This window comes from Rhynchophorus ferrugineus, unplaced genomic scaffold (genome assembly GCF_030347505.1).
Source record: "Rhynchophorus ferrugineus isolate W39M unplaced genomic scaffold, kcgeb_rfMv2 rfM6, whole genome shotgun sequence".
Classification (NCBI taxonomy): domain Eukaryota; kingdom Metazoa; phylum Arthropoda; class Insecta; order Coleoptera; family Curculionidae; genus Rhynchophorus; species Rhynchophorus ferrugineus.
Window position 1 is genome coordinate 38,272,501 of NW_027472585.1, and position 134,959 is coordinate 38,407,459.

At 31.8% G+C, this 134,959-nt stretch overlaps 1 protein-coding gene across 1 annotated transcript; it reads left to right on the forward strand.

Moving 5' to 3' along the window:
* The first annotated feature begins 1,761 nt into the window (after positions 1–1,761).
* LOC143198705 (uncharacterized) lies at positions 1,762–78,561 on the forward strand. Its single transcript, XM_076408066.1, has 8 exons — positions 1,762–1,783; positions 2,216–2,293; positions 2,347–2,374; positions 2,801–2,996; positions 3,689–3,749; positions 63,610–63,879; positions 72,580–72,752; positions 77,658–78,561. The coding sequence occupies exons 1-8, from the start codon at positions 1,762–1,764 to the stop codon at positions 78,423–78,425; spliced, it is 1,596 nt and encodes a 531-aa protein (XP_076264181.1). The 3' UTR covers positions 78,426–78,561.
* Positions 78,562–134,959: the final 56,398 nt, after the last annotated feature.

The following is a 134,959-nucleotide window of genomic DNA, read 5'->3' on the forward strand; positions in this document are numbered from 1 at the left end:
ATTTTAACTACAGTTCTTTCGTTTCTTATTTTACATATTTGTTTCAGTGAAGTTTTACATCCAGATTCATTACGACATACTAAGCGTTGTTGCTATTTGGAATAATAGTATTATTTATTGTTATTGGGGCTTAGGTGCTATCTGATTTTAGGTATACTGCACATGCTCAGATTTATTTTCCTTAATTTCAGTTTTCCAGATTTGGGTCCAATTATTTATATTGTCACATGGCTATTTTCGAATGGTTTCTTTGTTATTTTCTTCGACAACATAATGGCATTATTATCAGCTAATGTAGCCATTGTGATATTTTCCATTTGTGGAATATCGCATGTATAGTCAGAGAATTGGCCTAGCCTCATATTTCTGGTATTACTAGTGGTACTGGTATATTTTTTATTATAGAGTATTTTATAAACTTAGTCAATTGTTGAAAGTTTGTTAGTAAACCCGAACTGGTGTGTCAGTATTGGCGTTTTTATTAAGTACTAGGGGTTTTGTACCTGAAATCGTGCAGCTGAGGCAGGTATTACTTGTCTTGTTTCATCAAAAGAAAGAGGTCGCTGAAAGTCGTTTTGCTAATGGAGATTTGCGGTGAGTATAATCCAAACAACCACAATAATATGGGAACGTGATTTCGACAATACAAATGTGGCAGTTTCGACAATAAACGTCCTGGTAGGATACAACGTGTAAAGATACGGAATTTCAGGAGTTATTAGATGAGGATCCAATACTAACTCAAAAACAATTGGCAGAATAACTGAATATAAGCCTAATCGCAATTTGTATACGGTTAATGCGAAAAAAAAATGCGTGTCATATGAATTGAATAACAGGCAAATATAAAATTGAAAGAACATCAGCAAAATGCTGCTTTAAATGTATAAAAGAAGTCATTTCTGCATCTAAGAGTAAAGCGTGACGAAAAATCGATTTATTTATCCAATCTTGGGGACAAAAATGATGACAATTATCTTGCTTAGCCGACCCTTCAATTGTATCAGCGACCATGCTTTATATCTGGTTCTTATGTTATAAACTGTTGAAACGTGGAAGAATACTTAATACTGATTGCTACCGACAACAAATAATGAATTAGGACTGTGCATTGATCGAAAAACGTTCACAATATGCTCAAAGACATGATAAGGTGATTTTGCAGCATGTCTCGTACAAACAAAAGCAGTCAAAGAAGTGTTGAAATTATTTTGGCCAATTTTCTAGATACACCATCATTCCGTCAATCCAGAACTTAGCCGAAAATTGAAACCAAGTGATTTTCATATGTCTGTGTTGAAGCGGTAAAGCCCGCTTATTAAGATCCCAATCATTGAGATGAAAAGATTGCAGAGCCTTGACAATATGACAGCCAAAGGCTTAAGGTCAAAATTACACGGTAGATGCATCAAAACTTCCCAGAAATCTATGTCAATATTTTCCGAGTCACTGAAGATGTGTGTGATCTAGTGTTGTGGTGATGGCAGACAAAGCATTTCCTATTTATCGCTTCTAGTCGTTTTCGTTAATTCTGTGATAAAATTGTCTTAGTTGTTGACAATGAAGAATCTATATGATGATATGTCGACGGTCGATATATGTATTGTTAATGATAAGCAAGTTCTTTCCATTTCCACAAAAACTTATTTTTTGGCGTCATTGCTGCTTTAACTACGACATATTTTTGCATATTATCGGCCAAACTCCCAACCCCACAGAAAGCGACTCTGTATAAAATGCTAGTCCGTCCAATCTACCTCAATGGAGCACAGGTGTGGTACAAGTATGTCTCAGAGAGACAACTTGATCTACTCCAAGTGTTCCATTCCATAGCACGTTTCAACGGTTAGTTTTCAAAGCAGTTACTATATACTGAGTTTATACTAGAAAAATGGTAAATGTTTAGATACTATTATATAACTATCACTTTGTTGTTTTTACTTCATTAAAATTGAAATTCTATACATTTACGATTACAAAATATGATTTCTTATTTTAATAACGCCTATTAAAAAAAAGTTATCTTGAACTGTCGGAAACACCGTAAATGGCGAGTCCTCAAGACCGACTTGCCGTGAATTTTAATTAAACGAAATGAACATGTGAATTCTGCGATCATATTAAGTTGACGTAAGCGGTTGAAGATGTAGTTCCAAATCACAATGTTCCCTATATCGACTCGGTGATCTTTGCCGTCGTTATAAATAATTTATAGCTAAAGAAATCAAAATCAGTTATCGCGATATAAGCAAAGATATATCTTCGGGATATTCTTATTGGGAACGTGAACTTTGTAATTGGGGTGGCAAAAAAATATTTACTTAATTTTTTTAAATAGTATTTTAGTTGTCTGGAGATTACAGGAACACTACAGGTAATTTAGTTATATATTATTTTGAATTATTTTTAATGAAAATAAGCATTATGGACTCAGCATCTTATTATGTTTCTGATTACTGCTAGGAATGGTTGGTTATCTTTGAAATCATAGTTCAAAAGCTACATTAAGCAAAAATATCAATCTGAATAGAGTCTAGCTGGTAAATAGGGAAGTAGTTTTACGTTAAACGTCATAAGATGCCCATATTACTATGGTGTTGTAGAGAGTAATTCAATATCTATTGGTATATAATATGATCGAATATTATCAGTTCTTTGGAATAGTGTTATAAACATGATAAAACATCGTCGGAGAAGAAGAATAGTGGGAATAGTGGATGAAACCTAAAATTAACTGAAAAAGACTGACGAATACTAAAAAGAATTTTGACCAGACAGCATAAATCTTCTGCGACAAAAGTGAAAGCAGAGCTCAATACTCAAAACCTGAAGATAATATTCATGGGAGGATTGCGATATTCCTTAAAACAAAAGCCAACGCTAAGTTGCGAAAGAAATGGTTCAACGATAAAATAAAGAATGTGGTATGGGTTGATGTTACAGTCAAGCATGAGATCAAGCATAAGTCCCATTATGATTTGGGTGCCAATATCATGGTATATATGGTATCATGCTATCCTCATTCACGTTACTGAACGGATTACTGCAAATTAATATCTCGACAACTCCAATGATGAAGTTCTTACTGGCTAAGTTCTACTGGCACATGGCTAAAAGGGCGAAGGTTTTGGTTCGTGGAGCTTCATAATATCATCAAACATCTTTCCTGGCCAGCATAATCGCCAGCCTTCAACTTTATGGTTATGAGGTGTTTTTTGGAGCAGAGAGTGAGAAGCAAATTTCCATCTCCAACATCATTGTAGCAAGTGGCAGATTTTTTGGTGACGTGGGATAATGCATCTCTTTTAAAAGCAAACTTGACTCCCACACCTTATTAATAAATAAATATTGTGTTTAGGTAAATTATTTATATTATTTTGTGCAATCCCTGTATATATGAGGAACGTCTGGAAATACTTCCATCAAACACTTATTAAGTTTGCTCCTGAAAAACATTGAATTGTGAATAATCAGTTGTAATATGTCAGACATGTTTTTTTGAAATAAAAATAAAACCATCTTTATCCTATATTGGTAGAATGTTCCTGAAATAAATATGAAATTAATATTAAGATAAATTGAGTTTAAACATTTATATCAATATAGTATAAATGAATTTGTTTTCAGATGTTAAACCTGTGAAGACTTATCGGTCTTCATACCTGTGTTGACTTCCTGGCGCGGCTAGGAAAAAATTATCGATGCCGACGTAACAACCGCCGTGGTACTTTATTACTACAGAAAGCAAGGTACTTATAAATATTTATTTTTTAGCATTAACTGCTGATTTAATTATCTGAAAACAGTGAATGGTTTAACCTTTCTCCTGTGAAAACGTTAGTTATGTGCAGATGTTTCTTGTCTTACACGCATCGCTCTTTAACATCGAAAACCTTTTATTTGATCATCATATGATGTCATTTTGTAATCAAATATCTATTCAAATCAAATTTTTTATGTTATATTATTTGGAAAACTTTTTACGGATATTGTTTTTATTTTTTATATTTATTATATTATTTGTTAATTAAAAGTATTGTATAAAATTATTATTTTTATTTCAATACTTACAATACTTATTATAAAACACTTACAACACACTTTATTATCTTATACGTATGTTATAGCGGAGGACACAAATAAATTATTAATATTAAATTCATTATTTTATAATATTTATAATAATATAGTTTTTGCTTTTTAGTGAAATTTTTATCATTTAAAATATATTATTTTTAAAAAATAAATGCATTAAATTTTCCATATAATTTTTTATAGATATATTGAATTTAGGTTGATTTTTAAATTATTTGCCTTTTATTGAGCGTTAAGAATATATTTTGATCAAATTAATTTATTCCAACAATGATTTTTTATTAAATTTTTCTGACAACCTTTTATTCCTTCTTTATTCTTATATGCCGAGTGTTAGGTAATCTTTATGATTATCTGTCTTTATCATTATTGATTAAATATCTGAATTATTTGTATATTGTAATTGTTGGCGAGCCTTCAGCTCGATTCTATATATTTCTACGAGCTTAAATATGTAATTAAATATCTTATGATATATTCTATATGTTATATCATATCTTTAAAATGTTTACTTTTTAAATATAAACCTTTTCAATGTTCAATATCACAATATAAAATATGTTATTAATTAAATCAGATGATGTTTAGGACTTATTCTGATAAATTAACAAATATTATTCAAAAACGTTTGTGTTGTACTCTTATGAAGCTGATTTTGTCACCTTTTAGACACCTAGCTTTTGTCTAGTTTAATAAATTAACTAGACTATCGTTACTGCTATTTATAATTCCCATTTCATATCTTTTTTTTTTTGGAGCTAAAATGAGAATGCTCTAATTTTATTTGTACTGAAATATTATTAGTACACATACAAGTAATGAACTTTTCCCAATATATTATGTTGTTGTACCTTAGCGTTATGAATTTATTTCACTTCAAGATAGGTAATAGATGGATAAATATACTAATGGAATTTTAGATAGTTTATTGTCTTCTTTCTATTTAATGCCGAAAATATCCTATTAGTAGATTGGTAATCAAGTTATATGCAAGTATCCTATATAATCTGACAATAGTGTAACAATCAGTAGATGATCTGGTTCATATATGCATGTTGAGGTTAAAGACACGCCATTTGCTTATAAAAGTAATATCACAGAAACATATTTCATTAAAATAATAGACAAAAATAGAAAAAAGCGACCAAAGTGTAGAAACAAAATAAATCATGTTGTTATTTTGTTGCCTTCTTGTTTAGTTGTACTTGCTTTTAACCCCCAGCCTTCTAGTAGGTCTGTGGTATAGTTTTATGGTAACACACCCAAAACATGTGAGAATAAAAAACGACACCACAACACCAATAACAAGTTTAATATACAGCTTCGAAATGATCCTCCTATTTATGAATGCCTCTGATGATCTCTAAAGGCTTGTGAATTACAATTCAATAACAACTATTACCTCACGTTTTATAAAATTAATTTTTGAATCTGGAAAATATAAAAAAGTTAAAGTGACGAAAAAATGTTTGCTGTATTATTTAAGAATTTGCATTAAAATTATTCAGTTCTAAAAATATAAACGCTAATATAGATATAATAATAGAAAGTGGTGTAAAATATAAGCGTACGTTTTCTATCGTGCCCATTGCCCATGCCAAAAACGGACATCATATCAATTATTTTAAATTCCGAAATTGAGACAAAACGAATGACAGGCGTAAAAGAAACGACACACTAATTTACATAAAATAAAGCCGAAATCACCATGATACATTGTATAACAGGACTGCAACATGTGTCGCGTAGATTTTGTTCCTTTGGTTTCTAAACGTGATTCACATAAATTTTAAATCAAATAGCGCGGACACCTCACCGTCCTATCAGCACCACTTAGAAAATAAAGATATCTAATGACGTACAGTTATTTATATTAATATTAGGTAAATGCATTAATACAGGTCCGGCTTTTACGCATCTTAATTACAGTTTTAATGTTTCATAAACTGTAAATAGCTTTACATCGACCGTTGTTTTATAGAAATATGTTAGTATATTATCTATGTTTGTCGTCTATCAGTCTATATGTCCATACATTGGATTTTAATTAATATCAATCCAAGGAATTCAACAGTATTAGAGCTTTTCAACAACATCTATTATCATTTTTCATCAATATACAAGCAGGACGAACTTAATTATATTAGACTACTTAAGCTAAATTTAAGATTAAACAGTTATACAACATACTTACACATTATAACATATATATAATAATATAGGATTATGTGGTTTATTTTCCTGCGTGATGTCCAGTAGTTGTATTGCTTCATTTAATGTTTTAAAGTGCAATCTTCGATAATTTCGTAAATCCACTGTATTTCTGGTAATGGTGTATTTCTTCGTTGCTGGCCTAGCTATAAGTACTGGTAATTAATCGAAAAGCTCTGTTTTGTTATCGCTGTATTAGCATTTGGTTTGATGTTTTAGTATCCATATTTGAACCCCACTAATTAAAATAAGCTTAATATAAACTGATAATAATCTTCAGAATAACTAGTGCAGTTCTTTGGTTTTGGGTTTTTGGTGCTTTTTGTCTAATGTGATGTTGTGGGTTCTAGTGCTTCGCTGGGCACGGATGTCGGGTTTATTAACAATTACTCAACAATTGACCAGGTCCACAGAATAACAGATGTTATTGAAAAAGCCTACGAAAGTAAACAAATATGCAAATAAATAAATAACAAATATATGACAAGGTTTGGCCTTGTTCATAAACTACAGAAAATGCTACCAAAACAACACACCGAACTATTAAAATCATTCATTACAACCAGAATGTTTAGAGTCAAACACGAAGAAGCTTACTCTACAAACTCTACAATTAAAGAAGCTAAAGCAGGTGTACCACAAGGAAATGTACTGGGACCAATGCTTTATCTACTCTACACTTATGATATACCACAAATAGAGAATATTACGATGGCTACATTTGCTGATGATACTGCGATTATAGCTGTCGAAGACAATAGTGAAGACGCCTCACGAAAATTACAACAGGCAAGTGACAATATAAATAATTGGACACAAGCTTGGAAAATAAGAATTAATGAAAGTAAATCTGTACATGTGCAGTTTACCTATAAACAGACCGTACAAGCACCAATAATATAATATAGTAATTGCAATAATATAGCAACAACGCTAAATATCTCGGAATGAATCTAGATGCAAAACTTCGCTGGAAGGAACATATAAAGAAGAAAAGAAAAGAACTGGAATTGAAATATAGGAAAATGTACTGGCTAATTGGAAGAAAATCACAATTATCAGTACATAATAAATTGCTATTATATAAGCAAATACTGAAACCTATATGGACATACGGAGTTCAATTATGGGGATGTCCTTCAAAGAGTAACATAAATAAAATACAAATTTTTCAGAACAAAGTCCTGAGAGGTATTGTGGGCGAACACAAATACTATAGGACTGATTACCTACATCGAGATCTTCAGATACCCACAGTCAGTCAAGAAATCAAGAAACTTGCAAGGGGATATGAGAAAAGACTCCATTCTTATGAGAATATTAAAATATTCCAGCTTTTGGATGCCACTAGAACAGGACACCCACTCTAAAGAGTCAAACCGTCTGATCTTGTGTAGTGTTGTGTAGTGGGGTGCATATAATAAAAAATACAGCAATGCTATGTATAAACATTATTTCACCAGAGACTGAGATAGGGCCAATAGGTCCTCCTTGTTATATACCTAGATTTAAACTATCATAAAAACAAATTGTATGCTAAACGAAAACGACTAGTAACAATGTAATAATTAAATAACAAAGAAAGGTTTGATTTAGACCCAATAGGGTTTTTGTTTCATTGTTAGCGAATTAAACAGCCAGGGAACATACAGCTCAGTGTATCTTATTCTCAAATTTTTGTTAATAAATGGATGGTAGTCCATGGACTATCTAGTTTTTACTTTATCTAGTATTGACGACAGTTTTTAAAATAATTGATTAAAACAGTTATTTTAGATTATAATCCCATAATATTTATTTATATTAATGCCTAGATATTGGAGAATCCATCAGTCCTTACTTATTCTCTATAACTATAATGTTCATGTGTTTCTGCTGCTACTGCTGTTTTCCCATTTAAATACACGTTACTGCACTACAAAATAATATAGCTTGATACTTTGATCCTGTGTCCTGCTTGAGTGTAATATAAAATTTTCAATACTACAATGTTAATATGAGAATGGATCATGTTTCTTTGCGATTTTGTTGATCCTTTCGCTTGACATACCCCTTATCTTGATTCCAAAGTTCCATATCTATTTTAGAATTTGCTTACATTAACTTATTATGTACTTATAATTGAAACTCTCGAACAGTTAACCTGGACTTTAAATGAACAACCTACTAAATAAAAAACCGGGTCTAATTATAAAAAGAACATGGTGGGTTTGGTCAATTGAAAAGTTCCCGGCTTGACACATAGATAGCCCACTAGAATTAAATCCATATGTTTTTTAGTTAGCCATAACCCTCAAAACATGCATGTATAAATTTGACAGCTCTCGGATCATTAGTTTGTGAATTATAGCATTTTGAGTGAAGCCTCTTTACCTTTGTTATTGTGAAAAAATGGATAAAAAGGAATTTCGCGTGTTGATAAAATATTTCTTTTTGAAGAAAAAAATACAGTTGATGCAAAGACTTGGCTTGATGACGAGTTTCTGGACACTGCCCCAGGAAAATCAACCATCAAGGACTGGTATGCTAAGTTTAGACCTCGTGAGATGAGTACGGAAGACGGTGAATGCAGTGGACGTCCAAAAGAGGTTGTTACCAACGAAAACATTTAAAAAATCCACAAAATGATTTTGAATGAGCGTAAATTGAAACTGAATGAAATAGCAGCGGACGCTCTAAAGATATCAACTGAGCGTGTACATCATATCATTCACGAATATTTGGGTATGAGAAAGCTCTGTGCAAAGTCGCTGCCGCGCGAGCTCAATTTTGAACAAAAACAACGACGAGTTGATGATTTGGAGCAGTGCTGGAAGAAGATCAATCATAATAAACCCGAGTTTTTGCGCTATATGTGACAATGGATGAAACATGGCTCCTAATCTACCAAATATAAAACTGCCTCTAAATATAAAAAGAAATCTGCATAAACTAGAAGACAAATACTAAAAAGAACGGTATTTCCACAAAAGATGATCTAAAGCAAAACCGCCGTCGTAATATAAATGTTCTGATCGGTATTAAAGCCGTTTTTATTATCCGTCTAAATGACTTATAGCAGCAATTATGTTCGGCATTACATCGATATTATCTAATTATGTAATTGCATCTACATCCATTCTCCGAAACTTGAACGTTAGACGTATTAATATCTCGTAATTTATTTTCTGATACATTATTTATTAGGTTCAATAGGATTATTGTGTCAAAAAAAGGCCAGTGCTTATTAATTATTTCAAACAATTACTGTATATCGTTTAAAATAGTTTAGATTTTCTTCGTTCTTATTAAAATAATTTAACATATGATTATAATTATTTAATATTTTAAAATTCTTATTTATTTTAGTTTCTTAGATAAGATGTTTCAACAAATCTTGATGTAAATAACTCTATATATATATATATATATATATATATATATATATATATATATATATATATGTGGATATATACTAGGACTGATATTTAATTTTGAGGCCCTTAATATAAAGAGGATTTGAGAATTTGTTATTATAAATTATTATGTCATTTTGATAAAATGTTTTTTTATTAATTTATTGTCACCAATTTTTGCCAACTTACCTGCAAATTATGTTCTTGTATTAATTACATTGCTGTTTTTTCCTGTTCAATACACTTCCCTGCACAATAGGATTAAATAATTTGAGTCTTTTGAGTATGTGCACTGCTCGACAGTTGTCTAAGAGGTGTATTACTTTGGTCTTAATATAAATGAGGTCTCTCTTCATTTTCATAACATCTGGATGCTTTTTTGGACTTTGTTCTGAAAAATTAGTATTTTATTTATCAGTTTTACCATTTACTTTTGCACGAGCAACATGCTATATGGGGATTAGCCAATAGATTTTCTTATATTCCAACTCCAGTACTTTTATTTTCTTTTATTGTTGAATGTACAGTTTTATACATTTTTAAAGAAAATGTACAAAGAAAATGTAAAAAACCATTAATAATGTAATATTTTATCGGCTAAAAGTGCTTCAAAAAGTACTTTTAGAAAGGTTAAAACCAATCATAAATAGAAAAAATCCACTATCTGCATAATTCGCTAGATATTCTTAACAAATTCATTCAAGAATCATAGACACTATTGAAGTATCGCAAGTGTTGATATAAGCAACTCATATGTAAATTCCATAAAATAATAACGAAATAATATGTTGAGATCTTGAATATCTGAAGTCCTACATAATTGCCAGGATGTTTAGAGTTAGATAAAAGAACCATATTAAACAATGAAATAAACAAAGGCAGGCCTCTGGAAAGTCAATGTTCTGCATCCTGTTCTTTACCTACTCGATATATGTGATATACTACAAATAGAAAATGTTAAAGTGGCTATATTTGCCACCTTAATACTTGCTATTGAAGATCACAACGAAGAAGCAACCAGAAAACTGCAACTGTCAAGTGATAATATATTTAAGTGGACCCAGACATGGAGAATCATATCAATTATAGTAAACCGAACTGTTTATATACCAATTAAGATGAATAATATTACTATCTTGGAATGGATCTTAAGACAAAACTTTATGCGAAAGAGCATACCAAATAGAAAAGAAAAGAACTCGAACTAAAATACAAAAAATGCATCAGTTATTTGGAAGAAAGTCTACATTATCCATACTTACATTATATAATTAGTTGCTGCTGTACAAGCAAATATTACAACCTATTTATTTATATATATATATATATATATATATATATATATATATATATATATATATATATATATATATATATATATATATAAATATATGTATTGAAAAGTTCCTGGCCTGATACATAGATGGCGCTATGAGAATTAAATTCATATGACTTTAGTGAGCCCTTGCTCTCAAATGATGCATGTATAAATTTGACAGCTGTCGGATCATTAGTTTACGAATTATAACATTTTGAGTGAAGCAACTTGTGTTATTCTGAAAAAAATTGATAAAAAGGAATTTCGTGCGTTGATAAAATATTGGTTTTTGAAGGGATAAATACAGCTGAAACAAAAACTTGGTTTGATGGCGAATTTCCGGACACTGCCTCAGGAAAGTGAATCACCAAGAATTGATATGCTAAGTTTAGACGTGGAGAAATGAGCACCGAAGACGATGAACGCGGTGAAGGCCCAAAAGAGGTTGTTAGCGACGGAAACATTTAAAAAATCCATAAAATGATTTTGAATGACCGTAAATTGAAACTGAATGAAACAGCAGATATTAAAGATATTAACTCAATGTGTACATCATATCATTCACGAATATTTGGATATAAGAAAGCTCTGTGCCAAGTGGGTGCTGCGCGAGCTCTCTTTTGACCAAAAACAACGACGAGTTGATGATTTGGACCAGTGTTTGAAGACGATCAAGAGTAATAAAGCCGAGTTTTTGTGTCGATATGTGACAATGGATAAAACATGACTCTATCATTTCACTACGAAGTCAAATCGACAGTCATCCGAGTGGACTGCACACGATGAACCCGCTCCGCAGCGTGGGAAAACGTAACAGTCGGCTGGCACTGTTATGGCGTCTGTATTTTGGATGCGCATGGAATAATTTTCATTGACTACCTTGGAAAACGAAGGATCATTTCTGTTTGCTGGATGAAATCGCCGAAAAACGGCCGCATTTGAAGAAAAAGGAAGTGTTGCTTCACCAAGGTAATGCACCGTGTCAAAAATCCATGAATTGGGCTTGGAATGGCTTCCTCGTCCACCGTATTCTCCAGATCTGGCCCCCTATTTCCTGTTCTCAGATCTCAAAAGAATGCTCGCTGGGTAAGCATTTTCGTTGAATTAAGAAGTGATTGCCGAAACTGAGGACTATTTTGAAGCAAATGACAAATCGTACTACAAAAATGGTATCGAAAAGTTGAAGAGACGCTATAATCAGTGTATCACCATTAAAGGAAGTTATGTTGAAAACTAATTTTGCCAAAAAATACGTATACCTCCACTGCCATGTCTAGAATGCAACCGGAGAGAATCATACCGTGTGATCTTGTGCAGTTGTGTAGTGAAGTATACTAAATGAAAAATACGTTGAAAAGTGTTACTAATCTTTATTATATTAAAGACTAAGTAACGGCCGAAAGGTCTTCCTAGATAAGTACCAAGTTTTCAGTTTATGCAGAGGCAAGTTGTAAGCCTAAATTGCTTACGACATCATCCAGTTATGATATAATAATTAAAAAATGTTTCAAAGTGGCCCATTATTAAGAGATTTTACGTAGTTGTTGACTAAAATCTGACATAGATAACTAATTATAAAAAAAATTGGGGATATTTGGGAAAATATATGGTAAATAGTTGAACTTTGGTTAGAATCTCATTTCCTCTCCTAAATATTTATTATCATATCTATTTCAATCACTGTGTTGGCGCATCAGTGAACTTACACAATATATTAGATCAATAATTTTATTATCACGGCGCTTATATAATTAGTACTTCATTCATATTATACAGAGGAGAGAAAGAGAATAATAGATTCATAATATATAACATAATAATATAATTCAAAATATTAATATTTTTGAATATAAAATGAGACTGATCCCATGGAAGTGACTAAGATGCCTTTCAAAAGTAACCGTGTAAATTATACAGGGGAAATTTAAAATAAATTACGAATTCCGCATATTTGAAATAGCATCGGTACGACTTATCAATATTGGGGAGAATGTCCCATAAATTTACTTTCTCCGTAAAACGTCGATGATGAAATAGAAACGTTTTTAAAAGGTATGTCACGGTTTGTCGTTTTTTGTTATCGTGTTTATTTTTTCTTCCGAATTAATTTTTGACCTTTAACGACCAATTAAGACGAATATTTTGTTGTCACCAGGACCGTAGTGGATTTTTTTTAATTCTTATCAAACGAAACGAAAACGTTGTTTATTTGGTCGTATCACGCATATGTTTCGATGCCAATTAAGGGAAATTTAGCGCTCGCAAAATTATATATTTAATGTATTTTAACAATAAAATAATGTGTATTTTAATATAACAAATAAGGAAAGTTTTGTGTTTTGTTGAACAATTAAAGTGAATATTTTTTTACATTATTAACGCAGGTAAATAATCTTTACTGATCCGCACTATTTTCCTTTCATTATACAATCACTCCAGCATATAAAGAGGTCGATTACTCACTTTGTAGAGAGATAAGAAGCAACAACGGACCATGGACCAGAGATAAAAATAAAGCAAAGTTCTTTGCTGAACATCTAGCAGAAATCTGTACTACCAATCGCGACCATACGAACTATATCAAAACTTGTATCTTAAAATAACAAATTATTACATTGTAACCCCAAGGGAAATAACCAATGATATAAGAATAAACCTGAACTCAAAGAAGTCACCAGGATTTGATATAATCACTGGAGAAATCCCAAAGCGACAGCCTAGAAAAGCCATAGTAAAGCTTACTGACATATTTAACGCAGCTTTTATATATTTTGTTCTTTTGAAGAAAAACAAATATGCTCTGCAGTTTTCCTAGAAGTACCACAAGTCTTTGTTAAAGTTTCGCGCCAGTGCTTGATATATAAATCGAATAAAATCCTGCCAAGGCAATATGTAGAGATATTAATATCACTCCTTATAGACCCCAATATAGACCCTTCAAAATTACACGAGGAGGATATTCTGATCTTAACTGCTTGCCAAAATTCAGAGGAATTTCGATAGCTACATGTGCGAATAATAGAATACTGTTAACAGTGGGTAAAAATCGAGAAGAATCCAGAAAGAAACTACAGGGAGCTAGCGATTAACTAATAAACTGTGGCCTAAACAATATAAAATTAAATTACATGAGCTAAAATCTGTTCCTATTAATTTTACCAATAAGAAACTAAACAACCCACCATAAATAGTGCTAAATATTTAGGTATCGCATCAGATATCAAATAAAATCGAACCAGTACGTCAAAAAGAAATTGGCCGAACTCAAAATAAAATGTAAACGGGTATAGTGACTCCTTGGAATATAATCCAATATGCCAATCTAATCAAATCAATATGGCTATATGGTATGAAGCTGTGGGGCTGTACCCCAGATAGTAATGTAAAGCAAATTCAAGATTTGCATAGTCACCTGGAAATTCCTACAGTCAAGGAAGAAATTAAAAGATTCGATGGGAAAGACGAAGCCAGGCTACACCTCCATGAAAACTTAGTGGCGCTTCAGCTACTGCATGGACGAATCTCTGTTCGCAGACTAAATATGACTAAACTTATCATCAAAAAATTATAGCACGACTGAAACAAAAATTTTAAAAAATGTTACTCAATCTGGTAATGGATTGTATATTTTCGCCTTGAAGATAGACATTATTTCTCTGGTGAAATGAAATACAAATGGTGGCCGTGGTTTTGTTGCCAATATACTGTTTAATTGTAAGTATTACTTTGTTTCCAAAAATCATATTTATTGTATGAGTATGATGTATTTTTGAACTGAATTTGTTGTAAACTTCCAAACTTAAGATACCTCTTCTCCTAATTATCACTTGCTTTTTATTCTGTTTATTTCGATATCACACCAAACATAACTGTACTAGAAACGGAAAATGAAAACCCGAACGAAAACCTAAAAAAAGTCGTCCTTGTTTCGTTAATTAACATTTTTTGTGTCGAAGACGAGCGCAGTAAGCTGTAATTTAATCTCGTTCCAAGCAGAACATTTTTACGCAAATATTATTTGAATAAATTATGGCCAATCGCAAATATTAATATCTCAGCATTAACAGTAATTATTTTAAATGGCAAAAAGGTCGGTTTGCGAGGGAATAAATCAGTGCTTTCTATTTCTTCGCCGTGTTTTATTTATTCCGTAATGTGGGAGTTGTTTATGTCGTTTTGGTTCGCTGATAACCGCAGTGAAGATTTTTTGTGATGTACAAGATGCGAAAGGAGATAATATAATAATTATAAATTATTGAGGATGTGCTACATTTTCAATTTACCAAGAGGTACCTTTGAGTATTAAAATGTTCTAGTGATCGCCCTGTGGCCACAATTGATTAAGTTAATCATGATTATCTCATAGTAGAGTAAAGGGAACAGATGATCCTTCCTTACTTTTATGTTTTAAATACAGATATGGAATAATAAATGAATATATATATATATATATATATATATATATATATATATATATTTGTTTATGGAATTAGAGAATATAGGAATAAAACAATTTTGATGTTTGACTTTAGCATGTATATTAAAACAATAACGAACACAATTTTACAGAAATGTATATTAGAAGAATGTATTTACAATAATTAAATTAAACATTGGGTTTTTAATGCTTGATAATAATTGATAGAAATTTCAAACTATAAAATGTAGTATTGTCACTATTAAATTTGCATCGTTCTCTACTTATTTTGTCGGCTCTTCAATTTCACCTTGCAGATAACTTGTTTTTACTTTGGTCTCTATGACTTTTGTCCATCTATGACCCACGTGGATACTAACAACTCCCCAACAAATGAGGAATTAAAATTCTATGAAGCTATTTTGTGCAATATTCGGTTACTGTTTTGTAAAGATATGCATTTACTAACGAATTTAATTGCACTAAAATTAGCAGATAAATCTTAATAATTTGGAATGACTCCAGTACAGTGATATACTATGTCTCCAGAACCATATCAGTTACTATCAATGCGTAAGCAAGAACAATTTTCGTAGCTGTTCTCTGTTTACCGGACATACTTACACTTACGTATACAAAACATACCTTCAAACTGAACTCACAGTCCCTACATATTATCAAAGTTACAGGTTTCGGCTTTCTATATTGATTTTACAATAAAGAATTACATACAAATAACAAAGGCAGATACTGTTTTAGTTTTTTTAACATAATTAAGTCTTATCAGAGAATAGCCACAATTGATTTAATTCAAAGTATTCAAAGATCGCACATTTTAGACAGCAAGCTATCATATTATTATACAATTCATTTCTCTAGTGATCTACCATGGTAATTTATATCAGCTTCATCTTTGTATCACTTTTGATTTTCCACTACTTTTCTTACCATACACGTCAACTTCGTCACCCTTAAGCCTTTGAGCCATTATCGATAACTTACAACAAAACCAAGATAGAATTACCGCATTCTTTTAAAAACCGTTAATTTCTTCAAGTTATATAAGCAAAATAAAAGTTCCCCACATCTGATGCTTATTAACCTCGACATTCGAATAGAAGATAAAAAGTATGCTGATGCAAAACCAACGCCAGTACTACTGTGTTTGTCGAAAGCAAACATTCATGGAAAGGCTGCGATTGCTAACCTCTTTTTGACAGAATCAATTCTTCGAAAGAAGTGGTGCAAAGACCATAAAACCTGGACGCTTGACGATAGAAAGAACGTCTTACAAATAACCGAATTTATGTATAGGGAACCTTAAGAGAAGCCTCAACGAAGAATTGCTGTTTCAATAGGAAGTGGTGGCTCCAAACCTTATTAATAAGTAAATATTTTGTATATGACAGGTGTTCATATTATTTTGTTCATTTTATATGGTAGATTATTGAACTATTATGGGTAAAAAAGTATATTGTTGATAAATATCCAATCTATCTATTTGTACTTTATTTGTATACTTATATATTACAATAATAAATAAAATAATATTAGTTTAAAAATGGACTGGAATTTCAAGTAGATTCTCATATTTACACATCAAAAAGTTTAATTTAAAAAACAACCATAAAACCAATTTGGACCTATGAGGTACAAATACCTATGAGGTTGCACTAAAAATTCAAATCAACTAGTTATCCAACGCTGTTAAAACAAAGTTCTGCTGCACGGTGACCTGGAAATCAAATGAATTTGCAAAGTTATCCAAGATTTCGCCTTGAAACACGAAAGAAGATTACTAAATCATACTAACGTGGAAGCAATACAACTGCTGGACAGCGCGCAGGATGTCAGGAGATTGAAGCGAATCAACTTATATAAAGTGTATACCTTTAGTGTAAACTATAGCTAAAAGTTATTCTAATCTTATATTTGAGGAATACCTATTGTTGTATTTTCTCGCTGTCGTCTTGCTTGTGAATTAATCCAAGTACAAATGAAAAGTAGTAATAATATATATATATATATATATATATATATATATATATATATATATATATATATATATATATATATATATATATATATATTTTAAAGTCTCCTTTTACCAACTGTGGGTTTATCTGGACTGGGCCTACGTGGGCTCCGAACCACGGCCCTCAGCATTAAGCCTACCGACTGGCGAGTGACCAACTTTAGAAATCATCTCAGAAGACATCCTTGTCGGATTTTACACTCTTGCCTAGAATATTCACAAATAGTAAACAATCACAAACATAAATTTACGACCATGCCCCAGCAGAACTCGAACTCGCCGCTATCGCAACAGTAGGAGGACCGTCCCATCGCCTTTACCACTGCGCCACCAAGCCGGCTAGTAATAAATGAATTTATAATTAAGATTGTACTAAGCGTATCTAATAAAAATGTTATATATTTACACTAACTCCATTATTTCTTTTTTTTTTAGATTCTGTGAAATGAGTATATATGCAGTTTCTACTCGACATCTTTATTATCTATTCATCAATATGAAACGTAAAATTAACCGCAGTTTTTACTATGTAGAAGCAATTTTGCAGTCATGCGTTGTTACTCGCATAATATTTTATCACACCCTATAAATCAATCTCGATAATTTGTATTTCAATCATATTCATGAATAAATATAGAACATTTGCCGAACGTTCCGGTGCCATTTTGACTTGCAAAGCGTTGTTCGGTTACTTTTTTCCCTATTCGAAGTGAATGAAAGGATAAAAAGGCAGCGGAATGACGCATTTCATTAATACTAATAATCGAAAATCGACGCGTTTCGGAACCGTTAAAGATTCTGTTAAAAGCATAAAATAACGATAAAAATAAGCGATATTATTATTACCAGGAATGGTAATAGGCTTATTATCCATTCTAAAAATATATTTCAATAAACATTCATTATTTTAAGTATCTCATAGAAATTTCTAATTGTAGATTTAACATTTTTATTAAAATCTTGTTGATTTGATTATTTATAGGCGATGGCCGATGGCACTACTGAAATCCATTTAAATTATAAACTTAACTAACATACAAATTTGTTTTATAATAAAAACTGGCATATTTATTGTTATTAGAGGAAGTAATTTATTCTGTATTGGGAATAATTTATTTTATTTTATTAGAAATAACACTTGATTTAAATTAAATAATTATGTAGCGACCTTTCAGTAGTACATGCATATTCATTTTAATTTATTTATAAACAATTTATAATTAAAAGAAACAACTAAAATAACGTTTGATATGCATTGATCAGGACTGTTAATTATTTGATTTTTTTATTACTGTTTTTTTATAGCAGTCCAGCATAACCTATTAAGCTATTATTATTCTAATTCGCTACGTTTTCAAAATTACTAACTACTTATTTCGCGATAAATACTCTGGGCTTAACATCTAACAGGTAAATTGAAAGGTCCCCGGCCTACTATAACACATTTTTTGGCAAAATTAGTATTTTTTATTCAATATAATTCCCTTTAAGGGTAATACAGTGATTACAGCAACCCTCCATCTTTTCGATACCATTTTTGTAGTACGATTTGTCCTTTGCTTCAAAATAGACCTCAGTTTCGGCGATCACCTCTTCATTCGACGAAAATACAGACGCCGTAACCCTGCCAGTCAACTGTTGCGTTTTCCCACGTTTTGGAGCGGGTTCTTTGTGTGCAGTCCACTCGGATGACTGTCGATTGCACTTCGGAGTGAATTGATGGAGCCATGTTTCATCCATTGTCGCATATCGACGCAAAAACTCGGGTTTATTACGCTTGATCATCTTCAAATATTTCTCCGAATCATCAACTCGTCGTTTTTTTTGGTCAAATGTGAGCCCGCGCGGCACCCAAATTGCACATAGCTTTCTCATGCCCAAATATTCATGAATGATATGATGTACACGGTCAGTTGATATCTTTAGAGTATCTGCTATTTCACTCAATTTCAATTTACGGTCATTCAAAATTATTTTGTGGAAGTTTTTAATGTTTTCGTCGGTAACAACCTCTTTTGGGCGTCCACTGCGTTCACCGTCTTCGGTGCTCATTTCATCACATCTAAACTTAGCATACCAATCCTTGATGGTTAAATTTTCTGTGGCAGTGTCCGGAAACTCGGCATCAAGCAAAGTTCTTGCTTCAACTGTATTGTTTCTCTTCGAAAAGCAATATTTTATCAACACGCGAAATTAATTTTTATCCATTTTTTTACAATTACAAAAGTTGCTTCACTCAAAATATTATAATTCACAAACTAATGATCCGAGGGCTGTCAAATTTATACACGTATCTTTTGAGGGTTATGTCTAACTAAAAAACATATGGATTTAATTCTAGTAGCGCCATCTATGTGTCAGGGATATTTTTAATATGCATTTACGAAACTTGAAACTCAAGTTTAACTAATAATTCCACTGAACTAGATTAAATGGTTTTACACTCTTTAATCTTCTGACTCAGTCAACATTATCTAGGAGCTGCAGAAGTTAAACATTAATATGCTGATGAAGCCTCTGTTTATGTTTTTGAACATAGCCTTTGATAACGCTATCGACAGTGTCTACCTTCAGGTACTTATATGGATTGTGATTACGAATGTACTGTGGAGCATGAGTATACCTAGCAGTACCTTGCTTTCAAATATTTGTATGATATTTTTATTGCTATGGCTGGTACAACTCCAAAGTTAAACATCGTAGTCCACACTGGTATCAAAGCTTCTTGGTAAAGCAAAAGCTTATTATAGGCTGACATCTCCCTAATAACCAGTATATTGTTCTCTAGTTCAGTTGGTGTTCTTCACATTTTTTCCTAATATGTGGCTTCCACCTGAATTTAACATCAAGGCTCAGGCCAGGATATTCAGCTCATGCTTGATACTTTTGTTGGTGTAATCAATATGCCCTGATTAATATTGATTCACTTTGATGCGTCATTGTTTTTTCCAGAATTGTTTTTCGGACGTATATAGAAAAAAACTTTGGATAGGCTATGAAGTTTTCCTTATTTGTTATACCAACGAATCTACATTTACAATTTGAATATTTTATTTTTCTCAATATTTCTGTATTAAAAAAATTTAGTTTAATTATTGAAAGGCACTCATTGACATTAAATCTATACATACACATTGCGTTTTGGTTTAATATTATATTATTGCAGATTTAAACGCGAACAACCACATAAAACAACGGTTCGCGTAAATCAACGGACACACGATGGACGAAAAAAAAAAGTTAAAATTTATATTGGTAGGCCATAATTGCCACAATAATAAATAAATATTTATTAACATGTTTACGTCTCATCAGACCACGTAAACTATCTTGTCTCTTGTTAAGGTGGACAGGTGCATCCGCTACTGGCCAGGCGGTTTGATTTATGATTAAAAGAATCGTTTCGCACTCGTCGATGTAGAAAAATTAAGTAATTGTTAAATTTATGTAGATTGAATGCGTGAATATATATTTATGTAATTAAATGTTGTTATAATATTAGTTGCTAACAAGAATGTTATATCTCACATTATTCTCATTATCTGTTCTAGAGAAAAACATTGCGAATGAAAACAATTATAAAATGGTTAGTAGTTTACTACTTTCTTCTAGTGAATCGTTCATTCGTCACTAACTTAATAGTGACAAATTTTTGACACACCTGCTTTACCATCCTACATTAAAGATTTCATTCAGCACGAAACTAACTTGAAGAGATATCTTTAGCCTATTCAGTCTTTAGTCTGTTTGTAAATTTTGTTAGTCACTTGACTTTACGTGACAAATCTGCAGAACAAGCCGAATTTTACAGGCCTATTTCTCTGCTGCCTGCAATATCAAAACTATTTGAGAAACTAATATTTAAACGTGTTAAAAATTTTGTAATAATACCAGATTTCCAGTTTGGTTTACGAGATCACTTTGCAATTGGAGCAAATCACGACATAATTATTATGGCAAACGATATATCTCTGCCTAGGGCAGTAGAAAAAGTACAAGTGACAGTCAACAAAATCTACAAATGGACGAAACATTAGAAAATTTTACATTGCGGCGAATTAATCATTATATCACTCAATGGGTGCCGGATTCCTCAAGCAGAATCAGCTAAAAACCTCGGTATCCATCTCGACAGTAGCTAAAATTGGAAACATTATGTTAGACAAAAAGCAAAACACATTAGAATCAAAATAAAACAACTATACCGGTTAGTCGGAAGATACTCTCAACTTGATTTAAAATCAGATATTGATTTATCAGACAATCATAAAGCCAATTCGGACATATGGGACTAGAAATTCAAATCAACTAGTCATCCAACTATGTCAAAACAAAATTTTTCGATTAATTACTAATGCCTATTGCTACGTAATCAACGAAGAACTGCACGATGACCTGGAAATCAAATGGATTTGCGAAGTTATCCAAGATTTTGCCTTAAAAACACGAAAAAAGATGACTAAATCATACAAACGTGGAAGCAATACAACTACTGGACAACGTGCAGGGTATCAGAAGATTGAAGCTAACCAAACCATACGAAATTATATAAAGTGTATATGTTAAGTGTAAACTATAGCTTAAGTTATTATATTTTTTATGTTTTTATCTCGCACTCGTCTTGCTTGTGAATTAATCCAAGTACAAATGAAATGTAGTAGATATATGTGTTATGATAACTGTGTTGTCGGCAAATGCTCCAAGTACTGTTCTTCTGATTTTGGAAGAACGGCAAAATATTAGATTAGATAATAATTAGAGGTTATAAACCAGCAAACGTTTTAAACCAAAATTCAAAGTTGATGTGGCAATATTGCGACGTGATGACGTCATAAATTTTGATGACGAGCATTGGCTGTTGCTGGACGGGTTATAAGAATTTTAAAAAATCGGTTGGTATTGTTGTACCCTGTTGCCAAATGTCCGCAAAATTCTTAGTATTTGATTAGATAATAAGTAGAGGTTATAAACCATCAAGCGTTGTATCAAAAGTTCTAAGTTTATGTGGCAACATTGCATCGTGATCATGTCATAAATTTTGATGACGAGCATTGACTGTTAGTGGACGAGTTATATGAATTTAAAAAAAAGAGGTTGATATTATTGTACCCTGTTGCCAAATGTCCGCAAAATTCTTAATATCAGATTATATAATGGTTACCGTTTATAAATCAGTAAACGTTGTAAACCAAAATTCTAAGTTGGTGTGGCAATATTGCGACGTGATGATGTCATAAATTTTGGTGACGGGCATTGGCTGTTGCTGAACGGGATATAAAAATTTAAAAAAATAGAATATTATTGTACCCTGTTGCCAAATGTCCGCAAAATTCTTAGTATTTGATTAAATAATAAGTAGAGGTTATAAACCATCAAGCGTTGTAAACAAAAATTCTGAGTTTATGTGGCAATATTGCGACGTGAGGATGTCATAAATTCTGATGACGTGCATTAGTTGTTATTGGACGGATTATATAAATTAAAAAAAAATTATTTGGTATATTCCAATTTAGCCATCTTCATAACTAGTAGCCTTTGATTGTTCTCCTCATTATCCTCATTAGATTGCGTGCATAACAATTCAAGATTCCAGCAAACCTTCGTAGACACAACTAATTAGATTCGAACCTCAGCTGTTTCTCAATGCCGAAATATAACCGCGACCGATCGTTAAATATGCAGCTACCAGAATTCGAATGAAAAAAAAAACATCGACGGAATAAATTAATTTTCCTCAAAAGCGACTGGTCAGTTTTTACGCTCGTAAGTCATACGACGTGTATTTATAACTTCGCTTCCCCCGTCTAATTTAAATAATATCTTTTTGTCGCTTTCCTGAAACCGGTCAGCTTTTATTATGCATATGGCCCAGAATGGACAGAAAACATAATTACACGATATTAAAAAAAGCAGAGGAAAGGAACGGGGCCCCGTTCGACTTGTGAAATCCGTTCGATTTTTTTTCGGCCACATTCGGGATTTAATCGCTCGTCGGAGACCGTCTAGGTCTCCATTCTTCCACGATCAGAACCGTTGATATATGGTTTCCGTAGTGGAGGGTCGTAGTAGACCTAGAAACTTGTAATTCATTGGGATACTATTCAAGAAAACTATAAAATATTTTAAGGTCTCTGTATCTGTTTATTATTAAATATATTTAAAGTTTTTCCATTCTTTAAAGGCATTCAACGTTGAAACATTTTTTTGTTTCTATATTTGAGGAAATGAATATCTTGACATAAATACTTAATTCCTATTGTTTCAAATTTGTTATTTGTTATTTATTATAATACAAAAAGTCACTTCAACTATAATCTATTAAAATTGTTAATTTGGTTACATTATTTGATTAAATAATATCATTCCGTAAGTCGACCGCTAAGTAGTAATTATGAAGGGATTATTCTGTTGTGAATAGTATGAATACATATGAACATTTTTTCCATTGCCGACTAACCTACTGATTCCAAAAATCTGTTGTCCAAAACTTGCAACGCTTCGATGTTAACATGGAAATGGAGTCATTCCTCACGTCTTGTTGCGACTCTCTCTTAATTGCCTCTGTGACAATTGGAATTGTACAGCAGCAACCTATTTCGAACGGTATTAGACAGTGAAGAAGAAAAATACTACTGATTATAGTAAAAGCGGAGAGTAATATTTGATAAAATAATTTAAAAATCCTGTCGGATAAATACCAAAGCATTTTTGTTACTATAGAGATTATTTTTTTATTAATCTCCTAGATATTCAACAATCTACCCGTGGGCAATAAGTATTATTATATGATTTCAGTTCTACAATATAACTCTACTGACATGTAGAAGTTCGCTTCAGTAAGTGATTAACTGTACAACTTATAAATCTTGTCCTAGATACTATTCTAACTTATTTTAAAGTCTATCCTAACTTATTCTAAAAACTATTCTAGCCTATTCTAGAGATTATTATTTTTTTAATTAATTATTGCGTTTGAGCCTACACACTTCACTGTCATTGGGAACATTTAACATTTAACATTTAACATAGTTTTTCAGAGTGCTTCGCACTAACACTTAATCTTAACACTTAATCACACTCGTTATGGGTTCTATGTGGATATCGCGCTGAATCAGTCTGTTGGACATGTAATATGGGGCATCGATGATGACTCGCAACACTTTATTCTGGAACCTTTGGCGGATATCTATGTTAGATTTGCTAGTAGTATCCCATAGTTCAATACCATATGTCGAAATCGGTCTAAGTATTGACTTATACTGCAAAACTATCAGCCAGTACATTTAGTTTAACTTAAACCCAAGCTGTTTGCGTTTTGTCACTATATGTTTTTCCATATCAAACGTTGATCGAAATGCATTCCCACATATTTAACATTGTCTGCTTGCAGAAGTTCATAGTTATTCAATTTTACTGGGACATGTACTTCTATAAAAGGTAAATGTCACATGAGTAGATTTGGTCTCATTTGTTTGATACACCACGTTTTCAACCACAATTCGACTTTGTTAAGATGAAGTTGGAGGTTTCTTGTGGCTGATATTGGATCCTGGTGTGATGATAAAACCGCTGTGTCGTCAGCATATGTTGCAACAGTAGTGTTTTTTGAGGTCGATGGCTCAGCTGTATACAATAGATAAAACAATGGGCCAAGAACACTGCCCTGCGGAACACCCGAATATATTGGGTGTAGGTCAGTGTATTCGTCACCCTGTTGAACAATAATATGTCTGTCTGTGAGATACGATTTCAATAGTTGAAAGTGCGTATGGGGCAAATGTTTTTTAAATTAACATGCAGTCCAGTATGCCACACCTTGTCGAAGGCCTGAGAATTATCGAAAAATGCAGCGGAGCAATATTTTTTATCGTTTAGATTTTTATTAATTTGGTTAACTGCTATAGAAAATATGATATCAAAATATAGTCAAACTTCAGGCAGGACGACAAGGTACAAAATACTGGATGAAATAATAAAGTAATGTCAAATAGAAAAACACACACACACACACACATATTAATACGAAAGTCATAGTGATGAGAGAGCCGGAAGTAATAAATATCCAAATTGAGAGTGTAAAATTGTAATTTTAATAATAATTTAATAAAACACTGAATTTAAATATGACTAACTGAACCCTCTGAATGAATGTTTCTTAATATTCACCTCATAAATTATGATTTCTGTCAGCTATGAAATAATTAAATCGATAATTGGAATAAAATACAGATATATCTTATGGTGCAAAAATTATGATATATGATAAATGCGCGTATATACAGTAAAAATAATTCCTTGATTTTATAACGACAGATTTAGATTCAAAACTAAAAAGCCTTTATTTTCATGCATTGTTAGTTATTATTGACTATAAAGAAATGCTTCATACAAACATACCATAATGAACTAAAATGTTAATATTGGAAAAGAGTCAAAATATATTCTGAAATTGTTTCTATAACACCTATTAAAAGCTAAATTTTGAAAAAAAAATTGTATTATTTAAAATTGTAATTATTTTTACTATTGAGTCATGTAATGTCTTTCTATTTAATTATTTCTAAACATTTTTGAGCAAAAGCAACAAATGTCAACGATTATGGGTGGAAAGTACATTCTATTAACGAGAAATAAGTTGGTTAATAGTTCAAATACCTACTAGATTCCGAATAAGGAATTCAATTTCACGCATAATTTCACAATTTTTACTCTAATTTTAATTAATAAACCAAAATTTAAATGAAAATTTTTAGTCCTGGGCCTGAAATTTTCTATGTTAATATTTTTGCACCTAATGCTGAGTTGTGCATGGTTGACAAAATATTTTTTGGCATCTTGGTATCTAGATTTAAACTGTAGGAAATTTTACATTGAACAATTTAAGTATGTAAGTAGAGTACATCTTTAAAATAATATAAATTTCATTTACGAACAAAAAGTGAGGCAAACACTTTATTGAATTGCAAGCTTTTAACTTAGTCAGAAATTCGTTCATTCAGAGTTTTATCAATGCCCAGTTTATTTGATACATTTAGTTCCCTCTCACTTTTGGATTTGGACACCTGATAAAATTGTTCTGTCAAAAGCGTCAAAGAAGCTGTAGAAAGGTATTTTGCAGGCTTTTTTTGGAAAACTACTACATTATAAATTAGTCGTGGACCTAACAAATAGCTGGCTCTAGTTTGATTGCCTTCGCCACTTTTTCAGTAAGTAATAAGCTTCAAAAGAAATCTGTTAAAATTTCATGATGAGTAGAATTCATACGTTTGTGAGTTATTGTACTAAGATTGACACTAATTTTGTTATTTTCAAAACAATAGATCGAAAATAATTTTGTATTTTAATTTTGCACTACTTCTTGGTGTGGAAAGAACACCGTTTAAGCGAAGCAATGACTTTCAAAGCGTTATAAGGACTCCGCTCCATCAGAAACAATAACAAAAAAGGTTGGTTTGCTGACTTCAAATGTGATCGTAGAGAAACCGATGATGTAGAAAGCAGTGGACGTCCAAATGAGGTGGTAACACCAGAACGAACTGAAAAATTTACAAAATCGTTTTCGAAAAGTAAAGTTTACGAATTAGCTAATATAGTAAAGATATGTAAAAAACGGTTTGGTTTTATATTGCACTAGCGACTCGCCCCGGCTTCGCACGGGTGCAATGCTGATACCAAATTAAATACACTACAGAAAAAATATGAACGTTGTATATAAAAACATAGCGGCCCGCTCCGACTTTGCACGGGCATAAAATATATATGCCTATGTCACTCAATGAAAACATGATTAAAATCGATCCAGTATTTTTGGTTCATTCATTACTGCCCTTGGCCTGCACGCATTAAATTTGGAGTAAAACAATTCCTCTTCCCCTATACTTACTATGAAGATTTCCTGCTATCTTTGGAATATCTAAATTCATACAATTTTTATTACATTACACATTTTTAAACGCAAATTTTAAATTTGTAATATCTCCGAAAATATTTGTTTAATTTACATGCTGTAAGGAACCATATTGATCTATATTAATTGCACACTGTATTTAAGGTACTTAATTCGATAAGGATTAATGCCGTATTGCTTAAAATAGCTTCGTAAATAAGCCATTTTCTCACGTAAAAAGTAAACAATAAAAATGGTTAATGTGGGTTATCCCTAAAAGATAAACATATACCATCGCGGACTTTTTTGTAGACCTTTTTATGGTGTACAATACTGTAGTACATTAATTTGATCTAACTCGTAGGGTTAGGCAGCGTTTTTGCTAATTGCTAAATAAGCCTAAAAAAATAGGTTAATTTACGACATCACGTTAGAAACCTCTAAAATTAGCAATGTTGCCTTAGTATATTATGCATGTATTATACATATAAACCTTCCTCTTGAATCACTCTATCTATTGAAAAAAACCGCATCAAAATCCGTTGCGTAGTTTTAAAGATTTAAGCGCACATAGGGATATAGGGACAGAAAAGGCGACTTTGTTTTATACTATGTAGTGATGAGCATATGACTATGAGAAATCTCTGTTCAATGTGGGTGCCGCGTTTGTTCGCTGTTGACCAAAAACAAGAAAGTGCTCATGATTCTGAATAGCTCTTGGCTACGTCTAAACGTAACAAACCTGAATTTTTTCGTCGATATGAGACAATGGATGAAACATGGATCCATCACTTCACTCCGGAATCAAGACGAACCTCAATTGAGTGGACAACATCTGATGACAGGCCTATTTTGAGGCAAAAGAAAAATCGTTCTACAAAAATGGTATTGAAATGTTACAGCGGCGCTGGAGTGACTGTGTGGCGCCTAATGGAGATTATGCTGACGAATAAACTCAATTTTGACCCAAAAAAACGCCTGAGACTTTTTATCCCATGAGTTACATTCTAATGAAAAACAAAATCAATTTGTTATATTCGCTAGTTTATTAAAGAGCTTGGTACTGAATTATATGACAAATGGATAAATTAAAATCATTTTACAAAATTATGGAGGCCCACCTCGTCAGTCAACCAGAAAACTTCTCAATACGGGCGTGAACCAATCAGAAATTCAATTATCACCAATAATATTAAATTAAGTAGGCACATTCCGCACCACCCCATCCTGCCGAACATTAGGGACACAGCCTCGCAATTGGTCTGGCCAACCGTTAGGAATTGCCCGTTTCATTCTGCTTTGTTTACACCACCGCTGTCCGGGTACCTCACAGATGTGTCGAAACATGCCCCGTCCTCACCTCCCGCCTTCGTCCCTCGATCGCCTACAAATCCGCAACGTAGCAGCAACAATGCGGTCGACGATAGAGTCCGCAAAATAATTTTCCGTCTGGCTGAGCGCGACCCCGCCATAATGGGCGCACCCGAGCGGAATCTAAGTCCCGAATTCCCCGAAGATTTGTTATCCGAAAGGACCACGGAACCGAATCCTCTTACAAAGCCCTTATCAATATTAGATTGATACAATTTTAATGTGTGCGTGGGGGGCGAAGTGGGGATGGCAGTGTTTAAGGTCGTACTGGGATTTATTAGTCATGATGAATGGTTAGTTTTGTTTTGATTTTGATTGAAGATTGAAATACTTCTTCTACGATACCGGGCGTGTCAGTAATTTGTTCCTGTTTTCGTTCGCTAAAGACAACGTGTTATTTAAGCTCGTTATTAGCTCATTATGAATTAGCTCAATTGAAAAGTCAACGGCCTACCATCAATAAACACAGTTTTTTGGCAAAATTATTTCTTTTTATTCAACATCTTCTTCAAGAGTGATACACTGATTATAGCGACCCTCCAACTTTTCGATATCATTTTTTGTAGTACGATTTGTTCTTTGCTTCTAAATAGGTATCAGTTTTGTCGATCACCTATTCATTCGACGAAAATTTCTTCCCAGCGAGTATTCTTTTGAGATCTGAGAACAGGGAATAGTCGCTGGGGGCCAGATCTGAAGAATACGGTGGATGAGGAAACAATTCCAAGCCCAATTTATAACGCCATGTAATAGTTGCTGATGATGGTCTTTTCTTTTTCAAGGTAGTCAATGAAAATTATTCATTGTACATCCCAAAATTCCCAGAGGCCATAACCTTGCCAGCCCATTATTGCGTTTTCCCACGCTTTGGAGCGGGTTCATCGTGTGCAGTACAATCGGATGGCTGTCAATTGGATTTCGGAGTAAAATAATGGAGCCATGTTTCATCCATTGTCATATATCTACGCAAAAACTCGGGTTTATTACGCTTAATCATCTTCAAACACTGCTCCAACAAATCATCAACTCGTCATTGTTTTTGGTCAAAAGTGAGCTCACGCAGCACCCTCTTTGCACAGAGCTTTCTCATACCCAAATATTCGCGAATAATATGATGCACACGTTTAGTTGATATCTTTAGAGTGTCTGATATTTCATTCAATTTCAAGTTACGGCCATTCAAAATCATTTTGTAGATTTTTTATATGTCTTCGTCGGTAACAACCACTTTTGAGCGTCCACTGTGTTCACCGTCTTCGGTGCTCATTTCACCACTTCTAACTTAACATACCAATCCTTGATGGTTGATTTTCCTTGTGCAGTCTCCGGAAACTCGGCATCAAGCCAAGTTTTTGCTTCAACTGTATTATTTCCCTTCTAAAAGCAATATTGTATCAATACGTGAAATTCCTTTTTATGCATTTTTTCACAATGAAAATAGTTGCTTCACTCAAAATGCTATAATTCAAAAAACTAATATCCAACAGCTGTCAAATTTATACACGCATCTTTTGAGGGTTAAAGCTAATTAAAAAAACATATGGATTTAATTACAGTAGCGCCATCTATGTGCCAGGCCAGGGACTTAACACGATTGACCTGTTATTTACAATGCATCATTACAATATATTTATTCAGAGTACTGGTCATTTGATTCTATATGTTTTGCACATCACTCAAGCAATTTATGGATGCGATTCCAAACAGTTTCTCATTTGAGCTATCCATTATATTTTTTGATATTGAAAATTAAATGTTACTTATATTAAATTTAATCGATACACTTCGTATACATAATGGTTTTACTCTATGAGACTTGCTGCAAAATTACGTTGCCGTGTCTTTGAACGTATTGTGGACGTTTTTCTTCGCAAATGATGATTTTAAATGTCTCTCCATTTTTTTACGGCCCGATATTTATGAGATATAGGTCAACCTGGTCTTACCAGACATGGAGCATGGTCTTGTGACCAAGTAAATTCATTTTCCTTATAAATCCGTTCCCTTGCAGAAGCTAGAATAAGAAGTTAATTTCATTAACGAACAATGCCACCTCTTTTCCCATCAATTGATCCCTTCGCTTATAATCATTCTCAAATTTCGGCTCGCCTTATATTCATTTTTTTATTACTCTTAGTGATTCCACAATCTGCCCAATAGGCAATAAGTATTTTTTATGTTTATATTATATATATACATGGCATATCGAAAATTACTTCATTAAGTGATCTCCTGTATAAAATACTATCTTAATTTATTAGTCATGTTCTAAAACTGATTGTATATATGTTCAATAATTAGATCAGATTGTGTAAAACATTTTATTCTACTCATTTCACTATCACGTCGCATATTTAACTGATTAGCGAGTACATTGGGATGCACTGACACTCTTTTGAAGTACTTCACACAAGCAAGTTGAATTACACTCAGGATATAGATGAAGATCACGTTGTATCACTTCATTTGTGACATAGTAACGAGCATTAACAATGGCACTTTACACTTTATTTTGGAACTCTTGAATGATGGATATATTAGATTTGCTAGCGGTACCCCATAGTTTGATTCCATATGACCAAAGAGGCTTAAATATAGACTCATACAGCAATGCCTTGTTATCTAATGATGACTTGGATTTGCGACCGATGAGCCAATATATTTGATATAATTTGAGTCCAAGTTGCTTTCGTTTAGCGATTATGTTCTCCTTCCTGGTTAGGCGTCGATCTAAAAGCGTACCAAGATATTTAATATCCTATGCTTGGTGTAGTTGACAATGATTGATATTCACTGGCGGTACATGTTCTTCTACGCTGGGTAAAAGTTATTTGGGTGAATTTTGTTTCATTGGCTTTAATGCGCCATATCTTCAAACCACAGATGTATTTGCTCCTAGGTTTGAAGGTTCATTGATGCTGCGACTGGCTCTTCATGAGATGCAAATTGCTGTGTCGGCTGTATATGTTGTCACAATAGATATTTTTATGGTGGGTAGATCGGCTGTATAGAGAAGATATAGTATTGGACCCAGTACACTACCTTGCGGAACTCCTAAATATATTCGATGCCGATTCAAATTTTCTGCCAATTATTTTTGAATCTACCTTGGGTCTTCATCCAAAAATGTGTGTAATTATATATAAAATTTGGTGGAACATGATTTATGTCATTTTCAAATCAGTATTATTAAAGTATCAATCATTACATAGCATACTTATGGTTAGAAACACCTGACAATGTCGTTCAATATATTGATTGTCACTAGTCGAATAAAGTTTATATAATAAAATATTTTTAAAAATGTTTTGAACCAAAACAAAATTATTAACCAACACAATTTTCATTAAAATTTTGATATTTATTTTGGAAACATTTTTTTTTCGTTTCAAAATATTGGCCATCTAGAAGATGGCCTCTATTCACACAATTTTCTTGCATCTTTCTAGAACGTCAGGTACTGTTCAGACAAGTTATGTATCATAAATTGAAAGAGCTAATGATGAGAAGATATTAAACTACCACTGTTATTCAATGCTTGACTTACACTTATCATTTTACCTTTGTATTGGCCTGTCGTGATTATTCAGTTCAGTGAGTGAGTTTTTAATTTCACATCCTTCATAATTTGTTGTTTTCGATGTCATTCTACTAATTTGAAAGGTTTAGTAACGGTTCATCATAAAATTACTCGGCACAAAATCTAGAAGACGGCTGATATTTTCTTTGGGACAGAGATGTCTTATTTGTAGACCTAATAGTAATTAATTTTAATTTAATAGGATTCATATTTAAATACCCTGCATAAAATTTGATGTAAGTAGAGTAGATATTTTCATATATCTTTTTTAAAATTCAAATTGTTCATGATTCATCATTCACATGACGACTACAATTAGCGATTCAAGATTCAAGAATATGTGATATTTTTTGCTAAAGTAAATATAATATTTATGATGCAATTTATATTGTGATAATAACAGCATGATTTATATCTTGCTATCAGATAACTTAAAACAAAACGGTTCAAGAGACTGTTAAATATTTTCTTCTACAAGAACAATATTTATTCTTACAAAAAATTAAGAAAAATATATAAAATAAGCTTTAGAATGGAATTTAAGATTGGACTGGACGTATCCAGTAAAATATGAGAAATCGAATTGAAATTTGAAAAAAAAAAACGCACTTTTTCAGTAAAAATACTACATTTTTGGCAACCAATAAAAATACCTTAATAATTTTTGTCGGATTTTATTAGTATATTATTGAGTATATAATAATTAAATAGATAAAATGTAAATAGCGGAAGTAAATATTAAGAATCTGCATTATATTAATGAATGCATTAATATTAAGAAATGCTATTGTTCATTGATGTAACTGGAAAATATATTAGATGCAGATCTATATCAATATAAAACCAACACATAAAAATCATATTCATATTGCACACATTAAACCGATTTATATAATATTATTTATATTTTAATTTATAGCAATAATTATTATCACTGCAATATATATATATATATATATATATATATATATATATATATATAGCATGATAGCTGGCTATAACATTGTAACACAAATTGGCTTTTGAGTAAAAAAAATAAACACCTGTGATATCCAATTAATCGTATTCATGAGAAAAACAACGAAATTGATCTACCACCATGGACTGAATAATTCCGAGGCGAAACTACATACAATTTGGCTGTTAATAAACCCGTATTGTCATAATCATTGAAGGAAAAAACTAATCTATTGCTTGAGCTAACTGGAATAACTATTTCAGTCTATACCTGTTTCATTAATTAATTTTTTTGCGGCCACTTGTAAAAAATTGATTAATATTATATTACTTTCAATTTCGTTGTGAAGGGTCGTGTTAAAAACCAAAAGAAATATGTAAAATTCCGAAAAATATACCGGTTAGTTGGTAAAATAATGCTGTATACATAATTTTAAAGCTAGTATAGATTTACCTGAATGTAGTTTCTGTAAAGTTTATTATAACAAAAATTGATGTTGGAGCAATCCAGCCTCTCGATAGCTCTGTATATAAATAAAAGAATCACTTTCTAAGGAAACTAAAATGGAGTATGGTATTCTAAGTTGGTGAGGCGGCATTCTAATATGTGATTTAGTGTTACATCACAGTTTTAATGAATTTAACTTATGAAGCTCTGAGTTTTACTAATGATATCGACTAGTTTATATAATTGAATCATAAATAGGTTGTAGCAAGATAGATGAAAAGTTTAAATTTAATTATTTTATATCATTTGCTTCCGTAGAAAAAAGAAAATGTAATTTTTTAGTGTTATTCTTCTTCAACAACTTTATATCAGTGGAAACATACCCTTTCATAAAACCAGTATAAATAAACATAATTATAACACAGAACAAACAATGTTAGAAACGCTCAACCCACAGAGTCAAAACTTGTAAATAAATACAATCAAATATCTCATAATACAATCTTATAGTCCGAATGAATTAACAAAAATAATCATTTTGAACGAAATGTTGTTTTTCATTATGGAAATTCTATACAAATAAAGGGAGTACTAATTTGTTAAAAACAATCTGATCGTGGATCTGTAATAAAATGCTCTAAATCCATTGTGATTTATTAACAGCCACTGCCTAATCTCTCGCCATATAGGAAATAATACATTATGTCAATGAGAAATTTGGCATGTTTTTCTAAACCAAAAGAATATGTATGCATAACGATCATATGCAGTAAATATGTTGTTGTTAAATACATGGTGCAGCTACATTTATTAATAATAAATAGACACATTTTTGGTTTGGTTTGGTTCATAACATGTTCAAAATTATTGATCTCTACTATATTATACTTTCTAAATATTGAAAAATATCCATTCATGTAAGGGAGAAAGCATAATTCTTTATGTTCTTTTGTCCATTGTTGATCATAGGAGACTAACAATTTTAACCTCTAGATATAGATATATGTTACCATATATCAATCCGCTGACGCAGACGTTGATACTTATAGCATTCTTCAGGATAGAGTTCTCATTGCAGAATCATATGACTTAAGAACACAAGTTGGCAAATTCAGGTCACCTTTTGGATCTGAAATAAAAAGCAGACTTGCTAGCATTCTGGTTGAAGGAATGGAGACTAGTTGACCCTAAAACGCAAGTCACTATCTACAGAAATAAAAATCACGCGGTTTTACTGTTCTTCAAAGTAAAAATGACATGTGTTTCTGCAATGTCCAAATATTCAAAGATCGAAATGAATGAGGTTTATTCATAGACGGTTCTAGGTACAGATTGAAGGTGGCTCTACTCCAGTCTGGAAATAAAAAACCATCTATTCGAAGTGCTCACGCAGTACAAACTAAGGAGTGCTACAACACAATCCGTACAATTTTGGCCAAGTTCAAATACAATGAGCATCAATAAAAAAATTTTTAAAAATTACAGTTTAGAGATATATTAATTTTACTTATTTTCGAAATATTAATTGATTTACAGATTCATTACAGGTTATATGGTCTATTGATTGGGATGTGATTTGGATTCAAGTAATTTTGCACCTTTTTGTGCCTGTGAGACAGCTTTTGTGGCCAAGTCGTACCCATTATGATCCAGGACAATAAAATATGTCCTCTGTACTACTTGTAAACCCACAGAATATTTTATTGCTGCTTCTTCATATTAAACGTGACTTTGGCCAAGAATCTCTCTAATGACTCAATAGCGAAGGTCAAAAATCAAAGAAGCAATATTTGTCGGAAGTAATATTCGCCGTGAAGCAGCTGTTGAGGCATCGTTTCAAAGTGTTGTCCATAACTCTATAGGTAACCAGAAACCTCCAGCATAAATACAAGTAGGTTATCGATAATTTGTCGCAAAATCACCACAAAATTTGAGCTGGAATGTCTCTCCAACTCGATTTTCCGCATTCATCATCACATATTAACTTTTTCCCACATCTTGAGGCCGACCTGAGAAACGAGGGGGGCAGCTACACCAAAATATAGTGAAAATCTAAATGCGACACCAAGGGTTTTGGGACAAAGGCATGATGCGCGATTATTAAAACAGATCTCAAGCCGTACAAAAGACTTGGTTCAACGTCTGTTCATATCTAATTTATACTTTTTAATTCAATAAATAGCTGTTAATGGTCAGAAATTTACTACACATTTTAAAAACTAGAACCAATTTCGAAAAACGGGCTGCTGAGCAGTTGGGGCATCATTTCAAAGTGTTGTTCACAACTTTATCGGTAACCACAAACAATCAGCACAAATTACAAGCACGTAATCGACAATTTGTCCCAAAATTACCAACAAGTAATTAGGGGGCAGCTACACCAAGATATAATGAAAATCGAAAGACAATACCAAGGATTTTGGGACAAAGGTATGATGCGCAATTACAAAAACAGATTCCAAGCTGTACAAGACTCAGTTCAACGTCTGTTAATTTTTAAATTAGAATTTTTAATTCAATAAATAGCTGTTAATGGTCAGAAATTTATTAGATATTTCAAAACCTAGAACCAATTTTTTAAAACGGGCTGCTGATTTGGATTAACCTTTCAACCATATAAACCATATATACATCTGTTATGGCTCGATTCTAGTAATAAATCTTACACTGTGAATAAATTAACGAGACCATTCAAAACACCCATATATCTCAATTTTATCACTCATGTTCTGAGCAAAAATCTTCTGCACAGGAAGTACCAGCATGATATTGGTCGAGTCACCTCACAAAAGCGCCATATGTATCGATGCGGTCGATTTTTACGTGAGGGTTTACATTAAGGTCTTAGCCGTCCGTAAAAACGAGTCCTAATCGGATTTTCTTAACGGGCTTTCCTTGTAATTAACTCCAACGGCTCTTGCATAAAACCACGATGGGCATGGTTTTTTTGTCTGTTTTGCTTTAATTAATTAAGACCGTTTGACAGTTTGCCTGTCCTTAGTGGGCCTTCAAGAACAAGAATATGAGGCAGAAGATTTTAACGGAGCTAGTTAAAGGACGCACTGACAGCCAGCGTGATGTCACTATTGTTCGACACGGTTTTTTTTTATATGGATCGGATTTACGTTGGCGATGAAGATATTGGGGAAGTTGTTAGCTGAAATGTTACTGTTTTTGTGCGAGCAGCTGATATCGTGTTTGAATAAATGAAAGAAATTTGATGGATGATACATTAATCCATAGTAATTATGCATCATTAATTTTTAGAAATAAAATCGGAAGTAATCATGGTATGTTAAAAAATAAAAGTATCGTTATCACAAAAACAATTCTTGTTATATTAATTTATCTTTGTAGAATCTTCTTTAATAAAAAATATCTGAATACATAATTAGAGTTAATTAGCGAATACATTCATCTACATAATCATTTGTGGTGTATAATCTAGAATAAAAAGGAAATTGTACTTTGCGGGCTTTACAGACAATGTTAACTGCTCCTACAAGTAAGTCAATTATTTTTTATTAATTACAATATACATTAGATATACCCAGTACAATCTAAATTTACAAATTAAAAATAAAATTCGAGTTCATATAGTTTGGGTCACTTCATGATTACTGTCGATTGGACTTCGGAGTGAAATGATGGAGCCATGTTTTATCCATTGTCACATATCGACGCAAAAACTCGGGTTTATTACGCTTGATCATCTTCAAATACTGTTCCGAATCATCAACTCGTCGTTGTGTTTGGTCAAAAGTGAGCTCTCGCGGCACCCACTTTGCACAGATCTTTCACATACCCAAATATTCGTGAATGATATGATCTACACGTCCAGTTGATAGCTTTAGAGTGTCTGCTATTTCATTCAATTTCAATTTACAGTCATTTAAAATCATTTTATAGATTTTTTAAATGTTTGGTATCAACCTCTTTTGGGCGTCCACTGCCGTTTTCGGTGCTTATTTCACCACGTCTAAACTTAGCATACCAATCCTTGATGGTTGATGTTCCTGGAGCAGTGTTCGGAAATTCGGCATCAAGCCAGGTTTTTGCTTCAACTGTATTTTTTCCTTCAATAAACAACACGCGAAATTCCTTTATATCCATTTTTTTCACAATAACAAAAGTTGCTTCACGCAAAATGCTATATTTCACAAACTAATGATCCAACAGCTGTTGAATTTATACAGGCATCTTTGGAGTGTTAGAGCTAACTAAAAAAATATACGGATTCTAGTGGCGCCATCTATAAGTCAGACTGGGGACTTTTCAATTGACCTGTTATCTAATAAACTACATTTTTAATGTTAATTTGGAAACGATGTATTCGACGTATGTATTCGATGTATTCGATTCGAAAACATTCCTGACAATCATTACAGGTCCCTTAATCTTATTACAATCTGATATTTTGTATAGACCAGTAAGCAATTTTGTTGTAACTTAAATCTTCTTATATCCTACAATTTAATATTAATGTTATTAATTGACTAGCCAGTCGGTAGGCTTAATGCCGAGGACCGTGGTTAGGAGCACACGTTAAATACTAGGTCCAGTCCAGATAAAATATAGTTGGTAAAATGAGACTTTATAATATGTAAAAAAGATATTTAGATATAGAAAAATATTCTACTTTAATTTAATTAATAAAAAAATATATAAACTATAGCAATACTAGGCCAAAAGCAAAATTTAACTAAAGAAAGCTTTAAATGTATCAGTGTTATTGTCGAATATAAACAGTTATAATATTTAATTAATAATTTAATATATTACCGATCTTCAATCACAGTTAAATTCATATTGCTCTTGCTTTTTGTCTCTTTGTTTCTTTAGCAGGAAATATTTCCATACCGTTTTCTGTCCAATTCCGTTTAATCAACGTAAAAGAACCGTGACGGTCCAATAAAAGGATTTTCGTTTTTCATGTTACTGACACAAAATAAAAAAGATATGCCCTAAATCAGGAAAATCAGAAAAAATACCAGTATAGATATCTCAGGAAGGCTTAACTGATCGAAAAAAACAAGATGATAAATTAGTTCTTTCTAATTTCTCCTACATCTATATATATATAATTTAAAATATATAAGCGATATTGTCCCCTCTGCTAAGATAAAGAATATAAAATACATTTTAAAAAATAAGCAATCAATATAATTATATAAACATTCTAAAATATATATTAATATAAACAGATAGAAATTAGATTTATTTCCAGTTTCTATGAATCTAGGTACGGTTTAACTATATTATCTTGTATTATTTTTTTGCACATGTTATTTGGTCATGTTACATATATCAAGTAATAATAGAAAAGTGTGCAATGTGTACATTCAAGTTGCAATGGTGTTTATAATAATAGTCTTTCTTATCTCCTGGAACAATAATCATTGTAATCGTAACAATAATTGTTCAACAATAGAGTTTTTCATTCAAATAATTCAACTGACGTTGCTTAGTAATTGTTTTTCATTCGCATTTAGAAGTTTGAATAAGAATCAGTTCAGGATAAGTTTGCAGCGATCCTTTTATACAATTCGTGTGTTTTGTTATTTTTTGATATTTGTATCCATCAACTGTTCGGTGTTTTACAGTTGTGGACAAGGCATATATCGAATAGTACTTCGAATTCAATATTTTCAATTATTTTGCCTATTCGGGATGTTATTTCTTATTATTGAAATCGAACTTAATTATTACAAAGAAAATATTAACACAAACTTAACAGGAACAGATCCAAGAACCTACGTGGAAAAGATAACGAAAATCAAAATTGAATCACTATCACCAAATTTCTATCACCAAAAGATATACAGCACCAATAATCAACTGATATCAAGATATAAATTGCTTTATAGAACGTATTAGAAAATTTTAATAGTAACTGTTCTAGTAAATTTTAATATTGTGCACTCTTAGCACAACATTCAAAGAAGCAGTTGATGGAATAACACATGGGGTAAAAAGTACCGGGAGTAACAAAGGAAACGCGTTTTTTTTTGTTCAAAATTGGCTTTATTCATCAATGTAATTTCCATCAAAAGCCACACAATCATTTCAGAACCAGTTGCTGTCTACCCAGAATTGATTCCGGCTGTAGTGATGAACCCATATTTCAGTCCACGTAGATGACTGTCTATTGGACTTCGGAGTGAAATGATGGAGCCATGTTTCATCCATTGTCACATATCGATGCAAAAATTCCGGTTTGTTACGTTTAAACATGACCAAACATTGCTCAGAATCATCAACACGTTCTTGTTATTGGTCAACAGTAAGCAAACGCGGCACCTACTTTGAATGGAGCTTGTTCATAGTCAAATGCTCATACAATATAAAACCAACGCGTCCTTTTGATATCTTTACGATGTTAACTAACTCACGCTACTTCACTTTTCTATCATTCAAAACGATTTTATCGATTTTTTAAAATGTTCTCTGGCGTTACTAGCTCATTTGGTCGTCCACTGCCTCTCGTTTTACATAATCGGTGTCTCTACGAGCACGTTTAAAGCAAACCAAAGTTTTATTGTAGTTTCTGATGGAGCTTAGAGTCCTTATAACTCTTTTAAAGTCATTAGTTCGCTTAAAAGATATATTTTTCCCATCAAGAAACAGTGTAAATTTATCTGTAACATATAACAAAATTGTAATCTAAATAAAGGTTATTTCCTCTTTCATCAGCTTGCCTTGGTAATTGTCAGCATTAAATCATAAACCAACATTTATAAAGTTTAATTCAATCACTGTCGCTTTCGGAAACACTAATCAATTTAATAACTAAGATGTCTATTTCCAATATATTAAAAATTTGCTCAAGATTCTATCACTTGTCAATTTCTTCTTCAATGTGTTTGATCGAGCGCAGACAAACCAAAGGTGTTATTTTCGACAAACTCTTTTTTCATCAATCCAGACGGTTCTGATTTGAATATTCTCTTAAATCTGAATGTCTATTGTAATAATTCTTTGCAATACCCAATATTAACTGAATTGGACTAAAAATGCAGTGATAGGAAGGAAGACGTAACCCTCTGTGGCCATAACGTTCAGTAATTTGATCTACCATATACCTTTTCTCAAGCTTATTTCCAAAAAAGTAAATTACATAAAATGCAATTAAATATTTCATTTATATTTCCGAGTAACAATGTGGTCTTGTAAGTAGTTCATTCTTTGACTTGGTTTCCTCGAAACTTATTTTATGTACATTAAGCAGCATTTCTTGATGCACTTGTTTCTTGATTTCTAACAGCATTCTATCCCTTTTTAAATAGAATAAAATGAGCAGGAAAATATTGTCTGACTATAAAACGAATTTACAACTTTTGACATATACATATTGGTCAGGTGTGTCACTACTGTTTTGGATAGACTCTATGTATGTATATATGTGACAAAGGTATGACATGAAACACATCAGGCTCATCAGTACAAAAGCTTTGTTTTTTTTTACGGCCGATTCAAGAACTTGTCCAGTTGTCTCCCTAAAACGTCAGCGTTGCTGCTGCTTTATTGACAAGGCGACGTACCGTCGAAAAAAAAAGCACGTCGTCGCAGCTGCCGCGGGTGGGAGAGACGTGTATGTGTGACGTAATGTGGCGCGTGTTCAAGGTGTGTCTTTATGTCCCGCCCAGCGTCGCTATTGGGCGCAGAAGGAGAGCCCTGTGGAGCATTTTCGACTCCGCCCGGCCGCACGTTTTCCACCAGCGATGAGGACAGCCACAATATCAGCAGGATTTAAGTTCGGCGCGGTCTTTTAGCATGTGTCTAAAAAGTAAAATGTTTGAGCGCTCGATGACTTTCTGTATATTTATAAACCGCTATCTCCAAAAATATTATTACAGGAAATAAATATTAAAGTACAGTCTATCCAAAACAGCAGTGAACTCACGTCATCTCAGTTTATGACGTCAAGACGATACAATGTTACAATATATCTAATATATAACAACGTTCTAACTGTAATGAAAAAAAATATTCTGAAATATAATTTATTTTAACATTATAGTACATAAAATGCATATTTATCGAAATACTTGAACTACAGTCAATTAAACAGCCACAATAGTTGTTTAGGGTGGAGATATTTTATTATATTTACATTGAACTTTTCGTAAACCATCTATGGTATCCCCTGGGGACTGTTTATCTCTTTAGTTTCTTCTGTTACTACCTGTGTACATTTCTCCTGATAAAATTAGATTTAACCTCTGCATTCTCCCTAATGAATTTGCCACATCTACGAAACAGTTAGAATTCATTCTGTCCTCATACAGAGATACAGATGCTCATATATATTCTGAACAATTACTCTTACATCTATGCGCATAAATCTTTTACACTTTACAATACGATTTTCTTTCTTTAATTTCCACTAGTGATGTTAACACTAGTTTGCAATTCCACCATTTGTCAATTTTTTCTTCTGTGTGCCTGATGGTGTTCATTCAAACTGTAGGGTGTTTTTGCAGGAAATCCCTTCCGCATAACCAAACAGTTCTTGCCTATATCTCTATCGACCTGCATATCTATTGTAGTAATACCTTGCCATATCCTATAATAATTCGATTTGATTTTTTGATGAATATGAAATGATAGGGAGGAAGACATTACTCTCCATATTATTAAAACATCTGATCTACTGTTTATAATTTCACAGGCCTATTTCAAAAAAAAAATCAGTAACTAACTAAACTAAGTGACAATTTAAAATACTTCACTGTTTGGCATGGTATTTTCAAAATTTTATTTATGTTTTGCAAGCCACTCCTTAATTACAGTTTTTAACAACCACTTGTTGGGGTCTTTTTGTTGGATTGCTGTTTCTGGGATAAAAAACAATACATCTGAAACGAATAATTAAACAATATTATGATTTACACAGCTTAATCAAATACTATTCGAACTTTTACCTTTTTCCATTAACTTTTATTTTCCTTACACTCTTTTTTAGCGTCTTGCCAAGGGTGGCCTAAAGTTCCATTTTGAATTACCTACGTTTATACACTAATTGAATATGCTTTTAAAAATTGTATTCTTTTAAAAGCTATATCTGGAAGTTGCGTTGGACCTCTTCGTGGGTTATCTTTAAACTATTTAAATCATATGTTTCCTAACAATGTTGGAAGCGATTACTTATATCTCTCAAAGAGCTGCATATTCCGAAGTTTTCTACGGATTCTTTCCAAACTAACAATAGCTTCCTCTGAAATAAATTTATTAAATTATGTTTATATTGAAGAACTGCTCACCGTTTCTATATATTTCATAAATTTAATCTTGTATATAGATCATATTGTTTCGGCGAATCCAAAATTATGATTGATAAATAATGATTTGTGATTTCCCTTTAATTTGAGTAATTTTAATTATACTAATATACTAATATTCCGTACAGCTGCAACACAATAAAAACATTTCCATTAAAAACCACTGTAGCTTAATATTTAATAGTGTCAATACTGACAACAGGAAATACTACTACTTTGGATAGACTATATGTAATTGTATAGTAACAATGACTGGTCCATCTAGTAGACCTACAAATTGCTTTTAAAGGTTTGGATCAAGTTTAATGTGAAAAATCGTATCAAGAATAAATTGCGTGGTCAATATATTTCGGTGTCTGAAGAAGCTGTCGATGAATTCAAGACATATTTCATATTTTTTTATAGGTATCTTAATAATAGTGTATCATCATAGAGAATACTTCAATACTAACCCTCGTACTATAAAACTAATATTTTTATATTTATTTTTGTTGTCCAAGAATTGTTTAATATGTTTGTGTCTAATTTCTTATATAATAATATTAATTATTATATAATTAGGCCCTTTAAACGTTTTAAAAGACCTACCCCTATCAATGTCGCATAACGGCGATTATATAGTCAAAAACCGCATAAGCCGTTAAAAATCTACGTTAAATCCGAAGAAATCCATAGCGCCGAACCGAAAGTTAAACATGCCGAAAGCCATTAAACATGTATCGCATCAAACTAATGTGATTTAAGGAGTCAGAGCCAGTAAATGATAAATCCCCTCGGTCTAAGCGGCTTTCTGCGCATGGCGCATCACGTGCCTTTCTGCTTCTTTAGTTACCTAGTTGTGTACATTAACACTAGTTTATCCTGATTATCCCGAATAATTCCTTTTCCTTTTATTTACCTCTCGTCGTTTTGCCTTGCCGAAAGCTTTACGCAGATTATTTCTAATCCTCTATCTAGTCCAAATTATGATTTTTATCGTCGATCTTTTTTTATCACTGTTTGTTTGGTATTTCAATTGTTCGGGCATATAACCAATTACATGTTTTTATACAGTTTCAATATTGTTTCAGGTTTCGAATCTATTTTTATGAGAGTATGTGTCCTAAATGATTAAAAATATAATAAAATATATAAGGAAAAACACTAATGATAAAATTTTAGGATAACTATTAAATTATCAGGTTTTTTATTAACATTTTTTTTACATATCTTATTAGAAATGTTTAACAAAATATTAAAAAAATTATTTTACTATTGTTTTACTAATGTTGGAGTTACTAAAACTCGATTTCCACGTATTAATTAACCTTTCGCTATACTGTTTCTCTTAAATTTATTTCGTTATATAATTATAATTTCAAATGTGCTTAGTTTTCTTGAATATTCGTTCACAATTTAACTTAATTGTTATCCAAGGGCTGTAGTACTGAGATTTCTTCGAAGTCTAAACAGAAAATATTATTACTTATTTATTACTTCTTGAAGAAGATAATTATAACTAACTTTCAATTGATATTTTTTTCCGATTAACTAACGGATTTTCATATTTCAACTCTAGTTATATTCTTTCCTTTTCAAATGACGTTTGTAACAATATTCACCCTAATATTTTATTATATTAATAATTTATTAATTTATTAATACAATAAATTTTTTATTTAATATTTTATTTATTTTATTGTTATTCCATAGTATTATCCACAATTGCTGTCACTGACTTTTATTTGTGGTGTATTAGATATATGGGCATGCAAATAATTGCTCCTTATACGTTACGTAATTTTCTAATACAATTGCTTTAGTTGCCTTTCAGCTTCTTTAGTTACCTAGTTGTGTACATTAATACTAATTTATCCTGATTGTCCAGAATAATTCCTTTTCCTTTTATTTACCTCTCGTCGTTTTGCCTTGCCGAAAGCTTTACGCAGATTATTTCTAATCCTCTATCTAGTCCAAATTATGATTTTTATCGTCGATCTTTTTTTATCACTGTTTGTTTGGTATTTCAATTGTTCGGGCATATAACCAATTACATGTTTTTATACAGTTTCAATATTGTTTCACGTTTCCAAACAATTTTTTTGAGAGTATGTGTCGTGATTAATTAAAAATATAAAGAATTTTGAAAATATTTAGCACAATCTTAATTTTTTACTATTGTTTTACTTGCATAAATATACAAGCAGGATGAGCGTCGGATAAATGCACCAGTAGGTGTTCCCCAAACTAAAACTAAATCGGAGTTCTTAAGCTAAATTTATCGTTACGCACTTATACACTATACAAGTTCATGTGGTTTGGTTCTCTTTAATCTTTTGATTTCTTCCGTGTTGTACAGTGGTTGTATAGCTTCAACGTTGTTTTCATGTTTTAAGGTCACAGTGAACTATATGATGAGTATGTTCTTGTGTTCCTAAGGTAGTTTTTAGTTACTTAGCCAGAAGCATTGGTAATTAACCGAAGAACTTTGGAATCGATGAATTACTAATTGTTTTGATGTTCTAGTGCAACCCTATTTTATAAATATGACAAGGAAAATAGCAAATTAAGTAATATTTATTTTACTTTCTTCGTTTTTATTCTTAATGCTTTACTACTTCTGGAAGTCTAATCTGATATATTTATTATTAATATATTGCTTCTTTCAGAACATCCTTATTATTAGATTCTAATTGATATTTCATTTCGATTAACTAACAGATTTTAATATTTCAACTCTAGTTATATTCTTTGATTTTAAAATGATATTTGGAGCAGCATTCATCATAATATAGTATAATTATTCCATAGTATTATCCACAATTATTTATACGAAATTTGATTGCATGAGAATTCAGACACGTGCAATTGCTGTCACTGACCTTTAATTGTGATATGTTAGATATACAGAGTATGCAAGAAATTCCTCCTAATACATAGTTTTATAATACAATTGCTTTAGTTGAGTAATCTTCTTGGATCTCTTGTAGTATTGTTGTGACATAAAATTGTTAATATAAACATGTTCTGAAGCCAAAGCATCTATGACCGATCGCCAGTGGTTGCTAAATTTGGTACTAAATAAAAATAAGTAGAGAAAATTGGGTAACGATTTTAGTTATTAAAGCTTGAGTGCATGCCAATTTTTTTATGAATTTTAAAGAACTGATTTAGTTATCTAAAATACTACTGTTTGTATTATTTTAAATTTTACTTTATTACTTGCTTGTATTTACATAATCGATTTCTTCTCACTTTTACATATAATGTTATATATCTGAATAATTTGTACCTTATACCTACCAACAAACCTGAACAGAACAACTGTTCCGTGTATTGTTGGATAATATTTTTTCCATAATTCCATTTAAGGAAACAATAGAAATTATACTTACCTAGCAAACTTTCACGGGATCTATTTAAATAATAAAGAATATTCGACTTGCTGACAGAAGAACCCAGTTAATTGTTAGCCAATAAAATTGGCAAAGCACAGAATAGATTTCTAAAGGCAGGTCAGATATCGAATAGTCATAAAATTATGGATCTGTACAACAAAACCCTTAGATGGTTGTAAAATCTGACCGTATTGTTAAATGAAAGGTTAAAAATTAGCGGAATTTATTTGATTAAAATTTTATGAGACTTGAAAATCAGTTTTGTTGTCCGATTGAAATTGTAATTAAATTATTCCCGGAATGTTGAAAACCTTGACGTTTGGTATCAATACGAGACAATTGCTAAGGTTGTCAACCACTTTTTCGAATCACGCATCTAATTTTATTAAATACGCTTATTGAACAAACTTTTTTTTCTTCCACATAGTTTTTTTCTTAGTTTAAAAGTTTGATATGTTGTTTTTAAAAAATAATCGATTACATTCGAAAATCGAAGAATTCGATAGATTCGTAAACTGTGTAGGACATTTGTATCTCGCCTTACTTATTTAAGAAAATAGCCTCAAAAGACTGGTGAAAAGTAAATGTGCTAAAAGCAACATTCAGCTGGAAGTAATATACTGCCTAATTAAGTCAATTTCGAATCAATTAATCGAATAATTAATTTATTTCTATTGTTCGATTCTACTTGCATCAATACTCAAACAGGGTGAGAATGAGAAGTACATCAAATTAAATTAAAAATTAAATTAGATTATTTAAACTCAAAATAAGATTAAACACTTATAATACACTATAGAACTTAATGTGGTTTTAATTTGGTTCGCTCCAATCTTCTGATTTCCTGCGTAGCGTTCAGCGTTCAGTAGCTGTATAACGTTTATGTTGCTGTATTTTAGTAATCTTATTTCATGTTTTATGGCGAAATTTTGGACAACTTCGTAAATTAATTTTAGGTCCTGCTAGTGCGAAGTACTCTGAAAGACTATTAGTGCATCCCAATACACTCGCCAAACAGTTAAATGTGCGCTATGACAGTAAAGTGCATAGGCTCAAACACAAATTACCATACGAACTGGTTAATAGACACATAGAGTGAGATTTAATACTTTCTAGAATAAGTTAGAATAGTGTCTAGAATAAGATTTAGATTATAAGTTGTACAGCAGATCACTTACTAAAGGGATCTTCTACGTGTCAGGATAGTTATATTATATAAGGGAAATCATATAACAATACTTATTGCCCACGGGCAGATTGTTGACTTTCTAAGAGATTAATAAAAAAAAGTTACATAGCAATAAGGATTGGTAATAATTGAAAAATTTTGTTATGCCATTGTTGGATTACTAGTTGGTTTGATTATTTTTTCAAATTTTTTGAATCTGCGTCCACAATTTACCTTCATTATTATCCAAAGGTTCTTCTTCAAAGTTCATTCTGAAATACCTCTTTATAACTGGATTAAAATTGATATTTGTTTTCGATTAACCAATACATTTTTGGTATTTTAATTCGAACTATTTCCTTTTCTATTCAGAGATCTTTTGCATTAAATTATAATATTTTAGGATAAAGTATAATCCAAGAATATTTATAAACGAACAATTCGAAGTATAAATAAACAATTGAAGTTCGATAGGCATATGTACTCCCACTGACTATTATTCTTTATTTCTGGATATAATTATGTTATTGTTCACGAGATTCATTTAAAATATAAAGGATATTTGAATCGCTCACAGAATATCCCAGTTCACTGTTAACCAACAAAATTGCCAAAAGCGCCCAATAGATTTTTAAAGAAGGTCCGATGCCTAAAAACCATAAAGTTCACCAAAAACTGTTACAACATCTTTCACTATATTAAAATTCTATGATACTTGGAAATCAATCCTGTTGTCTGATTGAAATGTCGGATAAATGTACCAGTATGTGTTTCCCATATTAAAATTAAGTCTTCTTAAGCTGAAGTTGTGATATTAAAGCGCTTATTCACTATATAATCCAGATGGTTTGGTTCGCTTCAATATTTTGTTTTCCTGCGTATTGTCCAATAACATAGTTGTATAGCTTCTACGTTGTTGTGCTTTAATAACATTATTTCATGTTTTAAGGTCACAATGAACTATATAATAGTATGTTCTTTTATTTTTGAGGTAGCTCTTAGTCACATAGCCAGAAGCATTCGTAATTAATCGGAGAACTTTAATATGGAATCGATGAATTGCTGGTTTGATATTTTAGTACAACCCCAATTTATAAATGTATCGCTTCTATTAAATGTATTTCGTCATATGATTATCATTTCAAATATGCTTAGTTTCTTTGAATCTGCGATATACTCATTATTGGATATCAGATTAGGTTGTTGCGATCAGATCAGATCTGGGTTGTTATGTTTAGTTAAATAAGTTAGTTAAATTTAACACTTAAAATTTATATAGAACTGCGGAAATAACTGAACTAGTGCCACTAAGTCTGTTTGTAATTAATTGATCGAATAAATCTAGCATTTTAACATGCAAATAGTTCGTTAAGGTAATTGGTTTAAACATGATTGAATTGTCAACAAAAGATGTACGTGTTGTTTATATCAGCATTATTTTTCTTTTGGAAAATACAGGTTTTATTGGTTCAGTTGTGTGCAGTTTCGTCGGTCAAAACTATAAAAATTAATAGAAAAATAATAATGCCTTTAAATGTTCCTTACTTAACTTTACCATTTATATTGCTATATAACCAAAATTTTATATGTATAAATAAAATGGTGGATGGTACAGTATTCAACTACTGTAGGTTTTGGAACCTTTAATATTTAATAATATTTGAAATTTACAATTACATTTTACTTTCTATACAGCGCTACCTTTTAGCCTTTTAATTACAACAGGTAAAGAGTTGAAAGGATACTTATTGAAATGTAAACAAGATGGCATAATACCTCCTTTCGGTGGATATTGTGATTCGCTTGCCATTGTTTAAAATAGCTGGTTTTTCCAGAGCTATCCTGTCAAGACTTTCTATTTTCTGTTTTATTTAAAACCGTAACTTGAACAGGTATTTATTAATATTTTTACATCCCGTATGCTTAGTACGACCAAATCAATTAATCACTATTGCTCTGTAGTACTTGCATGAAATAATGTACAAGCAAGACGAATTTGGGATGTACTCTATTCAAAGTTTTTTGTATATACATCATCAAGATGCCAAATGTATTGCCTGCCGCAATTTGTAAATTCATTTCAGAACCAGATAATATTTTCCTTCTCATTTTATTCTAGTTAAAAAGAGACACGGTGCTGTTTGATAAGTTGGAACATGTAATCGAACCAGCCTATCAAAAGCGATTGTCAAACGTATGCAAAATTCTTGAGAACAATAGTAATAAGAGGTTATAACTCTAACCTGTATACTATTGTGGCTGTATAATTAACTGTAGTTTTTAGATGTACTATAGTGTTAAATTAAATTATATTTGATAACAGTTGTGTTTCATAATTTTATTTAGATTAGAATTTTGTTATAGGTCAAAGACAAAATAAACTAAAACTTGGAGTTGAAGTCGCTACATTGCGACATTTTGGCGTTACAAATTTAGATGATGAATGTATAAAAAAAATGTATAGACTAAAATAATTAAGTACTTGCGCGTTGTTCAGTAGCTGTATTGTTCCATATTGTTGTGATTTAGTTTTCCTATTTAATATATTTTATGATTATGTTGTTTATGTTTTCAGAAGAAATCTTTGTGCAGTTTTCACGGTCAGTATGGTGATGTAGTGAAATAATATATTCGGACTAACCAGTACAGTTCTTTGATTTGAGTCTGATTAGTTCAGCTTTTTATCTACGTTCATGTAATCATGTGAATACACTTGATACTTTCATAACGAAGAAAATTGTGTAGAATAATACTTGGATAAAAAAAGTTGTTGTTGTTCCACTTTTAATAAGTTAGCTTGATTTATGAATACTTTTCAATTATTTGTTTAAATAAGGAACGAAATATGCAATCATATTAGACAGCTAATGCAAATTTAAAATAATGGCATAACGATTAATAAGCAATTATATCCAGTACATGAAAGAAAACATCTTTTTCGTTGAGTGTATTTGCCAAAATTAAATAAGATGCATAATTCAAAAATATTACTCTGAGTATTTTTGTACGAATTCGCAAAACATGAACTTGAACTCAAAAATGTCAAAGCCTCTAAAATTCGGGAAATAATTTAGGTATAATTTCATTCGGATAACAGCATTGATTTCCAAGTGTCATAAAATTTTAATATAGTAAAGCATGTAAAAGATTTTGATGAATGGGTCAATAACTTTATGGCTATTAGGTATCGAACCTTCTTTTGGAAATCTATTGAGCGCTTTTACCAATTTTGTTGGTTAACAATGAACTGGGATATTCTGTGAGCAATTCAAATATCCTTTCTATTTTAAATGAATCCTGTGAAAGCTTGTAATTTCTATCATTTCCTTGAATAGGATTGTGAAAGACAAATGTTAAAAAAAATCACCTGTTCAGGTTATCACCTGGCAGGTTAAGTAGCAAATAAAATATATAGATTAATAATTATATCAAATATAATTTAATTTAATATTATAGTACATCTAAAAACTACAGTTAATTATACAGCCACAATAGTTTATAGGTAAGAGTTATAACCTCTTATTACTATTGCTTTCAAGAATTTTGCATACGTTTCACAATCGGACGACTTTGATAGGCTGGTTCGATTACATGCTCGAACTTATCAGACAACATTGTGTCTCTTTTTAACTAGAATAAAATGAGAAGAAAAATATTGTCTGTTTCTGAAACGAATTTATAAATTGCAGCAGGCAGTACATTTATTTATTTATTTATTTATTTACAGGCAATATATTATATTATTAAAAATTAAAGGTACCAAAACCTACAGTAGTTGAATACGGTACCATCCACCATATTTTAACACGAGTGCTATTCATATTATAAAAGCTTAAGGATTTTCTGGATTAACTTTGGACCACAAGATAAGGCATGTTTGACAGGTAGAATTACACACTTGTAAAAATTGCACGCAAAATTAAATGAAAATAGCTATTTAGTGTCGGTAGTTTAAACGTGTCAATTTTTTTTATAAAAATTGTATTGTCTGATGAAGCAATCTTTCCGTGAGTTATGAGAGGCTAGTCATTACAACAAACATCTGAGGCCTATGAGCGCTTGGTACTAATAATGAGACATCAGTAGTTGACAAGCACTATACAAGTATTTTAAAAGGGCACTCTTATTATTATAGAAGCTTAATGATTCTATAGATTACACCATGATCAAAAATTAAACGATGTTTTCAGATAGATCTATATTATTGTAAAAATTATATTCAATGTAAATTGAAATGATTTAATGATTTTGTGAATTACATCAGGATTAAGAAATAAATCATGTTTGACCGGTTGATCTATATTGTTGTAAAGTTATCTGAAAATAAAGTTAATAACTATTTATTGTTGGTTTTTGAAATATTTTTAAAAAATTTTGTAAAACTTTTATTGTCGGAATAAGCTGTCTATTGTAGAATTACAAATGGAGTAGACATAACAACCCAGATCTGATCTCAACAACCTGATGTGACATATGATATCTGATAATGAGTATATCGCAGATACAAAGAAATTAAGCATATTTGAAATAATATATATATAATAATATAATATATATAAATATAATATATATAAAATAATATGTAATAATATAATATATACATAATTGATATATATATATATATATATATATATATATATATATATATATATATATATATATATATATATATATATAGTAGTATGTAATTTCTATTATTACTTTGACCAAAAATTCACTTGTTCTTTTAATAATTGTCTTTCACAAATCCAGTCAAGGAAATAATTGAAAAACTTTCACGGGACTTATTTGAAATATAAAGGATATTTGAATCGCCCACAGAATATTCCAGTCCATAAGACTCTCCCATAAATCATAAACTATCTCAGTCCATATCCTCAAGATATAAACTATGTATCCATAAAATAAATAAAATAAGAAAACTAAATCACAACAATATGGAACATGCCGAACAACGCGCAAGTAGTATAATTTTATTTTATTTTGGAAAATACATACTGATGTACTAAGAATGTTTCAAAGTTTTTTGTACATTTTGTTTTTGGCCTATAACACAATTTTAATCTAAATAAAAATATGATTTTTTTTTATCAAATATAATTTAATTTAATATTACAGTACATCTAAAAACTACAGTTAACTATACAGCCACAATAGTATACAGGTTAGAGTTATAACGTCTTATTACTACTGTTTTCAAGAATTTTGCATACGTTTCACAATCGGACGACTTTCATAGACTGGTTCGATTACATTTTCGAACAGCATTTGATATCAGACAGCATTGCGGCAGGCAATTTATTAAATATCATGATGCCCTATGTACAAAAAAACTTTGAATAGACTATATCCCACATCCGTCTTGCTTGTATATTATTTGATGCAAGTACAACAGAACAATAGTAATTAATTAGTTTGATTGTATAAAGCACATAGAATGCGAAAATATTAATAAATACCTAATAAACTACCTGTTCAAGTCAGTTAGTCAAGAAAGTTTTGATAGGATGGCTGCGGAAAAACCACCTACTATAAGCAATAATAAACAAACTACAATATTCGCAGAAATCGAGATATTATTCGATCTTATTTACATTTCAGTAAGAATAGTTTTCACTCTTTACCTGTTGTAATTAAAAGGCTAGAAGGTAGCGTAGGTTTTGTATAGAAAGTAAAATGCTGTTGTAAATTTCAAATATTATTAAGGTAAAAATTAAAGGTTCCAAAACTTACAGTAGTTGAATGCAGTAAAATTTTGGTTATATAGCTATATAAATTGTAAAATTAAGTAAGGTACTTTTAAAGGTATCATTACTTTTCCATTAATTTTTATAGTTTTGACCGACGAAACTGCAAACGACTAAATCAATAAAACCTATATTTTCCAATAGAGAAATAATGCTGAAATAATATTGTACATAATTAACATGTACATCTTTTGTTAACAATTCAATTCAGTTATGTTTTAACCAATTATCTTAACGAAGTATTTGCATGTTAAAATGTTAGATTTATTCGATCAATTAATTACAAACAGACTTAGTGGCAGTAGTTCAGTTATTTCCGCAGTTTTATATACATTTAAAGTATTAAATTTAACTATTTAGTATAGTTTAGATTAACATTTGTAATATATTAATTTTATATATAATAATTTATATATAATAACTAATCGACTATTCATGCTTATTAAGTTAACTGTGTAATGCACATATTTATTGGCTAAGTTAGTTTTAATGTATTGAAATTAACATTGCCCAATATTTTAATAATATTTTTGTTTCCATTGCTTGATCAACATCCTCTTTAAACTACTGATTTCTGTAGTGTTATAATCTCTTTAGCTTCTTTACTTAATTTTATTGCTTTTTGACCTCTAAGCTACAAAATATTTAACAAGCGTGCTATTCTTATTGTACAAGCTTAACGATTTGGTGGATTTACTTTGGATTACAAGATAAGGCATGTTTAACAGGCAGAGTTGTAAAAATTACACGCAAAATTAAATAAAAATAGCTATTTAGAGTCGGTAGTTTAAACGTGTCAATTTTTTTTGTAAAAATTGTATTGTCTGATGAAGCAATCTTTCGTGAATTATGAGAGGCTAGACATGACAACAAACATCTGAGGCCTGAGCGTTTAGTACTAATAATGAGGCACCACTAGTTCAAAGCACTACACAAGTATTTAGGAAGTGCACTGTTATTATTATAGAAGCTTAATGATCCTATGGATTACACTATGATCAAAAATTAGACCATATTTTCAGATGGATCTATATTATTGTAAAAATTATATTCAAGGTAAATTTAAAATATCTAAAACCTATTTATTTTTGATAGTCCAAGTGTCTCTTTTGTAAAATTTTATTGTATGAATAAGCTATCTACTGAAGAATTGCAAGCCATGACAACTCAGATCTGAGGCCTATGAGCATTGTGAAGCATCAGTAGTTCACAAGTACTACATAAATATTTAACGCAATAGCTATTGTTATTATACAAGCTTAATGATTTTGTGAATTACATCAGGATCAATAAATAAAGCATGTTTAAACGGTTCATCTATATTGTTTTAAAGTTATATCTAAAATTAACTGAAAATAGTTAATAATTATTTATTGTTGGTTGTCGTATTTTAAAATTTTTCATAAATCTTTTATTGTCTGAATAAGCTGTCTACTGAAGAATTACAAATGGAGTAGACATAACAACCCAGATCTGCGGCCTATGAGCATATGGAACTTATATTGAAACAGCAATAGTTCACAAACACTACATAAACTCTTAATAAGGGCGATATTCTTATTGTACAATTCTACAGGCTTAAAGATTTTGATTGTTACACTTGGATGAAAAAATAAAGGATTTTTACAGATTGATCTATATTATTTTAAATTCTAGTAAAAATAATTCTTAAGTAAAAATTCTACACAAAATTAACTGAAAATAGTTAATAGCTATTTATTGTTGATAGTTAGTGATAATAGATTAATGACAATGATTTCTTATACGCGTCTGGTTGCCATAATTATTTTAAATTAATCGATATATATTTTTTGGCAGTACTGGATTATTAGTCGGCTCCATGGCTAAGTATTAGTTATATGTTATAGTTTTAACCATATATATACCCCTAATGGCTCAAAATAAGCTTTACTATACTTCTAAATTAATCTCTTATTAATCTTATATCAGCCTAGACCTGAAATTAAATTTGTTTCAGTATATTCCGCCTGAGCTTCAATACATTGGATGCAACAATCTTTGGACATTCGGATTTCAGTTTCAAAAATTGTAAAATATTGTTAAAAGACTTGGTTTATTATCATGATGAACAACAATATTTTCTTTTTGCATATTACGTGTTTATACTTATATGCTAAAATTGGTTACAAAAATATTTCGAATTATTTAACACTTTGTAGGTAATTTGAATATAAAATTACATGAAATAGGACTAGATGGTGTTGAAGAAATTTATCGAAAGTAGATCTATTACCTTTCTATTTTGTATTGCTATTTCATCTTTGGTGAATTTGGGGCTACATATGCCAAAAAAAATTGTTTTACTGTATAATTTTAAATAATTGTCTTAATATCCTATCCCAAGTCACATTTCCATTGGTCAATCCCTCAACATTCTCAATTAATTGACTATATGCTCTTCATTATTCGCATTTTTTATCCTCTGTTTTTGTTACTTGTTACTGTATCTTCTGTTTTTTGTCATGCGTATCTTGTGACTACTTTTTTATTTTTGATTCGCTTCTTATTTGTGTTTTTTATTTTTATTCTTATTACTTTTGTCTGTCAGGATTATATATTTTTATGAACTTTCTACTATCCTATTATAAAAACTAATTATTTTCATTTCCTAAATATTTTCCTTCACCCTTAACTTACTATTTATTTATTTTGTTTTAACTTTAAAGAGTGTAAAAAAAACTGAGAATGTTTAAAAAGGTTTTAAAGAAAATTTTCTTGGTTATTCTCTGTTAGAAGTTATTATTTTGGCTATCGTTCGGAAATTGCTTGCTACAAAAACATTTATTATGTGCTTATAAAGGAAGAAAGTTTATAATGTCATCGAATTTTCAGTTTTAGTTTAGATAATTGTGACTTTATATTGTACTTTTATTGTTAACCGAACTTTTCAACGTTCTTTCAACAACGAACAAAAGTTTTTAAGGTCTATATTGATATTAAAGCAATAAAAATATTAATTTTTAGTACATTTTTACTGTATGCTGATTGTAAATTTATTCAAAGAAACCCAGATAATCGGAAATACCATTTGATCATTGATTGATATTGATATTGTCAGTTTCAATAGCCCCAATACTATTAGTATTTTTTACAAGCGTAAATCGCCTTTATAAATAAAGCATTTAAGGGTCCCAAAACCTAACCCTACTATAAAGCTCCATTTCCGTATGAATTTTTAAAAATTTTAAATTTTATTAGGACTCTTAATGTTGGGTCACAATATTAAGTAGAAAAATCGAATTGCCAATCAATAACCAACTAAATTACTCAGTATGCCTGTAACCAAACTAAGTGAATTTAAATTACCACTTGGCTATAAAATTAAATCGATAGAGTCTTATTTTCTCAACAATGCTGATGCCATAAATCCAGTATTTGAAGGTCCCAGTACCTAGATCTTAATACATTCTCTCCAAACTAACATATTAATTTTAATCTGTAATTTATTTTTGAAACATAAAACAATAGCCAACTACTAGCAAAATATTTTTAACAAAAAAATTAACTGACGCCAAAATTATAAATAACGAGCTCACAAAATTTTTTAAAAATAATCAAACTTAGATTTTTAACACAAAAAAAAACATTTTAATATAAAATATGTACATAATAATTGTTCTAATAACTATATAAATATAATTAAAAACCTTATAATACCTAAACGTATTTTATATTCACACAATTTAGCTTAATACCTACCTAAACCTATTTATTTACTTACGATATTATTTTAACTACTACTAACTGACCACTTTGTAGTCGGTGCCGAACACAGACAGTTATATTAATTAAGAGTTGTTTCGTTGGTAATTTAATTTTTTGTATATTTTACAAAATTATATCTTTATTTTTGTGTTATTTGGGCTCTAATGTCACAAATTATTATTAATTGTATTAATCAATTCGAATATTTTTATTGGACATGAAGAACAACGATTAACTTTTGTGGAGATGTTATAATAAACACTTTTTCACTGATCTTTTAGTGTATTGGTTTTTGAATTCCTATTTCTGAAAACATTATGTACATCATTTAAATGTTAAATATATAACAAAAAATAAATAAATCAATGGCAATTATAATATCGTTTAACTAGTAAATTTTCTAGCAGCAGCAACCTATTTTCAGCTCTATATTTTCCAAGAGCCGATTGAAAAATTCGGCATATATTTTCTTGAAAATGATTTAATTACACGAAAATGTTCAAAATTAACCCCGATTATCGTATAGAGAAGACTCGAGTGGGCTTCTAATTATGAAAATGTCACCATTTAATATTGAAAAATGTAAAAATTACAAATTTACAAAAGAATAGCACCAATAGGTTATGCCAAAATTTCGTCAAATGCGTCAAAATCTGTTTCTCAAAATTCAGTTTGAATCACGGTTTGTTGGACAAAATGCAGATGAAAAAAACAAGCACAATTAAAATATTAAATATTAGCAATCGTTCACAAGTTTGTTCTGATGCTACATTTTCCAAAAACAATAAACAGAAAAAGAAACGAAATCAGCCCTGAGCCAGTTAATGGGCTTGTAATTCTAAAAAGTTTAACATTTAGTATTACAAAAGGTAAAAACAACTAAAAATCGACAAAAGAATAGCACCAATAGGTTAAGTTAAAAATTAAAAACAATATTTTTCAGAGCAGTATAGCGCGATGAAATCTGTTTCTGAAAATAAAGTTTGAATCACAGTTTGTTGGACAAAATGCTGATGAAAAATACAAGCACAATTGAAAGATTAAATATTAGCAATCCTTCACAAATTTGTTCTGATGCTACATTTTCCAAAAATAATAAACAGAAAAAGAAACGAAATCAGCCCTGAGCCAGTTAATGGGCTTGTAATTCTAAAAAGTTTAACATTTAGTATTACAAAAGGTAAAAACAACTAAAAATCGACAAAAGAATAGCACCAATAGGTTAAGTTAAAAATTAAAAACAATATTTTTCAGAGCAGTATAGCGCGATGAAATCTGTTTCTGAAAATAATGTTTGAATCACAGTTTGTTGGACAAAATGCTGATGAAAAATACAAGCACAATTGAAAGATTAAATATTAGCAATCCTTCACAAATTTGTTCTGATGCTACATTTTCCAAAAATAATAAACAGAAAAAGAAACGAAATCAGCCCTGAGCCAGTTAATTGGGTTTATAATACTAAAAAGTTTAACATTTAGTATTACAAAATGTAAAAACAACTAAAAATCAACAAAAGAATAGCACCAATAGGTTATGTTAAAAATTAAAAATAATATTTTTCAGAGCAGTATAGCGCGACGAAATCTGTTTCTGAAAATAAAGTTTGAATCACAGTTTGTTGGACAAAATGCTGATGAAAAATACAAACACAATTAAAAGATTAAATATTAGCAATAAAATTTACGTTTCCCTTTCACAAAGTTGTTTTACTTAATCCAATAAATCTATAATCACTAACAAAATAGGAAGAAGCAACAAGTGTAAAAACGTGTCGACAAGATTAAACTCTAAGGATAAATTTTCAAAACAAATAAAAACATCAAGTGGAATTAGCAATTCGAAACCTGCATACTGTAAAGGCACCTGTAAATTCGCCTAGTTCTATTGACAAGATATTCACTTTTTACAATAGAAAGGAATGCAAAACTGCCGCTAACCAGTCAAATCCGTTCTTTGACCCATCTCGGTAACTTCCTTTTCTAGTCGACCACCCCTGTAATCCCGACTCCACCCCCTCACCCTGCCAATATTAAGTACCTGTCGAAGGGTAGCTGATCATTGAGTCTCTGGTTCGTACCGGCATAGGACAGAAGTACCTTTTGCTTTTACTTAATATCAGAAACATATAGTCTATTGAACTTATAGTTCTTGTTAGTGATCGACAGTGTTTACAAGTGCTCGAAGTGATTCAGGTTACTTGTCGGTTCGATTTTATATTTGCTTCTTGTGCTTTGCTCATTTCTGTTCAAAGTTCGAGTTAGTGTTTGCATTTAGTTTTCGGACTTTTTGCATTTATATTCCAAAAGTTAATTTCGCGTCTGCGATTCAATTTCTTCAGTGGGATTTGTGTTTGGATTAGAAAATGCTTTTCAAACGAGGTAAATATAAACTGTAGTATGTAGAACTTAATGTTTATTTTGACATAGTAATTAGAGATTAGGTACGTAAGTTTTGTCTTGACGGTTCCGAATAATTTGACATTATTGACGTGCGATCAGAATATAGTTTCAATCTATTTTTTCTTAAAATTATGTACAAAATTAAAGTAAAGAAATATTATTAGCATATCCTTCAGCTCGTTGTTTATAGGTTTTTTACTTTAGTCAGTTTGTCTTTAATATATTTGTGAATAATTTGCCATTTTTTGGAGCATACACAATAAACTATTCCTCTGTTCAGATTTTCAAAAACTCATTAAGGTATTTTACATGTTCTTTGCAAAATTGAACTAAAAATATTTAAATTTAAAATTTCCGTATTATTCGGTTTGTTGTGGTTTACTCATTTTTATTGACAAGTTATTCACTTTTTACAATAGAAAGGAACGCAAAACTATCACCGTCCAGTCAAATCCGTTCTTTGGTATATCTCGATTACTTCCTTTTCTAATTGACCACCCCTGTAATTTCGACTCCACCCCCTCACCCTGCCAATATTATGTACCTGTCGTTGGGTATCTGATCATTTAGTCACTGGTTCGTACCGGCATAGGACAGAAGTACCTTTTGCTTTTACTTAATATCAGAAGAAAATAGCAATTGAACTTATAGTTATTGTTATTGATCGACAGTGTTTACAAGTGCTCGAAGTGATTCAGGTTGCTTTTTGGTTGGTTTTTGAGTTTAATTCGTGTGCTTTGTTCATTTCTTTTTGCATTTTCCATTCAAAAGTCGATTTCGCCTTAGCGTTTAATTTCTTCAGTGGGGTTTGTGTTTCGAATAGAACAAGCTCATTAAAAAATGCATTTCAATCCAGGTAAATATCAACTGTAGTGTGTAGAACTTGATGTTTATGTAACTGTTTGTTTTGACATAGAAATTAGAGGTTAGGTAACGTAAGTTTGTCTTGGCGGTTCCGAATAATTTGACATTATTGACGTGTGATCAGAATATAGTAGCAATCTATTTGTTTCTGAAAATTATGTACAAAATTATACTAAAGACATGTTATTAGAATATTATTTACAGTATGTTGTTTATATGCCGTTTTTGTTATTAATTATCTGTCATTTTTGAAGCATTAACGGAAAATTATTTCTCTGTTTAGTTTTTTCATAGTTCATAAACTTTTTACATGTTTTTTTATAAGATTAAACATTTTAAAACATATTCCTCAATATATAATTTAAATATTGCCATTCTTTTATACTGTTTTTGACATATATAAATAACCTGTTATTTTTTCAGCATTAACATTTCTACAAAACTATTTCTACCTACTCGGTCTTTTATCATTATTTTGTTTCGTTTTTAACCTTTATGACTGACCTGTCATTTTTTAAACGAGAACTGAATACAATATCTCTCTTGGATTTTAGTCAACGCCTGTCTTTACATAAAATTAATCTAAAAACATTTTATTTTATATTTCCGTTATATTATCATTCGATCTATTGTGATTTTTCCAAAACTAACAACTAATTTTAACTTTTTAATTATAATTCTTAGCATATTACTTAAGGTTTATCAATATTTTATACCGTATTTTTGAAGTATATGAGTTTATATATGGGAAAATTAATAACTAATTTCATTAACTGTAGAATTTATCATTTCAAATCCCAATTTGTAGCCTATAATATAGACCATTTAAAGAACAGCAGTTACTTTAATTGAATTTAATATATTTAAAAAAAAATTATATAGTTATTTCTAGAATAGTGAATAAAGTTATCTGAATTATTGACTTCCAAAGTCGAACCGTCTATATTGACTAATATTAGCGGACGTTTGGTAATCGTAACATATTCCATTTTTAAGTTAAACCTAACCTATCTGTTAAATTAAGAAAGTCCATTATCTCTACTCCGCCATGTTCCAATTGGTGATTTTGATTTTGCCGATTTAATAGTGGTCATTTCGGTGTCACTGACATTTAACCGTAGATAAAAAAGATAAATATCAATACTATCAAATTTAACAGTTGGGTTGTTCAGTTATTATTCTGCCTAAGAAAGAGTTGTTCTGTGTAATTTATATGAACAAAATTAGGGTGCAAAACTCCATGTTATTGGAAAATATGGTATTAGTCTTCTAAATATTAATGTTTTCATACATTGCTTATTAAAATATATTATCAGGTTTCAAGTTACCGTAGATTTAAATATTTTGGTAGCGAATTAACGAAAACTTTAGCACTTTAGTTACTTAAAACCCCTTGGTCGTGTCCCTCTCGGTAATCAGATTAGGAGAAATTACTTCTTCCGCACGGCTACCTTTCTCGGTAGATGTTAAACGTACAGATTAAGGGACAAGGCACAACAAAAATAGTTTTCTTTTTCGGCATTTCTGTTTTGCCTCGGTAGCATTGCTTTGTGGGATTAGAATTTTCCAACTCCTTCCCCGAATCTTAGTCTTGTGGGCTTGTTTTTCTATGGGTTATCGCTATTTACGCGTCGGTCCTGATGTTTTGTCAAAGATCACCTCAGCGTAATTGCTATCTATTGTCGTGCTGTCATCAATGGATCAATAAGAATATGTTTGTTTTAACTAAGTAATATTGTGCGAAGAAAAAGAAAATAGTTTCCAATAATCAGTAATGATTTTCAAACCATTAGAAAACATTATCAAATTATATATTATATCAATCATTAATTTTTGAAGTACCCGATGGAGTTCAGCAGCAAATTTCTTTAAAACAAACAACAAAAATGATATAGTCGAAAATGCGATTTTGAGCATTCTATGATTTGACGAATAATTCAGCAATTCTTAATGAAAATAATTACTTTTATTCAGTTCTTGACAGAAAATGATTGACTTTGTATTTTCTAAATTTTGGTTTTTTTAAATATCAGTTATAATAATTTTTAAATAATTTACTCAAACCTTGAAAAAATCCATCTATGTCAAAGCTTCTTCTTATTTCAATATTCAAAGCAATTGTTTTACGCTGTTTCTGTACTGTCGATTCAGCTTTAAATGACTCAAAGTGACATCCTCTAAGTAGTTTTAAATTTGATGAACAGATAGAAATTCTACGTGGATCAATGCCGTGTGACAATTTCCATCATTATTTATTCCCAATCGTGATCTTCTTCAAACAATCTGCTCTGGAGAAAAGACACTGAATGAAATGTATATAATGGTTTTTTAAAGGGTTTAATTACCCAAATTCACTTAAAATAAGCCTTCTGTTCGTGGAAATTAAGTTTTTATATAAAATATTGCAAATAATCAAAGCTGTGTCAGAGAGATCACGTGATATTTTTATTTCTTTTATAGATTGCCTCTGGTTTGTTGAATTAATACTTTTTCTAATTCGTATCCGTTTTCATTATATACTGAATCTCAAATTGCTGTATATTACTAACAATTGGCAAGAAGAAGACCTAAAATGTTTCTGCATTATTGAGATTTCTTACAATATTCATTAGTTTATCGTTAACATTCTCTTTTAATTTCTATATTAACAATCCAAATCAAACTAGTGATCGATCGTGTTTCTCATAGAGTAAAAGGACTAATTTAAAAATATTATGTTACTAAAACATCTTTTCATAGTATATTCAATAAAAGATCCGAAATGTATTTGATATATAACACTAATTAAAATTATAATTGTGTATAAAAACATTAATATATATGAAAACTGTCTCAAGAACTAAGACTTGCTAACATTTTTGAAATTTCATTTAATTAAATCCAATTTCTATTAACTTCCATTGATGTTATTCTCGAATTTTGTTAATCTATGTTGGGATGAAATTTTCATATGTCGGATTTTTTTTTCACAGCTGTATATTTGTTTCGATAAAGCGGGCACATTCTTTTGTTTCCTCCTGCCGTAACTTTTTAGTAATTCCAATAATACGAGAATAACCGAATGTAACACAAAACATTGCTTAAAGTTATATAACATCGTTCTGACAGCTGTTCCTGGCTACTTGATTTGAAAGTTTTCCGTTTTATTGGAATACATTTATTTGTAGCGCAATACAAAAAAAATTGGTCTGAAATTTCTTCCTCGATATAAGCTTTAACCGTGCCAAACGTCACGCCTTCAGGAGTCCGTTTTTTTCAGCAAGGAAGGCAAAATTTTTGCTAAGCCGATTAATATATAGATATCGTTCTAACGTGTTGTGTCTTGTTTCAGCAAATTTTCGTCTTAGTCCAATCCCGGAAGAGCCAGCAATCCCAGCGATTGCTACAAACGAAAACAACAACCAGGTCGGTTGCACAGACGAGTGCCGAAAGAGGGCAGGAAAGGGAAAGACGGGCAAGGGCAAGTGCCGTGGCAACTGCAAACCGAGAGTTAATTTCCTCGCAGAACTCGGTATGACTGCTACCTGGCCGAATTACCACATCGCTCCCGTGTTGCATTTTGGGGTGCCCAATCTGCCCACCGTGACCCCGTATCCTCCAGGTAAGAATCTTACATTGTCCATTTTTAAATTTCTTTAAACACACGTAAATCAAACGTTCAATACTAGTTTTTCTTTGTACTTAACACAATACGATGTTGATGTAAATAAGTCAGTGTATCTTTCTCAAATTATAATAAAATTAAACTAACTTCAGCTAAATCAATAGTAACACTTATATAACATGAGTTTTTGAGTTTTGATTCACTTCTATCTTCTATCGCTTTCACGTTGCTGCGACTTAGAAATCTTCTTGTATATTTTACGGCTAAATTGTGGATTCCTTCGTTGATGAATTTGATTTAGAAGTCATCGTACAGTTTTTTGTTGGTTACGTAGCGATGAGCATTGTTAACCAAAGAACTTTGGAAGTGTCTTGCGTCTAACCAGTACAGTCGTTTAACTTTGAGTCTGATCTGTTCAGTGATGTTTCTAATTTAATCTACAATCTATTTGCGCCTTTAATTGACTGCTTCAGTAATTAAGCACCCCTCAAGTGATGTAATTTTCGCCCCAATACAACACAAATATTACGAACTGTATCTTCGGGTCTCTAGCTCATTTTTGGATCTTTTGACTATCACTTGTATATCACTTGACTTTTTTTAATAGTTGTAGATAGAGCTAGTTCTCCTTTATTTTTAATGGTGAATAACAATAAACATTTCCTCTATTGTCTGTGAAGTCTTCCATATTCACCGCCAGATATTATGGTTGCCCGATGGCAGTCCAATGTTTTTAATCGTCTTTACCAAATCTGGCTTCTTCCGAAGGTACGCTTGTAGTTAATAGGTAATGGTTATCTTCACTGTTTAATTGTAATCAGATTGCCCAATATTCGGGGGCATTATAAGTAACTTCTCTTATGTCAGCACGTTAAAATGCAGGCTTGTAATTGTTTCCCGGCATCCGTAAGTCAAACTATCTTAACGTTACGGTTCGGGGAAGATTTAATTAATTTTGCGCCGCGGACGGTACCCCAACTTATTAATCCTAAATGATTCGAGTAGCGGCAATTTCCAAGTAGAACTGGCCCTATAAAAATCGGGCTATAAAAAGACAAGCGACCGTACCGAAGACGAAATAAACCGACGGACTTGGCCGTATTTACGAGTCGTCTCGCGAAGATCCACATAAAATCCAACACTGGTAGCAGAAACGGTGCACTGCGGACCCGCAATTTTCGGCCTTTACGTGCGTGTTTCAGGGGATTACGATCGGCCTTGTTAACCAGTTGCAATCCCTTTTCTCTCCTGACATTTATCGAGGATTATATCCAACGTGCACTTTCTGGATTTCACTTCGAACGGCTTAAGGGGGGGGGGACCCCTTTCCAAGATCGATACCGCCGTTTGGATGACGGCTTCTTTTCCAGTTTTCCGGGGTGCCAGAAATATTTCTGCGTATATGCATAGTCCAACGAAATCATTACTAAAACTGTTTTTAACTGATTTTAATTATTTTAATTGATACAATATTTTTGTTACAATATTAAGATTAATTAAATTTTCAGGTATAATTTAGTTCTCATGGTGATTGTTCTTATAGTATAGTATTATATATTTTGCTTCTTGATGTATAATGTTTCTGTTAACACTAAATACTGATATTCTATTTCAATTTGTTGGGTTACTCAAGAACTTACAATTTATTATAATTAAATAATAGTAGCGCTTGATATTACGAGATGCTTATAAGGTACTTTAAGATCTTTGGTTTGTTGGTTTATTCTATGTTTTGGTTTTCAGTAATTTTTAATACGAATTCTGCTACGTCAGAAAATTTTGTTCAGTGATTATTTCAATCCATATCATTGGACGATAATACAGATTCATAGTATAACCCAGCTATACGACCAGAACGACAGTAATCTTCATGATGATTTTCTGACATTACGGTACTTTCTGAATTTTCTCTGTCGCTGTGACGTACCCGCAATTTCGAACCGCACGGAACTGTTTACGGTTTTCCCGAAATTCTCGTTAGCTCGACAGCGCGCGTCATTTCCTTTCATTTTCCCTCCTTCGCGGCCAACTTAAATTTGTATGATGTTCGATTCGAGCCGGGGCCGTGTTAGTATGCCGTCGTTTTCTCGAGACGGCACGCTTGAGCCGATTACCGGGGTGGCTGGGCGGCCAGTTACCATGGCGACGGGACTGTTTTTCGTTGATATATACGTTGCGTAACTATGACGACGTAAGCTGAGGCCGATTGCTTGGTCTGTACGCAAGCGGGTGCCCTAGCGTCGGGAAGTTTTCGCAGTGTGCTGCGGTTTTTCCGTCGTCGTAATGGTAGAGGAGGATCGAGAAGCATGGGACGCGAGTCTGTTTCAGGTTATGGGGAAATATTTAGCAAAACACACCGATTACGTAATTTCAATAATATGTGCTTTTTAGCTCATTACTCATGATTAATTTCGAGAGCTACATTTCATCGATTCCTTGGAGCGTTTTATACAAAGTCAATTCATTATATAATATTTGGTACAATTACTGTAAGTTCCATTAATTGTATTATTATTTGACGTTGAAATACTTATTTATCTCTTGGTTTCAAAGAATTTATAACATTATATGATAATAATTCAGACGAGATGAATATAAACTGAATAAAAACTCGATAACTCGATAAGTTTGAATTTGAACTAACTAGTTCTATTCAAGAAAATAAATTATATCTTTTCGACGATGAACTAAACTATTCAGACTAAATATCATCAAACTCAAAATGAAACAACTGATAGTTATCTGTTATCTGGCAAATAAGGATTACCATTTTCACAAATTTTGCAGAATATAACTGAAATGTATAATTTGATCATATTTTACATCTATAACGCCAGGGTCTTCATTGCTCTATTCAAACGTGTCACTTCCGATTTATAGAGGTCTCTTGTTGGGGTTTGCTACTTCAGTTTAAACCTTCAAATATGTTTCTCATTTAATTTCCACGTTTTACTACATTTTCTTAACGTGGAAGTTACGATTTATGATCCTTAAGTTTTTGAGACCACTTTCTATATCGTCTGCCATTGTGAAGTAATACACCTTTTAAGCGTTAAAATGCTAAAAAAAATTGTGTCATCAGTTCATTGTGTGACTTTACGATGAGAGAATCATTGAGAAAACAGCTCGAGACTGATAACTGTATATTCAATTTTTCCGTGAGAAGCATTCATTGATCAATTTCAAACGATTTCCCTTTTCTCGTCTTCGCACCTGCATTCACTTGGCTCATTTAAAAGTCACACGTTGAAACTAAACAAGCGAACGGCGATTCCAGAAGGGTCCTCCCGTGAATAAACAACTCCGAGTGTTGTTACACGGAAACGCACTATATATTGCGACAACTCGCAATTCCGGAGTTTCGGTTCTCTGGAGTTGTGTCGCCAGGTCCTGTTAGGGTTTCGGATTGGGGGCGTCGACAGTGGCGTCCAGGATATACTGTGATTTTACGCGGACCAGAGTGATCTGCGAATGTCTTGATTCAAACTGAAATTATATACAACCATATGATATTTAGGAGAAATAATCTTAAATTTATATAATGTTATTCCAAAACTTGGAATTATATCGTGAGGACGTATTTTCTGGTCGTGCGACGCTGATTGCAGGAAAGGTTTTCTTGCCCCAGGGACAGTTAGCGTTACTTTTCCTATTCATTTCACAGGCCTAATAGATTTGTAAATATTGGGCTGTTCTTTTTCCCCCGAGGGTATCATGTGTATTTTGAGGGTGGAAATTTGATACCACTACATTAAATTATTCATTGCGTCTAAAAGGCAATGTCTCGAGGCTAGATACTTGATAATTCCTTTTGATTCTCGCTCTCGTATGTTTTGTATCAGCTCCAAAAGGCAAGTCTATTAAATCAGTCGACAAAAACCATTTTCTTTTTAATTTCATTCAAGATAAGTAGTATTTTGCCCCTAAACCAGTCAATTAAACTATACTAAACAGCAAACAGTATTGAACAACATTTTAGTAATGAACAGTTTCTTTTTTAATCAAATCAACCACCAAATAATAGAGAAACAATGTAATACCTAGTGGTTTCTTTCACAAAATTAAAGTTGTAATTTATTCACTTAAAAGCTCGTAGTTTATATATTACAATTAATTACAACTATGTAGTAGTATATTCTGCTTATTATTTCTAAAGTCTAGATCTAATATTTTTGAGCTAAAATGAACTGGATCACTTCACATGGTTCAAAAACGACACAATCTAATATTAGTGCAAAGAATTGTTGTCTGTTCAACCTTCGGCTAAATTACTCAGTTTCTCTTGCCGTTTTTTCGCAAACGGTTTAGTTTCATCGCTGACCGAAGGTGCCCTTATATGACCTCATTTTTAATATACCTAGGGCGTTAAGAGTGCTGCGAAAATCTTTGTTTTAAAGTGTGGGTCATGCTGATGTTAGATTTGTGCAACCCCATAATTTCGCACCGTAGGTTCACACTGGCTTCAATTATTTTTTATATATAATAAGAGTTTAGATTTTTTTATGGAATAAGTGTTAATAAATAAGTGTTTGTGTAAAATAAGTGTAATTCGGATAGTCGTTCAAGCAGCCACCACATTTTTGAGACTCATTCAAAGTTTTTCCAGTTAACTTATAACACTACTAAATGTATTTCCGCAAAATTTGTCCAGAATATTATTTGATATAAACCTCAACACCCGTTTTATAAATTCTGCTTGTAATTTAAATGTTTTATTTTATTGTTATTATACTAATTAAAAAAAGACTGTTACTAATAAATGTTTATTAGTAATGCTCATGATATTTTTTGTTAATAACAGATGCATATTTGATAAAGAGAATTAATTTTCATTATTGAGATTGAGAAGACAGAATTAAGCTAGAGAATTAAATAAAACCTATGTGGAATGTAGGATTGAACATACGACTGGTATAATAAAAGTAAGACACAGATGATTATTCTCGCCGAAGATATATCGAAATGACGACACAGGCAGCCTCTGGTGGCCACCATTCCACGTTCGGATGAATAAGAACCCATTTTAAAATCTAGCTTTAAGCCCGAGCTAGCTTATATATCAGAATTTTGTGACGGGAATTTGATAATTTGCATTTTGGGAACTGTGAACGGTAGCGCAGGCCGATTGATAAAAAAAACGTATAAAATTAAAAGTCCACGTTAACAAATCATCGCGGCAGATGGACTTTGAACGTCCAGTTAATAGGCCGGGGATAATTATTTATGGGCATGGGCTCGGGTGTGATGACCAGAGGCGTGGGATTGGGCGGGTCTCGAAATTAACGATGATAAATTAGAAAAAATAATTTTTATTAATATTTTCGTTAATGCTCAAAACGTTTCACAACTTCGTTTCACATTATACTCATATCACGTAACACTGATAATGACTTAGAGCAACCTACTAAACATTTAATTTAATTTTCACGCTATCTCAAACTTAGTAAAGGAAATACTTATATTTGTTGTACAAGTCAAAATTTTAATAGCTTTTAACACCTTTCACATCCACACTTTTTCTAATAGTTACACGCTAACACAGCATTTTTTCAGTGCAAATATTCTTTAAAATATAACAACTTTCCTATCAAACTTTAACCAGTTTCATTTTGTTTTTTTGAATTTCTATTTTGTAAAAATAGAAATGAATGTTTAATTAATAATCGAGTAAAGTTATGACTTAGAGTTACTTTAACTGGCTGAATGTTATGGAGAGCTAAAATAATAAATTTCTTTCAGTTTTTAATCAGTTTTATAATTTCATCCTTCCCTGCTATGTCTATTAATTTATTAGTTGTTTCAAAATGTTAACATACTCAATTAATAAAATAGTGATATAGGCATTTTTACAGCGTATTAAAAGATTTCAATACTTCTTACGGACTCATAGAATTAGTTTTAGTTTTTAAATATTTATTAACATACTTTAATTTTTTCGAAATTAACACTCTTTTCACATGTTATATATGGTTCATATATTGTATTTAAAGTTTTTTAAACATAAAAAACATATTAAACATTTTTTTTACTAATACTCATTTATTTTTAAGCACTACATTTTCAATGGAAGACAAATTCTTAATGTTTCAGTTTAGTTGTATTTTTGTTTAAAATTGATGCTCTATATATCTTTATTAATATTTTGTTTGTGTTTTAAAGGTTTTTTTGGTACAATCTTTATTAAAAAATTCATTTACTACTATTCTATTACACTTGCATTAATACAAAGCGAGCACTGGATTAGTACATCAATCCATATTTCCTAAATTAAAATTAAGCGGCACTACTTAAGCTAAACTTAAAAGTTACACTTATTCACCGTACAAGTTCATGTGGTTTGTTTCGCTTCAATCTTCTATTCGTCATGCATAAACATGCTGCTATTAAGAGCCTTGCTCTTTATTACTATGAATCAAACGTGTCAATTATGTTAGCCAGAGTAAAATGTACGAACGTCCCTCGTTCTTTCCCCTGTAAAATTCTTCCGGAATCGTAAATCACGGCTGGGCTAATAGTTTACATTTCGCGCGCTTCTCCCTACCGAGCCGAGGCCCTGTTAAAATTCACGGGTAAACTACCCCAATAAAACGGTGTTGATTGAATCTGACACCCCAGAGTTAGTCGGCGTTCATTGGCCAGCTGACGGATTCCCATCGAACTTTTTACCCGGGCAAATAATGCGGTTTTCCTTCTGGATGGGGCGCAGCCCGATCTCGATGTTATCTTGCTCATCGTCGGTGAAAAAAAAATCACATACAAATCCCGAAATAACTATCGATATTCCGAAGATAGATAGATCGAACGTAGCCGGTATCTATCTGATAAAAGCCGAACAATATCGCATTTTTTATGGGATTAGTTGCATCGGAATCATTTAAATAGAATGGACGGTCTACAAATAAATAATAAAATCGATTGAACGATACGAGCCTGGTCTAGCGTCGCGCCATTGTCGAGCATGATTTTGTTATTTGTGAGGTCCTCCTGTCTCCCGGACCCCCCTGAACACCGCCCCCCTCCCCTCCGATAGTCCGCGTAATCCGGATTTAAAACGTACTTCTAAGGAGCTCTAGGCGGCCTTCGTGAAAGACCGATGGCTACACACCCAGCGTGTATATTTTCTGGCTCTCCACGGCGTCAGCGTTCAGCTGCCGATATGAAATATTTATGGTGTACGTGCGGTGCCTCTTTTTTTGTTTTAATGAAAATGACTTCTAGTTTTCATCCTTTAGTGTGATTAGTTCTATATTTGTGTGTTATTCTTTACTGTATCTCTTTTAATTACGTGATAAAACAGAGTGTCTAATAAGCTCGGACAACGATTTATAGTGATTTATTCCTTATTTAAAAACCACACCTGGTATATATTACAACTCTAGTCACTCCAATAAAACAGTGAAATCACATCATCTAAATTTATGACGTCAGTTGCTATTGATATATAAGAGTAATCTAATGTAAATAAAATAATGAAACAAATATAATAAAATATTATTTATTCTTATAATATAGTACATCTAATACATATAATATCGAAGAACTTAAATTACAGTTAATTAAATAGCCACAATAGTTTTTTGATCAGAGATATTTTATTATGTTTACATTGAACTCTTTTCTAAAGAACCTGCAGAATGAATATACTTTCATTAGAGAGCATATTTAGTTTTTGTTTCCTTCGTTGCTGCATTCCCTTGTCATTCAGTCACCACTGTATTACTCTTTATTTTTTTGTTACAACATGTATAAATTCTTCTTGATATAATTAGATTTAATCACTGTATTCTCCCTATTGCACTTGCCATGTCTGCACAACAGTTAATATTCATTCTCTCCTCGTAGATTCTAACCAAATTTTCATATGTATTCTGAACAATTTTTGCTTCAGTTCTTGTCACCCTATTTTGGTAATTGCCCATAATTGTTGGCATAATCCACGACCAGAAAGTTTCATTCACTCACTATCACTTTCTAGGCCACTATTGAGGTTAATAACTAAGCTGTTAATTTCCAATCTTACTCTAGTTGTCAATTCCACCATTTTTCACTTTCTTCTTCTGTATATCTAATGGAGTTCATCCAAATCGATAGTTAGTTTAGTTTCTTGTAGTCAATCCCTCTTTCCACATATTCAAACAGTTCTTGTACGTACATGTTTCTCGACCAGCATGTCTACGGTAGTAATTATTTGTCACATCCCATGATTTGTCGCGTCAAATTAATCCAAAGCTTACAAAAATAATCTGGTTTATTATTTGACTATTTTAAAGTAATAAAGTTTTATCCTAAAAATTGATCGAAAAACTGGATTATCATAATGTAACAGTACTAATGTCGCCGACAATATCATTCGAATACGATTTGTTGCATTGTTAGCTTGATAAACATCCTGTTATTATAGATATTTTCCTTCTATTATTCTTCTACTATATATTTTACGACAATTTGATAATCCCTCAAAGCATCTTTAGTGCTATACTGACTTATTGAACATTGAACAAAACAAGCAATATTTATACAAGGCAATCCGGGATATTATATGATGAATATTTTTCGCTAAATATTATTTTTTATTGATTAGTTTATTCTAACGATAACATAAGTTAATAGTAAACGTAATAAATATGATTAACGATGAATTCTTTTTTCTGTTGAAAAATAAATCACTTTTGCTACTGGCTCTAACGTAATCCATAGTATGTTCTTATTTTCCAGCAGTGGGAAGTAGAAAGCAACGCAGAGAACGGACAACATACAACAAAGAACAATTGAGCAACCTCGAGGAATTGTTTGGTAAAACCAGGTATCCTGACATTTTCATGAGGGAGGAAATGGCTCTAAAAATCAACGTGCCCGAATCCCGTATCCAGGTATGTTATTCTGTAAGTTCTTACGAACCTATAATGCCATTATTGGTTCATATCATATTTCACATTTATTAACAACTTTATGAAGATTTTGAATAATATAAAGTATTGATCATAAAGAAATGAATAAATTCAAATACTCCCTTGAAAATCGATAAGATATATACCAACTAGGTTCCCGAACTAATATGGAAAATTCGACAATAATTTAAATTTCATATCTCAATATTTGATTACAAACTCTTTGTCAAATTTGACATCCTCGAGACATTGGTTCAATTGGTTATTAGACAATAATACATTATCTCTACTTGTCAATTTAACAGCTCTATTTTAATCTCATATATATTCAAGTAAAATTAAGTTTGGGTTTTGCTGTGAAAACACGAAAATTGTCATATATAAAGTAGTTTTCTCTATTTTAAATATGTGTTGCAAGTATGACACGGCATCATTACACCTCCAAATTTATTTCCAAACCACAGTATTTGAAGGTTGATTTTGTATATTTGCGCCACTCTGCTGCTATAGATATTCTCTAATCGATCTAATATAAATTAAAATTGTTTAGGAGTTGATATTCCGGATCATTTTTTTAAAAATCTTCATGTATCTCAGAGGTTAGACACTGATCCACATAATTTCACGTAGTATTTCAGCAGTAGTTTCGGTCTAAATATTATCAGCTTTATTGAAATAACGTTTCTCTGGCAACATAGAATAGCTCTTCATAAAAATACCTTCTTGTGTATCTAACAGAAACTGAAAGGGACTGAGAAGAGTTCATTTTCTGGATCAATTTTTTTACATCGGCATCATCAATTTGCTTAATCACAAGGAATTTTTCTAAAATTCATTCGCAGATTAAGTAAAAAGTGAAGTAACTTAATTTTAGATGTATCTCTATTAAACAGAATTTGATCTAAATGAATTGATACATAAACTTATTACAATATAACAGCACCGCATATACGTCTGCTTTAAATGAATACATGGGTGTCTGATATTGATATATAATATACATTAGAGTTGAAATATGAGCTGTTTTAAAAATTAAAGCCTATGACTAGCATAATATATAGACTAGCATAATGTGATATTTAAAATTAATAAATACATCTAAATCTTAAAAGTTTTTTCATATATGATCAGTTTTTCAAAAAAATTAAAATAGAATAAAAGTGATACCATATAACAAATAAAATCTAGATGATGAATAGTTATCGTCAATTCTTGAGTGTTGTGCGTATTGCACAAACGCCGGTGCGCACCGTCGTGCGGCAGCTGTACACCTCTGAAAAGACTAACCAGGCACTAAATTGAATCATTACCGATGGGAGAGCAAATATACCGCCCCTGGTATTATGGCATTGTCATCGACACGCCACAACAATGCATAGTTTTCAGGGGTCCGACCTGAGGGTTGGTCTCCGCGTAACATATGCGTTTTTAGTTTGGCAAGCCTGTACCGAATCACAATAATCATAAACAGACGTTTTGTTCCTTTGACACTTTCGCAGAATCGATCGGTCCTTTACTAGTTAGTTTAGTCTCGGGTTTCTAGGCCGATAGTCAAAAATATGGTCCGCTTTTATGTTGGAATATGTGCAATTAACATGCCACTCAAAAAGCCTCCAGTATACCTTAAAAAAACCTTTTTTTAGAAATGCATCTTCATCTATTCCAATAATTCTCTAACCGTTCAATGTTTTCTCGGTAGCTGTGTTTGCTTTTAATTGTTTTTGTAGCAAATTTCATATGTTGTTATATTTTTTAAATTTCATTGACTACTAATCTACAATCAGTTTTATTAAGTTAAAAATCAGTTCGTACTTAATTTTTACAATTATAATATTTATATTTTTATTAACGGTGATGTTTTTATATTAAACAAACATCAATCAACTACCATATCATGTGGTTTGATTCCTTTGAGTCTGTCCTGTTCATATGTTATCCAAAAGCTGTAATACTTTTGTATTAATATGGAAATGAAGTCTCTCCTCATGTCTCGTTGTTATTCTTCTTATTTTCTTATTCTCAGTTATTTATCGTTTGTTTAACATACCTTTCGTGGATTAATAAATAATTTGTTTACTTAATACACTCAGATTTTCTTCCAATTAACATAACACACATTTTTTAAATATTTCAAATCCAGTTCTTTTCTTTTCGTTTTATTCTGCTTGGTTGTTCCATATCATGTAAGAAATTACTTCTAAATTCGTCTTGTAAATTTATCTAAAAGTAAGAATTGTAGTAATAGAAGTACTCCATTTATTAACAAGGGACTAGTTGTAATAACTCAACCTATAATAATATCAGTTTTCTAACCTTTATTCACTTTATGTTATTAAGTATTGTATATAAGAAAGCAATATTGGAAATATATATCGACACCTAAAATGTTTTCCTCTATAAAAGCATCTCAAAAGATGAACTCAAAAGGACCTGACATAATAATTGACCTTTTAAGTGATTGAAATGCATCGGCCTATAAATACATCTATAAGGATTGGCAACAGATGGCGTATAGTTTATTAAACCGCATCGGGTACATTTGTAATCAACTCCATATTGACAGGCTTCACTTTTCAGTACTTGTTATTTTGTCGTAGTATGAATAAAAATTTGTATAGTGCTTTAAAATGGCTAATTTTGATACTGAGAACAAAGAGTGTTTTGGACAGCCAAAGAAATTTGAATAAAAGGATTTGAATCAATTACTCGCTGAGACTCGCACTCTGTGAAAAACGTCCCGAATACGTACAAAGACACTACAATGCTGTTCGTCAGCATGGCAATGTTGAATTAATGTTTCAGCAACCGCGAAAATCCATTATATAGAGCTATCCCACCCGTCGTATTATCCGGACTTTGCTCCTTCTGATAACTGCTTGTTCCAACATATGAAACGTGACCTGTTAGAGCAGCGCTTTACTTCTTGTTAAGAAACCAAAAAATGAGTTGATTCATGGATAGCCTCAAAAGATGCATCGTTATTTCGAGATGGATTCCGTAAATTGATTGAGAGATGAGAAAGAGTAACAGCTATCGACTAACAATGCTTTGAATAACATATTTTCCATAACAAAAATCCTATAAAACTAATTTATAAACCATTACATGTATAATTTAAGTTTTACATATTTTCAGCACTTTTATATAGACACAGAGAATATCAATAGATTAATCTTGGAAAATGGGTCCGGTGAATACGGTCACGAAACAAACTTACAGGCTTCAAACCGATAAGATATTATGGACATAACGATTTCCTTCTAAGCTTAAAAACATTTCTTTTTTTTATTCAGTTCTGTTAACCATATTTTTATCGCTTCAGTATTAATTTTTGCTTAAAATTCATTAATGAAACGACAGGTAGCTTAATTCGTAACAGCAACTCGCCGAATATCTATTCAACCATCGTCGAACTACCCCACCGATACATATACTGCTCCAACAAAGATACATCCGGCTGTATCCGAACGATTCAATTCCAATCAGCCAAAAAAAAAGAAAAGTTAATCCCTTCCCTCTGGAAAAAATCAAAACCCTCCCTCCCCCGGTAACCCCGGACGCGCCCCTGTCCGACCGAGGACGGTCTTATAGGGGTAGATATGTCCCTATTCAATCTCGCACAGGATAACTGTATATATTTTATTCAATACAATAACACAATGAGGCAAAACGGACCGGTCCTGGGGATGTTTTCCATTAGCGCGGAGGATTAACAGGGGTTGTTACTGGCGAATTTCACTCCGCCCTGTATGAAATAACTATTATCGAGGAGGTCGGGAAGGGGACGTGCTCTGGGTAGCCTTTGGTGGAGTGCCCGATAATTTTCGGGGATGCGTATGGGAGGCATTAAGGAGTTAGGCGGGATTTTACAGTTTTTTTTTCGCTGTTTTTCGACGTCTTCCGTTGACTTTTTAAGATTGGGTCAAGAGGGATGAGTACTGTTTACACGTGCAATTGCAATAACTAAATATTCAAGTAATAGTATTTAAGGATTTGGTTCAGGATGCTATTGTTTGATGAGCGTTAATTCAGCTGCTGGTGAAAATTCAAAGTATCAATTTAAACTGACTATTAAAATCGTTGTTTTTGATTTTTTTCTGTATAAAATAACAGTTTTCCATTTTAATAATATTAGGTTATTCAGTACATACAGTCGCTAATCACGCTACATGCAAAATAGGATTTTCGACATTCATTACTTTTGAAAAAATCTGCTGCCAAAGCCCATCACACTTGCCAGAACCTTTGAAGATGTTGCACCATTATTACCCAATTCTTGCTTTTGATATAAACGATTTAAAAATATTGATTTCTGATGCTAGTGATAAGGAATAGCCTAAGGAAAGCTTGAAAACCATGAATTTAGAGATTTATTGTATAAGAACTCAACTATTAGATGTCTTCACAATTGTCTCCAAAAATAACCGAAAGTGACTACTACACAAATTGACTGAAAACGCGATTTAAATCCTTTTCAAATTTTTAAAAATTTATCTCATATCTTTTTTCGATTTTGTATTGGACCTTGTGGTTTGATCAGAGATATATATATCGGTGAAAATGCAAAACATGATTGTCGCATCTTAAATAATTGACTTCATTTCTAATACGATGTGTCTTGATAAACATACAGAATTTGTCTTAAGAATCGCATTTGAAAGACGTCAAAATGTAATAGCATTAAAATCTCAGAGCCGTACAGAAGAATTGAAAAAATAAGTGTTCGAAATAGGAGGATTTTAATTCTGTAATACTTGTTCTCTTTTACACGCACCATCTTAGAGAAACAAAATCAGCTAAAGCTTTTCTCTTTCCATTTTTATTTAATCACTACAGTAATAATGTTATTTTATTGATCTTGACTAATCAATGCTTGTCTTGTTAAAGGTGTGGTTCAAGAACCGCAGGGCAAAGGCACGCACACAACAGATCCAAAAAGAGGCGCGACACAAGATGAGGAAACAGAAGCGTCCATCTTCTAGATCCAGCGTGTCATCGCGGAGAGCGGCTTCGGCGTCCCCGCCGAGCCTACAAAACGTCCCCACGTTGCCTCAGTCAATTTCACCACCAATTAACGTGCTGACACCCGCAAGCAGCATTTCACCACCTAGTTGCAGCAACGTCAAATTGGAAAACGCCGGTCAGTCCGCTATTGAAAGAATGACGGAAGCCTACGGACATGAAGTACACCCCACGGGTAGCCCATACATGCCCCAGAACGCACCGTCCCCCTATGCACAGGCCAGCCAAAGTTCTCCAACACTCACCACACAAATGTCACAAATCTCGCCACAATCTTGCGTTTCGCAGTTGAGTAACCACCTATCTAATTTTAACATTGGCAGCAGCAGTACATCATCACCGTCGCCTCCAGAAACTCCAACCTTACACGGTTACAACGCCGCCCCACAAAACTATCAAAACAATTACGACTACCAAAACTGGTATGGCAGTAACAATTTTTACCAGGCCAATCAAGCACCCGCTCATCCCACCTACCCTAATCACAACCCATCCCTGGTTGCCAACATGGAATATCATTATCAAAACTTTTATTCAAACAATAACACCCCCATATATCCCTCCCACCATGGTAACTATAACCTGGGAGTCAACCCGCAAACTTACCATTTCGAGACTTCCAATCATCATTGAAGTTGAAAAATAATTGAATGGTAATGTGTAATTCCTGCTGTCTATAACAAATTTATACAAAAAAACTCAAAATCGGGCTGTAATTTTCTTTGTATTGTTAAAATTCTTAAATGTTAAACATAATAATTTAAACCAAGATCAGGTTGTCAGGTGGTACTCCACAATTGTAAGACGTCCAATACTATGCGACGTTGAAGCTGAAAATGAGAAAAATTTGATTGAAAATGTGAAATTATGGAAAACTTTTAAATGCAGAAAAAAGAAAAATAAAATCACGTTGTAATTTTCTTTATATTATTAAAATTCTTAAACTTTAAATATATTAATTCAGACCAAGAATTTCAGCTTGAATGTTGCATTTTATTGTCTCAATATTGTGGAATGTTAAATGGCAATTTGATCTTGTGTAAATTACTATTCATAACCCCAGTAATTGATTTAGATATGATTTAGAAAAAAAATATTAAACACAAAAATAATCAGGTTGTAATTTTCTTTGCACTATTCAAATTTTTAAATATTAAATATAACAATGTAAAGAATTTCAGCTTCAGTGTCGCATAGTAATGGAAGTCTGATAATTGTGGAATACCACCCGGCAATCTGATCTTGGAATTAACTAATAATATTTGGGGTATACAGCTTGATTCATACCTCACCCCTAGTCACATTTTTTACATTGCAAATATGAATTTAAACCAAGATCTGATTGCCGGGTGGTATTCCACAAATTTAGGACTTCCAATACTATGCAACGTTGAAGCTGAAACTGAGAAAAATGTGAACGGGATTGTGAAAAAATGTGACATAGGGGTGAGGTATGAATCAAGCATTATACCCCAGCAATTAATATCAGATTTTTTGCTAAAAACATAAAAGCGGGCTGTAATAATTGTAATAAATTTTATTTGTGTTTTTAAAGTTCTTAAATGTTAAAAACATTAATTTAAACCCACATCACATTGTCGGGTGGTTCCACAATTCTGACACTTCCAATACTATGGGACGTTCAAGCTGAAAATAAGCAAAATGTGACTGAAAATGTGAAATTGTGAAAAAATGGGTGGGACATGGGTGGTACGTAAGAATCAAATAGTATACAAATAGCTTTTATATCAAATTTAGCAGATTGTATTTTTTTGTATAATGATAAATATATCAATATAGAGCAAGGATTTCAGCTTCAATGATACGTAGTAATGGAAGTCTTGAAATTGTGAAATGCCACATGGCAATCTAGGCCGGGTGGTAATAAAAAAATTGTAATAATTTTTTTTAGTTTTTATAGTGTAGCAAAGAAGATGCAATATATTCATTCTTTTTTTATTTCAAATGATTACATTTTACGACACGCTGAATTTTTTCAGATGAAATCAAATGTACGATATTTAATAATTTATTTTTGTTTTAATGTAAATACTTATGTTTAATTTTCTGTAAATATAGCATAAAATTGTACATGTAAAAAAAGAAATATATTGTAAAAATAGGTTAAGTTTTAATGTAATTTTAGATGATAAGATTAGATAAGATATATACGATAAGGGATTTTTTCAATAAACAGGAGTTTCCAAAATATGTATTTTTATTTTCTCCCCTTCTAATGAGATAAATTTTCAAGAACAACTGCAAGTACAAGTACTTTATTGTTTTTGTTTTCTCTTCCTCCAATGAGATGCATTTTCAAGAACAACTGTAAGTACACCAAATAATTTATAACATCTGTATTGCAATTCTGCATTATCAAGAAGCTTCATTTTATAAAAAACATGAGTGAATAAGGCCTTATTAAAGACATACTAAACCAAAATTACTTTTGTTATTTTATTAAAATTCCGCGCTCTTTTGTAATATGACCTAGATCCATTGTCTCTTTATCTATCTGAAACCTGATGCTTTTCTGGGAATGGGGTTTCATTTTTTCTGAAAGATTCCACCACAAATATCACGAATATCAGTGCAATCATTCGTCGCAACTACTGCAGTAGGTTATAGCAGATATAGGTTTAAATAAATTGTCTACCATTGTTTTAAATATTGTTTACCTACTATTTAATGTGGGCTCCGAACCGCGGTACTCGGCATTAAGCCTACCGACTGGCGAGTGACTAACTTAGAAACGGTCTTACCCAGACTGGTTACTGGCATGATTGGGATCATTTTCCTTTTCGGATTTTGCACTCTTGCCTAGGACAAACACAAACACAAATTTACTAAGCAAGTCTAGTATATCCATAATACAACGGTTCCAAAATAAAGTGTTGAGTGCCATTGTCGATACCCCGTACTATGTGTCAAATGAAGTGATACAACGCGATAATTCTCTAGAACCAATAACAAATCTAATTCAACATGTTTGTGTGAAGTACTTAGAAAGAGAGTCAGTGCATTCCAATGTACTCGTTAATTAGCTAAATACAAAAAGTAACAGTGAAGTACGTAGACTAAAACATCTAACACCATTCGATCTGATTATTGGACATATATAGACTTTAGAATAAGATTTAGACACTTAATGAAACGATTTTTTATGTCCCATTTATATGTAATATAAATATAACAAATGCCCTCAGCGCAGATTGTGGAAGTACTAAGAGTAATTAAAAAAAATATAATAACCATTTAAAATGTTCCCTGACTATACTTTAGCTGCCAGAATATTTTGTTAGTAGATTATTTCATATTATGTTGGATATTACTTAAATGATTTTAAATCATTTTGGCGCTTTTATACCTGTCATTACGGGCTCATATCCCTGTCAGAACCGGCCAAAGGGTGTGGTCGCTTATAACATTTAGTTTTTCTCCTATTTTGTCCAAACTATAGTAATTATGCGTAGACAAAGTTAAACAGCTTGACGCTCCGTTCACACATTAGTCAGCGAAGAGAGTACCGTCAACATGGAATTAAGAGATCATTTTTCATATAGCGAAAAAGTAGTTACTGAAGAATTTATGAATAATAAAAAAAGGATTCAAAAAGATTGCAAAATCAAAAGTCGAGAAAGGCAGACAAAATTATGTAGTTTATTTGGAAACATATGAGAATGAGGGTCGTGGAATGTTGTCGTTTTAACTGAATTTTGCTCAGCTTTGGACTATATACACACACATGCACACTTAAATTACTCAGCGTTCGAAGTTGATCATGTTCACCAAGAAACAGTATTAAACTTCTTCAGGTCTCTTACGATAGTTCTATTAGCTGAGTGTGAGTGTGAAATATTTTGTCAAATTCATTTGAGGAATAGTAGAGATATTTCTGTACTATTTTTATTATACTAGTTAATACAATTATGTGAAAATGTTTTAAAACAAACAGTTCAATATGATGCTACAAAGTTTTTTACCTCTCTGATGTTTGCTGATGATAGCTAACATTATAGATTCTTCATGATATAGTTTACATTGCATAGGCTTGGAAATGAATGAAGAAAATACTAAAGTACTGATCTGCCTTTTATTGTATATATCAATGAGATCCAGTTAAACAAATGCATTAGTTGAAGTAATTGGGATCAATAATATAGGGGAACAAATTCTTATAATTCACTAAATAAAATAATTGATGATGTACGCTTAAATCAAATTCCACCTATTTATTTCCAAGATCTTATATTGAGGAAACTAAATCCGTATCAGCATCCATTTTTTTATAATTAGTTCTAGTTTTCGATATAATTTCAATAAATTAATTATTTTACTATTTTTGCTCGATAACGACTATTTAATCAATTAAAAAGTATAAATCAGAAATGAATTTTTCTTACTGCTTGGAATCTGTATCACGTGTTAAGATCGAACAGTAATCGCTCAACATGGCTTCGTCCCAAAATCTTAGTATCGCTTTTCGATGTTCTCTATATCTTGGTGGCAGAAGTTTTATGAGAAAAATCAAGATGTGAATGCAGAAAATATATTTTGAAAGACATCCAAGCTCCAATCTCGTAGTAATTTTTCAAAAAATTGTCAATTACGTACTTATATTCCGGTGATATATGATTACCGAGAATTTGTGAACAATACTTTGAAACCATGAATATGCTGCTACTTCATCAGGCGTTAAACATTTTTAAAACTTTGCATCAGCCATTTGTTCTCGAATATCAGGTCCAACAAATATTCTTTCTTTGATTTTTGCCTATGACAGTTGTGCAAACAATCTAGTTAAGAAGTTAATGCATTTTTTTCACATCTGTTCTTATTTTTCTATTATCTCTAAAACGTTGGCACAAAAAATTAAAACTATACATTATCACCAAGTGACCACTCGTACAGCTTTGTTCTGCTCGCATAACAAAACAATTTCGGTACCCATAGCTTGTCAGTTTTTACTATAGCAAAATCAAAGTATTGTCAATAAGCATATTTGAGTACAGTTTTTACAGGTTTAACGACCATATAATATCCACAAATATAATAAAAACATTTTGAATTGACTCTATAATATTGTCTCTGCATTTTCATACGTCCTGAGGCACAGTTACAACACAAAAGTTCGAAATGATGTTTAATACAACTCGTCAGCTATCAGCCGTTATAAGAGAGCAATACTGCCATCATGCGTGAATGATAATTTGAACCAATCTTGATTAAATCAAATAAATCGCTTAATTAAATGACGTTGAGAATCGTTCTCAACTGTCTAAAAGTTGACACGAATTTGTATATATTGTAATCTAGTGTAGTGTTGTGTAATCATAGTATAGTTGTAAAAGAAATTCAAAGAAGCAAATTAGACTGATTTTAAACACAGACATCTGAAGACACATCGAAAAAAACATGGATCAAGATCATAGAAAACTATCTGGAAAGATTGTTGGGAAGTTGCGGTTGATATTTACTGAAGAATATTCGAAGTCCAGGGGAACCAACATCGGCATATTGATTAATGGAAATGATGTTGAAACTAATGTACATTTTTCTCTAAAATCTTAACTAAATAAGTTACTAGCAGAATGATGAGCAATTAAAGAATAATATAATTGGCATAAACCTAGCCAGTCTGGCACTATTGCCATATAGTTTTAAAATACTTTTCCCAATTTTTAGTGCTTAATATAATGTTATTTAATAATAAAAATACTTTTCGTAACTATTTAAAATAGCTCAACACAACAAAGACAAATCTATAGTACAATTTAAATATAAATAAATTATTATTTATTTGGTAATCGGATAAAATATTATCTCCTAGCCGATATATAAATAAATAAATATCTATATAAAAAATAACGTTTTACATTTATTTATCGGAAATATAAAGCCGATCGAGTACACAAACATGCGAACGAAATAAGTTGAAAATTTATTATGCAAACAGGGCAGTTTAAAACAAAATTGATATTTTATTGGTGTACGTATCGGAAACCGATATTACGAATTAAAACTTGAACCGCAAAAGCTCAAAAACCCGGACGATCAACGTTAATTGAAATAAAAATGGTCACGGGAGAATATATATAACAAAATGTTGCGTTGAATAGGGAGATATTAATTAATGAATGTGTTTCATTTCGTTGGTATTATTGATAAATTGATGCCTAAATATAATATGAAATGTCAGTGGCGTCAGTTTATTTATATTAGATTTTTAATTAATTTTTTATTATTAAAAATAACAGTCAATAACAATCTGGCTCAACATTCTGTCCATTGGATAATAATTACTTGTATCTATTAAATAAAGGTTAATAGCACTAGAGTTTTTACCATTTAGTTGTTAGTGCTTACACGAAATTTTTTCTTTTTCTTTCGAAATGGTGTCTTTCCTCATGTCTTATTGCTAATCTCTTAATTTCCGTAACAGTGTAAAAAAATAGTTCCTATGGTATCGGCGGAACTTTGTTCTGAAATATTTGTAGTGAGTTGATATTAGTTCTCACAAAACATCTTCATAACTGAAGTCCATATAGGTGTTACTATTTGTTTGTACAGCAGTATCTTATTATGTACAAATAATTTAGATTTGCTTCCAAATAACAAATACTTTTTTGTATGTTAATTCAAGTTTCTCTTTTCTTTTTTATTATTCTAAAGATTCATCCCAAGGTAACACTTTGGTTCTCGGTAAATTCATTATGCACTGATTTATATTTACTTGACTGTTCCAGATTTCTGGTTGCTTATTCGCTATTGTCTACAATAACAAGTATACCAGTGTCATCAGCAACTTCTTATGATTACTATTGTATGATACCTAGAAAATAACTTTAACACGTGATTTCCTATGTCTCTCTATCTCGATGTCATTATTATTTGTTTAACTTCTCTGATTGAAATTTTCTCATTTGGTTTTCAACCTAGTTACTCTCGTAAAGAATCATTTTCCATGTTGGATTTTGCACTCTTGCCTAAGGATAATAACAAATATAAAACAATCTTAACCATAAATTTAAGACCATGTCCCAACATGATTCAAAATCGCGACTATCCCAACAGCAAGAGGACCGTCCTGACGTCTTTACCACTGCACCTAGCACAATAAGTGTCATTGTTTATAATAAGTGACCTTAAAAATGCACCTCAGGTCTTTTGTAGCCTCAGTTTGGCAGAATTTCCATTCTTGAAACAACTCTATACCAAGGAATATTTTGTTCCTTTTGGTTTTGAACCCCTTCAGCTTTTTTAATGTTTTATTGATTTTTCTTTTGTTTTCTTCAGTTATTTATTGTTGTTAAATCTTTCGTGTTAAATTTTGAATTACCAGTTAATTCGTATTAGCATAAATATTGTTAATCCTTTTGACGCATGTATTGTTTGAAAAATATTCTTTAATTCAATAAATTTAACATTGTAGTGGTTTATTTCTTGTGCAAGATATTTTAGAGAGTGGTTTTGAAATTAAGGCTGAAGCTTGAAGGAAGGAATTAAGGAAGAAGAATTCGAATTTTAAACCAAAGGAAATCACGTTAAGACGAATAACGAATGCACGATTATGATTAATGCGAATTAGTTTGGAAGATCAAAGTAAATGTGGTAAAATATGAAAAAATTTACACGGAAATACTTAAAGCACCTCTTATATTACCACCATATTTTCAAGACAATATTGTTTCTAAATACTACTAACACCCAACAAAGTTTGTTTTAATTTGTAGAGAAGTCTATTTGGTGGACATTGATTGCATAACATATGAAGCATATGGGGAACATATTACATATATTGTAAATAAGAACGCCAATAAAAGCCAGTATGATATCTGTCAGCCAAAAGCAATATGGTCCATTGTTCTTCGTATAAGCAATATTAAAAAAAATATTATAAATAATTGTAAAAAACCCTCATTGGCAAAAAGGAGAATATATAGGAATATTGAAATGGTATCACTATAGTATATATATTGTTGAAGTAAGGGAGATATAATAAAATAAGTTTTCGAAATTGCTGAATTTTACTCTTAACTAAATATTGTACATTCAATTAGATATTAATTCAAATAATAATATTGTAATATTAATATAATTGAATATTGTAGTTTTGTCTTACTATAATAATTCTTTAGATTGATAAACTCCTGTTTCTAAATAACAGCAAACTATGAGGTACAGAAATGTCTAGAACGTAATTGACAAGTATCGCCACTAAGGTTAGATGATATTCCTCGATGTACAAACAGTGGAAGTGCCCATTTTATATATGGATATAGGAGTGTCAATAATATTATTTGTGTGTTATTAGACTTATTACATAGGGCTTTAATGATTATTCAATAAACCGAATAAGCAAACGCATCTTCATCGGAATTCTAAACTATATGAAATAATTGATAGGAGAAGTCATAGTGTAGAATGTCTGTGTTTATCCCATTAGTAACATGAAATTAATTATCAGTTATAAACTAATCTCAACAGAAAAAGATATTAAAATAACAACCTTTAAATGGATCATATCAATGATGAGATACTGATATTACAATAGAACGATTTTGCTTATGAAGAGATTGAAAAACTCTTAGGTATATGGAAACCACCACATTCAATATTGTATAGCGGGCTTGGTTGGCGCAGTGGTAAAGGCAACAGGACGGCCCTCCTACTATTGCGATAGTCGCGGGTTTGAATCCTGCCCCACATAGTGGTAAATTTATGTTTGTGATTGTTTAACATTTGTGATTGTCCTTAGGCGAAAGTGCAAAAATCCGGCAAGGAAAATGATCCCAGTCACACCAATAACCAGGCTGGAAAAAACATAATGTTTTCTGGGATAATTTCTAAGTTGGTCACTTGCCAGTCGATAGGCTTAATGCCGAGGACAGTGGTTTGAAGGCCGCGTTAAACAGTAGGTCCAGTCCAGATAAACCCTCGTTGGTAAGAGGAGACTTTAAAATATATAAAAAAATATATTGCACAAATTGCTCGTGACTCATTGCCTTCCAAAAAGAACAATTTTCAGCAAATGCAAGCAAGAGCAAATAACTTTGTGGGTGCTGGAAGAACGTTATTTAAAAAATATGAATTTGTAAATAATAAACGAAATTACAAAATGGTAATAATCATTAACGTTACTTAAAATTCAAAATATAATCATAAACTGATCAATAAGACCAGGAAATGACAAAAAATATATATTTTCAATCCCCCGTGACCGTTACCCCCTCGCTCTTCGGCTAAATCTTCGGCACGTGGCCCTCATAATGCTACAAATTAATTTGGGCCATTTTTCGATTTATTTCCGCTCTCCGGGCCACCGATGCTACTCGACTCCTGGACGATCCGAGCGACGCTCTGTCTTTTCTCGCAGGAAATTCAATTTACGAAAGAGGGATTGACATTTTTGATGGATGAATTTTTAATGGAACGAAGGGGGATCCGACGGCGTGATGATGTTGTTAGTTAGTTTTGCATAGATAAACAGCGACAGGCCGTAAATTAATGGCCATTTCCTGTTCTTCTTCGATGTGATACGATTTTATGGGACGTAATGGTTTTCAGTTCTTTCTTGTAACTTTTTAAAGATATACTGTTTGATATATTTTATTTAAAGTATTGTCTATCGATGATTATTATGTTTTTGTATCATTCAGACATAATAGTGATCCAATTATTAATTCTATTTTTGTTTTTTTCGTCGACTGTAAGTATTAGTTGTTAGTTAGTCATAAATATTATATAGTACTATACTGTAAGTCATCAGACTAGAGTAAGTGATAGTTGAAGGAAGTAATGTGTGATAAGTACAGTGGACAAACTAAGGACAATAAGGGCATTCAAACATAAAAACATAAAAAAATCGTGAAAATTAATTGATGGTAATTAGCACTATGAAACATAGCTATGGATATACGGAATTCAGTTTTGGGGATGTTACAAAAAGCAATATAAATACAAGTTTTTTTAAGCAAAGTCATGAGAAGTACTGTAGGTGCACCAGGTACAACAGGACTGATTAATTAAACCGAAACCTTCGCATACCGATTGTCACTCAGAAAATCGAAATAATCGCAAAGAAACATGAAAAGAAACTCCATTCCTTTGTCAATATCGAAGTGTTAAAAATCTTGGAAAAACAGCAATATCAATACATAAAATTTATTACGCTAGAGTCTAAGATAGGTCCGATGGGTCCTCCTTGATAGGTACCTAGATTGATTGCGATTGAATGTACAAATTCTAGGTTAGTCTCCAACGACTAATAATAATATAATAAATACAAATATAAAAAATTATGTTTATTAACTTTTTGAAACTACTCCCAAAATGTCATTTTATTAACACAAAACACCCGAAAACAATTTTATCTATCGACTTCATAGAATTAAAAAGACAAGTAAAGTTCTTCGCAAAGAAATTTTACTCTGCTCAAAATTTGAATGGAAAATTCAAAAATCACTTCAAGAGAAACTTCACTATTATCTTGACTACAAATTCAATCTTACGTTATAAATGTTTGGATCGGGTATTATTATGTTTTCTTTTGAATTAATTCAATGTGTTACTTATCAAAAAACTTATCAATCAAAGAAGACATATCGACGTGGGCAATAGTTTCGTAGGCAGTTATTTAAAGCATTCCTTGACATGGTTAAGAGGAGTTCGAGAAAGAGTATCGTAAATCAAGCTGTAACATCACTAAAAGTGGGTTCAGTCATAAAATATTAGAATTAGGAAACATTCTTTGAAAAGCACACATTGGATTCCTGACACAAGCATAGCAGTTCTAGAAATAAAGCCTGCAGAAGCTTACAGTTCATAGCAGGAGATCTCCAAAGACAAATTGCAAACGTTCAGTATCTAAGCCTAGTATTATTGGAATTTGGAGTTACTAAAACTTAAACATTATGTTAGACAAAAAGCGATACACATTAGAACCAAAATTAAAAAACTATACTGGTTAGTCGCAAGATACTCTCAAATAAATCAATCATCTCAATCTCAATCAAATTGATCTAAAATCAAAGAGGTTGATTTATAAGACAATTATAAAGCTAATTTGAATTTATGGTGTGCAAATATGAGGTTGGACTAAAAATTCAAATCAACTAGTCATCCAACGCTATCAAAACAAGGATCTTCGATTGATTACCAATGCCTATCGCTACGTAACCAACGAAGAACTGCACGATGACCTGGAAATTGATGGCACGAAAAAAGATTATTAAATCATACTAACGTGAAAGCAATACAACTGCTGGACAGCGCGTAGAATGTCAAGAGGTTGAAGCGAACCAAATCATACGAACTTATATAAAGTGTATACCTTTTGTGTAAACTATAGCTATAAATTATAATTTCAGAATTGAGGAATACGTATTGATGTATTTCCTCGGACTCTTCTTGCTTTGAATTAATCCAAGTACAAATGAAATGTAGGAATAAATTAATTTATAATTAAGGTTGTACTAAATGTATCTAATAAAGATGTTATATAAAAAAACTAAAACTTAGAAAACCATTACATACAGGCACATGAGCATTTACGTAAGAGCGATGAACGGTGACGAATAGTTAGGCAAATATGGAACACAAATTTTCGGCCAGAATTATATTTTTCAGCAATATTATGCTGCTTTTCATACTAAGAAACTCGTTGAACACAATATTCATCTTTTAAAGCGGCTAGAGCTCTCCACTTTTTCCTTGTTCGAATATTATTGAAAATCACTGGGTTAAGCTAGCACGTGCTGATTCTCAGATGGTAAACAATTTAACAATGTTAAACACCTGAATATGCTATCCAATATTAGTGGAAACAATAGAAGATTAAAAAGAATATCAAGATTATGTTGAAAATCTATATGAACAATTGCCGAGGGGACTCAATGAAGTTGTGGAGAATGAAGGAGAATATACTAAGATGAAAATTAAAAGTATTATCAGTAATCTTAATTGTAGAATTTTATTTGTGCTAAAGTTTTGTCGTGACGTTCGAGTGGCATGATTTTACACAGACTCTATAAATAAACTATAGCTGTCTTTGTAACAATTACATGAATACCATAACTAACCGTCCTTTATCGTAGAATCTGAAAGTTAAAAATTTATTTTTATTACGAGTTGTAAAGGAAAATGATTAGTATGCTTAAATTTTTTCGCGATTGGTACAGTCGTTACTAATAACAGGTAAATTGAAAAGTTTAAAGCCTGATACTTGGATGGTGCTAATTCCTAGGTCTCAAAAGATACGTGTAAATATTTGGCAGCTGTCGGATCATTAGTTTGTGAATTATAGCATTTTGAGTGAAGCAACTTTTGTCATTGTGAAAAAATGGATAAAAAGGAATTTCGCGAGTTGATAAAATATTGCTTTTTGAAGGGAAAAACACAGTTGAAGTAAAAATCGCTATATAATCAGTGTATCACTCTTGAAGGGAATTATGTTGAATAAAAAAAACTAATTTTGCCACACAATGTGTTTTACAATGGCAGGCAATGGTTTTCAATTTACCTGTTAATGTCACTGCAACTGTAAGCTGACCTGACAGAACAACGAACACAAACAGTCTTGGCTCTTCGGAAAAGGTTGTGCTTAGTCTAGGTGTGACTGATGGAGTGGAGGGAAGTAAAATAAAAATGTTTAAAACTCCACATTGAAAAATTTCTATACAGCAAAAATTAAATTATTTAAAATTTGAAATTTGTACAACGACACGACATAAATAAAAGATAAAACAAAGAACCCTTTACGGATATCGCCGTTCAATGGCGACGTTCCAAACCGCAGAAAACTTCCTGCGCAATAATGATCGCAGCGTGTGTTGTAGGACCCTTGGGTTTGTGGTCCATCAAAAGCACTTCTGGCTTAACTAAACACTTGACGGGGGAATTTCTGGTTATTAACTTTTTATAGTTCGCCTTACGAAACGACTACATTTCGTTATATTTGCTCGGTGGCTTAATATCATGTTGGTAATCCCTTGAAGAGGTCCCATATCGTCAGATTTGTTCAAACAATAGCATCGTAATGAAAGTGTTAATTTAAAACATGGATATATGAATGATAATAGTTGTATTTAATTATTGCTAGATAGTTATAGAGCAATTCATAATACAGAAACATAAAATTATCAATGTTAAAAATAACTTACATTAAAATATGCACATAGAGTTTACTCAAAGTCTTTTTGTACATACGTCATCAAGATGTTTAATGTATAGCCTGCCGCAATTTGTAAATTCGTTTCAGAATCAGACAATATATTCCTTCTCATTTTTTTCTAGTTAAAAAGAGACACATTGCTGCCTGATTAGTTCAAACACGTAAACGAATGAGCCCGTTAAAGTCGTCTGGTTGTCAGAGGTATGCAAAATTCTTGAAAGCAATAGTTATAAGACGTTATTGTGGCTGTATAATTAAATGTAGTTTTTAAATGTACTATAATGTTAGAACAAATTATATATGATAACATTTTTGTTCAATTATTTTATTTATATTAGAATATTGTTGTATGTTAAAGCCAAACTAAACTAAAATTAAGACTTGATGCGGCAATATTGAGATGTTTTGATGTCACAAATTTAAATGACGTGTGTACAAAATAACTTTGAACAGCCTATAGGTGATTTCTGAGAAAAAGAACTGGTATTGATGCAGCAACCTGCAAACCAAGATTAATTTAAAATATCAGAAAGACATTGCGATTCTGACTATACGTGATATAGCTTTTAATCAGAATTGGGCATTTGTAAGACCCATATAATACTAAGACCCATAACTAGTACAGTTATTTGATTTTAACGCTGATCTGCTTTGCTTTTTGCCTAACACGATTTTCTAAATTTAACCTACCATCGAAATGGGCGATGATAGGAGATATATCGCTGATTCTACTTGCGGAATCGGGAATCCCTAAAGTGATATAAATATGTTTTTGTCATTTCGCTGCAACGTAAAATTGACATGAACAGATTTAACAGACAGATTTGACAGAACTATTAAGATGCATCATCCATGTCTAGTCCTTGTATAGATCCTGTTGACTGCTACTTTTCTGCAGTCATAAGCAGATTTTTAAAAATAGAACAACAATACTAAGGCACAGATATCATGGGTTTGTTCATTATAAACTATTTTCTCCAGCAACAAATTGTAAACAGGGAATATTATTTATATAACATAATAATGTTAGCCATCATTTATGTAAAATTTAACGAAGGACTAACTCCATAAACGTCCTATTCAGCTATTTAGCTTCCTCGGACTTTTAGGATAAGGAAAAATAATAATACAAATTAATATTATATAAATAAAAGACTATTAACTTTTTATATGTTATGATCACATTGAATTTAATATATTCAATACTCACTTTTTCAAATAGTATATATATTCTCACAATAACATTTAAGAATAAAGTCAGTGGCAAATTGAATACTATAAACACAAATTATTCGAATTATTATTATTTTTAAATTCTTCTTGAATAAAACACAACTACTATGGAAACACTTGACACTATTATTATTGGTTATTTTCCAATTAATTCTAAGAATCAATTTTAGGCCCAGACAGAATGACCGAGTCAGTGGTCCCCTTTCGGCGGGACAAAAAAGAAGAGAGAAAAACAAAAACAGAAGCAACGCGGAGAGATATCTCGAAAGACACAACCTCAAACAAAAGCGTGTAAATACGGATTGGTCAGTGCACAGTAGCCGGTCTGGGCGTTAAGTAAATATTCACGGTGAGTTGAGTTATGGTTTCCGTAGCCGGTACAGTGGTCTGCAACAATAATATAATATAAAAAAAAATTGTTATTATTACATATATTTATTCCAATTTTTCAAACGCGATGGATTCTCAGGAGAAACTGTAGTCTTAACACAGCGTTTCGGTAGAATCTGATGTGCCTTCTTCAGGTCATGTTTGTATCTGTCAACATCTCGTTACACGAAGTAAACTGGCCCGTTTATTGACTTTTGTTGATTCTTTTTGTATTTTCATTAACTTATATACAATGGCTATTAGATATAGTTTAAAGAAAACCACCAATTTATTGTTGTTGGGGCGTTTCAACTTTGCTTTGGAATATTTAACCAAAGTAATTGAGCCGTCAATAAACTCAATATTATGACCACTGACTAAATACTATTCTGTCAGTGATCCGGTTGAAATTGCATATAATTTTTCTGTCAAAAGATATTTATATAAAATAAGGAGAAAAATCAGAGAGTCAAAGATTAGAGATTTGTCAAATCCAGGACCTGATATTAGCGTGTTGTTTATATCGAAAACTTTGAGACCAAGAATTGTAGTTTGTTCTTTTCCAAGAATTTATATTTTGAAGGCAAGTAATATATAAAGTAATTTTAATATCACAATTTGGTAGCGGTAACAGACAGAGTCTATCGAATTCTGAACTATAAAACGAATCATCTTCAAAACCCAAAGATGTATGTGTTCTCTAAGTGGCCTTGAAAAGAGTTGGAAAGTAAACTATCTTTAACCATCAAATGTTCAAGGTAAATTGAAAGTTCCTCCAATTTTACTTGTCAGTTATATATATGCTCGATCGTAACTTTGATCTGAAACACAACTGAATCAATATTTACCAAAACGAGAATCAGTGGAAATGCATCTAGTGAGAATTATTTAGATATACTCGCAAAAGCACAGCCCAACTAAAGAACCATTTAAGAAAATTATGTATAGCAAAGAATAATTGATTTGTTGTTAGTTTAGATTTAATTTAAAAGTATACGTATTGATATTTTAAACTATATAAAATTATTCAATCAAAATCAATATTTTATAATTGGTTAAAGTTATTTTTATCAAACCAAGCTGACTGCAAATATATGTTTGCAGTTGCTAGTTACGTAACGATAAGCATTGGTAATTAATCGTAGAACTTTGTTTTGTGTGCGTTGGATTACTAGTTGGTTTGATTTTTTAGTGCAAAGTATATTTGCACCTCATAGGTCCAAATTGGCTTTATGATTGACTGATAAACCAATCTCTTTGATTTTAGGTCAAATTGAAAGTATCTTCCGACTAACCTGCACAGTTGCTTGACTTTGAATCTAATCTGATCTACATTTTCTCTAATATGATGTTTCCAATTTAACCTACCATCGATATGTATTCCAGGGTATTTAGCTGAGGAATCGGGAACCCGTTAAATGAGTCTGAAACATGAGCAAGATGTACAAAATGAAATGGCCAATACTTTGAATAAATACATTTTTCTATTTTCTTGAAAATCCTGCAGTTCTTTTTCCAAAAAAAAAACAGTAATTACTTCGGTCCACCTAGTAATATGTTTTCTTTTTATCTTGAGGCAAGAAAATATTTTTTCTATAGAGACTATTACTTATTATGTTAGATATTAGATTTTATATTTATTTCTCATTAATTAACTAAGTACCCAATAATATCTCATTAGCCCACTGATATCAGATAATAACCCATATAAGTATATTTTTAGATAATTTTCAATTCGGACCACTGTCTCATCTTCAGCCAGCTTTTGTCCCGGCTCGTAAATATTACACTTTCAGGATTACCTCGGACCAAGGTAAAATTTGAACAAAAATATATTAGAAATAGTTTTGGATATGCGGTTTTTCTGGCCCGGATTAAAATGATTTACGGCATGAATTATTACACTTTTATTCAGCATTTATACGGGGGAATGGGTGTTAAAGTGATTTACTGGTCGCGCTCAAAAACAAAGTTTCGTCGTTTCTATAGTTCTTTGGGTAATGGCTTTTATAAATTGAACCTTTTGTCATGTGTTTAATGATCAACATTATACCACCGTAGTTTTAACAAAATTCTTATTATTTCTGTATCAAATGCTTCATATTGGTTTTAAGATGTAACAATCAGTGTACAGTTGACAAATTATGATTCGCAGATCACAATGAGTCGGAACTGTCTATCGAATGAAAGGGGAACGAAAATCACCAGCTTCTGCGAAGAAATCGAAATTTTGTGTAGAAGACACAGCGAATAGGTCCATTTTTTTATTAGTTACGTCTTCCACTAGATATGCTTAGTACAATTTTACTTCACAAGTTAATCTCGTAACATTGAAAGTATTACATGAAACAAATTAACATACTCGAAAGCAGAGCCTGATAGGTATATTATAAGTGAGCTTTGATTTAGGAGAATCTCCAAGCATTAAGGACAATTCTTGATTTTTTCGATCGTAGTTGCATCTCATTAACATTTGTAGGTGATAATCATTTTTGATAACATAAACCACATAAGTGTCTGCTAACGGTACTTATACCCCACAATTTTTTTATAGAACAAACTTCAAACTTTATAGACTACTCTTGTATATTTTACAAAATTTGGAGAAGTTAGTGCCTTGGACGTAGCATTGTACATAGTCATAGGTATTGAAACAAATTTGCTTGAAATTATTTAATTGAATAATTACAGAACGATTAGTATTCCAACAACATTATGTCTTCTTTTGTTGAAAAATCGTACGCTATTTTCAGTCCGACTGATTTGATGTCAGTATTTACTATCGACTGTTTCAATCGTATTTTTAGTTACTATTTTTGGTTCTACTTGTTTCATACGACTGATTTTTAGCGGCTCTGTCGTCCTAACCGCGACCTCGACAAAAATGTACCCAATTTATGCTTACATAGATTTATATGTAATAAAAGATAAGTATAAAGGTAAAAAGATTATAATTGGGAATGATAAATAGTAAAATATTTTGACTGCTTTTATGGCAATAATAGGTAATATTTCGATATGTCGATTTTTGTTAAAAAATATTTCCGTTCCATAATAAATAAGGCATTTATGTCATTTCATTCAGATCTTTTTTAATTATGTCATGGATTAGTTTTATTTTCAATGATTAGGTATATGTAACCATATAATTTTTATATAGTATTTATGATTACTGTAGATCTTTAGTTTCTAGGTTTTGTTTTTAGTTCTATTGTATTGTCTATATTTATTACAGAATATTATTTACAAATAGCAATTAACACATTAAAATACAATAAATCGTTTGTGGGGTATTATTGCATTCCATAGAAAAATTCCATTATTTTTCCAGATCCACAGAACATTGAAATATAAAAGTAATTCTACTTCGTTTAAAATTAAATTATAAATTGCATGTTATGTATTAAAATTATAATAGTATTCAGTAATTTTTTTTAATCCTTCTCTTTTTTAAAGTTAGTTCGTGAAGGAATTTATACATCTCTGTCTCTCTTATACTAGCGTTGGAAAATATAATCATATATAAAATTAACCACCCAAGTAATTATATCCGTCCTTTCCTCTCTCACAGTGTATACAGGAAAATATTCGTACATCTTCGTCTGACATCACGAATTGAAAAAACATTCGAACCGTGCATTACTATTTTCATTCGATAGTTTTTTGACTATCGACTGTTTGGACTGTTTTGCGATTATCGACTGTTTCGACTGTTTTCAGTCGATAGCTCCTAACGCTAATGCTAACCTAGTAACAGAGAATATCAAGTAAGATATACCCAATACTAATTATGTTCAAGCACAAACTGCATATGTTTCTGATAATTCTGATGTAAAAATCAAAGATAATCGGTAAGCAACCCGACAAACATTAATGTATGATCAAAAATATATATGTTTGGTAAATGATTTATAAAAATTAAACAAAAACACAAACTGAAAATTGAAATATGTTGAAAAAACTTTAGGGGTAGAGTTTTAATCGTATACTGGTCTCTTCATTATAACCACAATCAACATGTACAATAAAAATAACAATACCGGACATGCCAATGAGCAAATAATTAGGTACTTATCCCTCGAATTGTTACAAATAAAGGCGTACGACCGCACCATTCTAAGCGAAAGAAAAAGGGACCCGGGGAACCAGTCCCGGCGACTCCCACATATTTCACGTAATCATGGAGACGTCAGCGAATTTTACGCGTCTTTATATTTTCGGTCGGACCCACCCGGATGTGCGATATAAATTCGGATTATTTATTCGCAGCCTGCGCTGTATCAGTTACGGGGATGAAGATACCCATTTTTTACCCTCATTTCTTTTCTATATAATTTTTTTGTTATTACCGAAAGTCTATTACGGTTTCCTTTCTTGACGAGTTTAAATCCGGAAACGTTAACGTTGAAATTGTGTCTGGAAATATGTTATAACTTTCTTTTATTTCGTGAAAATATTATATAGGGACAGGAAGTATTGCACGAATTGATTCAAAAATTATATAAATATTTTAAAATAATTTTACGTCAAAATTCACTGATATTCAAGATGACAGGGTAACCTTTCTACTGCTGATATAGTGAAGATTTGAATCCCACCTCAGAATGAATGAAAGTTTATATTTATGATTGCTTGTGGTTGTGATTATCCATAGGCAAGAACACTAAATCCGATAATGAATGTCCTAATCTCAGCAGTAAATTAGCTAGGTAATACCGGACGTTTTTGTTAGAATAAAGGGTAAAATTAGATAGGGAATAATTATATTATTCAGCCCAAGAAGTAATGCCTGATTCTTTCTGGATTCACAAAAATATTTGCTTGTTGCAATATGACGAGATTTAAAAACTAATGCTTTATCATTTCTTATATACAAAAACTAATAATAAACTAACTTTCATGGTATTTATAATGGGAGAAAGTATACAAGATATACAAGCCACTAAACTTGGTACAATATTAGAAAATTATTCTAATAATCACTAGATTACTGTACGAATAGTATTATCGAGATTAATAATAATTTATCCAATAAAACAGCCAATGCACGTATCAAAATGTATGACGTCAGAATGTCACAATGTTGCCGCATCAAATTTATCTTTTGTTTTACAACGTTTGTCGGTTTATAACCCCTCATTATTATGAACGGTTTAAATAATGTTGTAAACATTTGACAAGATCGACCAGTACCAATCATATTTTATAGATCTCTCTTTTTAACTAGGGTAAGATGAGAAGGAAAAATCCGTTGCGTTGACGAAGCAATGAGGTGTATTGTCTGTCTTACTGGAAGGTAGCTGAATAAGGTAGGGCAAAAGTCCCGCTACCATTTTGATGGCGCGTCATCTTGGTTATGTGATGTTTAGCTTGGTTTCGCTTTAACCACTATGTTGTGTAGACATCCAAATTTTATTACGGATAAACATACGTCACAAGAGCGAGCAGAAATAGTGACAATATTTATTGAAATTAATCGTTCCATTATTGCGACTCGGCGGAAATTGCATCAATGGTAGCGGGACTTTTACTCCACGTTGTTACTCCACTACACTCCACAACTGTTAATATTAAGTGCTTGTATGTATTCTTATCACAATTAATTTTAAAATGGCATTTATTTACAATATATATTAATAATAATATTTTTTGTCATTTTCTACCTTCTTTTCTATTTTCGCGTTACTGCGTCGACACAGTAATGCTGGTTTGGCAGCGATCCAATCATCGATCGATTTTCCTGCTGCTTCAGCATGTCAAAACTGTGTGCCAGCCAAGCGATGATATAAACATCTAAATAAGTGGCTATGAGAAGAGCTTCCTATTCTAGTTTCTACCCAATGGTGTATTCTTCTTGTAACGAATAACCGAACACTATTGCGTAGGAAGATGTCTTTGGGTTTGTTCTCACGATTCCTGATCGTATTAGCAACAATAAGCAATTGGGATATTGTATCCGATAAAATTAACCTTTCAAACTTACTGTAACAATGAAACAGTTTTGCAAGTAAATTAACACTTTTTTTATTCTAAACCCTGTCACATTTTATAACTATTGTTACGTAAGCATTATTTAAATATTGATTTTATTAATTTTGTTCTCAATGAAAACGTTGAACGAAAAAAGTTCTACCATATACCCAATAATAATAATAATAATTTATTCATTACCTTTATATTATGAGGGCTAATTACGAAAAGGATAATTGTCTATAACGGAACCTCTTAATGCATAAAAAAATCGTAATGGCTATTGACTGGGAAAGACCATGAAATATGGGCGTCATATATTAGGCTTCTAAACACTCACAGAAAGGTTTTGGGCATATTTTAATGAACATATACTATAAATACCCTTAATTTGAGCCTGAAGAAAGTAACATCCAGGAATCTCACTCCTCATTCAGGAATCTCATGCTCGCACACCTCCATGATTTCAATTAAAATTATATATTTTTATTCTTCTTGAGGATTTTATAAATTAGCTAAAGTAAATTAGTTTTATATTAACGTTTAGAATTACAATGAGCAAGGGTAAGTTTGAATTCAAAGTTTTAGGTTGCCTTTATATCTTTATTATTTAATTGGTTTGTTAAAATGATGTTGAGAATGTTAAAATGAACGGAATTTTCAATGTGAATAAGGGCCATACAATATATTATGGCATTCAGTAGTTTAAATAAACAACGAAGTAACAATTGTAATTGGCATATTGTATCCAATAAAATTAATGAGAAGACATAAACTTTTCAAAATCTTTATAAACCTTTTTGGATTCTATACCATTCCCCATTTTACAACTTATATTGTTACATACATATTGTTCAAATAATAAATGTATACATTTTTTTCTCAAGTTAATCGTCGAAAGAATAGAGTTTTATTCATAATAACAATAATATCTTAATTACCTTTATTTTATGACGTCCAACTTCGATTTAAAAAATTAATATGGATTAATTTTAGAGGAAAAAGACAATTTTCTATAACCAAAAATCCAGAAACACAGATATGTGAATCATAAATTAAGCTTCTAAACAATCACGTAATGAAGAAAGGTATTATATGAAAAATATGCATAAACAGTATTATCAGTACCTAACCTACTACTCTACAAACAACATCTAAGACATTAAAACTGGCTCTGCCTGAACAACCTCACATTCAGAATGAATATTTCATGATTTTTATTAAAATTACGTTTTTTATTATTCTTGGCGATTTTTTTAAATTAGTTAAAATAAATTATTATTATTATAATAACGTTTAGAAATATAGTAAGCAAGGGTAGGTTTGAATTGAAAGTTACACGTTACCTTTACAGATTTATTATTTCATTAGCTTGTTAAAATGATAGCGGAAATCATTCCAAATTTGTCAATTTCATGTCATTTTCCAATATTGTCAAAATGAATAGGTGCCATAAAATGTGAATGTAGGTTTAGCAGTATAAATAAGCGTGAAGTAACAATGCAATTGGCAGTAATTGCCATATTGTATTCGACAAAATTAATCAAAAGGTATAATCCTTTAAATCTTATTGTAACAGTAAAACAGTTTTGAAAGTAATTAATGTTTTTTTTATTTAAACCCTTTCCTATTTCATTACTTATATTGTATAAAAATCAATTTTATTAATTTCGTCTTCAGAGAACTCATTGAAAGAAGAAAATTGTACTTCAATAAAACTAGCGTTGAACTATCGACTGAAAAGAGTCGAAACAGTCGATAGTCAAAAACTAGCGACTGAATATAATAACTACTTTCAGTTAAATGCACCATTCGACTATTTTTTTTCTTCAATTCGTTTTTTTCTTTCCTGTATAAATTGTGAGAGAGGAAAGGACGGAGGTAAATGCTTGGCTAATTAATTTTATACGTGCTTATATTTTCCAACGGTAGTATAAGCGACACGGAGATGTACATATTCCATGACGTACTAACTTTAAAAAAGAAAAGGATAAAAATAATTACTGAATACTATTAACATGTAATTAATAATTTCATTCTAAACGAAGAAGAATTACTTTTTTATTTGATGTTGTGTGGATCTGAAAAAAGGAATGGAATTTTCTACGGAATGGAATAATACCCCACAAATGTTTTATAATATTTTAATACGTAAATTACTATAAATAGTATACTATAATAAGTATAGACAATACAATAGAACTTTAAGAAAACCTAAAAACTAAAGATGTTCAATAGCTATAAATACCACAAAATATTGAGAATTGTGTGTAGAAAAAACTAATTCATGGCATAATTAAAAATGATCGCTCAATAACTACTAGAGCTTTTTTAAATAAAGTAAATGCTTTATTTATTATTGAACGGAAATATTTTTAACGAAAATCGAGAGAGTAATCAAAATATAACCTATTATTACCATAAAAACAGTCAAAAGTATTTTACTATTTATCATTCACAATTTTAATCTTTTTATCCTATTTAATGTAACTTGAAAGCAACTTGAAAAATATCATTCCAAAATACTGCTGTATTAATATACAATGTATTGTTATTTACAAGCAAACTACCAAAAAAAAATCATAAAACTATATATATTACATATAAATCTATGTAAGCATAAATTGGGTACATTTTGGTCAAGGTTGCGGCTAGGACGACAGAACCAGAACGTTAAAAATCAGTCGAATGAAACTAATAGAACCAAAAATAGTAACTAGAAGTACACGACTGAAGCAGTCGATAGTAAATAGTAACAAAATCAGTCGGACGGAAAATAGCGACTCAGAACAGTGAACTGAAACAATCACTGGTAAAAAGTAGTAAAATCAAGTCGAACCAAAAATAGTATATTTTAGTCGATAGTTCCCAACACTAAATAAAACTAATATATTCATTACTTTTATTTTATAGAGGCTAATTACAGTTAAAAAATTATTAATATGGATCATTTCAAACGGAAAAAAAGGATAATTTTCTATAACGGAACCTCTTAATACATAAAAAAAAGTCGTAATTGCCATCGACTGAGAAAGACGTACAAATTACCATAGCGATTGTTGTAGGGGTAGCTCCGTGAAATATGGGCGTCATATATTAGGCTTTTTGCCCTCGCCGATGACGGCTGAATGCGCCCTCTCTTATTGTGGCCAACCGGAAACCCATTTCTTAATAAAAACCCCCCCGCCCCGATAAAATAACTGTCTACTTATCGTGTCACGTCCGTTTCCAGGCTTAACTTTTATGCCCGGGCAGCGAGCGACATTTCCCGTGGCCCTTTTAAAAATGTTTTTAATTCGTCCTGACTTCACGAAACCCTTTTAATCTCGTCAGAAAGCGGAGGCAAGGGCCTCCTCTTCTCCAAAGCGAAATCAGATCAGCCCGTGTCCTCTGGCACTCGGACGTCAACAACGTATTAAATTCGAAAATTGTAACAAGCGGACAGTCAACACAATAGTGTTCGATGAACGGTTTTAACAGTTTTGTTCTATTATATGTTCGAAATAGCCAAATTGTATCCAGAAATCAACTTCTTAAATACGAGGGTTGCCATATACTAGTGATTTCGAATTTCGACCACTGCTTAAGTAGAACATACTCTAATAAATTATTTACTTTATTATAGTTAATTACATTAATTACTATTATAAAAGAACCGAGTAAAATAATAATATAAATTAGACATGTTTTCGATGCCAAATATTAACTCAGCTTAATATATTTTCTGTTAAACTAGAGATCTAAAACTACAATTTGTTAAGTTAATTACGTTTGTCTCATAGAATAGAGGGAATAATTTAAAAACGATATGTTACTAATAACTTGTTTCAATATACATCGTAATCTTAGTATAAGATCAGAAATGTATTTTAATTGTAACATTAATAAAAATAATAAATGTATGTATATTAAAACAACTTGTCTCAAGAACTAACACTCACTAAACATTTCTGTATTGCATTTAATTTACTCAAATTTTAATTCAGTTTCAATAATCATCAAGTATTGCTACGTCTAAATTACTATACTTCTGGACATTATGTCAAAATATGTTCAAAACTCTAACAACTTCAGAGCTATAAATAAACAAACACTAAAAACTTTGTGCTATAAACATTACAATTTAAAAATGTACAGTATAAGGATGTATTAACAATCATTAAATTCACTATTGATTTTTCAAAACATCTATACAGTTAATAATTAAAATAATTGATACAAAGTTCAACCAAAACGTAATATAGCTATCTATATCAAGTAAATAACTAAAACAGCGATTGAGAAAAACATATCCCATTGAAAATCCTTCAGCCGGATTATAGAGGTATGACATTCAGATATGGTGTTGTTTAAGGAAGAGCAATCTGGATCTAATTCGACTGTTTTTAGAACAAAGTATTGAGGAGTTATGTATTGTTAACGCCCGGTGACATTTTAGAAATAGTGATCACCATAAATATTTGGAAATTAATATTAACAGGTCAACTGAAAAGTCCCCGACCTGACACATAGATGGCGCTATTAGAATTAAATCCATATGTTTTTTAGTTAGCCCCAACCTCCAAAAGATACGTGTATACATTTGACAGCTGTCGGATCATTAGTTTGTGAATAAATGGATAAAAAGGAATTTCGCGTGTTGGTAATATATTACTTTTTGAAGGGAAAAAATACAGTTGAAGCCAAAATTTGGCTTGATGCCGAGTTTACAGATACTGCCCCAGGAAAATCAACCATCAAGGATTGGTATGCTAAATTTAGACGTGGTGAAATGAGTACCGAAGACGGTGAACGCAGTGGACGCGAAAAAAACACCAAAAGAGGTTGTTGCCGACGAAAACATTAAAAAATTCCACAAATTAATTTTAAATGACCGTAAATTGAAATTGAATGAAATAGCAGACACTCTAATTAGTTTGTTTAAATGATAACAGAACGATGTTAAAATGAATAAGTACCATAAAATATGAACGTGCGTTTAGTAGTTTAAATAAGCCTGAAATAATAATTGCAATTGGTATATTGTAAAATATATAAACCTTTCAAACTTATTACATCAATGAAAATGTATAATGGTAGTAGAAAAATAATCTAGAATATTGTGGTAATAAAATATTAAGATTCCCTTTAAATTTTAAATCTTAGTGTTATCACCAAAAGTTGAATGAACTAAATATATATATATGTCTATATAATGTGAGATTCGGTTACGATTAGCATGATATTTTAATGATTATTTCTAAGTTAAAGCCTTAATAATTAGTCATTTTGGTATTTTTTTATTTACATCTTACATCTCTCTCAGTACAATCTTAATTTACAAATTTAATTTATTACTAAAATAAAATTGGGCTACTGTAGCCACAGTTAATATTAAACACTCGTATGTTATACTAGATAAATTTCTGCGGCTTGATTATCTTCAATTCTCTGATTTTGTGCGTGTTGTCCAGTAGATATATTGATTATATTTTGCTGTAATTTAGTAACTTTATTTCACGTTTTAAGCCGAAATGTTAGATAATCTCGTAAATCCATTTGATTTCGAGGTCATCATATGATTCTTCATTGTTTTCATAACGACAGACATTCGCAATTAACCAAAGAACTTTAGTATCGTTGGATCAACAGTTGGCCTGATGTTTTATTGTTGATACAACTTATAATAGACTGATCAATCAATCTCTTTGATTTTCAGTCAGCTTGGGAGTACCTTCCAACTAACCAGCATAGTTCTTTGACTTTTGATCTTATTTAGTAAATCATGTTATTATATATATATATATATATATATATATATATATATAATATGTATATAGGCATCGTTGAAACAATATCATTGTCAAGTGGAAGAATTCTCAAGATTTCTACTTATTTGAAAACCATAATGTAAAGGCAAAAAAAATTGACAACAATGAAAGACGATTTGACTACTTATTTCAGAGTGATAAAAATAAACTGCGGGAAAGATGGAAAAAAAGGTTTTCGATGGTCAATACTTTAAATTATATATTTATTCACGTTTTTTATAAAAATAGTGTGATATTTTAACAAAATCTCTCTGTCTCAGGAATTTCCATAATTGCACCGTAATATCACATATCCTGAGAGTTCCCTTTAGTCACTTTCACTTTCCGAGTCATTGTCCAAATCAATTACTGAACTGTTAATTTATAATCTGTCTAAAACATATTCACGATCCACCATTTATCAATTACTACCTCTCTATGTCTTATCAAGTTCATCCAAACCGAAGGTTGACAATGCTTCCTTCTACATATCCAAACAGTTCTTGATGGAATATCTTTCTCGACCAACATGTCTATAAAAATAAACTGTAGGAAAGATGGATAAAATTATGCATTCAGATGGTCAATACTTTAAATTAAATATTGATTCATGTTTTCTTTTGTTCAGTGTTTTGTGTTATTCAGTGTTTACCTTTGCATATCAGTAATGTCTTATTAAGCTAAATTGAATGATTTTCTTGATAATTTATAGATTCATAATGTTCGATATATTTCAACCCACTTTTAAGAGAATACAATTTGTATCAAAACTTTTTCTGACTACTGTTAAAGATAAAACCAGAAGGTCGCTTAAGACGCCTTTACCTTATAAAAATCCACCCACCATTCATGTCAAAAAAATCGATCAAGAGCCTTTGTGCTTTCTTTGCGCAATACATGGCGAATCACAATCGAAGCCTCTCCACTTGACACCACAATCAAATACACGGACAGCGGGAAAAAAGGAACGAGAATGCCACAGTCATCTCTGACGAACAATAAGCGAGATAATCACAGATAATAGATCTAAAAACCCCCGCTTTATTAACTTTATTGTGCCTGCTACGGAAAATATTTGTATAAACTACAGTCCCTCGAGTACACCTCTGTCAAATTGACACCTTCGAAATACTTTCCAGTCATCGTCGGTTGCATTTTTCATAACTTGTGTCATAACAAATTTTGGCTTTATTCATTGACTTGGAAGAGCAGACCGATCTTTTTTCTGATAAGATTTTAAAATCTGGTTCATTCAACTATGGCTACGTTCTCATATCACACATTATAACGCAAGCATTTTGACCTACTCTGTAGTTTTGACAAATCCCTACCTAAGACAACAGTTTTCCCTTTAGTATTATTGAGGTATTCAGTACACATAGGTGTCAGTTAACATTCGTTACATTCCTTGTTTGATTTAAAGAAATTAGCTACCAAAGCCTATAAAACACCTTTAGAAACTTATAATGACGTTGTCCGATTATACTCCAATTGTCTATTTTAGTTTCAATGATTTAAAAATGGCGATTTGATGTCAGTCACAAAGAAAGAACGACTTGGAGGTCCCAAAAAGTTCGAAAACAATGAATGGCAATGATTTGAACCTATTGGACGATAACTTAGATTAAATTCTCAAACACTTTCAGATAGATTAGCAGTTTATGAATCAACTATTTTCAAAAGGGGGCACGATACAAACTCACTGCAACTGCTTTACTTTTCAGATAAAAAAAAGTAGTTTTTTATAGTCTATTGTGATCAGCGATGGAAAGTTGAATCTACCACGACAAGTTCAAACGCAAAATGTCATGAGTTAGTCCAATAACAATTAAATAAATTGAACGACTTGATGTAAAAAGATCGGATTGCATGTAAAAAAAACGCAAGATCAAAAATACAGTTGCAGCCCAACTGAGAAATTCTACTGCATCTATTGTCTGTCTTTACCAGACATATACCTGTTGATTACCACAGCACGGCTGGATCTAGAATTTAAATAACAAATGAAAAAACTTTAGTTGACACCATATTTGTACAACGTGCATTTGATAATTATAGTTATATAATTGCGAAATAATAAACTGTAGAATCAAGTAATATAAATATATATTATGAAAGCATCTCTGACTTGGCATTTCTTAATATCTAAAAATATTTCGACATAATTTCAAAGATAATATATAGCAAATTTCTTCTTAATGAATTTCTTGAAAAACCTCGAAATTTTACCGCCAGTTAGTTCTTCGTAGCATTTTTAATGCTCCGTCGTACATCTGAAATATAGTTATATATCTAATAGTTAGTTACCAAAGAAAACTTAAGCCGCATATTTTTTCACTAGTTTCGAACAAGTTAAATCTTACAGAGGGATCAGACAGCTATGCTAAAAAAAAGTTAAATAAATATTTTAGATACTATTATTTTGAAAGCAATTAAAGAGCCAATCAAACCTTTCCTTAGCACTGAAGCACAAACACAGAACATATATAATTATTATCAGAAACGGCTTAACTGCAAAATAATTAAAACAAATCCCAATTTATAAATAATACCCGAATATATGTGATACGAGAACGCAGTCCTTTAGTCAAAAATATCATAATAAACATACTTAGAGAATGGTAATCGGATTTCAGCGGGCGGTCACTTAGTTCAAAACTGAATTAATTTTATTGAAAATCTGTGTAAACGTATAAAAAGATTTTGGAGATGAATCCGAAATACTTAACAGCTTAAACAGCTACCAATTAATACGATTTTATTTTCTCACGATCTTTATCTGTTGTAATTACAAGCGAATATGTATACAGATACTGCTGATATATATATATATATATATATATATATATATATATATATATATATATATATATATAAACACGGAACAAGAGAGCAAATATATAGATAGCAAACCAAAAGCAAACCTTCGACAAGGTGTGACACACTGGACTGCATGTTAAATTGAAAAAGCTTTTGCCCCATATGCACTTTCAACTGCTGAAATCATACCTCACAGACAGACATTTTATTGTCAACCATTGTGACGAATACACTGACCTACACCCGATATATTCGGGTGTTCCGCAGGTGTTCTTGGTCCATTGATATATCTATTGTATACAGCTGACTTACCGACCTCAAGAAACACTACTGATGCAACATATCCTGAGGATACAGCGCTTTTATCATCACACAAGGATCCAATATCATCTTAACAAAGTCGAATTGTGGTTGAAAATGTGGCGTATTAAAGCATATGAGACAGAATCTACCGATGTGACATTCACCCTTTGTAGAAGAACATGTCCTTACAGTAGAATTTAATAATATTGAACTTCCACAAGCAGGTAACGTTAAATATCTGGGAATACATTTTGATCGACGTATGACATGGAAGAAACATATAGTGACAATACGCAAACAGCTTGGGCTTAAACTAAATAAAATGCATTGGCTGATCGGGCGTAAATCTAAATTATCATTAGATAACAAGGTGTTGCTGTATAAGCCAATACTTAGGCCCATTTGGTCCTATTGTATTGAAATGTGGGGTACAACTAGCAAATCTAACACAGTTATTCTCCAGAGGTTCCAGAATAAAGTGTTGCGAGTCATCGTCAATACCCCATATTAGGTCTCCAACAAACTGATTCAGCGCGATATCCCTTTAGAAGCCATAACGATGTAATTCGAAGTATTAGTGCGAAGTACTCTGAAAGAATATTAGTGCACCCCAATGCACTCGCCAAACAGTTAAATGTGCGCGATGGCAATGTAGTGCATACGCTCAAACGCAAACTGCCATACGAACTGATTAATAGACACATAGAGTGAGACCTAATAATCTCTAGAATAAGTTAGAATAGTCTTTAGAATAAGTTAGGATAAACTTTAGAATAAGTTAGGATAGTATCTAGAATAAGATTTAGATCATAAGTTATACAACAGATCACTTACTGATTTTCTACATCTCGGGGTAGTTATATTATATAACGGAAATCATAAAATAAGACTTATTGTCCACGGGCAGATTGTTGAATTTCTAAGAGTTTGATAAAAAAATATTTCTTTTATACCAAGTTTTGTATACGCAAACATAAAATTCATATAAGCTACTTGAAAGAGCAACAGTAAGGCGATAGAGAAAGTATCTTATCTTTTGTAATTTTATCATTTTATTACATTTTATCGGGTATCTTTTAAACTATTTTAAAATTATATATTATTAACAATGGAAGAATTGATTATTTGGGGTTATAAAGATCGATATGAGCTATAAATCGATTAAGTGAATTGATGTCCGGTCGAAACCCTAAAATCAACTTTTCGACGCGTTATAGCAGGTTAAAGGTTGCGAATAAAAATTCCGTCATGACAAAAAGCTGGTTCAAAACAAAAGTTTATTGGAAACCATTTGGTAATAATTAATAATATACACATTTAAATGTACCATTTACTGTAAATATATATTTACAAAAATGCAATTTACAATAATATAATATAATACTGAAAAACTGATTATGTGCAGCCAAATCATTCTTTACAATTCTACTGTGTTGAAGTTGATTAACTTTATCATCATTTTGCTGAAAAACAATAGTGTTATTGGCTTTACTGATCCATGATACAGTCCAAACTTTTGTGCGTGTGGTTATTATTTTTCTCCGGGTAAATCAAATACTTTGGAGAATATGAGAAATTCAGCGTTCTTATAATAATATTATATTTAGCAATTTCATGACAAAAATTATAACTACATTAAACAATTCAGTAAAATAGCAATTTAAACAATTTGCATTATATTTACACACATAACTTATCTATAATCGGATATACAATAAGTTCATTAATAATAATCTGAACCATAACAAGAACAATCCAATAAAGTGGATTTTTTAGAATGCAAAAGGAATTTTGTCTTCGATGAGTTAAACATATTACTATTATATTTGGCAGAACAAGACAGACTTGCAAAAGAAAAAACAATGCACCGTGTCACAAGTCAGTGAAAACGATAGCAAAAATTCATTCATTCACCGTATTCTCCAGATCTGGCCCCCAGCAACTATTTCCTGTTTTTAGATCTCAAATGAATGCTCGCTGAGAAGAAATTTTCGTCGAACGAAGAGGTGATCGCCTGAGGCCTATTTTGAAGCAAAGGACAAATCGTACTATAAAAATGGCATCGAAAAGTTGGAGAGTCGCTATAATCAGTGTATCACGCTTGAAGGTAATTATGTTGAATAAAAAAAACTAATTTTGCCAAAAAAAAATTTGTATATATAAAAATATATATATATATATATATAAATATATATATATATATATATATATATATATATATATATATATATATATATATATATATATATATACTGGAAATTTGTGACATTTTTAGTCGTTTTTTAATAAAAGAATCTGCATCGTGTCATCATCTAAACAGAAATCCATCGAGCAAAGGGACTCAGATTACATCAGATGCAAAGAGCAAAACCCTGTTTTGCTTTAGCGCAAGCCACATTCGATTACACTCCGCTACTCTTGGTGGAAATGACCGGTCTACCTCCGAACCTGTCGTTCTCTTTCGTACGCAGGCGGTTAGATCGAGACGGAACGCGAACGGTGATCCGGAGGTGTGGGTGAATTTTTCGAGAAGGGTTTCGGAGCGACATTAAAAGCTAATGTGCTGAATCATTTATTAATATGTCCCATTTATCCGTTTTAGATTATCTGATATGTCGATTAAAATAATCTTCACGTCAGATCGGATGCTAAATACCGTAAAAATGGAAATAAAAAGATTTTATTTTGAATATATTTGAATCCACAACGATGTTTCTTCCGACAATAGTGCTCTCTAGACAAATAATGTTATAATAGACATGATGAATGAAATAAACAATCATAAAAACATTAATTTGTAGTTATAATGTGTTTGCCAAGATTTAGATAAAATTTAGATAGAAATAAAAGTATTATGTCAGATACTAATCGAAAATTTTACGAAACGTTGAAAACACTTAACAATTCTTAACCATCATCTCAGAAGCCCAATGTCTGAACTCTTTTCAATATTCGATATTATTTAAACAATCTACCTTATATTTCACAATTAAAAATGGTTTTGTGCTAACAACAATAAGAGCAAATAAACAAAAATTTCAACAATCCGCCTGTGGCAAAAAATATTTTTTATAATTTCCGTTATACAACATCACTATACTGACAGGTAGAACATCGCTTCAGCAAGTAATTTGTTGTACAAACTTATAATGTAAATCTAATTCTAAAGACAATTCGAACTTATTATAAAGTTTATCCTAATTTATTCTAAAGGCTATTTCTAATTCTAACTTATACCAGGGATTTTTATATCTCACTCTATGTGTCTATTAATCAGTACGTACAGTAGTATACATTTGAGCCTACGCACTTCACTGTCACCGCGCACATTAAACTCTTTGGCGAGTGCATTAGGATGCGCCAATAGTCTTTCAGAGTGCTTTGTACTTTGAAAAGACTTTAAATCACACTCGCTATGGGTTCTAAAGCGATATCGCGCTGAATTAGTTTGTTGAAGACTAACTGAAAACTGACTTTCTGAAAGTAGTAGTAGTACCCCATAGTTTAATACCATAGGTCCAAATGGACCTAAGTATTGACTTATACAGCAAAACCTTGTTATCTAAGATAATTCAGATTTGCGCCCTATTCTTCTAATAGCCTAAAATTCCTTATTCATTTTTACTGGGTGAAAGGTCCGTATAAAAAGGGCAAATATCGAATGAGTAGATTTCGCCTCATTTGGTCTCATATGCCATGTTTTCCACCGCAATTGAACTTTATTTAGATGAAGTTAGAAAAAGCTTCATTTAGAAAAAGTCAGGGTAATAAATCTAATAATTGCCCATAATTGCACAATCACCAGTAGGAAGCTGTGAGAAATTGAACCCATCTCATTATATTAGATATAATTTTACATATATTTCGGTATCTAAAATAAGATCAACATTATTAAGAACTCATTTACACAATAAACAACTAATGAAGTCTAGCATCAAATTTTATCAACAGTGTTATTCACCACAATATTAAATTTATGGAACATTTTAGATACAATAGAGGTAGTCAGAATAATAAACAATCATAATATCAACATGGTGTTTATACAAATAAATTACCTATGTTCAAGCTATACCGACTGATTAGTGCCGTGTAAAATAAAATCATATTTATCCAACATTTTCTGCTGCAAACTACTTATTTCGAGTTTTCTCCGATCAATTATTATATTCAGGAACCCCACATCATCGATATGAATTAAAATGTATAATTTCAAGAAAAAATATCAAAATATTATTGATATTATTATTGAAATCAATAAAATTAGGTATCAATAAAGCTTGAAATCATGCAAACCAAAATGAAATGCTGCTGTTGAAAGTCGTTGACCATTATTAACCATTATTGATTAACATATGAAAATAAAAGTTTATTGTAGCTTAAATAAAATTCTATAAGGGACTTTGAAGATAGTAAATTAAATTAAAACTATTGAATCTTTCCGTTTTTTTATTTCAGTAGAAATATAAATCACAGCTAACAGGTCAATTGAAAAGATCCCTGCCTGACTCATATATGGCGCTACTAGAGTTAAATCCATATCTTTTTTAGTTAGCCCTAACCCTCAAAAAATGCGCGTATAAATGTGACAGCCGTCGGATCATTATTTTGTGAATTATAGCATTTTGAGTGAAGCAACTTTGTTATTGTAAAAAAAAATGGATAAAAAGGCATTTTGCGTGTTGATAAAATACATTTGAATAAAAAATACAGTTGAAGTAAAAACGTGGTTTGATGCCGAGTTTCCGGACACTGCCCTAGGAAATTCAATCACCAAAGATTGGTATACTAATGTAGCTACCTTGAGGCATGTTGAATTTTACATCGTGGAATAACGGTCTACAAAATACCCAAAAATATAATCCCAGATGTTGAACACGGGCTGGGTGCCAGCAGCACCAACTAGAACCCGATAACGAATAGCTGGCAACCCCGAAACGTTTATCTGGGATGTTATTGAAGAGTATTTCCATTCATTGAGTGCTCAACCATCGTTTGGCTTAAACGTGCCACCATCGACTGCCCAAGCCTCGTCTCCAGGTAACACCGCTGCCATCCGTTTTATCTAATTGTATTTTTCATATTTTTTTTATATAGCCAATAAATAACGGTCACATAATGTAAACACTACTGCTTCATTTCATTTTACCTCCATTCACCGAGCCACATCATTTACCCTAAACTAAATGTAGACGTGGTGAAATGGGCAGCGAAGACGGTGAACGCAGAGGTCGCCCAAAAGAGCTTGTTACCGACGAAAACATTAAAAAAATCCACAAAATGATTTTAAATGACCGTAAATTGAAGTTGAATAAAATAGCAGATACTCTAAAGATATCAACTGAACGTGTACATTATATCATTCACGAATATTTGGGTAAGAGAAAACTCTGTGCAAAGTGGGTGCCGCGCGAGCTTACTTTTGACCAAAAACAACGATGAGTTGATGATTCAGAGGAGTGTTTGAAGATGATCAAGCATAATAAACCTGGCTCCATCATTTCACTCCGAAGTCCAATCGACAGTCATCCGAGTTATGGCGTCTGTATTTTGGGATGTGCATGGAATAATTTTCATTAACTATCTTGAAAAAGGAAGGACCATCAACAGCGACTATTACATAGCGTTATTGTACCGTTTGAAGGACAAAATCGCCGAAAATCGGCTTCACTTGAGTAAAAATAAAGTGCTGCTTCACCAAGACAATGCACCGTGTCACAAGTCAGTGAAATCGATAGCAAAAATACATGAATTGGGCTTCGAATTACTTCTTCATCCACCGTATTCTCCAGATCTGGCCCCCAGCCACTATTTCCTGTTCTCAGATCTCAAAAAGATTCTCGCTAGGAAAAAATTTTCGTCGAATGAAGAGGTTATCGCCGAATCTGAGGCTTATTTTGAAGCAAAGGACAAATCATACTACAAAAATGGTATCGAAAAGTTCGAAGGTCGCTATAATCAGTATATCACCTTTGAAGGGAAATATGTTGAATAAAAAAAAATTGACAAAAAAAATTGTTTTACTATGGTAGACCGGGGACTTTTCGATCTACCTGTTATATGTCAGTGCAAAAAGACCAGCATTACCATAACCACAGAATTAAATTTTCTAACAGACGATGGAATATCATCATTATAAAATTGAAAAAAGGTCACAATACAAAACGGAAATTACTTTCTTTTATATCCGATAGTGTTGGATGTACTAAGCTCTTCTCGTGAATGTATAGGGTCTGAAACCTGCCAAGTACAACTCGCGACAATTTCTAAAACGTTATGAGAAGAATTAACAAGAACAACAGTTTTTCCGGATTTTATTATGGTTAACTACCTGAGCGAACGCGTCAAATAAACCTTTCGTATCTCCCGCCCAATTTTCGTCAGCCTTTTTCGCATTCACGCTATTGTTGGTAAATTTTGAGAAATCCAACGGTCTTTCTTCGCCTACAATGAGCAAAATGAAAGTTGCCTGTGGCTAATGTTTTGACCAACTAAAACCCATGTAAATGGTGCGGTTGATCCGTTGTAACACAAACAATTCTTAGGTCGACCGAACCTTTAGCACCCGCAGAACGTTGACCTTTACGCGGTAGATACACCTTATCCTATAGATATCATCAGGTGACCTAAGAGGCCAACACAAAACGCTTATTTAGGCAGAAAAGCTAGAAAGGATAATTCTTAAACCGAATAATTAAGGAGAAACATTATGATGGTTATAAAATATTTTACCTTGGGGTCCTGGGGTTAAAGATCGAGTACTACCAAGGATCGCAAGAATATAATGTAGAAATTACGTTTGATAATGGTAAACCCCTTTCGGAGAAACCACTACACAAAATTAAAGGTATTTACTCTCATCGATGTTATTTAATTTTATTAAATTTTTCGGAGAGGACACCTGCAGAAATATATTGAGGTTTAGTCCTTATGTTCACCCCAACCAGCAAATAACTTTCTGTAAATTAACATTTAACTTTGCCACTTGTTTATGTTACAACTCCCCTCTGTTTACTCCCTGAATTCTTATATTTTCTTCATGGCTTTCTACGTTTATCTCAGGTTAATTTTATAGCTAGAGGATTCGATTAAAAAACAAAGGAAAAATTATATGAGCATTACCGATGTGGAGTAAGCTAATATTTCACTATTTTTATTTTTTCTCCAAAATATCGATATCTTTGTCATACTTATTGCAAAAAATAGATATCGATATTTTTTTCTCCGATATATCGATATAAATACATAAATAATAAAAATGTTCAGTAGATTTATCATCAATACAATTTTGCTAGGCCCTAACAAATATGGGACACTTAATTTCAATAACTCATGGTTTCCAGCTGATGGCTGTGCTATCAGACGACAGTAAAAGACCTCGCTATCCAAGCCTATACAAGAGTCTATTGGCTAGGACTGCACATGCGCACTTGTTCTAATCTAACCTGACAGTTTTCACAACTCGCGTCCTTTTCTATCACGCATTTCGTACCACAGTCTTAGTTGTGGTTAGGTGTCATTTTTAGGTAATTTAGTATTTACATTTTGTTGAGGTAATATAATTATTTCATAGGCAAAATAAACAGCAGATAATGCGAAAATAAGTGTATAAGCTATGAATTATTAGTAAAATATTATCATATAGCCAATAGAAATTTGTATAGGCATGGATGGCGAGGTCTTTTACTGTCGTCTTGTGCTATCATTGGGTATCCTTTAGATTTATTATCTACACTTAATCTTAATTTCTTTGCCAAGTGTTATACTGATAGTATTTTTGGAACTTCCAACTTCCAAGACATTGGAATATGAAAATAATGGTAAGAAAACGTCATTTGACGTCAATTTTTTAGCATTTCTGATTAGTGTTTGGCAAATTTTTAAATGTTCTGCTTTTATTTCCAGTAAAATCTTAGTAATTACACTTGTAATGTAAAAATAAATCTTTTTTAGGACCTGTCTATCCTATACTTAACGTACCTATGGCATTGAAGTTCAGATACATTATATTAAATAATAATGATATCTACTGTGTCAAAATATATTCTAAAGCTTAGATTTATTGACATAACTAATGATAAGTACATAAACGCCATAATATTTAGTTATTCACAATCAATGTATCCTGTTCAAAATTAAAACTCCAATTTATTTAAACCGCCTAACCACTATATCTTGTGATCCAGCGAAACCTCATCCGACACCCTGGCGAAATTAATTTCCACCCTCCGTTCACGTGATCGCTACGCGGTGGTTAAATTAGGTTCCCATTATCGGACCACCCCGACAACATCCCGTTTCTTCTCTCGCAAAGTGTTCGGTCGGTCCATTGACGGGGCCCATGTAAGGCTACACTCGCGATTGTTCGCCACGCGACCCGTACCGGTCTACTAGATCACGCAGATTAAGCGTGGCACGCGACCTTCTTCATTAGCCACGTCACGTGTACCGTTTACTCCGGCCCTTGACGGTCGGTCCACGGTTTCGATACGCGACGAGACGACACAGGGAATGACAATGTGATGGGGCGGGCGACGTTCAGTACTGATAAGGAGAGATACGATCTCTCCGGCCTCTGGAAACCGAAATAATTAGGCCGAATGAGATGATCGGATACGATGTTTACGGTTGAAGGTTGTTGGGTTATTTCTTGAGGACCGATGGAGCACTTAAGAAACATGAAAAGTAACTCATGACGGTAGCGATTTTGGAATTTTGATATGTCATCATCTGAACCGGATTTTATTTATGAGAAACGTAATGACAATAAGATTGAACTAAACAATTGAATCAGAAATAGGTTATTTATGGCTTTATATTAAAAAATATAATAAAATATGGAAGATATTCCTATTATAGTGTATCCAAAGAACTTTTGTACAAGCGCCATCTAACTTTGTGACGTCAAAACATTGCAATGTTGCCATATTAACTCTGAGTTTTAGTTCAGTTGGGCTTTGACATACAACAAAATTCTAGCCTAAAAAAAATGAAATAAAATTATTGTTATCAAATATAATATATTTTAACATTATATTACAGCAAATGCGTATATTATCGAAGGACTTTTACGAAACAAAAATTAATTATACAGTTATAATAGTTTGTGGGTTAGGTCTGATTATATTTACATTGAACTCCTTTCCATATCACATGAGTTAGTGCTCTAGGCACGTTTTTTATGTAGTGGTATCTTCAATTAATATATTTTACTTTCATTAGAGAGCATATTTATCTTTTACTCTTAGTTCTTGTGTCCTTTGGTACAGTGTTTCCTTTTAAAGACAATTTGATATAACTGTATTTCTCTTTAGTTTCTTCTGTTAATATCTGTATACAACTTTCCTGTTAAATTACTGCATTTTCCTTAATGCCGTATCTGTAAAATAGTTACTAATCTTTCTCTCCTCGCACATTTTAACCAAATGCTCATATATTTTCTGAACAATGACACACATATCTGTGCACGTAAATATGTTACACTCTACAATAACAATTTCTACAGTTATCATATATTAATTATATACTCACCTTTACTTGTTTCCACTCTCACCACCCTGTGTTAAAAATTAGCTGCATTCAAATCATATCATATTTAGAACGATTCGTTCAAGTGAATACCTAAGCTGTTAATTTCCAATCTATCTAATATTTGCTCACAATTTAATCATTTGTCAATTCCTTCTTCAATATGTTTGATCGAGTTCATACAAACGAAGAGGTTGTTAACCACTCCTGTTTCCAGCATGAAGTACAATATATTATTAATAAATGTTCTATAAATGTTTCTACAATGAATTATTAATAAATGTTATGATTAATAAAATCTAATCAATTGTTATGCCCAGGGTTACATTCTCCATCAACTTTTGTTGTCATAATACTATTTTTATTATCATCTTGTTTGAATTTTACTGGTAAGATTAAGAACGTGATAACGGAGGTGCCTCCGTTATCACGTTCCTGTTTGAAGTGACTGCAATCTGCTTTCTCTGGCTTTGGCATTTTCAATCATAGTAATAATTAGCATCGATTTGCAATAGGCAATATATCGTAATAACGTCATCATGATAACGTCAGGTCACTGTTATTTTGGATAGACTATACTTAGATTTGAATCTGCGAACAATGAAGGAAAACATATTAACCAGTAAGCTGCTGAAAGGCAAGGAGTGGACATATATAGATAATCCCGCCTGAGGATAAATAGTATACTAGATCCAGCACCAAGATTCGCAGACAGAAGATGAGGACGGTATCAGAGGGCACACAACATTTTACTTAAAAATTAAAGTAGCAGTAGCAGAACGTCCTTATTACCTAGGATGATAAATATGTGTTATTCCTTGAAGTTTTATTGAAAATTCTACCAGAATAATAAAACGAAATATTATGGCGTTGAAAAATAATTTTATAAATAACAAATATAATGTTTTACAATAACACACACATTTATTCACAGCGCCTGTATATTGAAACCGCATAGTTCTAACTCTGTAATTCGAAAACCATATCCAGAACAAAGTAAATTTTCCACCAGAAGCAACCACTTCAAAAAGAATGGAACTAAAACATCGGTGGGCGCTGAAACAGCAAAAATTAACCGACGCAAATAAAAGCCTAAATGCGGAAGATCAAACGACTTTAAACTCATCATGTGATCGCTGGAAGTTTAAATATCCGCCTTTGCGGGCTTTATTGAGTTACATCATCCATCTGGCGTACGATCCGGTGGTTAAGATCGATCGATTGACGTTTAATGTGATTCTTCTGTTTGATTTTCTGGTCTTTTGCCAGATTAGATACAAGGAAAAATACCGAGAAGGGGGAGCAACAATTTGTTTTAAACTCAAGTGGCAGTTTTTAAACGATTTTATATTACTTCAAGATATTTACAGTACAGGTTTCAGATTAACATGTTCGCTTCTGATCTGTGAGCAAATGCTTACCCTAGAAGCTGACTACGTTTCTTCGGTTTACAACAATAAAATATTCATAATAACGTTTTTTAATGTGTACCTAATCTAGATTTTAATATATTTTTACAAAAATTTATTTTTTTTGTATCGCGCGCAAGAGCGTAATCGGCACTGACATCAAATTTAATTGCCGATGGCCGTATAAAGCGCGAGCGCGTGAAGAATTGAAATGGACAGAATAGGAAGATACATTGTTGATTAGAAGATATAATTTAATATACCATAACAAAATTTTACATATAGTGGGAATGAATCAACTGCTAAAGTAAGATAAAAAAATATTATAACAAAATATCTATTCAAGTAAATTGAGAACGCAATAGAAATAAATGAACGACTACAAGATAATACAAATTTTCACTAAGACTCACCAAATACAGAAAATCCCTATTCAGATGAATCATAAGAGGTCATTCATGAGTAATTTTTGCGCAATCTAAACAGTAACCAGGATATTAAGTACATGCAGTGCATATCTAAATAATGTCTTTTCTTTTTTTAAAATAAAAATTTTCACATTGCTTTTTTAATACCTATTCTGCTTCCTTCCTCTCTCGTATTTTCAAAACATGTTCGCTGATAATCGCTCTGGAAGTACATTTGGACGGAGCCTTTAGTAACCTTTTCATGACAGACAAACGAATGTCGTAAATTGGGATGCGATTGCTTGAATATTTATTTGTGTTAGAGCACGTTTCATATCTATTTTTTCACTTTTAGGACGATTTTTTCCCGCCATCTGCAATTCTGTAATATATATGAATCAAAAAGGCAAAATCGAAACCAAGCATGTAAATAATTCACTTTAAATTAATGATTCACATATAAAATTTGCCATTGGGGGCATATTTTCCTAGTCTTGTAGTAAAAGTAAAGAATCTGTCAATAAATACTGCTTAATTATTTCAATGCAATAAATCATTACAAAATATTTACTGTTTACATTACAAGTAGGAATTACATCTTGTTTCCGCCATGGCTTTCCACATTTTGGTCTATAGTCTTCATCTTTAAAATGATTACAAGGACCTACATAGGAGATCATAAGAAATCCCCTTAAGGTTTTCTTTTTATTACACTAATAAACGAAATTATTTTACACAGAATAGTCTAAAATAATTGTTAAATATATATAAAAACACATACTGAAAAAATTGTGGTAAATAAACCCCACAAACAACCAAAAATGGCCGTTAACTGCTTAGGTTAAAATTATTAATGCCGAAGCCGAACGAGAGAGATACACACATATAGCTATTGCATTTTTCATTTACATTCAGGTAACGGAGATTCGGAAGAGCTTAAACGTGGGATCCGATAGTTCCATATAAGTTTCAGTTCTATATTTCTCTATTCTATGAACATGTATACAGTAAGTAAATAGCAAGACCTAAACTGCCTGTAGCACACGTGCAATTATGGCTTTCATTCTAAAACATCCTGGCTGAGATATAGAGTTTAAGAGTTCAACATATTGCTTCGGTATGCCAACATCTGATAAGTAATTTTGTTTTTACTAAATAACATAACATTCTTTGAAAAACTAAAAAGTATTATTGCAAGTACTAATTAAGACATTGATTTTTAATGTTTTTAAATGGAGAATATCAAAAGTAGCATCAATAAGCTAACCAACTGTAACAAATGGTTTCCTGATTCGTTTTTATGGAACAATTTGAACTAGGTTCATTCAAACTTGATTTGGATGTCAATTTGCGGACGCATATATGTGGATGTTTGATATATACATGTAAGCGCCTAATTACTAAGGCTTTTTAGAAATCCCCTGAAGTGGTTAAAGCTGTAAGAGTCATAATTCGAGCTGATAATAAAACGAATCAATCAGAGTAGAATTTAAAATTTTACTATATACTTACTGAAAACATTATATCAATATAAATTCATTTACATTCTTATGACTAATTGAAGAAACATTTCTACCAGTAACTTGCATATTAAACGATCGAAAGAATGCCCATAAAGCCCGACTACAAAAACCACCAGATAACGTTAAAACTTCATCCGAAGATCGATAGTATTTCGATGAATCCCGATAATTGGGCACGTTTTAATTAAATTCGCGTTTGTCAGCGATCAAACCATCGTAAAAAGTCGACTAAATCCATTTGTACACCTACTAGACCGCCAATTACACTTTTACAACCGCAGTCTCCCAACGACCGCGTAAAAGAGTCCCATTAAACTTTATTATTATTATTATTCTTATCGTTAAACCTGCTACGGCGTCATAAAGCTGGACGAGGAGAGCTCGCGGCAGCAGCAGTAAAATCTGTCCTACAGCAATGGAACAACATTATTTAACTCACACTAGCCCGATGACTTGCATTTGGTCAGGTGTTTCGACTCGAGAAAATTCGTGACTAATGTTTTTTTATCTGCGTACTAGTAGACAAAAGCGAGAGATGTTGCTCGGCGTTTTCGGTCGAGCTGAAATAGACGGTCTTCGGTCATCCATCTTGGACATGTTTCCTTTTTGAGTTACATCTGGTTTTTTTTTCTGTCAAAAAAACGGTTCGTTTTTTTTTCGGGGTCCTTTGTCGATTTTTGCTGATGTTTATTTTTAATTCTCTTTAATAAGCTTAACATATCTTATTATTAATATCTTCTTTAGCAGTGCTCGCAAAATATTTACAGATTATCATTATTAGGAGCCTTATTTATATTAACTGATATAGTTATGTAATCATTTTTTATATTGTCGGGTATCATTAGAGTGAAATTTAAATAGTAAAATAATTAAAAGTGTGTAAATACATGGATTTGGGTTCCAAATTGCCGATGATTATGTTCAATTAACAACACCAATGCGTTAAAATCATAATCTAACATCAATGTTCGGAATAGGTGCTAAAATTTTGATCAAAGATAATAACTACAAAATAGAGTCAAGTCAACTTCAAGATATATATTATAGCATAGATATGTTTTTCATAAATCACCGAATTTCAAGACTGAATAACCTTTGTTTGTTAAATATAAAATGCGTTCCTTTAAGGGGATGAAATAAGCAATGTCCATTTACAAAGTTTTTCTGATATCAGACTGTTGGTTCTTAGCAAAAAGAATCCTCTGCGAGTCTTTATTAAAATATATATCAATCGATATAATATATGGTCTAAATTAATCGACTACTCTATTTTTTTCCTAAAATGTATAAGTGATATTGTTTTCCATTGTTAGATACTTGGATAAACTTATGATATCTTCAACAATGAACTTCCATTGACATCGCATTGTTTGCAAACATTTTCAATAGCTCTTAAGGTAATCTAAGGTAGGTAATACGAACATAGATAGTGGATGTAGATTTATATACTTATATGTACAATTTTCATTTACTACCAGAGAATCAGTAATACATTAATTATCACTATCAAATTTATGGAATTACTTCTTTAGGACGAAGCAAATTAACTTGAAATATATCTTATAATTCTGAAAATATCATATACCCATTGACCCTTAGTTAATCTCTACAGTACCAATGTTCACATTTTGTTAAGAATTGTCAAAATTATTAATGCCTTAGCTGCAGGTACATATGCGTTTACTTCTTTAATTGTTAACTAAGATTACTCTTATTTGATTTTAAATATCTGATTGAGATGTAAGAATACTCACTCAGGTAATATTTTCTGAAGCTTGTGCGTCTGCCACTCTCAACCTTATAAAGACTTATTTATGTCTAAGAATATAGCTGAATGATTTTTTCACTTTACAACCGTTACATTATAAATAAATATAAAATAATCGAAGTAATTTGTAGTTAATAGGAACAATAGCAGTAGTTTAGTAAAAATACTAAATAAAACGAAAAAATATATAAAAAACTACCATACGAACTAATTAATAGACACATAAAGTGAGATTTAATAATCTTTAGAATAAGTTAGGATAGTTTTTGGAATAAGTTAGGATAGACTTCAAAATAAGTTAGAATAGTATCTACAATAAGATTTAGATTATGAGTTGTACAGCTTACTGAAGTGGTCTTCGACATGTCAGGATGGTTGCATTATATAAATAAAATCATATAATAATACTTATGGCCCACTGTCGATTGTTGACGTTCTAGTAGATTAATAATAAAAATTTTAAAAGAACCGATAGTCCATTTTAACAAATTATGTGTTTCTGATTCATTGACTCTGCTATTATTTTCTGTCAAGCCATATTTTCTAGCACATGATGTTAATCATAAGATGCTGGCTGAGATTAATATGGACATCTTAATTTGAATTTGTTAAATTATCAGATAGGATCGTTATGGATCATGATCAATATATTATCCTACTTAATTTGTGAAAGATACAAAATAATAAAATAGTTAATTGCTCCCAAATTTATTTACAGCTTTAAATACATCCTTCTCCCTGTTTCTGTTCCCCATCACAATATTACAACCTGTTCCTGATATTTTTTATGGCGAAACATCATTGAATTGAATCGTAATTTGTCATCGATAGCCCCTACCTGCCTCACTGACACATTCGTCTTTGTTCATCCCGGACCATCTTTTCTCCTCGATAGACAAACGCGTTTCATGCAACGTTCTCGAACGGTCACAATTTTCGAGGGTGTACAATAGCCGCCAAAACAGGCACTTTGTATTTTACACGTTCGTAATTTTTATCACCTCGCTGCCGTGGGAACCCAATGGAGTAACGAACGTGCATCTTCCACAACTTCCTCGGGCCAGTTCCGATTCCTTCGACTAACAGGTGGTGGTAGTGCCGGTGCCGGCACGGAGATATTGTGAGTTATGATTTTTTGATGAGTTGGGAACGATCTAGCCCGGTCAGTGATTTGTGGGTGAAATTTGTTGCGGGCCAAGGTGACGTATATTGGGAAGAAATGGTATGTTATGCGTGAAATTAACTGACATGTAAATATAAATGATTAGTATGTTCCCTTGGTTCTGTTATATATGTATTATATGATAAATACTATAGCAGTTGCGTATTGTAGATACACTGATTCAAGTTTCAATAAAACCTAAACTTTTAACAATTTAATTAGATATGATTCATTCTTTGCAATCATATTAACAATGAATGTATTACCGACTCAACAGTAGTAACATTTTAATTTGGTTTGGTTACGTTTGACGTTTTATGCTTTAATGATTCGACCAAAAAGAAACGGGGAGTAAATTTAGTTAACAATATTTTTTTCCTCATCATTTAAGTGGTTTCTTTATTATTTTACATAGTATAAAAAATAGGGAGCGGTGATGTTTTCAGCATGAATACCACATCATACAGTTGCTTTTAGTGGATACAATGATGTTTTATCAGTTAATTGAGGATTCTGTATTCCCCAAAACCGACTGTTCTGTTTATTGACGTGGAAATTGAGTAGAAAATGGAATTCATGGTTCATGATCAATTTAGACGAAAAACCTTCAATTTCACCAGACAGCCTTAGGATTACATTAGTGTACTCAACTCGTTGATCAGGATCTCTCGGTAGCAATTTTTGGACTAACTAAATTTTGTACGAGAACATTTTTTCATTTTTCAACATTCGCCTGCGTGCAGAAATGTGTAACTGAGAACTACGTCTCCGAATTGATGTTTCTGGAGACTCTGCAACACTATCGCGCCCCAGAGCCACATTTTCAGCATTACGAGACGTCCGTTGACTTCCAGAACGAGGCTTGTCTGCCGTCGTACCGCAATGTAAACAATAAATTGGGGTTTTGTGAGGCACTGGACGATTAGGATATTTTTGACGCAATTTCCGCTGAGTGGCAATAATGGAACGATTATTTTCAATAAATATTGACACTATTTCTTCTCGTTCTTGTCGCGTATATTTATCCATAATAAAATTTGGATGTCTAGACAATACAATGGTTAAAGCGAAACTGAGCTAACTGGTAGCAGGACTTTTGCCCTACCCTATATTAACAATGCGCCAAGGACACTGCCTGAATGTGATGGATGTAGTTCAGTGTATTCGTTTATCTGTTTCATAATAAAAGGTCCATTTGTGAGATATGACTTCAGTAGTTGAAGGTTCTTATGGAGCAGAAGATTTTCCGATTTAACTTATAACTAAAAATTATAAATAAAGAACTTAATAATATCGTTTCAAAAACATTATTAAGATGTTTTGTATTCTTATGAAACATCATCAAGGTATTATTAGCGTTATTAGGTCATAAATGTCCACGCCGAGAGCTATAATACCCAACACGCGTAAATTGTTGCAGAAAATCTCGCCCTTGACGGCTTAACTCTACCTCTCTAAGGTTTCCCGCTTACGTATCGACTGAAACTCAATACACTACGCGCTACAGAAATCAATAGTTTGTAATAAACACCCGTCGAAGAAGAATCGCCGTCGACTATTCCGCGACCGATAGCATAAAGAGAGATAGAAAGAGAAAAAAATTTTAATATGAATTATACGCCGTCTCCGAACGAAAGTTAACTCGCCACGATCTGAGCCCTCGGGAGTAACGGCCTGGAATTTTGCAAGTCACGGCAAGCAGGGTGCCCCTAAGCCTTGTCCAAAGCATTGCCTCCGTGGCTGTAATCCTTCCCAGCATGCTACTGGTCTCGTCCGAAATAATCTGGTCCCCCTCAAAATCATTTTACACAGTCATACTGTTTGTCGAACGGTATCAACCTATACCACGAATTTCTGACATGAGTTTCGGTTCGTAACTCCGACATCGTTTCATAATATTTACATAGTATTTGCCTCCGTTACTGAATTGTTTAAGAAGTCGTTAATATATAAATACAAAATTCAAGAAAAGTGCTTTACATGAAAAACACAAATTCGTTATTTGAATAAATAACATTTTATGGATAATTCAATCTTTGAGATCAATAAACATAAGATAAAAACAAAATAGCTTATAAGAGTTCGAAGATATAGATAAGTCTCAATCGACTTCGTAATCGTAACAAAATTATTCTGGATTCTTTTGTAAAAATCAATACTCCATCGGAAGTTATAAGGGGCAAAGGTCCACGCTGACCCACTATTGAAAAAACCTGATATTACGGTAAAATTCATTAAAAAAACTTTTGATTTCAATATAAATATTGATATTCATTGAAATAAAAACCAATACCAAAATATTGCATAATATATACAGTATATTTAATGTAAATGTAAATTTTCACTTAGTTATATATTCAACATGTTAGATTCTTTTACTGATATCATTGGCAATTGAACTCAAAGCAAGTACGTTTAGTAAAGCTGTAAGATGTATTTATAGCTGGCTTCGTGGCGCAGGGGTAAAGGTGATAGGACGGTCGCCTACTGTGGCGATAGTCGTGGGTTTGAATCCTGCTGGGACATGGTAGTAAACCTACATTTGTGATTGTTCAAGGCCAGAGTGCAAAATCCGACAGGGAAAATGATCCCAGTTACGCCAGTAACCAGGCTGGGTAAGACCGGATGTCTCCTGGGATAATTTCTAAGTTGGTTACACGCCAGTCGGTAGGCTTGATGCCGAGGATCGTTGTTCGGAGCCCGCGTTAAACTGTAGGTCCAGTCCAGATAAACCCATAGTTGGTAAAAGAAGACCTTAAAATATGTTTCAAAAAAGATGTATTTATATATTTCCTTGCATTTTCGTTATGGAAGAGAAACCCGATGAATAAATAGGAAGATAAATATAACTAATTCAATCTTTAATATAAAATAAGGTAAGACAAAGAGAAACAAAGTTTAACGTAAAAATTACTTATTACTTCAAAATCTTATTTGGAATATCTTATTTCAAAAAACTTTAATGGAAAGTGGTTTTTTGTGGGACTTTATAATATCAGTGAGAGGAATATGCATAAGAAAGTTTGTTATATCCACAACCCCATATAAAAATTTTCAAGGGAATTTTAAGGAAATAAATTTGAATGCGATGTTCGATGTTCATTTATTTCGATTTGATGGCCTTACCGTTCAACACTTTTACAAAAGGTCCAAAATAGTTAATTAATTATTGGTTGTCCTGAAGAGAACCACTATCCTGCGTGAGAGATTGACGAAAGTTGTAATAACCAAAAAATTTTAAAACTTATTTGTACAAAGTACATAATAAAACACTGACAATAAATATTTGATGAAATTCGACTACACCACAATATATCGCAGTATTTACTTCCTATTCATCTAAATTAAGTTATAACAGTATCATAATTCGAATAAATCCAATATAATAACATCTATGATCTATCGTTATATTGGTGAGGTTGAATTTGGCTTAGCATAAAACGATGCCGCGTCTAGCAGTGCTCCTTTTTCGGTAATACATCCATCCGACGAACAAAGGCAGCACGCTAATCCTCGAAACGTATGCGTCAGGTCCCGGTAGAGACAGTTCTCCAGCACCACGTCCGACCCATTTTCGTAGATTCGCTTTTTAGGCGCGACGACGACAAAAAGAGATGAGGAAAAAAACGACAAGGAAGGCCGGGAAATATTTTTTCGAAATCGTCATGGAAAACCATTAGAGGCGATGGGCGACGGCAGCACTATATTTCAACGAAAAAAATGGATTTAACGCTTTAACGGTGATTTATAGTAGAGAATCTTTTTTTTCTGTCTTCTTTGCAAACAAAACTATCGTATAAAATGATATACAGTTACTGGTAAACATATAGAAGGTGGCAAATTACGCTATACATATTTGTTGTCAATTCGACAACCGACAAGATGCATAGAATCACAGACATTGAAAAGGTCTACGAGTATAGAAAAATCAACTCAGCGATATTCTTAGGTGTAACCCAAGCATTCGACAAGCACGCAGTATTTATCTAGAGACTGCAGAAAATGTTACCAGAGCAGCACACTGAAATCCTTTGCTCTTACATCTCACTCAGAACAAAAGCTAAAGGAGGTATACGTTACACATGTTATATAACACAAATTAACAATATCACCATGACTATCTTTGCTGATGACACTGCGATACTTGTTATTGGAGACAACATCAAAGATGACATTACAACAGGCTAGTAACAACATAAATAATTGGCTCAAATCTTGGAAAATAAAAGTTCACATAAATAATAGTTTCATAATAAATTTAACAATGAATAGCATTGAAAATAATAACATTGGATAGCACTGTACTGATATAGAGGGAAAATACCAAGTATCTTGAGATGAACTTCGATTCAAAATTTTGGAAGATTGAAATACCATTTTTCAAGACAAAGTATCAAGAAGTATCCCAGATGCACACAGATTATGTAAGAGTGAATCATTATTACCAAGACCTTCAAATGAACAACTGCTACTGAGGAAACCAAGAGAATCGCAAGGAGATATGAGGGACACCATTATCACAAAAACACAAAAATACTGCAAATCTTGAGCAGCAAATTCTGTTAGTTTATAAATAACAGAGACTTTAGAGCAACATTGATAGTTCTTTCCAAAAGAATGGATAAACAAATTAATATATTGGGTCAAAATTGGTTGTTTGATCTGAAGAGATACTACTGAAGCCCTAGGGTCTTCGACATTCTACTAATATTGGCTGAAATCCTGAACTTAGGAGCATAAGCTAACAAAGTAACTCTGGGATTCCAGAGAGTTTTGTAAAATAACTAACTCCAGAAGACATCAGAAAGTGTAATATTAGCCTAGTGTTTACAAATGAAACTAAATAAATAATCTCCAAATAAAATACAATAACAAAATAAATTTTCTCTAAAAAGCTCGTGAAGAAGATACATGAACATAATTAACTTCAAATTACTACTTAAAACAGTTCCTATATATGGCATACAGCACTAGAAATAAACTATAGCGAATATAAAAAATTAATTAAATGTTCTAAAATAAACGCTAGCGCTAAAAGAAGTACAGCTGAGTGCATGCCAACAAAGTTCGAACGCTATGAATTGTATAAATTATGGAACGAAAATCAAACTCAAACCCTTAAAAAACTTGCGATGAGGACGATCCAAAAAGCGAGAAAATCTCTATCAAATTAACTGACTGAAAATACCATTTAAAACCATTTCAACATTGCGATATCATTGCTTGTAAAGCAAAAAGATGGATTTTCTGGAACACATTATGACTGGTGATGAAAAATGGATCTGCTGTTACAATTTCAAGTGCAAAAAGTTATGGATTAGTCCAGGAGACCTATCTACATCGACACCGAAGCAGAATATTCAAGACCACAAACTTATTCTGTACATATGTTGGGATCAACAAGGTATAGTGTATTATAAGCTGACAGAATCGAATGAAGTTGTTACTGCAGGTATCCAGCAACATCAATTAAACAAATTTATAACGTAGTACTGCAAAAAACAGCAATAACTAGGAACAAACTTCATCCTTTTACATAACAACGTTTGGCCACACGTTGAAAGAGTTATGAAGCATAACAGGTCAATTCGCAATAAGCACAACAGTCGAAAAGTGCCCGGCTGACACATAGATGCCGCTACTAGAATTAAATCCATATGTTTTTAGTTAGCAGTAACCCTCAAAAGATGCTCGTATAAATTTGGCAGCTTTTGAATCATTACTTTGTGAATTATAGCATTTTGAGTGAAGAAACTTTTGTTATTGTGAAAAAAATGGATAAAAAGAAATTTGGCGTGTTGGTAAAATATTGCATTTTGAAGGAAATAAATACAGTTGAAGCAAATACTTGGCTTGATGCCGAGTTTCCGGACACTGCCCCAGGAAAATCAACCATCAAGGATTGGTATGCTAAGTTTAGATGTGGTGAAATAAGCACAGAAGACGGTGAACGCAGTGGAAGCCCAAAAGAGGTTGTTACCAATGAAAACATTAAAAAATCCACAAAATGATTTTTAATGACCGTAAATTGAAATTGAATGAAAGAGCAGGCTCTCTAAAGATATCAACTGAACGTGTGCATGATATCATTTACAAATATTTGGGTATGAGAAATCTCTGTGCAAAGTGAGTGCCGCGCGAGTTCACTTTTGACCAAAACAACGAGTTGATGATTCGGAACAGTGTTTGAAGATGATCAACCGTAATAAACCCGAGTTTTTGCGTCGATTTGTGAGAATAGATGAAACATGGCTCCATCATTTCACTTCAAAGTTCAATCGAGTGGACTGCACATGTTCTTTCCAATTGGCCATGTTGTCAAAAGTATGTGCAAGATAATGTGCAAGAACATGTAATAATTGTTGTTTTTGTAATTAAAATTTTAAAACATTGTGAATGAATAAACAAAATTCTACGATGATGTTAACACTAAATTTAACTTAAAATTAATTAAATTTAAATTTAACTACATTGTATTGGCTGCCACTTAATAGAAGTCATATAATTAATTATCAGTTATAGCAAGTTGGTAGTAAGTTCCTCTTCACTTCTTCAATTCCTTTCCCCAAAAAAACATATCTCGAACACATTTTTTTCTATTTAGCAACCTATTAACGAGGGAGTATTAAATTCTCTTAAACAGATGGTTAGAATACCACGCCCGGTCCGAGACAAAGCAGAAGCGAAGTCCTGCTGCGAACCGTCGTCGATATTCCTGCCAAGTTAACAGGACGCAACCAGTCAGATCGACGGTCCGTGTTGTAGTCCGTTACTGAGGATGCGGCAAAAAGTAATTTCATACCCCGGCCCCCTGGAGACTCTCTGTCTCGTGGGGGATTGTTCCGCTGCCCTTACCGTATGTTGCGGCGGAATTAAAAAGCCGCGTTTTATCTTTAAAGGGAAGTAATTCGACTCCATTTATTTCTCTAATGAATAAAATCAATTTCGTATTTCGTATTTCGAAGATTTAATAGAATATAACACAAGTATCGTTGTTATAAATACAAATAATTTTAGATTAATTTTTTTGATAAATTTTAAAGTTACTTATTACCAACGATGGTTTATCTGGACTGCATCTACAGTTTAACGTGGGCTCCGGTCCACGGTCCACCACGGAAGCCTACCGACTGGTCAGTGACCAACTTAGAGACATCCGGTCTTACCTAGCCTAGTTAGTGCCGTGACTGGGATGGTTATTCCTTGTCGTATTTTCCAGTGTTGGCTATAAAGACATTTACAATTATACTCACAAACATAATGTAGATCCCCATCAGGATTCGAACCCGCGACTATATCAACAATAAGAGGACGGTCCTGTCGCCTTTACCACTTCGCCATCAAGCCGGCTTAGATTAATTTAAAATCAGTGTTACATAGTTGTAGAATAGTACAATATATCAATAGATACGTTATGAAACCTTTTTGGTTTATAACAAAATCTTATAATTTATTTGGATAATTTTAATTTATTTATTATAGTTTAAATGCATAATTAGATATTATACCAATTTATTAGAATATCTATTATCTTATTGGTAATATCAGTGCCACTTTATGTAGTAGTAAAATTATTTGTAAGTATCAACTTTAATTTCGTCGGTTAATTTGCCTTTCATCTTTTAAATTACACTATTTTTATCCATTCCATGATATAGTCTCTATTGAATGGTTTGCCATATTCCAATAATCCACTGCTGAGCAAATGCAATCAACAAACCCTACAATGCAAGCTTTGGTCCAAATTCGAATAGACTAGGTCAGTTCACAGGGAATTCAGTCTACATTCAGTAACATTACGCCCTGAACTGCGATGGCTGTTCTAAGATTCTTCAGACTAGGACGAATTTCAAATCATTGATATTTCCTAATATCGAACAATGAATGTATATCATCATCGCAACTGTCCTGGGTGCTTGATTTAACTGCTTTGGACTAAAATTGAAGGGGATAAACCGTTTAGAATTTTATTTCAAGTCTTCCTATATTCTGGCCACTGTAATACATATTTTACAAAACTTTGAACTGTAATAGTATCAATTTAATTATTACTAGTGATCGCCCTGTAGTCCAATTTCGGATAAGACACTTAATTTAATCTCAATTCCATAAAGTTTCTAGAATCAAACTATTGATTAATTTAATTTACTATACCAGTGAATATTATAATAAAGTATCATGAGTACGATAGTTTTCAGAACTGTAATAGACTGGGTTAGTTCACAGGGAATTCAGTCTACATTACACCCTGAACTGCGATGGCTGTTCTAAGATTCAGACTTCAGACTAGGACTAATTTCAAAGCATTGATATTTTCTAATATCGACCAATGAATGCATATCATCATCGCAACGGTCCTGTGTGCTGGATTTAGCTGCGTTGGACAAAAATTGAAGGGGATAAACCATTTAGAATTTTATTTCAAGTCTTCCTATGTTCTGCTCACTGTAGTACATATTTTACAAAAGATTTGAACTGTAATAGTATCAATTTAATTATTACTAATGATCGCCCTGTAGTCCAATTTCGGATAAGACATTTAATTAAATCTCAGTTCCATAAAGTTTCGAGAATCAATAAACGATTGTTTAATTTAATTTACCATACCAATGAATATTATAATAAAGTATCATGAGTACAATAGTTTTCAGAACTGTAATAGACTGGGTTAGTTCACAGGGAATTCAGTCTACATTACACCCTGGACTGCGATGGCTGTTCTAAGATTCTTCAAGGCATTGAGATTTCCTAATATCGAACAATGAATGCATATCATCATCGCAACGCTCCTCTGTGCTTGATTTAGCTGCGTTGGACAAAAATTGAAGGGGTTAAACCATTTAGAATATTATTTCAAGCCTTCCTATATTCTGGCCACTGTAGTACATATTTTACAAAACTTTGAACTGTAATAGTATCAATTTAATTATTACTAGTGATCGCCCTGTAGTCCAATTTCGGATAGGGCATTTAATTAAATGTCAATTCCATAAAGTTTAGAGAATCAACAAACTATTGATTAATTTAATTTACCATACCAGTGAATATTATAATAAAGTATCATAAGTAAGATAGTTTTCAGAACTCTAATAACTTTAGAGCATCAAACTATACATAATATTTCTTTGCTTTCATGTTTTAAATATGAATATGATATAATAAATAAAGTAATAGTTGATTTTATATTCCATAAATTATTATAAGAAAATGATATTTGTCTTTAGCATGTTCATTAAAACAATTAGGTAATTTATTTTTTATTATTGTATATTGTATATAATTGTATAATCGGTCGAAATAATTGAAAACCTTAAAAGACTAAAATGTCACATATCTTATTACGATAATCCTTAATATTTAATATTGTCTTAAAATATTTGCAAATTTACTGTTAATAATTCATAAATCCCTCTGTTTGTCCTAGGTGTTCCCTCTATGCAAATTACATAGTTAGATTCCTTTTTAACTCCTGCATATTTTCATTATTTCATTTATGTATTCATATAGCCTGATGAGAACAATTTCTTTACCTAAATGTTTAAATAAAATAACATTAAAACAACCCACCAACAAATATTAATATAATATGGAGCACTTTAACTCTGGATGCACATATTAACATATTAATCACCTGCAACATTCGCTTAATGCTTTGTTAGGAAATATATTTACTAAAGAAACTTGAAATGAATAAGAAGTTAATATCACTAATATTTACATAAACATCTTAATAACCATTAAATTTATATATTATATACTACTAATAAAACGATATATAACCTATCTAAAGTTATTTTGTACATACGTCATCTAAATTTATGACGTCAAGACGTCGCAATGTTGCCGTATCAACTCAAGTTATGGGATTATGAGCAAACGGAGCTTTGGCTTTGGTTTACAAAAAAATCTAATCTAAATAAAATGATTAAACCAAAATAGTCTTATCAAATATAATTTATTTGAACATTATAGTAAATCTAATGCATATATTATCAAAGGACTTAAAACTACAATTTAATTCACAATTATAGTAGTTTGTAACATAGGTTAGGGTTGTGTTTGATTATATTTACAGTGAAGTCTTTTTCATAACACCTATGAGTTAGAGTCTTAGGCGCATTTGTAGTTGTATCCTGGAAGCCTAATCCACCTAATTAACAATTGTATATTTAAGTAATATATTTTACTTTCATTAGAGAGCATATTTACCTTACACGCTTTGTTCTTGGGTCCTTCGGTAAAGTATTTCCTTGTAAAACATTTTGATATCACTGTATATCTCCTTAGTGTGTTCTGTTTCTACTTCTATACATATTTCTTGATAAAACTAGATTTAATTACTGAATTCTCCTTAATGCATTTGCCATATCTGCTAAAATGTTACTATTATTTCTGTCCTGACACATTTTAACCAAATGCTCATGTATATTCTGAACAACTACATACATATCTGTACTTATAAATCTCTTACACTCTACCATAAGATTTCCTACAGTTATCCTTACAGTTTCCTACCTTTATTTGTTTCTATTCCCATCACCCTGTCTTAGAAATTGGCAGCATTTAATCATATCATATTCAGAAAGTTTCATTCACGTGAATAACTAAGGTGTTAATTTCCAATCTATCTAATATTTTACAAGTCCATCATGTACCAATTTCTTCATCAATGTGTCTTGTCGAGCTCATCCAAACTTAATGTATTATTAACCATTCCTGTTTCCAGCACGAAGTACAATATATCCGCAAGGAATTATTAACAAATGTCACGATTAATAAAACATAATCAATTATTCCACCATTTATCTTATTCCATGATCTTTTGTTGTTAAAACACTATTATTATTATCATCCTGCCATGTGTGACCGTTGGGTATATTGGTTGGGTTAATTAATATATAATAATAACCAATATTTAAAACAAATTCTGCAAAAATATAGGTTAGTTTGCAAAATGGCACAGAGTTTCCAACCATTAGGTTCCATCGCAAAATTGTGATCGTTCCGGCGGAACTGATCTAAAATAAAAAGTAACGAGCCAATGATTTATGAACATTTCATTTGGGAATCAACGAGCGCATAAACAAACAAGACCCTTCCCCGCTCCATTATTCGCCACCCTCGACGTCTAGTTGGGGGGGAATAATATTCGCTGGATGCTCGAAATGAACTTCAGCAGCGTTTCAGCGGTGTGCCCTTTCCGTTGTTGTCTAATCCGCGTAAACCCTATTGATTTCCGCTCTTGTGCGTCCGAAAAAAAGAATTTCCCTTCCATTCTCCCGCACGAGGATTTACAGTTGCAGGAGCTCTCTTCCTAGGTATAATTTGTAACCGAAATTATTTCATTTTTAGCCTAGCATAATAGACTTTTGAATGTAGTCCTGTTACTTAACGTCTTTCGTTTAAAATTCGAATAAAGATCAATTAATCAATAGCAATAATCTTATATCTACTTCTCTTTTCAATGCATTCTATAATTTGCAGTACATTACAAATATCATGTAGTTCGTAGGTATACATATGACTAAATAAGAAAATAGTAAATACTGATTATAGAAATTAGCAACATCTCAATTGTTCCTTTTCTAATGCCATTTACGTTTTATAAATCAACACTATATAAACCTATTTCGGCTGGAGTTCCCCTATGTCACATACCTTATTAATAGAATCATTAATATTCATCAATACATTATAATGTTTAAACATATTAAA

Excerpts from the sequence above, each read along its gene's own strand:
- LOC143198705 (XM_076408066.1), top strand. The coding sequence starts at position 1,762 with ATGGAGCACAGGTGTGGTACAA. Across the intron at positions 1,784-2,215 it reads GGAGCACAGGTGTGGTACAA|CTAAAGAAATCAAAATCAGT; the intron begins GTATGTCTCAGA and ends AATAATTTATAG. Across the intron at positions 63,880-72,579 it reads CGTGACCCCGTATCCTCCAG|TATGTTCTTATTTTCCAGCA; the intron begins GTAAGAATCTTA and ends CGTAATCCATAG.